Below are 144,179 nucleotides of genomic sequence, written 5' to 3' on the forward strand. Positions count from 1 at the left end.
AAAGCTTCTGAATCTTTTTGCTTTTTTTCCTGTTCTTGTTTAAGTATCTCTATCAGCACCTTGAGGTATGATTTCAGGTCTGTTTCTTTTTTTTCTGGAGTGTTTGGCATTCCTATGTTTGCTGTTGTGGGAGAGCTGGGTTCTGGATTTGCCAGGTTGTCTTGGTTTCCTTGGGATATACTCTTTTGCTTTCCTCTTGCCATTTTGTTGTCAGTGATATGTTCTCGCCTTTCCCTTGTATCTGGTCTGTGTCCCTGGGTCTTCACTGGTCTAGATGGCAGATGGGCTGAGCCCTGTTCTAAGCCTCAGGGGCGCTGGGTGGAAACAGAAGTTCCAAAGTTCTGTTCCTGGTTCCTGGATCCAGCAGGGCTGAGGGTGTGCTTACAGTGCGCACTCCGCAGAGATCTCTCTGCTCCCTGGATGCCCAGGTTTCCTATTCACCAGTCTTTAAAGCTTTAGGCGCTGCTCTTCCCTGTGGCAGATGGGCCGTGCCCTGTTCTGCGCACTGAAGTCGCCCAACATTAGTTTTTCAAGTAGAATCTCACTCAACTTGCCACACTGCACTAGACTTCATTATGTTACCCATACTTGCCTGGAACTTGCATTATCATCTCTTAGACTTCTGAGTAGCATCTGCCCACGGTACCCAATCTGGTCAGTTTTGTACTTTAAAGGATTAAAATTATATTAATTTTAATTATATTAGAACTTTAATTGTATTTGTGATTTTTTTTAATGCTGACTTATATAAGTAGGGCATTTAATAACACCTCAACAGTAATTAGGCTCTCTGTTACCATAATCGTGCATGATTTTTAAAAACCCCACATTTCTGTGTTTTTCTGCCTTCCAAGAGCTAAACTTATGCCATAACTTAAATAAATATTGGCACATGTGTTTATTTTGTATTTTAGAAAAGTCTTTTAAAATGTGTCCTGTAGTCCTGCAATCGATTATCATGGTCAATCAAAAAGACATGTATGGGTGATGCTAGAATCCCAATTCCAGTTGATGGATTCTCAACACCTTCTATGTTTGAAGACATTTAGGTATTAGTTTAGCTGAGTGTTACTACATACAGGAAATCCAGTATATCTCAGATAACTAAACACAGAACAGGCAATAAACAAGTTAAATGGAAAACAGAGTCAACCAGATTCTCACAATCAACAGAGAACCAACTCATTTTTTCATCTTTTTTTTCTTGTTTGTTTGGCCTTTGAAAATATAAGATATACTATTTATACCACGTTCACTTTAAACTTTTTCAGGCCTTGAAAAGTAACTCTTCAGGACATTAGAACACAGTGCAAGAGTCCTGTCTTTGCTCTTGGTGAGGATATGTCTCACCACCTCTGCTCCAGTTAGCTGTTACTATGCTCTTTGTCACAGACATGTCTGCACTCATCCCAAGACCTACAGCACATCCCACCCTGCCTTATTACTCACTGAGACCTACAGCAGCGTTCCTGCAAACTGCGGGCAGTGACCTACCATTTCATACCTGGATAGAGTCACTTCCTCTCTATCTGATCAGTTCTCCTGTGCATACAGATAATCTCTACAATTTTTATTTTAAAAACGACTTCCTGATTCCCACATCTACCACACACTGTCCTGTTCTTTTGCTTCCTCTTCCCAGCAGTCTTTTGTTTCTTTGTTTCTTTCATTTCTCCTTCCTCCCTCCTTACTTTTCTCTTCCTTTCTTCCTTCCTTTCTTCCTTCCTTCCTTCCTTCCTTTCTTCCTTCCTTTCCTTATTTGCTTTTCTCATCCTAACTCCATTTCTCCAATTATTCAGTCTAACTAGATATATTTGACTGTATTCTCCTTTCCACTGACCAAGGTCACCAAAGTCAGAGTCACCAGTTCCAACAGGATTGTCTCTCTGCTTACACAGTGTTCCTTATGTTAGCAACACTACCATGGAAACCTTACATTCTAGGCTTCTTGACCTACATCTTGTTTTTGTTTTTGTTTTTTTTTTTCCCTCCAATTACTCTGTCACCTCAAACTCATTCCCAGAGTGAGTTCAGTCCTCCTACTGTTTGTGATCCAACAACCCATTTCACTTATAACTAACTAGCCACACCTTCTTTCTCTCCCCTTTTGTTATACCACTGGGGCTAACAGTGTCCTAGGGCTCTCAAGCATGGATGCAATTGTTCTGTTCTAAATTTAGAACTCAGAACAGGTCTTATGCATTCATAACCCTCCCTGACATAATCACAAAATATTCAACTAGGCTGGAATGTTCAAGATACAGTGGTGATTCCCTCTGCTAATTCACTCTGTCATTGTCTGTCTGCCTTATCAAATATACCTGCCCAATATTCAGTCAAAAGAGAAAGAGAACTATGGAGAAGTCACACTTGGTTGTCTGTTCCACCTTACTCTCCCTGACATCCACTTGATCCCAGTTTCTCTGCCATGCCCTACTCTCCGTCTTCTCAAGTACCACAAGAAGCAAAACAAGTACCATGTTTTTTGCTTCTTCTTTGTCTTTTCGGCAGCCCTAACCCAGCATCCATTGACCTTTGAATATTGGTTGGTACTCTTCACTAGATGCTCTTCACAACCCCCACCTGCCTTCAATCTGCTTTCCAATACCTATGCCACTGGAAGTTCTTCCTCCATGCCGCCTTGACCTACCTCACTCCCGTCTTTACAAAACAGCTCAAATTCCCCCATTGTGGAAAATTTTCTCCTCCTTGATAGTATTCATAATGGCTTCTACCTACTAATTTTTATCTTTTTGTGACTCTAAAATATTGTATTTACTTTCATATTGACCTCATCTTGGTTTGACTGTCTACAGCAATGAACCTTATTCATGAACAGAGATTTCTCTGTCTGTATTCTTGTTGTGCTTTCTTATCCCTAAACAAGTATATGCAATTACAGCACTTGCTATATAACAGAATGATGTATATGTGCTAAATGAGCAGGCTATTTTTATAGACTCTCCAGTCTGTCTAAATATTCTATATATAATATGATGACACCAAATCCTGTGAAACTGAATGACATCACAATATAATCCAAGATAAATTTAGATTTACCAATCATAGTTGAATCAAAAATTCAAGAAAAAAAATAAATCAGAAAACTAAAAACAAACAAACAAACAAACAAACAAACAAAACAATTCTTAGAAACAGGAAATGGTACTAAAGAGCAACAGAGAGGTCTGTGTGGAGAGAAATCCCTTCATCTTTACTTAATAGTTATTTAACTAAAAAATGATCAATAAATACCTGAACTCCTTTTACCTGTTTGGATTCTAATTTAATAATTTGTAATATTCACGGGTTTTATTATAGAGATCTAAATATACTCATTGAATACATTAAATATGTCTAGTACAAAGTATTTTATAAAATATACTAACTAAATTAAGGTTTTATTTTATTGTAATTAGTTGTAAATGATGTGAAATTGAGACTAAAGAAATGAATAATATTTTCCCGGTATACAAACTTTGTTTAGAATGGCTACATGCCACCTTAATTATTAAAAAAAACAAAACAAAAAAAAAAAAAAAACAGTAATGTACCTTAAATGGATTTTTGCAGAAAATATAGAAAGGAGCATAAAAGGTCTTAATAATATTTTTGTGGGTCACATATTAAAAATGGCAATATTTTGGACATGATAGGTTAAATAAAATATTCTACAAAGATATATTTAAGGTATTTATTTTAGTTTTTCTAATGTGGAAGTGAAATTTTAAATTGTGTAAATGGCATACATTTGTTTCTACTGAATGGTTCTTCAATATACACTTATATTTTATATATTAACATTTAAAATAAAAATTGTTTTTAATGAACTATTTATTTGATTTAGCATTAATGGAAAAAATCATCTTTTGAAGGCAATACATAGACATACATTTAGCCATTTGGAGTACCTGCCTAATATCTTACTCTATGGAGCACTGCATTATTTATTAGTAAATGTCAAATAGGTTCTTTAATTTTTACTTTTTTATACAATGTTGGGAACCAGAATTTAAAGGACACACCATTGGAGGGTGGTTACAAAAACCAAATGACTTCTTTGCCAAATAGTCAGGAAGTTAAGAAACCCCAGAGACATTTTCAGAAAACATATTTTACAGAAATTACATTCATTTGAGGAGGATCTCAGAAAATGGAAAGATCTCCCATGCTCATGGATCAGAAAGATCAACATCTTAAAAATGGCCATCCTACCAAAAGCAATCTACAGATTCAATGCAATCCCCATCAAAATTCCAACCCAGTTCTTCATGGAATTGGAAAGATCAATGTGCAATTTCATATGGAATAACAAAAGAAGTAGAATAGCGAAATCCATCCTCAACAACAAAAAAACATCTGCGGGAATCACTATCCCTGACCTCAAGCTATATTACAAGGCAATTGTGCTGAAAACTGCATGGTACTGGTACAGAAATAGGCAAGTGGATCAATGGAATAGAATAGAAGATCCAGAAATGAGCCCTCATGTATATGGTCACCTGATTTTTGACAAAGGAGCAGTAAACATTCAATGGAAAAAGGACAGCCTATTCAACAAATGGTGCTGGTCCAACTGGCACTCAATATGCAAAAGAATGAAAATAAACCCGTTCTTATCTCCTTGTACAAAGCTCAAGTGTAAGTCGATTAAAGATCTCCACATTAAACCAGATACACTGAAACTATTAGATGAGAAAGTAGGGAAAACCTTAGAACACATAGGCACAGGAGAAAATTTCCTGAACAAAACACCAATGGCTCAAGCTCTAAGGTCAAAGATTAACAAATGGGACTTAATGAGATTGCAAAGTTTCTGTAAGGCTAAGGACATCGTCAAGAAAACAAAACGGCAACCAACAGAATGGGAAAAGATCTTTACCAACACCACATCAGATAGAGGCCTAATATCCAAGGTGTACAAGGAACTCAAAAAGCTAGACACCAGAGAATCAAATAACCCTATTAAAAAATGGGGTACAGAGCTAAACAAATCATTTTCAGTTGAGGAACACCGAATGGCCGAGAAACATCTGAGGAAGTGCTCGACATCCTTAGCCATCAGGGAAATGCAAATCAAAACCACCCTAAGATTCCACCTCACACCAGTCAGATTGGCCAAGATCCAAAACTCAGATGACAGCAGATGCTGGCGAGGCTGCAGAGAAAGAGGAACACTTCTCCACTGTTGGTGGGGTTGCAAGCTAATACAACCACTCTGGAAATCTGTCTGGCGATACCTCAGAAAATTGGATATAGTACTACCTGAAGACCCAGCTATTCCACTTCTGGGCATATACCCCAGAGACACTTTAATACACAACAAAGATATATGCACCACAATGTTCATAGCGGCTCTATTTATAATAGCCAGAAGCTAAAAGGAACCCAGATGCCCTTCAGAAGATGAATGGATACAAAAATTGTGGTACATATACACAATGGAATACTACTCAGCCACCAGAAACAATGACTTAACCAAATTCTTAAGAAAATGGCTGCATCTAGAGAAGATCATCCTGAGTGAGATAACCCAGTCACAAAAGAACAGACATAATATGCAGTCACTGATAGTGGGATGCTAACCCCAGAGACTTGCACTGCCCCAGAAACAACTCACAGACTGTATGAAGTCCAAGAAATAAAGAAAACAAAAAATATACATATATTTACAAAACAAGAAGACTTTGACTATTTCCATGTTGCGTTTTGTTTTGCATGTACTTTACACTTATTACAACTAGTAGGTTTTCAATGCATACTGTCAAGCCCTTGAAAAAAATCAAGTACTGACTAAAAAACATATTCACATGGTTTTATGTAAAATTTAAAAAGAAAGAAATTACATTCATATTTACATAGAGTGAATAAATAATTATATGAAAGAATAATAATGTCTAACATCAGCACAGTTATTTTTTCATTTTTAGTTGGATATATTTTACTTACATTGCCAATGTTATCCCCTTTCCCGGACTTCTCTTCATATCCCCTATCCCATCACTCTTCCCCCTGCCTTTATGAGGATGCTCTTCCACCAACTAATCCACCCCCTACCACCTCTCCACCCTGACATTTACCTACACTGCAGCATCAAGCCTTGGCAGGACGAAAGGCTTCTCCTTCCACTAATGCCCAACAAAGTCATCCTTATCTACATGTGCAGCTAGAGCCGTGTGTACTCATTGGACAGTGTTTAGTTTCTGGGAGCTCTGGTTGGTATTGTTGTTCTTTTGGGGTTACAAACCCCTTCAATTCCTTCAATTCTTTCTCTAATTCCTCCAATAAGGACCCCATTCTCAGTTCTGCAGTTGTCTGCCAGAATCAGCCTTCATATTTGTTATTCTCTGGCAAAGCCTATCAGGTGACAGCTATATCAGGCTCCTGTCAGCATGCACTTCTTGGCATCAGCAATATTGTTTGGGTTTGGTGTCTTAATATGGACTGAATCCCCAGGTAAAACAGTCTCTGGATGGCCTTTCCTTCAGTTTATTCTCCAACATTTATCTCTATATTTTCTTCTGAGAATATTTTTGTTCCCCTTTCTAAGAAGAACTGAAGCATCTGCACTTTGATCTTCCTTCTTGAGCTTCATGTGGTCTGTGTATTGTATTTTGGGTACTCTAAGCTTTGGGGCTAATATTCACTTATCAGTGAGGGCATACCATGGGTAAATTTTTGTGATTGGGTTATCTTACTCAGGATGATATTTTCTAGATCCATCCATTTGCCTAAGAATTTCATGAACTCATTATTTTTAGCAGCTGAGTAGTACACCATTGTGTAAAAGTACTGCATTTTCTGTATCCATTCCTCTGCTGAAGGGCATTTGTGTTCTTTCCAACTCCTGGCTATTATAAATAAAGAAGCTATGAATATAGTATAGCATGTGTCCTTTTTTGTATTTTGGAATATCTTTTGGGCATATATATGCCCAGGAGTGATATAGCTGGGTTCTCAGGTAGTACTACATCTAATTTTCTGAGGAACCGCCAGACTAATTTCCAGAGGAGAGTGGGGTGGAAAAGTCTCCCACTAATATAGTGTGAGGTACAATGTGTGCTTTGAGCTTTAGTAAGGTTTCTTTAAGGAAAGTAGGTGCCCTTGCATTTGGATCATGGATATTTAGAATTGAGATATCACCTTGATAGACTTTTCCTGTGATGAGTAAAAAGTGTCCTTCCTTATCTTTTTAGATGGCTTTTGGTTGAAAGTCAATTTTATTTGACATTATAATGGCTACTCTGCCTTGTTTTTTGGGACCATTTGTTTGAAAACTTGTTTTCTAGCCTTTTACTCTGAGGTTGTGTCTGTCTTTGTTACTGAGGTGTGTTTCCTGTATGTAGCAAAATGTTGGGTCCTCCTTGAGTATCCAATCTATTATTCCACGTCTTTTTATTTAGAGAATTGAGTCCATTGATGTTGAGAGATATTAGGGACCAGTGATTATTGTTTCCTGTTATTTTTGTTCTTAGGGATGGAATTATGTTTGTGTAGTTTTCTTCTTTTGGGTTAGATGAAAAAAAAAAAAAAAAGATTACTTTCTTGCTTTTTCCAGGGTTTAGTTTCCCTTCTTGTGTTGAAGATTTCCATTTATTATCTTTTGTAGGACTGGATTAGTGGAAAGATATTGTGTAAGTTTGGTTTTGTCATGGACTATCTTGGTTTCCCCATCTATGGTAATTGAGTGTTTTGATAGATATAATAGACTGAGCTTTCATTTGTGGTCACTTAGGATCTGTGAGACATTTACCCAGGATCTTCTACCTTTCGGAGTCTCTGTTGAGAAATCTGGTGTGATTCTGATAAGTATGCTTTTGTATGTTATTTGACATTTTTTACTTACTGCTTTTAAAATTCTTACTTTGTTTTGTGCATTTGCTGTTTTGAGTATTATATAATATAAGGAATTTTTTTCTGGTTCAATCTATTCAGAGTTCTATAGGCTTCTTGTATGTTTATGAGCATAACTTTCTTTAGGGTGGGTAAATATTTTTCTATAACTTTTTAAAGATATTTACTGAACCTTACATTGGGAATCTTCCCCCTCTTCTATACCTATTATTTTTAGGTTTGGTCTTCTCATTGTGTCCTGGATTTCCTGGCTATTTGGAGTTATGAGCTCTTTTGCACCTTGAATTTTCTTTTACTGTTGTGTGAATGTTTCCTATGATATCTCCTGCCCCTGAGATTCTCTCTTCCATCTCCTGTATCCCGTTGGTGATTCTTGCATCTATGATTCTTGATCCTAAGTTTTCTATCTCCAGGGTTGTCTCCCTTTGTGAATTCTTTATTGTTTCTATTTCTGTTTTTACATCCTGGATGGTTTTGTTCAATTTCTTCACCTGTTTGCTTGTGTTTTCCTATAATTCCCTAAGGGCTTCTACCTGTTTACCTGTGTTGTCTTGTGTTTCTTTAAATGACCTTCTTAAAGTCCTCTAACATTATCAAGAGTTGTGACTTTAAATCATAATCTCACTTTTCTAGTGTGTTGAGGTATCCAGGACTTGCTGTGGAGGGGAATTGGGTTCTGACTATGCCATGTGGCCTTAGTTTCTGTTGCTTAGTTTCTTGGACTTGCCTCTTGCCATCTGCTTTTCTCTGGTGTTAGCTGGTCTTGCTGATTCTGACAGTGGCTTGACCCTCCTGTAATCCTGTGTGTCAGCAGTACTGGGGTACCAGTTCTCTGCCAGCAGGGTCTGAGTAGAGATGTCTGTGTTATAGGGTCAACACAGGGCACAGACAGAAACCTGAATGATCCTGTCCCAGACTGCTCCTCTGTTCCTGTGTCCTAAGGGTTCTGGATGGGGCTCTCAGAGCAGAAGTGGTGGTCTCGTGTGTGTCAGCACTTCTGGGGGACCAACTGTCTCCCAGCAGAGTCTGGGAGCTGTAGCACAGGGTCAGCTCCAGGCACAGGCAGAAAAAAACTGAATCCTGTCTGTTTGGTTCCAGTGTCCAAAGTGGTCTGGTCAGGTTTCTCTTGGGACATGAATTTGAGCAAGGGTGGTGGTCTCTTTTGTGCTTTCAGATATGTCAGCACTTTGGTGAAACTGGCTCTTCCAGCAGGGTCTGGGCCCAGAATATTTGGACACCAAGTCAGCTTCAGGTGCAGGCAGAAACTAGAAGGATCCTGTCCCAGACTGCTCCTTGGTTCCTGTGTCCTAAGGGCTCAGGGGAGGACCCACAGAGCAGAAATGGTGGTCTGACCTGTACTCTCAGGTATTTCAGCACTTCTGGGGGACCAGCTCTCTCCTAGGGGGTCGGAGTATAGAGAGCTAGCTATAACACAGAGGTCAGCTCTGGCCAGCACAGGTTTTATAATGTTAAAACTTATTCTAAATGTTCTGAGAACATTACTATGATGATATAACTGTTTAAAGAACACTTAAAAATAAATTTAGGCAAATGCAATGTTAGACTTTAAAAAGGAAAGATGAATATAAGCTCATGGATGTATGTGGCTGTAATCCATGGCCTATTTATGTCCTGTGTGTGCCTCTGGGAAGACAGCATAAATAACTTCAGAAGACAAAGATATACGGACAGGTTCCCTTCCACTGACTTCTTGAGAAATGATGTGTCATCCAACTAGGGTCCTTCACTGCCTTGCAATGTTATGGAACAGAATCCTTTGTAAGATAGTTTAGGAAGCCTTAAGCAGGTGGTCAGAATTCAAAGCAGTGAACCTACAAAATTCATAACATCCTCACATCAGAGGAAACAAAGTGAACAGGATTGATTACCTTTGCCTGTGCTGCCATTGCACCATAATCAACAATTCAGTATTGTTTAGCCAAGATATTGTCCAAATACTGACTTTCAGGCTACTATTACATTTCTACACTGCAAAACTTCATGTTTCGTGTAAAGAAAATATAGGAACAGAAATACTTTTTGCAAGTTGTATCTTAAGGTCATATACAAAGTAATAGGTTTCATTATGGATTTTTCATACACATGTGCCATTGTAATTCTGTTTCATTTATCTCCCTATGTCCCTGTTTTGAGAGAAAAATACACATTTAAAGTTACCACAAAAAGTCTTTTGAACTTTGCATCGGTTATTATTTCGTAGAAATCTCATCATAGTGTATGAGGCAAGGCCCTGGAGACAAGGTTCCCTGAAACCCTTTAACAGCACCAATAGACCCAGGAATGTACAGAGTTTGGTTTTAGGGGCTGATAGGCTGATGCACAGTTTGAAAAGTCTGGATCTTAGCTCCTTGAGGATCAGGAAACGGATTTCTATGTTAAGCTAGACAACTCATCTAAGGACTTTGTTAATATGCAGAATGATTTAAGAAAGGGTCCAGTTGACACCAGTCAGCACACCACATAAGAAACTGTCCTGCTGAAATTTGGCTGACTTGTTACATCGTTGTGTTTCCTCAGAGGGTCTTGGTCAAATAGTGGGCAGAATGGTGGTTAACTGCACGCTGCTGCTGGTCTATCAAGCTGGATGTTGTTATGCTGTGTACTGAATAAATGTGTCTGTGCGTGTGTATTGTATGAATATATGTTATATGTATATACATATAAATGTATACATATACTGTATCAATAGGACTGTTTTTTGATTATATAACCAAGGTCATGCTAGTTAATTTTTCTATAAGTCAACTCCCTCATCTATAATATGAAGGCATTAAATCCCACCTTTTTGTCTTCTCAGCATTGTCATGGGATTCGAATGAGGCAGAATATATAAATATATCTTAGGAAAGGTGGGGAAGGAGAGTAGAGAGAGGGATGGAGGAGGGGAGATTGATTTTCCTCAAAGTTCAGAGCAATTTTAACAACAAAAACTCTAACAAAGTGTTCATTTTGTTACTGTTTCTCATATTAGGATTCTCATGATTGCAAGCAATAGAAATCAAGGCAAATTAGCTGAAGGGGAACAGAAGGTGGGCAGAGGACATTGTGCTAAGGACACGGAAGTGTTTCCTGGTATCTGAAACCCGGGACACATCAAGTTCTCAGCAAAGAACTGGAACCAATTGCTTCTCCTTTCATCTCCTTTATTTGTTCTCTGGCTGAAGGATTAAAAAAAATAATAACTAAAGTCAGATCTCTTGCCTGTTCAAAAGTGAAATGCTCTGGCTTCCCACAGATCCATGGAATGCATTTTGCAGAGCCAGCCATGTAACGGTGCTGGTCTGGTTTCAAACAGATGCTAAGGGGATCTTGGATGTTAAATTAGGAATGATTGAGGTTAACAGAAAGGAAATAACAGTGGGGTGAAGACTGTTGTTTTCCCTGAAGAAAGCTCCTCCCCCTGAAATTGCAGTGTTTAATACAACTTCTTTATGTACCCAGTGTTCTGTGGACCTTTCAAAGGCACTCACCCATGTGAATGAAAGAAAAAAAAATAGTGTGCTGACAGATAGAAATGAACTTTCTCTGAGGGGTAGAAATATCTTATTTGAGAGGGGAAAACAAATATACTTTGAGAAAGGATTTGAAAGAAAGGGGAGATCTTACGGGCATATCCACCAATGGTGTTATAAGAACGAGAGAGGCTTAGGGTTCTCTATTGCAGAAAATTACAGTCTTTGGACTTCTTACATGGACTAGAGAAAATAAGAGCATACAGAGCAGAGCTGAGAGGCAGAGACAGAGAATATGCTGGGGGAGAGAATGCAGCCATCCCCCCAGATTACAGGGTCTTGTTTGGCATCACTGGTTACACATCTTAGTTATTTAAGAAGCTTCCTCTGTGTGCATCCATGAGGATGCATGTGTGTACACACGCACACAACTTAAGGTTCCTAAACAGACAAGTGCTTTCTCTCTCCTGGGAGCTGGAGATCCAGTAGCTACTCCACGAGTGTGCTGGGAACTGAACCTGGGTCTTCCGTAAGAGCAGTGCCCACTATTAACTGCTAAGCCATCTCTTTCACTCCATGCTCTAGTTTTCAGGATGGAACACATTTGCTTTTCTCTGTAGATATTATCTAAAAGAGGAAATTGTGTGTGTGTATGTGTGTGTGTATGTATGTCTTTGTGTGTGTGTATGCATGTGTATGTGTGGTGTGATATGGTATGTGTGTGTTGTGTGGTGTGATATGGTGTGGTGTGTGTGTGTGTGTGTGTGTCTGTGTGTGTGAGTGATATGGTGTGGTGTGTGTGTGTGTGTGTGTATGTGTATGTGTGTATGTGTGTGTGTTGTGGTGTGGTGTGTGTGAGTGATATGGTGTGGTGTGTGTGTGTATGTGTCTGTCTGTGTGTGTTTGTGTGTGTTGTGGTGTGGTGTGTGTGAGTGATATGGTGTGGTGTGTGTGTGTATGTGTCTGTCTGTGTGTGTTTGTGTGTGTTGTGGTGTGGTGTGTGTGTGTGTGTGATGTGGTATGGTGTGTGTGTATGTGTCTGTGTGTGTGTATGGTGGTGTGCTGTGTGTTGTGGTGTGGTGTGGTGTGTGTGTGTGTGTGTGTGTGTGTGTGTGTGTGTGATTTGGTGTGGTGTGTGTGTATGTGTATGAGTGTGTTTGTTGTGGTGTGGTGTGGTGTGTGTGTGTGTGTGTGTGTGTGTGTGTGTGTGTGTGTGTGTGTGTATGTTCTGTAACTGCCACATGTGATGGTAACAGGTCAGAAGGACTGTGTTGAAGCAGAAGAAGGGACAGGGCCTATTCCACTCAGAATGGGCTAAGAAGGAAGGCAGCAGCTGATTTGAGGTTGTAAGCTTTTCATTTTTTATTCCATTCAGAGGCTTATGAAGAAATTAGGAAAGATCCAGTTACCTGTTGACAGATGAGGAAACTATAGACAACCGAAGTCTCAGGGAAAATGGGCCTCAGAGCAGACAGAAAGCAGGGTAGACAGCACCCCTGGGGCTCTGCTATTGCACTGAAGATGCTCCCTTTAAACATTTACCAGTGACAGAGACAAGTGGGGTAGCCTGCCTTAGCAGCAGGGTCTAAGAGCTCAGTCCTGTGATTAAAGGCTTTTACTGCTTTTTAAAGGAACCATTAAAGTTATATTTAACTTTTTCTCCAGTGTGTATTTGCTGGATAGCCACTGTCTATCCACTACTATGACAGGTGACAGCTCCTTGCTTCCAAATAAGAGTTTGTCCAAAAGGAATTTTAAAGTTAGGCAAAAAAAAAAAAAAAAAAAAAAGATATTCAACTCACAATGATGATGAAAACAAGTTAGAAATCTGTGGGCCAGTATTTTTGGACTTGGGTCAAATATAATACAGGGAGGGGTGGAACCCACACACCTACCCAGGTGCAGCATCAGAAAGCAGCCCCACTGATGGCTTGGTTGGGTCTATTCACCCTGTGAAGGACACAAGAGCTTTATGTTTCCCCCTTTATTACATATGTAGCCTAAAATATATCGCATATATATAGCCTAATAAGGTGTTGCTAGTCAACAAATGTTTTCTGCATTCCCTGGTACCTGTACGTGGAATCATGTTACCACCAACAGAAATCAGGACAGAAATGTTCTGGGTTTACAGACTCCTTTTGGACCAGCACCATTCTTTGTCCCCCACCAGACCTTTGGCCAGGTCCTGCTGAGCTGAACAAAAGACATACTTGCCAGCCTTCCAGCATCACCAGAGCCCCCGCAGTGAAAGAAAAACAGCTGAGGCAGCAGGAAGCAGGAACAGAGGGAGAGGTGTCAACAGAGCTATTTTAAAAGCCAATGTAGTAAATAAACAGACTGCAATAAAGCCATGGCAGGTAGGAAGCTCTGAGCATATAGATTTGTGGTGAGCCTGGTCAAAGCCTGACTTGATCCTTTATTAGAACAACATTTTTGAAATTATGTTAAAGTCAAACATTGGAGGAGAGGAACACAGGTTTGAAAATCAGAGATGACAGACAGACAGACAGAGGTATAGAAAAAAAGAAAAAGAAAATGACATGCACACATGCATAATCTTATTGTTATCCGACTACAAGCAGGTAATTGACCTGAATTTGGCTATAAAATAATTTCTCCCAGTTAGATCTTATCCACACATCTATCTTAATCTTGGTCCTCAAAGTCCTCAACTGTCCTTTCCATCTTAGTGACTTTATCTAATTTGGTCTTAGTCTGATCCCAGTAGCTGTACTGTAATTATGAGCATGTGATGGGAAAACTTTTATACATCTTATTTGATGGCATCCAGGGACATCTATGGACACCTGAAAGTGACTTTGTGGTAATCAGGCATCTTTACAGCCAGCATTCAAGGGACCCTTTGACAAGACATGTCATCTCTAGTTGCCCAAGATGCCCTGCATTTTTGCCCGTCATATATCCGCTCAAGCCTGCGCCGAGGTGGCAACAAAAGTTATGTTCTCCCTTCCCCAACTCTCTTTTGTCTTTTTCCCCCCAGAGGCACCTCAGTGTCCCCTCCACTTTAATATTAAACCCTCCTCTGTGAGACTTGTTGCATGGTCCCATCAATGACCCTTTGATGTCCTCTGTTTTAAAGAAGAAACAATCATAGACATCAAACTGTCATGAATAGAGAGCCAACTTTTAGGTAAAGTTTGACCTCTTAGATGATTGCCACAGGTCTCGAGGATCAGGTTGGGCTTCAGGTGACATAGATCTAACCTGTCTGATCAGAACAGCCTAAGTTCTGGCCACTGAGTTTGCATTCTGCCTAAGAGCGTGGCATCCTTCCACAAATCTTGTTTCTTCTTGTAATCTGATCTTTAGTCCATGTGTATCATAATTCCCTGAACACTGAGCTGAAAGTTCCAAATCCCCTCCTGGATTAAGTCCTTAAATGGCCCTTGAGGGTCATGACTCAGGTCAATCTCCCAGTGAGTGTTGGGGGCTTGACAGCTGCCATATCTGTAAATTCACGATGCCTCTCAGTTGAGACCTCTTCCTGAACAGCCAGCCTCAGCCTACCCCTGAGCATGGTGACCACACCAAATCCTAGCCTTTCTTTCATTTCTTCCCAAGGCAGGATATTTTAGTAAGCAATAGTTAGACAGAATCTGAGTAGAGGTGCCTTAGACCTTCCATTTCTCTGTGCTGCTGAGCTGCGCTCCACCCCTGAAGTCTCTCCAGACTGTTGCACCATGTTTTCTCCTTTGGCTTTCGCAGCATTTATGATCAATCAGAATCACATCGATCACAGTCCTGATGTCTTTCAGGAAGAAACGCAAATGGGGCTCCATCATATTCACAGCACTTACCCTATGTTCGTTTTATTTCATTTAATTGATCTACTTACATATGTCTTAAAGGCACTGAGTTGGACATAAAACAGAAAGTGAAAGAGACAAAGTCTCTGCCCTTTTGAATGCATACTCAAGAGAGGAAAGATAGCTGATAAGCAATATCAAAAACGTGTGCTATGTGAAACGAGTTATCATAAAAGTATAGTGCATAGTAAAAGAATAAAGAGCGGCAACTGGGTAGACAGACATAACTCCCCATCTGATATGGTGACATTTGAACAGAGAGTTGGATGAAATAAGAGAATGAGTCAAGCAGCTATCTGGGTAAACAATGTTCTGGTTAGATTGGATGTGTGTGCAAAGGCTCAGTGAAGGGATGCCTGCGGAAAGTTCAAGCAATAACCTAGAGGTCAGTGAGGCTGAACTATGGAGGGAATAGAGAAGACAGGTAGACAATATTATGGATGTAGGGAATGGACACTGCATAACAAGTATTATCCTAAGAAGTATGGAGAAGTCTTCTCCAGGACGGAAAGTGAATAGGCAACACTGACGTTTTAAAAGGCTGGATCTTGTCCCTGGGTGCAAAGCAGTAGTAGATAAGTGTGGACACAGACATCCCTGAGTTGAGAGGACCCCCGGCCAGTCCGAAGAGAACTGACCACCCAGGGGAGAAGCAGGAGCACTCTCCACACCGGGCCCACGGGTGAGTCCACACTGTCTCTCTACTGATTATCTGGGCAGAGACCTCTGGGAACTCTCAGAGCACAGGTACCACACTACTGCTTGGGTCTGTGCCCTTAAGGCCTCTGTCTGCACCCACAGCTAGAGCCAGCCCATCACCATAGGAAGTCACAGCCTGCCCATTGAGAGCTAAACACTCAGAACCACTCTCCATCTGGGGCCCACAGTCCACAGATGCACAGGAAAGACAAGCTCCATTCAGAGACAAGAAGAACAACTAACATCAAAGGGAAGAAGATGGCAAGAGGCAAGCGCAAGAATCTAAGGAACAGAAACCAAGACAACCTGACAACATCAAAACCCAGCTCTCTCACTACAGAAAACTGTGTATATTCCAACACACCAGAAAAAGCCCAGGACCAGATGTATTTAGTGGTGACTTCTTTCAGACCTTCATAGAAGACCTAATACTAATAATCTTCAAACTATTCCACAAAATAGAAACAGAGGAAACACTACCCAACTCATTCTTTGAAGTCATAATTACCTTCATTCCTAAACCACACAAAGACCCTACAAAGGACAAAACCTTCAAACCAATTTTCCTCATAAACATTGATGCAATAAAATTCTTGCAAACTGAATCCAAGAAAACATCAAACATCAAACATCCCTGGGATGCAAAGATGGTTCAATATATGGGAATACATGGGAATCTATCAACATAATCCACTATATAAAAAAATTCAAAGGAAAAAAAAAAAAACCACATGATCATCTCTTTAGAAACTGAGAAAGCATTAGACAAAATTCAATACCCCTTCATATTAAAAGTCTTGGAAAGATCAGGAATTCAAGGCCCATACTTAAACACAGTAAAAGCAATATACAGCAAACCAGTAGCCAACATCAACTAAATGGTGAGGAACTTGAAGCAATCCCACTAAAATCAGGGACTAGACAGGCTGCCCACTCTCTCCCTACCTATTTAACATAGTACTGGAAGTCCTGGCCAGAGCAATTAGACAACAAAAGGAGGTCAAAGGGATACAAATTTGAAATGAAGAAGTCAAAATATAGCTATTTGCAGATGATAGTATATTTAAGTAACCCTGATAATTATACCAGATAACTTCTATAGCTGATAAACAACTTCAGCAAAGTGGCTGGATGTGACATTACCTCGAACAAATCAGCAGCCTTCTTCTACTCAAAGGATAAATAGGTTGAGAAAGACATTGGAGAATCAACATCCTTCACAAAAGCCACAAAGAATATAAAATACCTTTGTGTGACCCTAACCCAGCAAATGAAGGATCTGTATGACAAGAACTTCAAGTCCCTGAAGGAGGAAATTGAAGAAGACCTCAGAAGTTAGAATGATGTACCATGCTCATGGATTGGAAGAATCAAAATAGTAAAAATGGCCATCTTACCTAAGGCAATCTACATTCAATTCAATCCCCATTAAAATACCAACTCAGTTCTTCATAGAGTTAGAAAGAGCAATTTGCAAATTCATTTGAAATAATAATAAAAATAAAACAGGACAGCATAAACTATTTTCAACAATAAAAAAACTTCCAAGGGATTTACCATTCCTGACCTCAAGCTGTATTAGAGATCAATTGTGATAAAAACTGTATGGTATTGGCATAGAGACAGGCAGGTAGAATAGAATAAAATTGACGACCCAGAAATGAATCTACACATCTATGGTCACTTGGTCTTTGACAAAGGAGCTAAAAACATTCAGTGGATAAAGGACAGTATCTTCAGCAAATGATGTTTGTTAAACTGGAAGTCACATTCAGAAGAATGCAAATTAATCCTTTCTTATCTCTTTGTACAAAGTTCAAGTCCAAGTGGACAAAAGACCTCCACATAAAATGAGGTACATTGAATCTAATAAAACAGAAAGTGGAGAAGAGCTTACAACACATAGGAAGAGGGGAAATTTTCCTGAAGAGAACACCAATGGCTTATGCTCTAAGAGCAAGAATCAACAAATGTAACCTCATGAAATTGCAAAGCTTCTGTAAGGCAAAGGGCACTGTCAAAAGAACAAAACAGCATCCAACCGATTGGGAAAAGATTGTTACCAATCCTCCATCTGATAGAGGGCCACAAAGAACTTAAGAAGTTAGACACTAGAGAATTGAATAATTTTATTGTAAAGAATGAGGTACAGAGCTAAATAACGAATTCTCAACTGAAGAATATCAAATGGCTGAGAAGCACCTAAAGAAGTTCTCAACATCCCTAGTCATCAGGGAAATGCAAATCAAAACAATCCTGGGATTCTACCTCATACTAGTCAGAATGGCTAAGATCAAAAATTCAGGTGACAGCAGATTCTGGCAATGTTGTGGAGAAAGAGGAACACTCCTCCACTGTTGATGGGATTGTAAGATGGTCAAGCCACTCTGAAAATCAGTCTAGCAGTTACTCAGAAAATTAGACATAGTACTACCTGAGGACCCAGCTATACCAATCCTGGTCATATACCCTAAAGATGCTCCAACATCTAACAAGAACACATGTTCCACCATGTTCATAGCAGCCTTATATATAATAGCCAGAAGCTAGAAAGAATCCAGATGTCCTTCAGTAAATGGATAGATACAGAAATTGTAGTACATTTAAACAATAGAGTACTACACAACTATTGAAAACAATAACTTCATGAAATTTCTAGGCACATGAATAGAACTTGAAGTTATCATCCTGAGTGAGGTAACCCAGTCACAAAAGAACACTCATGATATGTACTCACTGATAAGTGGATACTAGCCCAAAAACTCTTAATAACCAAGAAACAATTTATAGAAATTAGGAAGCTCAAAGAGAAGGAAGGCAGGAAGGTAGATGCCTTAGTCCTTTTTAGAAGGAAGAACAAATCACTCATGGGAGGAAATAATGGGACAAATAGAGGAGCTGGGATTGGAGTAAAGGTCATTCAAAGACTGCCTCACCTGGGGATGCATCTCATATACAGACATGAAACTCTAATGCCAATTAATGTTTAATGGCAGGAATCTGATATGGATGCCTCCTCAGAGGCTCTGCCAGAACCATACTGATACAGAGGAGGATGCTTGCAGCTAACCATTTGACTGAATATGGGGACTCCAATGAAGGAGGTAGCAAAGAGATCAAAGGAGCTGAAAGTGTTTGCAACCCCATGGAAAGATCAAAATTATTAACTAACGAAACCCTCCACAGATCCCAGGGACTAAAACACCATCCAATGGATTCTATGGAGAGACCCATGACTCCAGGTGCATATGCAGCAGAGGATAGCATTCGCTGGCATCAATGGGAGGAGAGGACTTTAATCCAGGAAAGGTTGTTTTTCCAGTGTAGGGAAATGCCAAGGAGCTGAGGTGGGAGAGGGTGGTTGGGAGCGGGAGCACCTTCATGGAGGCAATGGGAGGTTGAGGGGGAATGGGATTGGTGGAAAGGGGATAAGACCAGAAAGGTAAATACAGAAAATATCAAATAAAGAAAGAGTGGACACAGAGGAAGTAGAGAGAGGCTCCATAGATATCTTCAACTGGGGTGTGTTGGTTTAGATCTCTTCCTCTGGGAATATTTGAGAGTAGAGTTTATAGGAGTTATTTATTTAATGTCAGTTTGAACATTTACATTTGGAGGGAAAAAAGAAAAAAACATTTTACCTAAAAAGATGAAAAGTAGAATTGTCCCTTATTGTTTTCTTCCAGTGATACTTGTTTTTAACAAGAACATACAGGAACAGGCAAGGACTAGAATGTTCTGGAATTCGTTTGCCCTGTGGAAAACAATGCAGGAGGCTTTTGTCTGGGGGAAGATGGAGTGTTCATATACAATGGAACACTTGTCCTGAGACAAAGTTTAAATGTGTAAAAAGAGAACTTATCACACAGCAAGGCAGGAAGGACAATGGGAGAATGTTGCATGATTGAACAATGGGTAGACAATGTCTGCTGGATTGCAAAATGGATGGCAATAAATCCCAAGAGTGAGCTCAGAGGGACCATCAGCAGATAGGTAGCCATGTTTTTCCCTTCACAGAACAGTAGTCTTCTTTCCTCCTGCTTTGCATGAAAAGTCATGACTGAAAGTTAAGGCTGCATTTCCATCTCCCCTACATGCCTATCACATGCTGTGGGTATAACTCCTGTACCAGGAATTTCCTCCATCAGTGGCCCCAGTCTCTGTTTTTTACTCACTCCTGCAGCCTTCTATGCATCAAAGCACGGGTTTGTGTATTCTGCCAACCATCTGTCCTGTTGACATGGAAGACTCATGAAAGGCCACAATTCCAAGAACCTTATGGATGATCTAACTCATCACATTTGTTTTTACACACAAGGATGCTGCAATTAGAAGAGCTTCAAACTTGTAAAGCCATGTAGGAAGTTGAAGACAGAACTGTCCCACGAGTACCTGGTTACTGGCTGAGAGCCTATTCCTCCACGCACTTTTGTTCTTTCTCTATACATGCTCCAGGTAACAGTTTAAAAGTAACATATCATGTTCTATCTATCTATCTATCTATCTATCTATCTATCTATCTATCTATCTATCTATTTATTCTGCAAACTCTCCCTCCTTCTCCTATTCTTCCCAGGCTTCTTCACCAACATGGACCTCAAGAATGACCACCTTCAGCAGGAAATTAAACATTTCAATTAATTAAATAATAAATTAAACAATACATTTCAGTCTGGGGAAATGAAAATTGTTCCAATAATTCTGAGTCATTCAAGATGCCTTCACATTCATATGCACTCACAAATTACTCTGCAGCTTAATGATAGTGTTGCACACTCCCCATAACCTCTATTTATACATCCCATTCATTTTTGCCACTATTAATAAATTTTCTTGAGGGAGACCAAACATTGTAGTGGAGCAATGTCCATCATTAAAATGAAGCTGCCCAACACCCAAAGTGCTGCCTGCAGATGCTTTCAGTGCCTCTAAGCTGGGATGGATAGATGGTAGTATGCCTCAACCAGAGAAAGCAAGGGCCCGGTTGCTTTATCATGGTGTTGTAACTCTTTCATTTAAAGAAAGCTGTGAATGGTGTCTCTACAATGGGAAGCTGTTCCATCCTGCTTAGTTAAGGGAACCACGAACTTCCCCCCACACCCCCTCACAGAGAAATGCCTAAAGGCCTTTTTATCCTAGGTGATGCTAGGTTTTGTTGTGGTAGCCAGTAGCTCTAACCACCACATCCTTTCTATTACCTCAACAGTCTTGCACCCCATCCCAAAATTGTCACTTAAAAACCCACATGATCTCTAACAAGAATGGTTTCAGTTTGGGATATGTAAAGCAAAGTGAAAGCAGAGGCCAGGCTACCCCACCTATATTCCTAAATATTCCTAGCTAGTTCTCTTACCAAACTCTTGATTTCCTAAGCAGAAGGCTTAACCAATGCAGTTAATAAAGCGGGGTTCACAAGCCTAGTGTGTTCACACTGTAGCCAATGGTAAACACTATCCTTCTGATCTGTCACTCCCTCTCTAATTCCCAGAGGTATCTTGGTTCCAACACCTCTATGTTGCTCCTCATACACTAATTCATTCAAACCTCAAAGCAACATCTTGGGTAACTTTTGCTTGTCCTTGTAAGGGTATTATGAGTAGGGAAAGGGTTAGTTCCAGAAATTGTTTCTCCAGTATTACAGTCTCATTTAGGACTCAGGTGGGACCAAGCCATTTGATGACTGAAAAATACAGACTCTTAAAAGCTCATATAGGTCTAGAGCCTCAATTCTTAAGACTAAGCAGGAATTACTCACCTCTTTCCCTCACTCCAAGGTAACATTGTCAGCTGTAGCATTCTCTTTGTCTTTCTAGATCTACCACCCAAAGTCACATGGCCTCTGATTTATGACTTATCCTCATTCATTTGGAAATAATGGTCAGTTCACATGTTTCTTATCATGCCTATATTAAATAAACAGTTTTCTCCCAAGGTACTTTATGACATAGTTTAGTATAGGTTTAGATTTTTCAAAACCTACATTTAATAAGGGTTCTCAAGGGATTTGAACCCCAGTTCTAGCCCACCATCTAAAGGTAAGGGAAAAAAGACTGAAAATGGGACAAGGGGATGTAGACCTACTTAGAAGTAGTTTTTTTTGAGGCAGTTCCAATCTCTGTTTGTCAGGATACCAGCAGTCCAGTTCAGTAGTGTCCAGATACCAAACATGAGTCAGCAGAGGCGGCACCATCCAGCAGAAACCACCAGGCTTCCACCACAAATTAGTGGCAGTGACTAGGACCAGGATACCAGGAGACATTCTCACCTATTCCTCTCTCAGTGAAGCGAAGATCAGTGAAGACTTGAGACCAACAAAGTGTTCCAAAGCCAACTATGAAAGCACATTGCCACTGTCTGTTGAGTCCTATATATACTCTCGCCAAACATCACGTGTCCTGGGTCTTTCCTCAGTAAAACAGCATGTGAGTCTGCATCACCTAACATATCCAGAAAACTTCCCCTTCGGTCTAGAGTTATTTAAAACTGGATGTTTTTAGTTATCTTTGTTCTAACTTGTTTCTTGACATGTACACCCCTCTCTCTTAGCACCTGATCCTGGAAGGGGGGACTGTCCTGTAGACTACTCTCTCATTTACAGCAAGGTAGCTAAGGCCTGCAAAAAGAAATGCCATGCCCACGGGTACAGGAGTTACAATAAGGCCATAAACATGGGTACTCAGCTTGGCGAGGTACTTACATGTGCCCTAAAGGCGATCCATTACCAGAGACTTGCTTGTGTGTTTTATGGCCCTTGCCGTTTAAACATAATTCTTCGATTCTTTTGCCAAACGGTTTTGTCGAGTTAGAAAGAAAATCCTTCAAAATGTGTTCCCTTATGAAAAGGAAGGTGAGCATAGATCAAAGGAAAAGCCAGAGGAAAAGAAAAAGAAAAGGCAAGGGAGGAAGTGAGCAGTGGCAACCCCAAGATTAAGATTCCCGCTAGGTTGCTCCCCACTTGGGCTTTGGCTGGGCCCCATTTTTTGCTCATTTCTCTCTATTTCCCATGGCCCTTCACACAAGCCCACACACATTTTGCAAAACCCTTGCGTGGCTGCAGGCGCCGGGCATGCTCAAATGCCCAGGATTGCCTTTTTTTTCCACCTTGCTCGCAACTTTGGCAAGCGTCCCACCCGGGCCCTTAAGGGACAGGTACCCAGGGATCCCAGCAGCGGTCTCCGGAGCGTGGGAGGGGGTTAGTGAAAGCTCCGGGTTGGGGCTGGAGAAGTCAGCAGACCCACGGGGCACCTCCTGGGGGGCGGGTGTGGGGCGGACGTGCAGAAAGCCTTGGGCTCGGCGATCACGCGGGCGCGCGCCGGTCGGAGGGGGCGCTGTCCGACGGCACGTGCGCGGGCGGGCGTGAGCGCGCGCTGGGAGTGGTCGCGGGGCGGGCTGGGGCGGGGCCGCGGCGGCGCGCGGACGCCGAGCTCGCTCGGGCTGTGAGCGGCTGCGGCTCGGCCAGGGGCAGCTGCGGCGGCGGCAGCGGCAGAGCCTAGGGGTCGCCGGGACTCGCGGGCGCGGATCGCGGAGTGTCGCCGGCGGGGACGGCCGCCCGAGGCGGCGGGGTGCGGGCTAGCAGACCTCGCCTCCAGCAAGCCGGAGCTGAGGACGTAGCCGGGCCGCCTCCGGGCCAGCCTCTCCCCGCTCTGCCAGCCGGCCCCGGCGCCGAGGGCGCGGCGACGCTTGGCCACCATGGGCTGCACACTGAGCGCTGAGGACAAGGCGGCCGTGGAGCGCAGCAAGATGATCGACCGCAACCTCCGGGAGGACGGAGAGAAGGCGGCGCGCGAGGTCAAGCTGCTGCTGCTGGGTGAGCGCGTCCGTGGGGACGGGGCCCGGGTCCGGGGACAGCGGGGAGCGAGCGCGGCATCCCAGTCCCTGTGCAGAGCAGGCGGCTCCTTGGCCACCGCGGTGACTGTTGCGCGACCTCACGGGCAGCCCAGAGTGTGGCCGGGCGGCCGGACGTGTGGGAACCCTATCTTTGAAGTTGAGCTCTGCCCTCCCTAGATGAGGGACAATTCGGGATCACAAAGCCAAGCACCCCCTCTCCACGGACACCCCGTGGTGAGAGGTGTCTTGCTGCGTTGTGCTTTGCCCACGCCTGGAAAGTGCAACGTTGGGTGACCTCGGGGCTCTCTATGTGGGTCCTCAGTGGGGTCTCAGTGATCTTGCCTGTCAACTTCATATGGCGACTCAGTGAGTGGAAAAGAGCGCTGAGATTTTCCCTGCGTAAGGACTTGAGCCGCGCTGGAAGCTGGATTTTGCCTGGGTGGGGGATGGAAACCACCAAAGTTGGCTTACGTTTGCTCGCATAGTAGGAGAGGAAGATGCTTCGCGGGTGAAAACAGCCCTGACAGGTGTGAAAGGCTCCTTCTGGACCACAGGGTCCCCTCTCCACTGTGGTGTTCGCTCCAGGGTCCAGGGAGGTTTGACAGCTGCACACCAGGCTTTCTTTATTCATTCTTAACACTGTTTTGCTGAAAGCCTACATGGAGGTCATTCTTCCAGGTTTTTTTTTTTTTTTTTTTTTTTTTTTTTTTTTTTTTTTTTTTTTTTTAACGGAGTGAGGAAAAAGAGTAAATACGGATTTTGATTGAGCGCTATAAGGAAAATGTTCACAGGTTATATTTTTTTAGATCCGTGAGTCAGGGTTTCCTTTTGTTTGTTTTCCTCCCACACCATAGGTATTTAGGCAGATGATAGATTTCTTAAAATCTTTATTTGCACAACCAATGATTTGCTTGCGTTCTTCTCACAGTTGTGATAAAAGAGAAACATCTCTGCACAGATCTGCTTTTTAGTAAGCTCCTGTTTCATTGGTTTAAGGACTGCAGAAAGATGGTGGTTATTTCGTGGTGGTTATTTCCTTCTTTCTCCCTTACTAGTAGGCTTGGAAGAAACAAACTTCGCATGACTAGAACTAATAATGATCTGAGTCATTTTGGAAGCAAACTGTGAAATAACTTAGCATTTTTAAGACCAGGGCGATGTTTTTCACCCATCACAGCCTTCCCCACAAATCTCTGTAAATAGGATTGACTGAGTTTCTATATTAAAAAGATACTGTGTTTCTTTGAGGTCAGTGCGTTTTTAGAGTATTAGCTACAGAACAGACACAACTTGATACTGAACCAGGTGACTTGCAATAAACATAAAATAAACGGATGAGACCATTCTTTTCCTGTGGTTTCAGAGCACCTGCGAGGAAGGTCCTGTGCTTTGCAATACAGTTCTTAGTTGGAGCTACCATCCGTCACATTTAAGGCAGTTGTAAAATGATCCCTCCGGTGGTAGTGGCAGCTTATCTTTCAATTAGACACCTATGAAAGATTTGAAAAATGGAATTTTGCTTCTGCAAGCTTCAGAATGCATGCTGTCTCTGATCGGTCTCTCTCTCTCTCTCTCTCTCTCTCTCTCTCTCTCTCTCTCTCTCTCTCTCAGCACTGTTGAAGATTTGAAGTTGACAATTCTTTGTTGTTCCTGGGGGAGGGGGTTCGTATTCTGTGTTCTAGGATGTCTAGCAATGAAGTTAACCTCCACCCAGTAGAGGCTAATTGCTGCCCGGCATTTCTAATCTCCTAAAATGTTTCCACACGCCCCCTGGAGGCAGAAATGTAACCCCTGCGGAGAACCACTGTTTTAGATTAATAATTAAGTAGAGTTGAGTGTGTGACATACAGTTGAAGTTGATCTCTCCTACCATCTGCGTTGAGTTAATGAGAGATGTCCTGGAGTCCTGAATTTTCAGAAGAAAATTATACGATTCTTACTCCTCCGAATCAGTGTATTAGCAGGATTCTAAAATTATAAACAAGCAAACAAGCTGCAAATAAATTTCTTAAGTTTTGTTTCTTGCTTTGAGGTTTTGCTTTTCTCTACAACTGTATTTTCTGTCTAGAATTTCAGTCCATTCCAGTCTCATCTATCACTTCTCTGACACTCTAGTTCCCACTTAAAAAAAAACAAAACAAAACAAAAAAACAAAAACAAAAGAATACTAAAAATAAATATATAAATAAAAACCACAAAACTTGTGTACTTATGTTGCAAATCTTAATTCTTGTAATAGTTGAATGCATTTTCTCCCCAAGTCAGAGGTAGCAGTGAATATTGACCTTTGGTCCAAGTTTGGATGATTAAGGCCCTGTGCAAATAATTCTATGGCATTATCCACCTAACACTTGGCAGGTTGTCAACTGAGATGTAAAGTGGTATCTTAGGTAACCTAGCAATGCCACTTGGATTCTTAGGAGGGTGACTTCATCTTCATCTGTTTTGTTTTGCTTCTTAATAATTTATTTATTTAAAAATTTATTTAAAAATACCTAAAGCATAAAACATTTAAAACGGTCTATTTAAAACAATGTTCTTTTTTCATAAAAGAACGCATTATTTTAAACATCTGAAGTGGAGATTCCTGCATAAGATTTGCACATAATTAGTAAATATTTGGGTGCTGGGTGTGCAGTATTTACTATTTAAATTATAGGTGTTTCACTGTTCCCTACGTACATAGACTCAGGCCTAAACCAACAGAGGGGACAGAATCTTGTCTCCTGACCTGAAGGGGATCACACTGCGCTTTTGTTCACTGAAGTATTCCAGTTTAGTTCCCAGGTTTCAGTATCTGAATCAGTTAAGATGCTTCCATGAACCATGTGGCTATTTAGTGCTCTTTCTACTGTGCATGGATAACTGTTCCAGAGGAAAGTACCTTCTATTATTAAATCTTTGAGAATTCATAATTCTAGGGGCAGTAGAATTACAATTAGCATGTTGTTCAGTTAGACTGTGTTGGACCCCATTTATTTATTAAATTGCATTTGGTGATGATTTTTCTAAGATAAAAAGTACTAGCTTTAAAAAAAAGAGTACAATTTTAATGAATTCACTGTTCAGTTGCAATCTCCTTTCAAAGCTTTAAGTTGTGTGTTCTTTTATTATATCAAACAGTTCTCTGTACGGAACTTCCACACACAAGCAAATCACCTCCAGAAGTCGCCTTCTCTCTTCTCAGCATGGTGTACTATTACAGGCTCTGGTGGGCGTGGGGATGGGAGTAGAGGTGGGTGGGGCATCAGGGGAGGACTTTAAAATCTTTTGCTGATGGACATTGTCTTTAAACTTCCGTAGTTGAGAAATTCTTGCTTCATCAGGTATAAATTTTGCATTGCTTTAGCTAGTTCCCAGAGCCTCAATTATCAAACAGGCAGTTAGTTTCCTTGGACAAATAGACATGCCATTTCCGATTGACTTGTGTGCTTCTCTGCCCCTGGTTTATTTGTGTTAGTATAAAGGGAGCCACCAGTTGTGTCATTGAGTGCTTGGAATGTGTTGAGTTTCTCTTGAATCCTCCAGCTGCCATTCTCCCATTTCTAGCTCCAGGTTCCTTCTGCCTCACACAGCCTTACTGCTGAAGATTTCTCTGCTCCTTCCAGGCCTCTCCTATTTGCCTCTTTTCCCTCTCATGCTGTGTGCCAAAACACATCCCGCATCTCAGAAACCTTTCTTGCCTTCCCCACTGCATGCCGAATGAACTTTTGCTTTAGACCTGGCTCCTCTCTGCCAGCCTCTTCTCAAGGTTTCTACTCCCACAACAGGAGCAGGTAACAGGAATTAAGAATATTTGCGATTGATGTCTAGTGTTTGGTCTTCTTCCCTGCCTGAGTTCAGCTACTCTGAACATAGCAGGGGCCAAAGCCCTTATGTCTCTCTGTGTGTGTTCCGCACTAATTGTACAGCCCCTTTACTTTGTCATGTGTAAATGTGTGCTAAATTATGTAAAATTATGCCAGAATATATTCTTCATAATTTTTCACTATCTCCAGGAACAAATACCAGCGAAACAGCGTTAAAGAAAAGGGACTAGTAAAAATGTGCAATGACCAAAATAAATGAATGATATCTAAACGCAAGTAGAGTGCTGTAACGTTTAATTTTCCACACTCAGCATATTCTTAGATAACTCTAATAAATGTTAGGGAGTAACACGGCTGTTTGTTGTAGTAGGGTCTACTGTTCCAGTTGTCCTAGTGGTCTGAGAGCATTTTACTCTTGTTTTGGGTACAAGTAGGTTCTGTTATTCTCCTGCTCATTTCATTTTGACCATGAGATTTGTGAAATGTATCAAGGACAGGAGATATAATGCCCACCTTACAGGATTTAGTGAATGATTTAGGAAACAGAAGAATTATCTTCAAGAATTTGAAGAAAAGCCTGAAAATGTTTCTTGTAAGCTTTTGAACCCAGCCACAGCCGTGATTTTTTTTCCTCTATTGTTTGTTCTCGTTGCCTTGGAACATTTAACATTCATGTAAGGCAAATGGAGTGTGTTGGTCACATTCTTAGGTCACAAATTTCTTTGTCACATGGCTTGCCATGCATTTCCCCAGTGTGTGATTCCCAGGGGCAAGGCCTTGGTGAGCTTCTGATCTCAGATGGCATTTGAGCCTGTGAACTAAGGGTCACAGAGCCTTATCTTGTAATACCCGGTCTGTCCTTTATAATAATTTGTTAAATGATGGTTAGAAATCTTAATACAGATAAGAGGAAACAGTTTTTTAAAACCAACATTTATTGGCTTATATTAAGTGGCTTCAAACTGCAGAATATTTGTTATGGGACTCTCTGGAGGGCAGAATTCCAAAACAAACTTCCAGTGGGATAAAACAGTAGGTACGGTGAAAGTCCCCATTCTAGCCCCATTTTTAGAAACTGTGAAAAATGAAGTCTTTTCTGGAGGTTCTAGGGACCGCTTTGTTCCCTGGCTTTCCTCATATGCTCCAGAGCAGTGGTCCTCAACCTTCCGACTGTACGTCCCTGTACGGTTTCTCTTGTTTGGTGAACCCCCAAGCTTAAAATTGTTTTCATCGCCACTTGATAACTGTAATTTTGCTACTCTGATTAATCATAACGGTGATGTACATATTGTCAGAGATAGGATTTTGCCAAAGGGGTCGAAATCCTAAGGTAGGGAATGCTACTCTCAAGGCAGCTGCATGCCTTAATTGGTTTATAGTAGACTCTACTTACTCAGAGCCAATGGTATAGGTGAGCTTTTCCTCCCCTGCTTCTCTTTTGCACCTTACAACCTTTATGATGACGTCAAGCCCACCTACAAACTTCACAGTAACAGACCCACCATAAGATTTATAGTTATACCTGAAAAGTGGATGTAACTACTATAAGGCAACACTCACAGGTTCTAAGGATGGGGCTTGACTGGGGACTTTGACCTTACCTGCCACAGCCAAGGGTGTCACTGTCAAAGCTTCAAGTCTATTCTGTACGTAAAATGTCTTCACCCCATCTTCTCCACTGAACAGCACCACAGGGAACGGCAGGTTTTCTTATTGGGTATGGGTGAGATTCTAGGTATCTTCAGTAATTTGTGGACCTGCGAAATAAACAAACAAATGAAACAAGTTGCCTATCCCAGCATGTCATGATGGGACAAGAGGAGACCATGGGCTCTGAGCATCCCACCAGACACCCATTCAAGATGCAATGCATGTGGAGGGAATGAAAACACTCTGTTTTCTTCACTCCTGTATCCCATGGGGCTCCAGACCAGGGAGTATCACTGCTCAGGGTCTATGCCAGGAGATGTCACATGCCACCCCTTGGTCATTCCTGCTTCTACTGGCTGGTGTCACGTATGTGCAGCTTGCAGTTAAATCCTCCCCCTTTCTGTCCAAAGAATTTCGATGTTCTTATAGCATGATTTCTTTTCTTTTTTTTCCCCACAACTTTTCCCCCATTTTCCCATAGGAGGCAAAAGCTAACCCAAAGAGAATACACCTATAATACTGTAGTAATAATGATATATTTCTGTTATTTTGATTATTATACATAAAAAGGATGAAATCTTTTCATTTGAATGAATGTCCAAGTTGGTGACTCATAAGTTTGCTTCTCATTGGACCCAACTCAACTAAGCTCTCTATTCTAACAAGGACCCCTTTACTCTTATCCCTAATAAAATGTCCTCCCGTCCCATACTAGTGTTCCTCACTGCCTTTAAGGTATGTGTGTGTTCCAGCAGTGCACTCAAGAACTTCCAACCTGATGCTTTAAAATCTGTCATGGTTTTGTCTTTCTTCCCAGTCCTTCGTAGGAGAGAACTAAGTATAGTGTGTCTATTGAGTACATAAGGACAATGAGGTTTGTACTATATCAGGCATAGGTTAAAGCAGCTCCTACCAGCCAGGTATCTCCATTACTATCATATATATATAATCACCAGGAAATGGACAGTGATTGTAATTTTATATTCTCTAATTCTTTATAAATTGCATACCTATGGAACCCCGAAATCCCTGGTTTCTGCCATTCTCTATCGAACCCATGATACTATAGTCAATTTGTAATGTGAAAGCTTAGTCTTTCTCCCCCTGCCTTGTTAATGAAGTTGTTCTTGATTATCTAGTCTCAATTAATCATTCTTCCTGATTGCACCCTACTGAAATTGCTGACTTAAATAAAATGTGGGTTGACTTGCTCAGTGGAATTGGCTCTCAGTAAAAGAATCCTGTGGGACTTGTTTACCGACTGATCTGGCAGCCTGTAGTAGCCTTCTGTTCAGTATTGGTGAAGTGAATACATATGTGAGTCAGCATTAAGCTTGACTAATAGGCTGTATGTAGAAAGAATGGGGTCTTTTAGTTGTGTTTGGTAATTTCGGCCCAGCATATCCCCATTTCCCTTTGTTTTATGTGTTGCTACTTAGAGTAACTAAAACCTGGTAGATTATTCTTTACATGGTTGTGAAACTTAGCTGTGGGGTAGGTTCTTGTTGCTCGATGGGAAAAGCACTGTGCAACTGGATAAGTTAAGTGACTTATCTTAAGGGCTGGGATGTGTCCTGTTGATGCTGTCTCTTCCTTATTCTTTGTACAATGTATGCAGTCCCATAAGAAGGCATGTGCTGTCACAGCGGGGTGTCACCTGGGATGGCATGAAGACCAGCAGAGTCATCCAGACTTCAGCCACATGGTGCTCTCTTTGTGTGTTCTCCTTAAGTGGTAGGGATGATGCCCGCTAGTGTTTATAAAGTATGTCCTATGGCTTTGTTATCTGTGCTAGCCTCACCAGGTGTATTTAGAGAAACAATATATTTATAGTAAAAGACCCAAATCCCATTGCTAAAAGGAGGCGAAGGAGACCAGAATTGATAGTGGAGGGATGCACTTCAGTTTGGGGGAGTTTAGAGCTGCAGGATGCCCCAGAAGTTACTGCGTCTGTAAGTGTGTCAGACTCGCTTATGATTTTCTGAGCATATTTGGTCCTAATTGGCTGTGAGCTCTGTGTAGTGTAGAATCCCACTGAGTCCTTTGCTATCAGTGAATAGCTTTCTTCCCTTAGATGTCTTGAACTTAGTAGGGTTACTCTTCAGAGTGAGGGCAGGTGACTGAGAATTCTAATGGCACTTGTTTTTCTTGAGACCGTAAGTAGCCCACATACTTGAAACTTCCATTTTCTGCAAATGCCACCTAATAAATGTATTTAGCTCGTGGGGCTGGAGACGGAATAAGTTAATGTGCTGAAGCTCTCAGAAAATGGCCCATGAGTTCTTAATAGATTGACTGTCCTCAGCACTGAGGGTTCAGCCCTGCCTTATGTTTGAGCCATTTACTGCCTTAGACGTTAATGGTTTTGTTGACTTTCTTAGCAAAGATGTGTGCATAGCAAAGACTTCCAGAGGTAAAAATCAATTTTAATTACTTCTGCTTCTACCACAGATTCTTTGTAGAGCCTGAATTTCTGTTAATAGGCCCTTCACTGGCCCTACACCAGACAAATGTTTGTGCATTGTTTAGAAGTCTTTAAAGATGAATTTAAAGAACAAGTAAGACTTTATAATTGATTTAAAAGTATTTTCCTTACATATTTTTACTCATAAAATAAACACCATTTCCTTGAATTCTTTCATTTTATACTTTTTCTTCGTACGTTATGAAAGATCATTTGGACAGATTCCGACAAATGTTCCTTTTCCCTGGGGGAGCTGATTTTGTTTCAAAACATTTTAAATCATTCTAAAATTTATCAAATTTTTGATTCCGAAGATTTTTTTTTTAAAAAAAATAAAAGTCTAGACCTACCCTAGATTTATTTTTCGGGTGAGAAGAAGCATCTCTTGCAAAGTGGCAGTAGCTTTTATTTTAAATTATGAGTTATTAAACCTGTTAGTGTTTGTACTGTTGATAAACCACAAAGAGCCCCTTACGGTTCAACCTGCAGTTACAAGAAGTGTTTTCTGCTTGCGTTGCCTTCCTAAGATGGGGTCACACATGGGCTTTTTTATTTTTGGAATTTATTTACCTAATCTCTACTGTATGTTCTTGTTCTTGGAAGCCTGCCTTTTATTTGTCCATCTCAGTCCATGCTAATTCAGTGTATCCCAGTGTTTTATGCTCACAGGTCATGTAAGCAAAGCTGACTGAGGCCACTCCATACAGTGGCCCTTAGGAGGAAGCATCCGCGTTTCTGATGTGAATCCAGTTTTAAGGATTACAGTTCACTTTGACATCTTCTGCACATGCATTGCTGATCTGACTTCCACCAATCTTCGCAGTCACTTGGGCCACAGATTGTATGGCACATGTGTCATGGCTGCACTCTTAGTCTGGTTTGCAAATGTGCTCTGTTGATGAGACATTACTCTGCGTCTTAGCCGTCACTCATCTTCTGCTGCCTCAGCACCTGAGCCTCTCACCTTGCTCCTTTCCGCTTCCTCAGGCTCTGCAAGACTCCTGTGTCCTGGTCTCATACTGGCATTAAAGTAATAGGAGGCAGATAAAACCATTCATGTATTCCTTAATAATTTAAAATCTTTGTCATAATGCATTGTTTCTGGTTTTACTTTATTTTTCTCATAAATGAGAATTATGAATAGACAATTTTTTCCTTTTTGGTAGCATTGTATATTGGGCTGAAAGTTTCACAAATGTTAAATGAGGTTCTGTGAAACTGAGTTATATCTCTATCCCTTGGTTTTTCTCTCAAGGCAGAGGATGGCCTTGAACTCACTGCATATCCCACATGGGCTTTTAACCTGTCACCTTTCTATTTTAGCCTCCCTAAAATGATCTGGAATTACAGATATTTACCACCAGATCTCACTAGATTATGGCTATTTTTCATTGATGTAGAAGTGGTTTTCTATTACAGATTATTTTACAGATCTGGAAGCCTTGAGAAATATGAGATACTCATGTAACCACACCTGTCAATGATATTTGTTCAAGGAGGTAGTGTCTTGTCTCTCCTCTTCTTGTATGAAATACTTTATACATAGGTTGGGCTTTTCCATAACTCTTGTTGCTACTTCTGTTTCCACAGGGGTTCATTTGCTCTGCTAAGTAATGTTTTTTAGCCTACCTTTTAGTATGCTGACCTTTTAAGGGTGTTATTGTCATTTCTGGAAACCACCTCCAAGCCCTTAGTTTTGCTTATTTGTCTCTTTTATTTTCCAGATTCTAAATCACTGCCTACAGTGCTTACCTACATGGTTTAAAATTTGGGTGGTCTCCTGTTGAAAGTGCCTTGATGCCATTTCATACTACAGTGTGTCCCCTGTAGCTCCTTCACATGGGTTCCCATGGAACAATGTGTCACCCCCGTGAGCCTTGTGCATATTAGGATGGGTCCACTGTCCTATCAGTTTTGTGGAATGCAAGGGGAGTGCAGGGTTTTCTGAGGTCCTTAAAACCTTATTATGAAGGCCAAGGACCACTTTTCTCATCCCTCCTTTAGACACTTTCCCTCCTTTCTATTTTTCCTTCTTCTTCCATAGTTGAAGGCACCACTGATTCTTGATATGTTCTCTGTGGACGTTTCCTGGCACAGTGCTGGGGATCCTTATTGACTTCCATGGTGTGATGTCATCCATGGTAGCTAGGGTGATTCTCATGTATTGGCAAACCCCATTGATTGGTCATCGCACCTGCTGGTCTACTAACAGATGGCCCGACTATCTCGATATTTGTCTTGATGGACTGTCTGTTGTGGACAGTGGCCCTCCCTGCTTAATTCCCAGTCATCCTGCTGCTGCGGGGTCATTATGGGGAATCGCAGCTCTGAACTGTCTGTCCAGTGCTCTGTATCATCTGTCCATTGCTCACAGGTGCTGAGAGGTTGGGCGCTTCGGTTTCAGCCCTTCCTAGCACAGTTCTCCACCAGACTGCAGAGAGCCTCCTCCCTGACCTGCCAGTTTCCCCTAGAACTTTGGCCCAGGGAAGAAGGGAGGAGAGAGGTCTGACTCTGCCTTGCCTGTTGTCCCCATGTGCCTTCTGTCTTTGCCACCGATTACCTCCCAAGCTTGTAGGCTTTGCCAAGAGGGTTGCCTGGGAAAGTAGGCCACTTAGATATTCTTCTGTCTCCATCTGCTGATACTCATCTCTGACTCTTTTCCCATTATTCTTCTAAGTATGAAAGAGAATAAAAAGCTCACCAGGGGATTTTAGAACACTAAGAACATCATCTTCTTTTTAAGTGTGTGCATGCCTCTGTGTGTGTGTGTGTGTGTGTGTGTGTGTGTGTGTGTGTCTACATCTGTGTAGTGGTGTGTGCATATGACTGCCTGTGCAGTGGGAGCCACCTGATTACTCTAGAGCTGCAGTTACAGGTCGTTGTGGTGTGCCAAGAATGTAGGTGCCAAGAATGGAACTCAGTTCCTCTTTGAGAGTGCTCTTTCCCACAGAGCCCTCTCTCTAGCCCATGAATATTATTATATTCTCTACTGCCTGCTCTGTAGTTAGGTAATTTGTTTTTTAACCTTTGGTTTTTTTCCTCTCAACATTCTTTCTCTTAGACATCCTGCTATATTACAAGTGCCAGCCCATCTTTCCTAGAACCTCTTTCCTTAAACTTATAACATGCATAGACGAATTTGAACTCTTATGTTTGGATTGACACTCAGAAGGTACAGGATTGGGTCTGAGATTCTGCATCTTTTTTTTCTCTCTCAAACTTCCAGAGGATCCCTGCTTTGCAGAGCCAAGCTCAGCCCTGGAAGAGGTGATCCTGCTGACATTGTTACAGTTAGCCTTCACAGATGTATTTTTCAAGCCTTGCCTTCTTTTCTCAACACTCATGATACTGCTCATAACCTTAGGAATAGGGTGTAACAAATGTCTTATATAAAGTGAACCCTTATTTTGCTTTTTCTACTAGCATACACACACACACACATGTATTTGTCAATATCTCTTCTGCTTAAATATCATTTTTGTGCTTTGCATTTCTGATTTGAATCTGGAAACTAGTTTGAGTGGGACGTTTTGAGGAAAAATAACTCAGCGTTATCTTCCATATACTTCCTAAGCACTGACCCAGAATTATAATTAGTGACAATCAATCTTCCATTTCTACGTGTGGAAGAACTTTCATGTGAAGTCCCTTTGATGATAAGATCATTCTCGTCTGGTTGGAAGCATCCTCTTAATGTTTTTATGACTGTTCTGTTGATGTCCACAATGGAATGTCTTTGTTGGACATAAAGAAGCTGCTCTTTGGTTGAAAGCTGTTTCTTTCCATCTTTCTAGCTAAAATCTGGATCTTAATGTACTAACTAAGCATGGGACCCATGGGTGGTCCTAAGGTCTAGGTTTCCACAGGGGGTTATTTCTCCTCATGGGTTTCCAGCTTCCAGAACTGAGAGTAATAGATATGTTGTCTTTGAAGTTGCCTAGTCTGTTGGTGGTGTCAGAGAAACTCAAAGTAATCGAGACCTCTGCAAAGTGTGAGGATGCCAGAGAGATCAGCTGAAGAAGTTTATGAAAACGGGGCTTGAAGTGAATGGCAGTTGTAACATTTGGTTCTAAACACACGTAACTCACTTGACAAATATTTGTAGAATGACAGCTTTATGGCTTGCAAGCCCCACATATCTGAGAACAGAACAGTGTTTGGGAAGCTGATCAGGCTTAGAGAAAACAGCCTTTAAGCATTGGCCACCGAACAGCGCAGTCTCGTTACTTTGGCCTGTTTCATTATAATCCGTTTCACGGATTATGTCGCCAGCCGAATGTTGCAGCGGAGGCCGTCCTGATTTGCTGTAACAGTCTGCTGCCTAATCATACAGAGTGCCTATGCTTTTGCTTTTTGCTTTTCAAATTCCTAGGTTAATGGTGTTGAGCTATTATAAGGTTTATGCTCATAGGGACATCAGAAGAGCTTCCATTGTGCTGTAATGTTTCAGGTCTGACATCATAAGGTGCCAGGTTCTGAGATGTTTATCATCTTGTTATCGTGGTAACAATATTTCACAAGTAAACCCAGCTTTTGTTATTGTACGTCACTATCTGTCCAAGTGGGCATCTTCTCTTGCCTTGCTTTCATATCCAGCTGTCCCCTGAGCCTTGTCACCTCTCTTTGGAATGTGGTCTACATTACCCTCTTTTCCATTTTCACCTGAATCTGTCTGTTGCATTTGTCTCCCACCTGGTCTTCCTGCCTCTGTAACGTCTGCCGGTAAGCCTTCTGATTGACAGCATGAGTCTTATCAGTGGCTGCTTGGAAGTCCCTGGTGGTTCCCATTATTTACAGGGTACCACCCTAATTACTAGCATGAAAATTCCACTCTGCCTCTGCATCTTACCGGTGACTCTGCTTTACCATTCTCCAGCCCTTCCCGTGGTTATGACGTCATATGCCAGCCCTTGTCTCAGCTCTCTTACCCATGTTGCTGTCCCTTTTACCTGTGTCTGGTCCTGCCTGTGTAAATCCAGGCACAGAATTGAGACATTGATTTTTTAATTTTGATATTGAATATCAGGATCTTTAGTGAAATGGTTTTTTTTATTGATTTCTAATCATGATTTAAATATATTTCAACATAATTTGAAAAAAAAATATTGCTCAATCATGTAATTAGGGCTGAAGATTTAGATAACTCCAGAGCCAAATAACTGCATACAAAGTAAAAAGGCTTACTATACCTCCACATCTATCCTTCCTCCCTCCCTCCCTCCCTCCCTCTCTCCCTCCCTCCCTCTCTTCCTTTGGTCTGAAAAACCAACACCAGTACCACACACACAGTGGTGAGTCTTATCAGTTCTGGCAGACTACCGAATTGCACATCACCAGTCAATGCTGCTAAGCAACTGTCTGGTGTGGGCAGTGTTAGGGGTTATATGAATCCAAGCCTGTAGATGGCATGGCCCCTGTGCTCAGGAAGGCTAGTAGCAAAGAGAAAAAATGTAAAGTCACATCTGTAAGGGAAGGAAGGCCAAGTGCTGGGGAATGGCATTCACACTTGTGCAAAAAGCACCTAAACTTCAGGTTGGGAACGGTTAACTATTTAGTGTTTCGGGTTCTGAGTGTATGGACCAGAGAGATGACTCAACAAAAAAAGCATAGGCTGCTTTCCCACAGAGCTCCAGTTTGGATCCCAGAATCTAGATTGGACAACTCTCAACTTGTTAAATTCAAGACCTAGTGATCTTATGTCCCCTTCTGGCCACTATGAGCAAGTGTATGCATGAACATACACACATGCATGTACACACATGAGTAAACAAAAAATGAGAGGAATCATCTTTTTCTCTTTTCTTTCCCTCCCTTCCCCAGCATGTTCTCTCTATGTTTCCTTTTCTATTGATTCTTTTTAAAATTGTGAGCATATACTTTTCCTATTCTTTTTCAAGGTCTGTGTTTCCTTCCATTCTCTAGAACTAATGTACATAGTGTGCGTCATGTGACAAAGCAGGAAATTAAGACTGACAGCTAATTTGCTTACTCAAGGTATAAGGCCGATGGGATTCCAGGCTGAGTCTTACATTTCTAAAGGTTGGCTACCGTTTTCTAACATCCTGATGTAGTTTTTCTAAGTACTTTCTTTCATTAAGATCCGAGGAAAGCAAACATGTAAACAACTCGGAATGTAAAAGTGTCTCACTTATGAGGACAGGGCTTGGCAGAGTACATGCTAAGCACACATTTACTGAATAAGTTAATAACAAGAGTGTAAAACATGAATAAGTAAGTCGATATGAATAATAACATCCGCCTGATCAGGTGTTCTGCAAAGGTAAGAATGGATCTTATATAGACTTTAAGATAGTATGGCTTGCTTTAAATAAAAACTGGAATATGAAAGACTAACTCCAGAATAAAACCAGAGTTAATATGAATTCACTCTCATCTCTTATACCTTCAGTATCCAGGGCTGAAATATTTCAAATAGAAAGTGAAATTTATTTAAAAGAGAAACCCGAGGCAATTTTATGTCCTGAATTTTTGAAGGGAGACTTAATTATATTTAATGCACTGTATTTACTGAAGATAGAATGTAGAGTGTTCCATTTAATTTTTTAAAAATCATCAATGGCTTTTCCATTAATCAAGGCAACCAGAAGACTGGGCTTGTGAGGATTTGGCTCACCATGGGAGCCCTTTCTTCCCTAGCAAGCTGGTTTCTAACTGACTTATAACAGAGATAGGAAGAGGGAAAATCATATGCAGTCTGTGACTTCAGCCTCCAGAGAGATCAGGAGACACATTGGGACTTTGCACCCTCTTCTTTTTGTGGCCATAATAAAGTTTAACATTCCAGGTTTAAGGATTTCCTTGTGACCTTTGTATCTTAAAATCGGGAAACTGAAATTGGCGTACCATTCTTCTAATAATGTTTTGAATATGCTTGAAAACTGTCTTTGTTTCGACTACTAAATTAAATTAATTAATTAATTAATTAAAGGGGGTCCCAGCTCTCAGTTGAGCAGGAATGTGTTGCAGTAGCTTGTTGGTGCTGTAAGAGAAAACAGTGGGGGTCTTGTGAATCAAACCAGGGGTGCCTGGAGCAGGGTACCACTTCTGTCCTGAACTGGAACTGTTTCTGCTGACATCACTCTGATGACCCAGTATTTCATTCCCAGTCTTGGATACACGTCTCCAAAAATCACTGTGATGACATAGATCCTTTGTTTTGCTTTCAATGAGGTGAAATCAAAAAGATCAGAGGATACTATTTTCTTGCTTGTGTGCAGATTACTTGATTTTCTTCGTCTTAGCATTATCTTCCGTAACTTCTATTTTCTTTTTTTATTATACTCAGACATATTTCAAGCATCTGATTTATATAAATCCCCATGGAAACCAGCTTTTGGGTAGCTACTATGTTAATTTTCTCAGGGAGTAAATGGAGGGAATACTTTATGTCACTACTTTTATGGCTTTATTGTCTTGTGGCTGAGTGATGAACTGTAAGCATTTTTAAGGGTGTATATTTTAAGAATATGTGTGAATTTGGTGAATACTGTGAATTCAATTCTAAAGATTAGGATTGGCCTTGGTACCCAGGGACTGGTTACACTTCTGTACACAGCACGAATATGAATTTAGGGATTTCACTGTTATAGTTTTTAGTTTTTTTCACAAACACACACAGTCTCACCCCCCCCCCACAAACATTTTTTGAGGATACTTTTATTAGACTTTAAAAGAAAAATCCCAGGTCACACAAGCTACAAATTGTGGCAGCATCCTGTAGGATGAACATATGAAGAGAAAGTCCCACGGTTGCCACTAAGCTGTCATGGAGCTCCGCCACCTGGCAGTTCAGCAGCCTTCTGGTGGGGGGGGGACTACTAGAGAGACTTCGTGTAGGGGCATGGTACTAGACAATCTAATTATTGTACTATTCTTGATGTTCTGTTTTTCTCTACATCAAAGGAACTCATGAATAGATATTATGTTTGAGATAAAAGTATATGCTATTACTCAAAAATGGCATTTTCTGCAAGTTGCAAGAACTTAGTTTCAGAGACTCTCTCTGGAGTTCTGGTATCTTCAGTTCTGGGCTGCGTTCCAGCATTATGAAAGGAAGATAATTGTGAAAGACATGGACTTATAGTTTAGTAGGTTACAGATGGAGTATCTTTTTAAAAGTAGGTTATTTTTCTAGAGGATACATATATATATGTGTGTGTGTGTGTGTGTGTGTGTGTGTGTGTGTGTGTGTGTATAGATATAGATATTGATATATTTACCTTAGTTACATACAGCAGGACAAATAGTCATAACATATTACAGGGAAAAAGTGGATTGTTCAATTGGACCTCACTTTGTTTTAGTCTGCTTTTCAGCTCCTCTTAAAAAGGCCTGTTCATGTTGAACTTATAAACTGTAACAAAAGTGTAGCAGTTTTTCCACATTGCTGACTTGATATCCAGGATTGTGTACCTTTTGAACTATTTGGCTTTGCTTACTAAAAGGAAATGTGTGGCCCTCCTCATAGACCCCTACATGAAGAAGGACAAAATATCCATGTTAATATTTGCACCATTATCCCGTTATTTACAGTTTGGATGTGTGTAATCATGAAAATCTTATTCTCTTATAAATAATTAACTTAACTTTTCTTTATCATACCAGTTTTAAGAGATGCCTAATTCTGCATTTTGGTCAGACAGTACAGTTAATGAATAATATAATAATAATAATAATAATAATAATAATAATTATTATTATTATTATTATTATTATTTTGCTTTGTTTGAGACCTATGATAGATAATTATTTTTAGTGGTTTCAGAATTTGGCTAGTAAAGTTTTTTTTTTTTTTTTTTTGTTCTGGAATCAGCGAATTTCATCACAATTAAAGACAAACTCCTATGTACTTACTTCTTTAAATATATCTCATGCAGTCTGGTTTTTAAGACTGCATGTGTAGTTATTAAGGTGTCAGAGTTAGTGAGTAGGCTGGTGTCTTTATTATTAAAGATCAGTGATTATAATTGAGGTTTTGAAATTTTAAGTAGCAGTGGTATTCCAGGAGAGATGATAGCAGAGTTATGCAGTTAGATGTTTAAGGAAAAAAAAAAAGAAAAAAAAAAAAAACAGTGTCACCGAGCAGTCTATTAGGAAGCTAATGTACCCATCAGAAGGCAAGGTTGACATCAAGACGAGGTGGTGGTACAGACCTTGCTTGTCTCACGATGCTGTGATCATGGGCAGAACTATCCCAGTTTCCGTTTGAAGTGGTATCTTGTTCATGAGGGGTGTGTTGTGAGCTTGCTGGAAAGAAGTCGAAGCCAGCAGGGAGAGAATATTCTGACACTGTGGGCTTCACGGTGAGAGGGTAGGTGTTTCTGTGGAGGGAAACAGCTGAGACTGAGTGGTTCTCTCCTATGAATGGGTGGAAGTCTGACACCCACGTGGCATTTCGGGGTATTCTTATCTTAGAGGCTCCATGCTGCCTCCAAGTACTAGAAGATCCCGGCTTCTTTTGACCCAGGCATGGTCCACTCCTCCTGCCCTGGCTACTTCTGTCCCAGGTGGTCCACGAACACCCCAGTGTGTTATTTTCACTCACTTTCCCTTGGCTTGTTGCTGCCAAGTCTTGCACACAGACATCCCAACTCCGTGGCTGGCTTTGTGCATCCGGCTGCTAGACCCTCTTTGAAGTCAGTTAACTTACCATATAAAAGAACACACCAAAAATACCCTGATCTAATTGGTATAATATAGTTTACCACCGAGATAAGTCAAATGACCCTGTACAATTCCATCCCTTATAAAATATTCTTAACAACCTTGTTCTTATAGAGATGCGCCGAGAGAAACATCCACGTCTGCTTCCATGTTGTCTTCTCCTGAATCTCCTGCTTTCTCCTCCTCCTCCTTCCTAGACTTTTTCCACCTACCCTTCCTTCTCAACCAGTGATAGGCTTGACCCACCTTGTCCTATAATGACACCATCCTACAGTATTCCCCATTTCCACATCCTCATCAGCATCTGCTTTCACCTGTATTTTTGATCTTAGCCATTCTGACTGGGATAAGGTAGAATCCCAGGGTTGTTTTGATTTGCATTTCCCTGATGATTAAGGATGTTGAACATTTTTTTACATGCTTCTCAGTCATTTGAGATTCCTTAGTTGAGAATTCTCTGTTTGGCTCTGTACCCCATTTTTTTTTTGATAGGGTTATTTGGTTCTCTGGAATCTAACTTCTTGAATTCTGTGTATATTTTGGATATTAGCCCTCTATCAGATGTAGGGTTGGTAAGGATATTTTCCCAATCTGTTGGTTGCCATTTTGTCCTATTGACAGTGTCCCTCGCCTTACAGAAGCTTTGCAATTTTATAAAGTCCCATTTGTCCATTCTTGATCTTAGAGCATAAGCTATTTGTGTCCTGTTCAGGAAAATTTCCCCAGTGCCAATGTGTTTAAGACTCTTCCCCACTTTCTCTTCAAACAGTTTGAGTGTATCTGGTTTTATATGGAAGTCCTTGAACCACTTGGACTTTGAGCTTTGTATAAGGAGATGAGAATGGGTCAATTTGCATTCTTCTACATGCTGACTGCCAGTTGAACCAACACCCTTTGTTGAAAATTTCCCACTGGGCTGGGCCTTTGAACAAAGGCAGAGACAACATGGGAAAAAGAGTTTGAAAAGTTTAGAAAATGAAGCCTTTGAGAAAAAGCCGAAGATGCCATTATTTGTCTCTAAAGAGAGAAAGCCACATATTATTATTATTATTTTATGTGAAGCTGGATTGTGATAGCAAAATGCTGTGTACCTTCCCCAGGGAGCAAGTAAGAAAATGAACTTAAGCTGTGTTCTTCACGGATTTGCACTGAGTATAAATGGAATTTTGGGATTCTAAGGACTATTCATCTGTTGGAATGACTTTTGGAAAAGTTGTGACTTTTCTCCACGCGAAACTGTCTAAAAATAACTGGTTTTCATCAGCAGTACCCTAGGAGCTGGGTCGAGCTCCCACCAGCAGACGGGTACTGGCTGACCTTCGCAAGCCCTTTCCTGCTCAGCGAGGCTTCTTTTCACACGTTTCACTTCACATCCAGAGCTGCACAGCACTGGACTCATTCTTGTGCCTCCTCGGCCTGTCATTTAAAGTACAGCTGACATTCCATCATGAATCTGCTAATGGAACAGGGACCGGGCAGTCTGGTGTGCTATTCTCAGTGTAAAAATAAAACTCTACCTCTCATCTTGAGCTAAAACATAAATACTTCATGTGGTATGTCAGCATTTCACAAGAAATGAGATGCTGGATAGCTCTTTTTTAAAGATAGCCTTTATTTTTTCTTTTACCTCAAGGATTTTGGCAGAACTTCATTTTATTTTCTTTTTGCTGTGTTCTTGGTTTTATTTTGTCTTCCATCCATTTCTTACTAGGTAGGTCTTCCGGATAAATAATTCTGGAACTAGGGGGAATTTTTTTTTCACAATAATGTTACAGAAAAGATAGCCACCAAGCGGGGTATATTAGCTACCTAAAAGAACAGATGCTCTCTGAGAATTTGACCTCCTTGCATTGGAGATGCACTGAATCTTAAATCCAAACAGAATAATGAGTATTCCCACAGCTCTGCATCTCACTTCATTTCACTTTCTGCTTCAATGGGAATCTGAAATAGAGAAAGTATATTAATATAAACTTTGGCTTCTGAATCTGTATTTACTCCACCCCACTTCAGCGTGTGTCTTGGTGACGTCATGGTGCTCATCCGGATGGATGCATGGTGAGTGCAGACTGCTTCCTGTAGTGTTGGTTACTGCACAGTCAGACCATCAAGGTGATGGTAACTGTTGGTAGGTCTCAGTGAAGATATTCTACTACTTACCACTGTCCCATTGTGCACTAGGCATGTTGTTAAGCAGAGTATACACAAAGGAAAATGTTTCTCCAGGAGACACAAGCTCTTGTATAGGTTAGTAACAGGAAGTAATAAATTATGAGAAAAGAGGGGTCCTGGAAATAGTGTTTTCTCAGAGCCTAATGCAATAGTGTCCCTGGCTTCTGGTGGTGCACATTTGTGTTTTTCTCTAGGATCTACCTAGGCATCTGGAGTTAGGACATTTGAAATGGTTTCTGATGTAGGTCTGATCTTTTTTGGGTGGATGTTCTGTTCTTTGGTCACATAGTAAGAGCTAAACACCTGTGGCAGCTGTAGGGTTCCTGAGTCTCACCCATGTGGGGTAGCTATGGGATCCCCAGTAGAGTACTGTTCTTTAGGTTAGGTGAGGAGTTACAAAGGAATGAGTATGGAGTAGAACAGTTGAAAGGGATGGAAGGGAAGAGTTATGGAAATCCTGGCCCTGGGTACACACCAAAAGTTCAAGTCCTACAGGGATCAAACTGCAGGGTTTCACAAAAGACACGTGACAAGTTGGATAGTTAATCATTGGGCCAAACAAAACTTTCAAACTCTTAAAACATTCCTGTTGGTTATTTTTCTTTTAGGAGGTCAGTGCATACATCATTCATACAAAGGTTTTGGTCTTATGTGTTTGAATATAAAAATAGTGTAGTGCTATTGAAGGAGAAAGACAAACATTTCATTGGGAATATTTACAAACTAATACTAATATTTTGAATGCTTGGCTTTAGGATGAGTCACACTGAATATTGACTTTAACCTGTATGTTGACTTCAGTCCCATCAAATTATAAGTGTGTTTTGAGTGGTCATATTATTACAGTTATTTCAGAAAATTTGAGCATGGCAATTTATGTCTGTAATTCTAGCACTTGCGAGGTAAAGGCAGGAGGATTAGAAGTTCAAGGTCATCCTTGCATGGCAAGGTCAACCCAGGCTACATGAGACATTTTTCAAAAATTAAAAGAAATTATCTTTACTTTTATTATCTGCCAAGCCTTAAAGTCCTGGGATGGAAATGCAGGATTATAAGTTAATCTTCTCTGTGTAATATATTATCAGTAATACATCTATCTATCTGTCTATCTATCTTTCTGTCTCTTAGTGAGGGTTTCTGTTGCTATGAAGAGACAACAGAATGATGACAACTATTATAAAAGATGGTGTTTAGTTGACATTGTCTTAAAGTCATCATGGCAAGAAGCATGGCAGCATGCAAGGAGACAGTGCTGAAGAAGGAGCTGAGAGTTCTACATTTTGATCCACAGGCAGAAGAAGGAGACTGTGTGCCACACTGGGAAGAGCTGAAGCATAGGAGAACTCAAAGCCCACCCCCACAATGACACACTTCAAGAAGGCCATGCACCTACTCCAACTAAGCTATACTTCCTAATAGTGCCACTCCTTACGGACCTAGAATTCCAGCAAGAATCATTGGGGGCCATTTCTACTCAAGCCACTATATCATCCATCTGACCACCTATCCATCCATCCATCCATCCATCCATCCATCCACCCATCCATCCATCCATCCATCCATTCATCCAGCCATCCAGCCATCCATTCATCCATCCATCAACCTGCTTGCCTACCTTTATCTATACTCACACTCATATATTCCTGTCATTGCCCAAGTTATTTCTCCATTTCCTGAAGCAGATTCATAGTGCTTCACCATTCAACCTTAAGACTTTAAGTTCATAAGGTTTATAATTGCTTTTATTGTGACTTGTCTTTAGAGTATGTGACCCAGCGTGTCTCATTGCTCACATGGTAGATAAGAGGTGCGTGGTGGTGTCATAAACCTTGGCTAATGGATGGCTGACCCTGGTTATGTGTCATAACTGAAGCCATCTCAGAACAGTTGGTGCTGTGGTAGACTTAGAATAGGAAAGGAACTTGGAGGTGACTGTAGTGGGACCTCACAGCCAATATGCAAATGATCTTTGCTCTTCTGCAGCTCTGCAGGAAAGGGTGTCTGGTTTAAGTACTTGGACATGGATGAAAGAAAGAGGACCATATTCTTCTTTGAAATGGTTAGCATTCTGTGGATGATAACCCTTTGCCATGTCTGTAGCATTTCCAAGAGGCATACGGAGTCAGGTTCATTTGCCTGTGCTTAATAAGGACTGTGCCCATACAGGAAAAGCTGAGGTGGTTATGTGTAGAGGAAAAGAAGTCTAAATTTGGGACAGTTCATGGTTCTCATCCCTATTACATTCAATGCTCCCTTTCTTAATAAATAATCTTTGCCCTGTGTAATATTTTAAAACAAAAATATGTAGACTTTTCTTCATATGTTTCCTAAATATAGTACATCCTAAATGCAGTGTATTAGAAAAAGAAGAGAAATTATGTCTTTCGGGCAGCAGTTGCTTTTGGCACTTAGAAACCAAGCCAATAGTATTTAAGTGTGGCTTTCAGGGATACAGTTTGTGCGCCATCAAGAATATGATTTGTGGATATGATAACTTATCTAGAATTTTCTGATGATACTGTTACAGTCTTCATTTTTTTAGTAGTTGCATAGCTAAGAAACACACATGTGAAAACCACATAAAAAGATCCTTGTTCATATTGAAGATGGAGCTAATACCATGACTGTTTTGTCCCCAAGAAGAATACTCGGAGTCTTTGGAAAATGTGTATAAGACACAAACCAATACTTCATCGAGCATTTGTTCAGTATACAGTGAGAGGTTTAATATACCGGGTAGTGTCCCCTGCAATGTCGATAACTGAATATGCTCTTAGATGTTTCCATTATACTGCCTTGCTGGAACCTCCACAGACAGCCAAGCCTTGTTACCATCTGATGGTAGAGAACTTTCATGTACCTTCACATTTGAAAGGCTTGGTAGAAATCCCCATGTGGATCTAATTCTCTCAATAATTATTTGATTATTTTATAAGATTACTGTAAAACTTGTTCAAAACAAGGGAAATATATATATATATATATATATATATATATATATATATATATATATATATATATATATATATAGTAGTGATAAACGAACCACCAGGATCACTTAAATAAAAATATACACAATAAAATGTCACCATTTAAACTTTTCAGCATAAAATTTAGTGGAATTATGTATAATCTGGTTAAGTCTCATTAATGTCTACATTTTACACTTGATCTCATGATGAAACTCGTTTCCTGCTTCCTCCACCTCCTAACAACACTATTCTAATTTTTTTTTTGTTGAATTTTCCTGTCACATAAAACCAGATACACTCAAACTAATCAAAGAGAAAAGTGGGAAGAGCCTTGAACACATGGGCACTGGGGAAATTTTCCTGAACAGAACACCAATGGCTTATACTGTAGCATCAAAAACTGACAAATGGAACCGCATAAAATTGCAAAGCTGCTGTAAGGCAAAGGACACTGTCATTAGACAAAATGGCAACCAACAGGATGGGAAATGATCTTTGCCAATCCTACATATGGTAGAGAGCTAATATCTAGTATATGCAATGAATTCAAGAACTCTAGAGAACCAAACAACTGTATTAAAAATGGGGTACAGAGCTAAAGAAAGAATTCTCAACTGAGGAATACTGACAACGAAGCTTCTAAAGAAATGTTCAACATCCTTAGTCATCAGGGAAATGCAAATCAAATCAACCCTGAGATTCCACCTCACACCAGTTAGAATGGCTAAGCTCAAAACTTCAGGTGACAGATGATGCTAGTGAGGATGTGGAGAAAAAAGAACACTTCTCCGTTGTTGGTGGGATTGCAACCTGGGACAACCACTCTAGAAATCTGGTGGTTCCTCAGAAAGTTGGACATAGTACTACCTGAGGACCCAGCTATACCACTCCTCAGTATATATGCAAAAGATGTTCCAACATGCAATTAAGACACATGCTCCACCATGGTCATAACTGTGTTATTTATAATAGCCAGAAGCTGGAAACAACTCAGATGCTCTTCATCAGAGAAATAGATACAGAAATTGTAGTTCAATATACAATGGATTACTACTCAGCTATTCTTAGTCAAATGGATGGATCTAGAAAATGTCATTTTGAGGGAGTTAACCCACTCACAAAATAACACCCATGGCATGCACTCACTAATAAGTGGATATTAGCCCAAAAGCTTGGGATACTCAGATACAATGCACAGATCACATGAAGCTCAAGACATTGTGAAACCAAAGAGTGGATGCTTCAGTCCTTCTTAGAAGATGGAATAAAAATATTCTCAGGAGAACATGCGGAGACAAAGTTTGGACCAGAGACTGAAGCAAAGGCCATTCAGAGACTGCCCCACCTGGGGATCCAGCCCATATACAGCCACCAAATCCAGACACTATTGCTGATGCCCAGAAGTGCATTCTGACTGGAGCCTGATATAGCTGTCTTCTGAGAGGCTCTGCCAGAGCCTGACAAATATAGAGGCAGATGCTTGCAGCCAACCATTGAACTGAGAACAGGTCCTTAATGGATGAGTTACAGACAGAATTGATGAAGCTTAAGGGGTTCACCACCCTGTAAGAATAATGCCAACCAACCAGAGCTCCCAGCAACTAAACCACTATACAAAGAGTACACATAGAGGGACCCATGGCTCCAGCTGCACATGTAGCAGAGGATAGCCTTATTGGGTATCAATTGGATGAGAAGCCCTTGGTCCTGCCAAAGCTAACCTCAGTGTAGGGGAATGTCGGGGCAGGGAGATGGGAGGGGGTGGGTGGAAGCAGGGGGAGTGTGGGGTGGGATAGTGGGTATGGAACGGAAACAGGGAAAGAGGCTAACATTTCAAATGTAAAAAAAACTCTATTCAATAAAAATGGGACAATAAAATAAAAGACCAAAAATTCTAATGTAAAAATAGAGAAAAAGAACTGTTAAAAAGCAGGGGAAAAAAAGGAATGCTGCAGTGAACATTGGGGTAGGGAATATCTCTTTGAGATTCTGGTTTTGGTGTGTGTGTGTGTGTGTGTGTGTGTGTGTGTGTGTGTGTGTGTTTTGCTGAATTGGAGGGCAGTTCTCCCTTAAATACCTTTTTAATATAAAAGTTCTAAAGCTCATGCTGTTTGCTGTGGCGTCTACTCAGCTTCACATTCCCACCCTCAGTGTGCAATGTTTTGATTTTTCCATGCCTTTTCCTGCCTGTATATAGTATAGGCGATATTATTAAATTACCATATTGTTAATTAGGGTTTTCTATATATTACCTGTAATGTAAATGTATCATATATCATATAACAATAATTTTTTAGTTTATACTAAATACTATTTTATTATTTTATACTAAAGTATAAATATGTATATTTGTGTACACACACACACGCACACACACACACACACAACCATCCTAGTAGGAATGAGTTGGTAGTTCATGTTGGTTTTGATTTGCTGAGAGAATAAAACCATTACCACTCCCAGCCCATGCACAGCCTTTTACACAGTGTTGATTGTATATGCATAAACTCATGCAGTACATGTAATCTGTCTATATATGTTCATGCTTCTGGGCGTTTTTGTACAGTTTTTTTTTTTTTTTTTTTTTTGTTGACTATCAAACTATCACATTTAATGCATTTTAAAATGCATTGCACATATAACCCCTCTTCCTAAATACTTTGGATGGCTGAGGGCTTTTTTTTTTTTTTTTTAGTTGAAATATATAAATGTGTTAGGACCAATTGCTAAAAAGGATCCTAGAGTTTGCCTTCAGGATTAAAAGCCCATGGTGCCTGTGCTTTCCAGAAGCAAGCAGACTTCTGGTTCTCATTCCAGCAATCTGTCTCCCTGGCTCACTGTTCTCACTAAAGTATAATTTGCAAAAAAATTATTTTTACAATAGATGACTTTGTGTAGCTGTCACTTAGTGGGCATGGAGCCTGTGCATTTCCTTAGTTGTCAGCTCCAGTGCTTTCTGTCCCACTTCTTGTTTCCTCCTTATTCTATATTGATGTATTGGTTTCGCCTTCGCTAGTCTAAATATAAATGGTGTTCTCTCATTCCCTCTTCTCTGCTCTCTTGCCCTTTGTTTCATTTTCCAGTTTGTTGTTGCAATATTTTTTTAATGATGGGATTCTTTTCCATTCTAAACGACGTTTGGATCCAAGTCGGTGAGAGATGGAATTTTGGGAAGAGTGCATATCTTACACATGACTGGTGCTTGTCCACAGTGGCCTTTCTGCCTCCTGTAATAAAGCTTTATCAGAACTTTTTGATGTTCTTCCTTTTTGTGGTTTGGGGGTTTGATCCTAGGGTTTTTTTTACATGCTACAGATACATTCTACTATTGAACTGTATCGCTGTCCACTGCCACCTTTTGTTTCTGGACTCGAGTCCTACTGGTCTTGACCTCACTGTGAGTCAGGCAGGCCTCTAGCCTGCAACCTCCTTACCCCAGTCTTCCAAGGAGTGGGGATTACAGACTTGTTCTCCTAAGCATGGATCTGTCTTGTTCGCTCAGTTGTCTAACTCTGCGAGTTTGTCAAGGCTGGGGAGCCATAGACTGAAATTTTCTGCAAAGGAATATTTCACTAGTATCGTGTTATAGTAAAGGAATATAAATGTATCATGCTCTCATCAAACAGCACCCACCCACTTGGTATAAAGTCTTGGGAATGTCTAGCAAAGGCTGTGGTTAGAAATACTCCATGGTGAGAGGAGGAGTAGGGTGAAGGAAAGGTTGCATGTAGAAGAGGCTTTGTGTTATGTGAGCAAGGGACACGATGTTAGTGTTTCAAGATGATTTCATTAAAAGAACAACCCTGAAATAACTGTTCAGGGTTTTGAACTTATTTATTTATTTATCTTATTAGATACGTTTATTGTCATTTTGACAGATTACCTTACAGAGACAACTTAAGGTGGAAGAGAGCCATTTTAACTCACTTCCAGGGATTTCTGTCCATTGTGGCAGGAATAGGAGGGCATGGGAAGAGGGGGACATAAAGGTAAGAAGCCCTTCACATTGTGGCCCAGCAAGAAGCCAGGGGTCGGCTTCACCGGAAGCAGGGCCGTTCCTGCTATAACTCCAATTGGCCACCCCACTGAACCACCTCTGTCACCATGCCTCCCTTCTCAAAGGAACACCAGGAGCTGGAGCCCCAAGTGTTCAGACACATGATTGAATGGGGACATGTCACATTTAACCCACACTGGTTCTCTTATGTTAGGCATTAAGTGTCCTGCGCTGTAATGAGAGGTTTGAACATCCATTTGCCAGCCACGGGTTCTATTTATTTAAAGTGTGCAATTTTTTTTTCTGAGTCTATTTACAGTTTGGTAGAGCGATCATTATGTCATCTTTAGACTACTTCAACTACTCCTAATAGCAGCTCTATGGCCTTGGGTGGTGTCCCTCATTGCCATCCTCCACCCCTTTCCCTAAGGAAACCATTCTTCCACTTTCTGTCTTTATAAATTCCCTGTTTTCGCCATTCCCTGCAGCATGTGCTATCCTTGTGACCTTTGTCTCCTCCAGCTGGCATAACGTCGAAGCCCTTGCTCCACACTGCGGTGAGAGCCGTTGGGAACCTCATTCCCATGCACGCTCATTCACTTCTGCTGTACGGGCAAGTTTTATTCTGTTCACCAGGGATAGAGATCTGGGTTATTACCAGCTTTGTGCTGCTAATGGTGTTTCTGTGAACACCCATGTATAACAGTTTGTACAGAGATTTTTTTTCCCCCTCAATTCTTATGGATGGATATATGTAGGATTGTTTGTGTCAGACAGATGGTATCGATTTGACTTTTTTTTTTCTTTTACCTAGCAGTGTTTAACCAAACCACTGTATAGTTCACATTCTGACCAGAACTCTATGAGACTACGCAGGTCCCAAATTTTCACTTTCATTTTTAAGCCTTTATTCTCAAGGTCCTGGTAGTGCCTTTTTTGTTGTTCTAATATTGGTCTTTTCCATAAGTAATTGTGTTGAGTATCCTTTAAAACCTATCAGTTTTACTAACCGTTAAGAGTTAACTCTACTACATTTCCAATGGCAGCATTGGCCTGACATTTACATCTATAAAGAAGGGCTGCCAAGCACATTTCATTAACTCTAACACAGACATTTTTCACATGGAACAGCACCTTCATATTTCACGTATTTCACAATACATTATAGCCACTGAAAAGTCATTTTGCAAATAAAAATACCTTTTATAGTTAAGAAGTATATTGTTTGTGGTTTTGTAGTCCCTATTAACAATGAGTAAAACAAGATGCTAAAATAGTCTCAAATTAAGACTTCTCTTATTACTAGATCAAGATTTTAAATAACTCAATGCGTAGTCTTTTTTATCGAATGGCCAGTAGTTCTTACTCTATTCTACTAGGTTTTACTCCATCTTTATAATTTGATACAATATTTATCCTCCTTCTAAGAAAAAAAAAACTGAAGAAAAATTTAATAAAGAAAAGCAAAAGGGGAAAAAAAGCCAGATGAAGCCATACACTACATTATTTTCTCAAAAGGAGAAACATTAAATTTTGCTTACGTAGTCGTAACTTTGCTTGTGCTTTTGTATTGATGATCGTTCACTCTGTCTACGGCATGGAAGACTTAGGAAAAGCCACATTGTGATTTATCATCCTTAGGGCTCCCTCTAATCTGGGGGAGACAGGTGATGAGAAAGAGCAATAGCTCTAACCTTTTATCGATTTCCGTTGTACTTGCATGTTGTACAGACAGCGCTTGCTCTGGCTAGTATGTAAGAACTATGTGGTGGTTTCATCAATGTTTATACGCAACTTAACATTTTCAAATCAGTTCCTGAATCAGAGTAGACAAATAAAGTCCACGCTTTCCAGGAGTGCTAGCTAGTGAGTAGGATTTTTTTCCTGTTTCCTTCAAATTCACAGATTGATGACATATAGTAACACTTTTAAGAGTAAAGGACTCATGTGTGTGTGTGGTGGGGCTGACAAGCTTATAGGCAAGTGCTAGAGTTTTATATGTTCTGACTCAGATAATTAACAGATTACTCTTTCTCCTGCCCCAGTTTCAGCTCTGTCACTATCATTGTTCATTCTGGGCTCTGGAGTGTCACATGGTGACGTCTCCTATGTGAGGGATCTTCAGCTCTTTAAGGGATATCTTCTATACCCCCAGACTTTCTTTCTACCTTGACTTTTCCTCCCTCAACATCCTTCAAATGAAAATACTTTGTCTTTTTCTGAGCCATCTCCCAGATGTAACCTCCCCCCTCCCAGGATTCTTCCAAGAAGGATTTGAAATATAGTGCTCGGAATGTCTGTGGACTAATGGAACTCAAAATATGGCTGAAGACCATGTGCTTGTGTGTCTGCAAACTTAATTTTAGTTAACTTTTTAATATTCCTCTACTGTCACTGCTTGTTGACAGTAATTTAAATTCTCACCATGAGTTACTATGTATATTTTTGATTCCTATTAATAGCAAGTGTTAGTAACTTAAGTAAAGGCTTCCTGTCTGCTAATCACTTCCTTTTCTTACCACTCAGTGTGAGATATTTCCTGCCACCTGTTCTCCCCCTTATATGAAGAAAAACAAGTCTTATCCTGTGCACTGTTTTCTTTGTGCCTCCCAGTGTACCCATCAAATGGTAGCTATAGAACCCACAATTTTGAGTCAGTGCAGAGATTTACGTGGTGGTAACTGATAGAAGTAGCAATGGTGTCCTCTCTGTATGAACTAGGTACATTTAAAGATGAACGTGGCTTTGCGGTGGTTGGAAATATGTAAGATGTGTGTTTAGAAGGTTTTGAATCCAGTTTTGGAATGCTTATGCACTGTGCTTAGAAGGTTACAGTAGTAATTTGCACGATCTCTCCCTCATGTTAGAATAATTCTGATGGGAAATCGATGCAACTACGTTTTGAATTAATATGCCCGGAGAAATATCTCTGGGATCAGAATTAGATAGCCCAAACCAATTTCTGTTAATGAGCAATTCTAAAATAGAAACTGTAAACATATCTTTCTGGATCTATCTTATTTGAAAACTTGTGAAAATTCTCTTATCCAGCCATATTCTACAAGAGCAGGGCATTGTTTTATGAGTAGGAATCATTGCTTAGAGCTTAGATTTTCCTTTTTTCCCCTAAATCCAAGATGGATCCTTTTTTTTTTTTTTTTTTTTTTTTCTTTTTTTGACATGGGTAAAAACTAAATGACAGATATCAGTCTGAATGAAGAGCCCTACAGAACTCCATACTTAATTACAGGAACAAAAGGCTAACAAAGTAAAGGAGGAGAACAGCAACAGTAAAATCAGACATGCAGCCTTCACCCCTGCATTCTTTGCTACAGGAAGTTATTCTTCGTGTCATCAAAAGAGAAGTGGTAACACCAACCAGCTCCAAGCCCTTGGATGACAAATGGCACCCTGCCTGCAAGATAGGCTAGTACAGTGGGGACACAAAGCTTCTAGGAGTGATGAACAAATACCTGATTTGATGGAAGACCCACCCCACGAGAAGGAATCTATTCTGGAGAGTGCTTCAACTGTTGAATTCTGCATATATTGAATTTCATAATTCTTACTGTAACCATCAATGAGGCAGAGGAACATGACATCATGTATCCTACAAAGACTTTGGCTACCCCCTATATCTAGAGATCCTTAGCTGCTTTGTGATACATCTCCACATACCTAGTGGATATATTTTTGAGTCTTAGTTTAAATCAAGGGCAGTTGGAACAGCATATTTGTGGCCCTGGAGATGTCACAAGAAGCGATGGGAACTTTGGGTTTCTGCTTTTGTTAGGAAAGGACATTTGTTTCATTTCTTCTACTTCCTTCTTTCTACTCATTGCAAAGGCAGGAGAGGGTAGTTGGGAGAGGGTGGTTGGGAGAGGGGGCACTTTCATGGAGGCAATGGGAGGAAAGGGGGCTGGGATTGGGGGAAGTGATAACATCTGAAATGTAAATACAGAGAATATACAATAAAAAACAAAGAAGTAAACAGACACAAAAGATGGCATCAACTTACAATTGAGATGCGAGCCACATTATGAAGAAGGCAGAGCAAAAGTGAAACATCCAGGTCTCTTTCTAACTATCTTTCAAAAGTTTATGACTTATATATTAACAACTAGGATTACAAGACTTAATTTGGATTATAGCTTTTATTGTTGAGAGCCGTTTGTGCCGCACCCAAACATGGTGCTGGCTTCCCGCTGATGATTCAGCAAACAGAGCCCAATGACATAGTGCACATGTGCCACAGACATCACAGCCTGCTCTCAGGGCATGCTAATGAGTTACTGGAGGGCGCACCAATCAGGTAGCGACACGAGTCTACTGGGCATATTTAAGCAGTGCATTTTCCTTCCACGGGGGTCCTCTGCTCAGAGTATTGTACAATAAAGGTTGTTTGCAAAAGAATCCTGTTGTTGCACGCCTTTTCCTGCTGGTGGGAAGTGGGGCGAGCGACATTTAATGTAGAAGGAAATATTATCTGAATTTAGTTTACAATCAGACTGTCACTTACTGATTAGTAGGGAAAAACTAAAAAAAAAAAAATGTTTAAAAATTAAAATCAATTACCAGAGGCTTGGTAAAGCCCAGTCATTTGAATAGTCAATCAATTTGATGTTGTAGTTAAAAAAACAAAACAAAACAAAACAAAACAAAAAAAAAACTATTTCATGTGGCCTCCCACCCTTACTCTGTCACTAGGACAGAGGACAGAGGTGGAATTGAAGAAAGAAAAAGGTAGTGACTTGAAGGTTTCTTTTCTTTTTCAGCAAGGATAGCCTGCACCTAATGTGTGATATGCATGGCCTCCTTTGGTCTTGGCGGGTATCTAAGGTATTTGGTGCTATGGCCCAACCATGCTCAGAGCCTCCCTCTAAGTATGGTCTTCAAACCCTTGCCAACTCAATTACAACCCTCAAAAGGACCATGTAGTTGTCCCCTTTACTGCCATGTTGGACCATGTCCTAGATCAGTGGCTGTCAACTCGGTTACCATAGTTTCTGAGAATTGCCTTGAATGGGAAACCTGACCTCCTAGGCCCTGGTGCTAACCATGTGATTTACTTTTTATGGACCCGGTTTGTTAAAAGGCTCAGCTTGGGAACAAGGCTATGGGGATAAGGGAGGCAATGATGATGGTGAGATTTTTGACAATAAAAGTAATTTTCTACAACTATCGTGTGAGGTTTCTGTGCATGGGGGCTGAGCTGGGAAGGTGGGTAGATGCAAATGAGTGTGAAGAGGATGATTTTATTCAATTTTAATCATGGGAGAAATGGGACTGATTTTTTTCTAAATAAATTACATAATTTTGATTCAGTCTTATGTACAATGTGAAAAGTGTTAAACTGCAGACGCTTGGTGAATAAAATCACATTACTCAGATATAAACACCATTACACTGTATTCCTTTGTAAGTCTCTTATTCGATATAACTCTCTTATTATCTGATACATACATTCACAAATAGTTCTCATTTTTTTTGTTCATTGCTTTCCTTCAACGAGTCCTTCTCATTTTGCTGTTTATCCTTTGAATGTAATGCTTAACATGTATCCTTAATGTATCCTTAACATGTAAAGTCACACCTGCGACACATACATACTGAATAAACACATCATTTGAAGTCCTTAGCTATTTCTGGGCAGTAGGTGATATCTGTACCACCAAGAATGATGATGATAATGATTCTTTTCTACTGCTTCTGCTTCCTCTTTATGTGTATGAGTGTTTACCTATGTATAGATACCATACAATGTGCCTGGTGCCTATGGCCAAAAGGAGATATCTGGTCTCCTAAAACCGGAGTTACAGACAAATGTGAGCCTCCCTTTGGATGCTGGGAAAGAACAAGGTACTCCGAAAATGGAGCAAATGCTTTTAACCATTGATTCATTTCTCTACCCACCCCCATCCCTGTCCCCCACCCACCACAGGACCCTTTATCAGCTGCTGTGCTTTGCTAATATTGGCAGTTTTTATTAGCAGCTGATATTTCACCACTTAGCAAAACGTCTGTTTTGATCTTTACTCATTAGGAATATTTCCCTATTGTCTGGTTGTTTTATCTTTTCAGCATATAAAGATAGGTTTTGGCCAATTTTAAAACAAATATCTGCCTGAAAGTCAAATTCTTATATCAAATAGCTCACTTAAAAATATGCTTTGCCACCCAGAGGTGTTCTGACGTACAGTGGTCCAGAGACCCAGGTTCTTGCCATCTCACTGCTCCCCCCTCTCCAGGCACTGCCTAAATCCGTTCTGTAGAATCTATATGAGTAGGCATTCTCACATGTAAGGACACGAATTATAAGCCCCATTATCACATTTGCTTTTCCAGTATGTGACATAATCTTTGTTGACAAATGTTATCTGGCTTCCATTTAACAGCAGAGGAGCACATGGGGGGGGGGCACAGTGGCCAGCTCACAGCCATATACTCAAATTTATAGTTTGCTAGGATGGAGTTTAGAGCCTTGAGCTTGCAAAAGAGACATTCTTCCTCTGGACTACCCTTCGACACTACCCAGTGACTGTCCCAGTAGGCTGGATAGAGAAGCTCTTTTAGTGGGGAGTTCAACACAGGATGCCACCAGATTCTTCATTTTCCTCCCACAGAATTCTCCTCCTCCCACAAACCACAAATCTAGTATATTTTCTTATATTTCCTGGCATGTTTCTTCTTCCCCTTTGACCAGTGAATTATTATCTGTTGAGTTGCTGCCACTCTGCTAAATACAGCAGGATGGTTGGGATACCATAGTGGTGAAAAGCATGTGTTCTCTTTCTTTTAAGAGCATAATCAGTTAGGCAAAGACGACATTAAATCACTGGAGTGACCCGGAGGGTGGGGTACTCTGGGATATTCTTTTCATACAGTCTTCATGTAATATTTGTTGACGTTCTGCTATGATGCTACTGGTAAAATGGTAACGCAGCCATATGGATCAGAATACTGGCAACACAGAGAAAATTAAGTCTGTGGTACCATACTGTACTAGGAGTTACAATAAATTTCATAACCTGATATTTCACATTCTGGTTAAAATTGAGAAAGTCAAAGAGGCAAGAGTCACTTTTTATTAACTGCTTAATTTTAATTGCATATATCATCATAGTTCTGTGGTTGAACTATATTGTTTAATTCAGGATCTTGCTCTGTCACCTAGGTTGTCTTTGAACTTACTGTCCTGCCTCTGCTCCTAGAACACTGAGTTTACAAGTATGTTCCACCATGCATGCTTCCTTAGTACTTTGTATGACTAAGTAAGCACACGCAACTGTCTTTGCTGTGTCCCAAAGCACAATGGTTTTCCTAAGAAAAGCAGAGTTACAGTTGATTTGTGAATTGGACTCACTGTGCTTTTGTTGGAAACCATTTTACTTGCAAGGGTGACTGGTTGTAGTTAGTCTGTTTGGGAAGCCGGCACCTAGCCTTTCACTACGGGGAACAACAAGTGGTTCAGTAAGCAAGAACATTTCAGTTCTCAAGGTCAAAAAATACTTGGCACTGACTTTGGAATCTTATGTCTTCCCACAACATCAGATGAAATTATACACAATGATAGAGGATTTACAATTTGAATAATAAAATATGTCAGCATCTAATTCTGGGTAAACCAGTGATCCACATTTTATTAAAAACATCTACTTTAAGATTATAAGATAAATGAAAGAATTTTACTGTACAAAAATATGGCTTCAGACTCTGTTCTAACAAACTTTAAGACATTATCAAGGTAGATAAGACCTGAATACATTGCATTTGTGTAAAAAAATTAGAAATAAACAAATAAAAGAATAAACTATCCATTGCAAAATTTTGATACAGAATCAAAGCAACTGAGTTATTTAAAAATGCTGTTAAAATAGCATCCCCATTTCTAACTACTAAATTGTATGGAAATGAGCTTTCTTTATATTCTTCAACCAAAGTAATGTATTAAATGCAGAAATAAGTTATAAGCATTCAGATATCTTTAATTAAGCAATTTGACAAATAGTAAAACAATGGCTCAGTACATGAGTGTTATATAGACTGTATTAGCATTTAATAGCAAATTTAAAAAATCAAGTTAGACTTACCCTTGGTGACGCAGTAGAGCGACAGGTTTCCTCCTTTGCTGACGTCACTCTTGGTTTAAACTCTCAAGAGTCCCTCAAGCTAGGTGATGAATCAGTTGAATATATTTAAAAAGTATCAGCAGAGCCAGATGTGGAGGCATACAACTGTTTTTCCAGTCTATGGAAAGCAAACCCAGGAAGGTCAGGAGTTCATGGCTAGCTGTGATTGTGTAGGGATTGAGAGTCTGGGCTGTAGGTGAACTGTTTTAGCATCCACCCCCAGAGCTTATATGGAGCAGTGAATCTTTTCCTTCTCACAGTCTCTGGGGACTGCTTTTGGGCCCAATCGTTTTTGATGGTTTTTCTCACAATCATTTGATTTGTGATCATGGGCAGTGGATTCAGTGGATCAGTTTTAATGTCATTCTTTTAGTACCTTGATATCTCAAGGAATGTTTAATGTCAAGGAAATGTGAGGAACCTGATTTGCACCTGTATCCTGGGGAGGAAGGTATTCCTATATCCAAAGACATTATTTTTCTAAGCTGCACAAATTAATTTATATGTATCTAATATTTGGTATGAGGCCTACAAACATAAGGAATTTCACTCCTAGTAATATACATGGGTAGCATAGCTGAAAATACATGAGCCTATGTTTGTTGGTCAGTGGTTAGGGGATTCACCACTGAACCAAATACAGTGCACAGCATGTGATGCTTGCTTAAAAAAAAAAAAAAACCCATAAACAAACTTAGATAGAGTCTGACATTGTCTGATTCTTATGGTGTCATGAAAGTGACTCAGAATGGAATAGAGGAAGCTATTTTTATTGCTGTGCAAAAAGAAAGACTAGATTAAAAACCACTGCAGACATGTACAGGAACACGCCTGTAGCTCTGGTCCCCTGTTCGTCTCCACTATCATTTTGAGGGTCACAAGATCTGTGATATTATCTGGCCCGCCTGCTCAGCTGCTGCATTATGTGGTTTGACAGCGATGTCAGGAAGGAGCAGCAAGAACTATCCGCACTTTCTCTTTCAGTCTGTCTGTGGTTCTCTGGCAAGCATATTAAGTTTTAAAAATCCACACACTATTCGTTTATGTTTCTGGAGGCTGAAGCTCCGAGGTGAAGGTCCTCTTCCTTCTTCCCCTTTTAAATACAATATACATGTCATGTATGTATGAGAGAAATGTGAAGATGTATGCTTACAATGTCTAATACCATGTTTACTATCTCTCTTTTTAAATTAGTCTAATTATAATATCTATTATTGTATACTTACCATTATTTTTTTTTGTGATGAGAATATTTTAGATCCACCCCCAACATATTTCAGATGCATACATAAGCACATTAACACGCATGCACACTTGCACACACACACACACACACACACACACACACACACACATGCATATCTCTATCATGTTTTCCTGATCCATTTACCTATCTACAGTGAGATTCATGGAAGATCTTGACTGTGTGTCTGACACTGTAGCAAACAGGCAGATACCTTCCTTTATATTCATTCTTCATGGTTCTGATAATGTACTACTTTCCTTTGACATGAATGCCTTGGTGAATAATTTTAAATTAATTGAAGAACTTGGCTTCTTTTGAGGTTTTTAGTTTTTGTGTTTACAATCATTATCAAATTATTCTTCCATCCTAGACTATCAGACACATTGTAAATCTAATTCAAATGCATCTGGAGCTCTTAGAGAAGAATAGAAAAGATTATAGATTATTGTACTGTTGAGGAATTAAAATTAATAACCGAGTCACCCAGTGCAAAAACACTCCTTATGCAGTAGAAAAAGTATTTTCATAGTTGAATAAGCATCAAGGCAATAGCAGATGTGCATGCCGTAGGTGGTCTGCTGAGAGACTGAAGACAGAATGAACTTACCACGTAGCCTAGCTGAGGGTGTGCCTTTGAGTTGAGAAGTACTGGGTTCTCAGGGAGGACCGGACACCTCTTTCCTCACATGTATGAGGAGCAGCTCTCTATGTTAACTCACCAGGCTACATCCGAGGAGAAACAGCATCTGTCCGTAGGACAGGGTCAATGGGACCGTGGTCTCTTCTGATATTCAAGTTTCATATACAAACAAGAGAGAGAGAGAGAAAGAGTGATTTTCAAAGAGAGAAAAGTTCTTCTAGTTTTAGTTTTTCAAAGGTCTTCCCCCCCATCCCCTCATCTTCTCAGCTCTGTAGCAGAGCATCTGCACGGCCGTCTAGTTGAGTTGTATTCCATTTTAACTTAAGGTTTAGTTTAGTTTATTCAAGTTAATTATGTAAACTTGTTAAGTGTTATAAACAGGAATTCAGTAGCAGTGCCTGTGGTCACTGATGACAAGAACCCCATGTTAACAGCTAGGCAGCATCTGATGGCTTGTGGCCTACAACCTGCCTGCAGAGAAATGCATGTTGGAAATGTGATCGTAAACAGAGAATTTGGACAAAGGCTTTCTGTTTAGGTGTTGAGTGGATCTGACCCTAAGTATGAAGCTCCAGGTTCCACTGTGGGAACTACCCCTGGGTTCTATTCCAGAACCACATAATGTTAGGATTGGTGCTGTACACAAGTATTCTCTATACTCCAGAGGAGGAAGCCACAGGATAGGAACTTTAAGATCATCCTCAGCTACAATTAAGTTGGAGACCAGCCTGGGCTATAGCGGTGTCTCTCCACACACACACCCGACCCTCCAAGACAAACAACACAAATAGACTTGTTTGAAGTCAGGACTGCTTCCCATTCAGTTTTAGATTTTGCCAGGATTAAAATTTTTACATTCTCATTTTGCTCTTTCACAAGGTCAAGGGGGGAGACATATAAGGTCATCATTTCACTGGTGATAAAACCCATAATTTTGTTCAAGGAGTTGGGATCAGGCAGTTATTTGACCTGGGACTCCCTATTTTTAGGTTTTTCTATTCACTGTCCTCAATGCATTTCCTGGGTCCTGGGTCCCCTCCCCAGATGAGCACCCAGTCTTGTGGGACCTGCTACCTCAGGGTGGTCCCCCTGTGTCCTTGGTTCCTCATTGTCAGTGATACTTCTTCAGAATCTGTCCCTGCAGTCATTTTCTGCTAAGCCCCATTTCACACACCTGCTGGGCTCAGCAAGCAGTATTTTGCCAGTCATTTCCTCCTCAAAGGAGGCCCAGGGGCAGGGTTCCCCTCAGTGCACCCACATTTACCTTCACAGGCCCATGGTGGCCCAGACATGTCTTCCCATATCCTCAGCCCTCTGGGAGTCACTTTTCCTCCTCTTTCTCAAGTCTCACGTCACTGTGACTAGAGTCACCTCGAGCTTCTGGGTCTTATGACCAAAATGCTTCCACTCTTGAATCTTCTGACTGCGACGTTCTTTGTGAGCATTTCATGTTCTACTCGAAGCAACATTACATTAAGTCAAGCAATTTTTTCTTACCTCAGTCTAGATTTAAGTGAAAAGGCCAAGTTGTGAGGTGATGGAGGAGTACTTCCAAGAGAAGTAGCCCTCTCTTCCTGCCTCTTTATAGGTTTTGCTGTGGTTGGTCTAAGATTTTTATTAATGATGCTTCCTGTTGACCTCTCATACCTGAATGAAGTTTACACAGAACAACCTTTAACCTATTTCATTGGTGCTGTAAGGAGACAATATCAATATTCACAATGCTGAAACTGACAACAGGGGAGGGGGTCTGTAATTTTCATGCTAGGACCCCCAGCATTAAAGTGAGAATTGAAAGCGAGAATTGAAAGCTAAAAGAGCAGGGCCATGGTGGTGCTTGCCTTTGATCCCAGCACTTGGGAGGCAGAAGCAGAGGCCAAGGCAGGGAGGTCTCTGAGTTCAAGGTCAGCCTGGTATATAGAGCAAGTTCTAGGACAACCAGGGCTACACAGAGACCTTGTATCAAAACAAACAAACAAACAAACAAACAATAATTAATTGCTGAAAGTTTCTTTTAAGTGTTTCTGCCTCTTGATATCTATTGTGCAGAGATATAATCACTAGTAAAACAGGGAGGTACCAGTTGGTACAATGGCACCTCAGCTCTACTATTTAAATGGTTCAGGTGTTTTTGGAACCAGGAGCCATAGCATGTTCCGTGCAAATGAAGCCAGACACCCCGTGTTACCAACCGTTTTAAAAGATTAAGAAATGAATCAGAATTTAAAGATAGATATCCTTAACATCAATTTATTTTCCCTACTGCAGGGTTTGAAAGTTCTAATTGTTGTCTTCCTAGTCCTCCGGAATAGTTTCATTCTCAGCCCTCACAGTTTTCTGTTTCTCTGCCCTGTGAGTTGTCTCACTGACAACACAGATCAGAAGAGCTACTTATCAGAGCTCTTTGTGACTGTGGAGCAAACCGAGTGTCTGGATCCTAGAGTCTAGCGTGTTCCCCCACAGCATTGCAGCTGCTCTCTGTACTTGCAGTATCCCAGAAATGCAGGGGCCTTTAACAGACTGCCCTTGGATGAGGGAGGACACAGGGCTCTTGGGAGGACCCACCCCTGGGTTAGGGAAATGTGTGGGCTATAATGCCTGCCATTGTGCGTTCTTTAGAGCCACGCCACACCACTGTCATTGATAATAAATGATGGGTTGTTTATCTTGGGATTGTTTTTTATGGGCAGATGCCATGAAAGATTCAAAGGCTGTCTGTAAAGAAAGAATACCCCTATTGTTTATCCAGCACTACTTTCCTATTTAATGTGAGGGTAACTTGTGAAATTTGCCTGAATATCAAACACCTTAGTAAACCTTAGATAGTTATCCTCTGAGATGTTTCAAATATGTCATTTAACTACAACTTGTATTCAAATGCCGTGTGTGTGTGTGTGTGTGTGTGTGTGTGTGTGTGTGTGTGTGTCCTATTTCCCTGTCTTCTTTTCTTCTGTGATGTCATGAGGGAAAGACAGCATTGCTGAAGTTTATCATCTGAGTTCTAAAATCGTGAATAAGTTCAGTAGTTTTCCTGCCTTGTAGTTGGCAGCCTGTGATGATCCCTGCTCAGAGTTCCAGGAGAATCAGACACAGAAAAGACAGCAAAGATCACGTGTGGAACACTGGGTGGCCTGGCAGAGGAGATGAGTTTGGAGTTGGGTGGTTGATAGATGATCTTGGGCAACAAAAGGGAGCAGAACAATATTGGGGAGGGGGAAGGGGGAGGGATGTAGTGTTTGAAGGAATGTGATGGGATCAGCCCTATAGATTCTTGTGACTCTGTTCTTCAGAGATGCTGAGTACAAAGCATTCTGGGAACACCCCTAGGAACACAGGAGACTGAGACTCACAAAATCCATAAGCCAGGCTCTTTCTCGAACAGGAATAAAGTTCTTCCCAGTCCATCGTCATGTGGAAGAGAGCACAAAGGGGTGTTGTTGTCAGATATTCCTGTGATCAGCTGTTCTCAACAGTCAGAAATTTAGAAAAGCTCAGTTGGTGTAATGTGCCATGGGGGCAGCTACTGCTAAATGGATTGAGAATTACAGGGGCTGCCATTTCCTTAGGAATATTAATCTACTAGTATGACTGAAAGCTAGGCTCTGGCTCATGAGGAGTCTGTCTGCAGATAGCAGACACTGGGCAGTTTGGAGAATGGTCCCTGGGTTTGGGACTTCTGTGAAAAGAAGATGGAAAAGCTCCATTGGACTCACGGTAGTAGCCAGGATCAGCAAGTCATATTGTATGGGATGCAGAGGCCTTGTTACTACCATTTGCTTTTTAAATATTCTTCATGTAGCTCCTTTAAATCTTTTTCTGGATTTAAAATTTTTGTTGTGTACATGAATGTTTTGTCTGCATGTCTGTCAATGTTCCGTGTGTGTGCCTGCTATCCACAGAAGTCTAAAGACCATCTCCAGTCCCCTGGAGGTTGAGCTGTGGGTACTTGTAAGCCACCATGTGCAGACAAAGAAACGGGTCTCCTGCCAGAGCAATGCCTCCTCTTAACTGCTGAGCCATCTCTACATACCTTGGAGGCTATACCATGGGCATGGAAGCTCCTTCCTTCTCTTCTCTCATCTCCTCCTGCTTCATACCTCTTTTCTCTTTTCTATCCTCTTTCCCTCCTCCTCATCCCTCATCTTTCTCCCCTCTTCCTCTTCCCCCTCCCCTCTTTCTCTTCCTCTTCATTCTATATTTATTTATTTTGGGGGTTATGAGTGTTTTGCCTGTATGTTTGTATACTATGTATATGCTTGGTACCATGGGTCTCAGAAGAAGGCATCAAATCTTTTGGTCCTGGAGCTAGGGTGGTTTTGATCTACTATGGATGTGGTGAGAATCAAATATGGGGTCACTCCTAGTCGATGAACCATCTCTCCAGCTCCCTGAACTGTTCTTTTTTAATATTTAGTTTATATACATCAGTCTATTGCATGCATGTATAAATATGTGACACATGCATGTCTGGTGCCCACAGAGATCAGAAGAGGGCATTGAACCCCCTAGAACTGGACTTATAGGTGATTGTCCAGTATGGGTGCTGGAAATAAAGCCTGGGTCTTCTGCAAACTTAGCAAGGGCTTGTAACTATTACTCTTCAGTCCCTCAAGTGGCTTCTTGATATTACTGCCCCGTTTCAAAGAAGCCACACATTAAAATGAAGATATCTACTTAGCAGTCAAAATGTCTACCAGTTTGGAACAAAATCATGACTAAAACAATTTCCAGTACTGCAATTTGCAATTATTTTCATCTTCATGTTTTTGGTTTTGTGAGCCTATCTCACTACCTTGAAACTCACTAGCTCAGGGTCTTTTTTAGTTTGTGTCAATATTCTTCCTCAGCCTCAGGATGCTGGGGTTATTGCCGTGAGCTACAATGCCCAGCCAAAGAATGGATCTTTTAAATGCTTTAGAGACTATGCAAGAACAGAAACCTTATTTTTTCCATTTAAGTTTAATAACATTCAAATAAAGTATCATGAAATAATAGAAACCAAGAGTTAAATATGCTAATTCTTATGGTTCGTAGGTGACAAAGTTTATCTTAAGTTTTATTGTTTTATTATGGTTTAAGTTATACAAAATACCTTTAAGGAATCCATATAGAGTAAAGTGGTTATTACTGTCACAGAAAGGTTAACTGCCATCATTTCATTCCTTTACATGTTTTATTTCCTCTAGTAGGAATGGTTAAAATCAATGCACTTAGCAAAATCCTGAAGACAGGGCTGGGTAGGTGCTGTTAGTGCTGGAGTACTTGACTTGAGTGTGTGAGGCCCAGAGTTTGATCCCTAGCACCAAAAGAAAGAATGAGAAGGAAGATGTAGGGAGGGAAGGAAGGGAAGGAGAAGTGAAGAAGGTTGGTTCTGGGACCACTTCCTACTGATGACAGTGATATGCATGCCGTACCTTAAGTCTGTGGACTTGGGGATCCTTCAGAGCTGCAGCTTTGTGCCTTGTTGTAATACAAGAGTCACCTTTAAGTGGCATAGAGTGTGGTGGATGCACACAGGCATGTGTGAGCATGGTAGACATGAACACGGGAACACGTGTGTGCTTTGGGAGCTGGAGCTACTTCAGTACTGATAGACTGACTTAGAAACATTCTTCTTTTATTATCTAGGTGCTGGTGAATCTGGAAAGAGTACGATTGTGAAGCAGATGAAGTAAGTAAAAGGAAGACATGGGAAGCATTTTGCATGGCTCTGAGTGACCTCTATAAGGAAGGGTTCTTCTTTTCCTCTGATCGCTGCAGAATCATCCATGAAGCTGGCTACTCGGAGGAGGAGTGTAAGCAGTACAAAGCGGTGGTCTACAGCAACACCATCCAGTCCATCATTGCCATCATCAGAGCCATGGGGAGGTTGAAAATCGACTTCGGAGACTCTGCTCGGGCGGTAAGGCGTTGAGCTTGCTGGCATGGGTCTGACGACCAGCCCGTGGGATGATGCTGCAGCTGCAGCTGCATAAAGGAGGCCGGACGTGACAGCTGTCCAGAATGCTTTACCCAAGAAGTTTAAAGGTCAGAAGTGAGTCTAGAGCCTCGGAAGTAAGAGGAGTAAGAAATACATAGGCGTGCACTCTCCGCCTTCTTCTGGTTCCGCTGACTTCTCCAGGTTGTTCAGAAATCACTGAAGTCATTTCTATATAACTCAGATATTAGAGTCCCAGTAACATTTTTGCCAGCCCTACCAAACACCTGGGCAAACCCACTCTAGGAGAGGAAACTTGCTTGTGCGTCAGAGCATGAAATCAGTCCATGGTTGGCAGACTCCATTGCTGTGATCTTGAGGCAAGGCTTAAACATCATGGTGGACAGGATGATGGAACAATACAGTAGGCAAGAGAGAGGGCAAGGGACAAGATATTCCCTTCAAAGAGGAACAGTGACCTCATTCCCCCAGCCAGGCCCCATTCTAATTGCATGTTCACCTCTGAATTTGCCTGTAGATTAATTCACCAAGGGATATTATATTTTCCCCCATCTAGAAATGTCAATAGCCCCTTAGTTAGAGAACACTTAACACATGAACATTTGCAGTCATTTCATACTCAAACCACAACTTCTGTGCCCACAAGCTCATCTGCTGTTACCATAATAAAATGCCAACAGTAATTTGCCTCAAGAAGGCAAAAAGTTCATTTTGTCTCACAAGTTTAGATATTTCAGTCTAGCACTTGGACTGCTGAGGCAGGAGGATTGCTACAATGAGGCTGGCCTGGGCTATACGGTGAGTATTAAGACAGCCAGGCAGGGCTACACAGCAAGAACATAAAACCACATTTCAGGACTAACATAATCTCATTATTTGTTCTTGGGCCTGGACCCTGAGGAAGGAAAAGAGTATGAGTTTGCTCATCTTTGGGACAGGAAAATACCGGCTATTTAAAGACATGGATCAGAGTGTCAGAGCTAAGTGGGACTTCAGAAGAGAAGGTGGGGCCTGGTGGAGACAGTAGAAGGCAGGTAGGAAGCTGCAGGGCAGGAGAGCAGCAAGTCTGGAGTGCAGGCAGTCTTGGTACAGGGTGAGGCTCTCTCTATGCTGGGCTCCCTCCACACCCACAACATACTTTACTCTGCTGGCCCTGTCTTCCCCTTTCTTTCTCTTTGATGCTTAATCTGTTTATTTAAGGATTGTTATTTGTTACATTTCTGCACCAGCCATAGTTTGGGATATGAAGAAGTACAGCCCGGTTTCACTTGTATGTGAAATCAAAAACAAATGTAAAGCTCAAGTCTCAAAGAGGAAATAAAACAGTTGTTAGTGGGGCACAAAATAAAGTGGAGGGAAGGTGTGGCACATATTTTAAGAGACCCACATATAGAAAGGTAGTTACTAGTATAAAAAATTAATATTCGTCATTTCTGTAATTACTCAGCAGGTTCCTGAATACAGGGTTGGGGATGTATTGCTTAGTGCTGGAGCATTCTCTGACTTTGACTAGGTGAGGCCCAGAGTTTGACCCCCAAAGTACAAAGTCTACAAAGCAGCATATATTTAACGTAAATCTAGGGAGGGAAAGTCCAATGTTGGGACTGTGGTCAAGATCATTTTAAGTAATTTATTGTTTATTCACTCACTACTTTGAGAGCACGTGTCAGATGAATAAGTGATAACTGCATAGATTACACTGAATCAATAGTGGATGAGACAAAATATTCTAGATATAATCCAATCTTGTTTCAGGAGGAAAGTTAGAAGAATGTTATGAATTATTAAAACTTATTTTGGAACACTCCTGGAAACACTGACTTCTTAATCTCTATTTAAAAAAAAGGCACGGACTGAGAATAAGGAGAGAAAGGGAACAGAAATTGTATTTTACAGCAAATCCCAGTTATGGCCACTGAGAATTTGCAAATTCGTTGATGTCAGTGGGCTGTGGCAGCTCAAGCCTGTGATCCAGAGCCTGGGAGAACGGAGGCAAGAGGATCCTTGTGAATGAGGTCAGGAACCCCCAAAGCTACGCAGTGAGTCCAAGGTCAACCTGGGCTACAAACTGAAGCTTCATCTCAGAAAGCTGAACCAAACTATATAGCACCCCGCATTCCCACTACTGGGAATCAGAGCCTACAGAGGCTGTAAGAACTGTTTCAGAGGCCTTGAGAGCCTGGGTTTTGATAACTCACGAGTGGCGCAGGCAGTTTTATGGAAGCCATTTGATTTTCAAGCCTGTCTTGGAAAGAATTATTTTTAAACCTTTTCTATAAGATCCATCGGCTTTGCCTTAAGAGTAAGTACTCTGTAAGTTTGTTGCTTTATGGTTGATCGTTTCTCTGAGGCTCTGGAATTGCTGTGTGTCCACAGATGCACCCAGCAACTTCCCATTCCTGCTATAAGCTATTATTTCAGATGCCCTCTGCTTTCCCCGTTATTGCTTCATGGTGGGTGTGGTCTTCCATGATCTGTTCCCCTTCTGTCTTTATTTTGGGCTGCCTTGCATCTCCATAAAATTTGAACCACTATAAGTCCCTTGCAATTACTCTGGAGGTTATAAAGGTGAAGTAAGGAGAGCTCACACATGAGGAAGACACATTTGAGCTGGGTATTGTAACCGTGTAAGGGACTTAGGACCAGCATTCCAATTTTCAATAGCTTATAAATGAGAAAGATTATTAGGTTTGTCTTTTAGTTTTTCTCTGACACTTGTTGAAGAGGAGAATAGTTTATAATAGTTTGTTTGTATTTTCCCTGTGGATTCCTGTGGGTTCTCTCATTTTTGTTAAATTGTCTTTTGGACAGTTTTCTTTGAGTGTGAAAGTTCGTACATCTCTCTGTGTTGCTTCACACCAAAACTTATTTTTCTGCATCAATTCTGACATCTTGATCTTTGTCTTGATATAAAGACAGTACTCCCAATGACTATAGTTAGCATTCTCCTTGTTGAGTCAATGTCCTAAGTATCCCAGAATAGCATCCAACTCACTGTACAGCCGAGACGATTGGGAATTTGGTGCATTTGTGCGTGCATCTGTGCCAGCTTCCTGTGCATTTGTGTGTGTGGTTAGAAGGCCAAGGTTAGTGTCATCTTTTGTCTTCTTCAGTTACTCTCCACCTTGTTTGGGGGGGAACAGGGTCTCACACTGAACCTGGCGCTCAGTAATTCAGCCTGCTTGACTAGCCGAGCAGTTCCAGGAATCCTGTCTATCTTCCCCAAACTGGGAAGTGCACACAGAAAGGTACTTGCCATGCTCAGCTCCTTATATACATAAAAGGGACATGAACCAGGTCTCCCTGCATGTGTATAGACACATAACAACTGACCCAACTTCTCAAATTTTGACTCGTATTATTTTCTATAATACTATGGATTTTTTCTAGTCTATCGACCCATTTGTGGGTGTTTGCTATTAAACAGGATCTAAATATGTCATAATTTGTCTTGCCTTATTGCCACATATTAAGTAACCTGTCCATTTCTATGACTTGAACATATGACCTTTAACATTAAATTGGGTGTTCTTGGAGACACTGAGGTACTTTTGTTTTTCCCAGACCAGTCCCCAAATATGTGATTCAGTGTCTCTAATAATGTTTTATTATATGGAATAGAAGAAAATAAAGAACATCTACTTCATAGGATTTCTAAAAGATAAAATCAATAGTGATTGTTTATAACATCCCTTTGCCATCACAGTTACTCAATAAACCTTGTTGAATTTATTATCAATAATTTTACTGTTATTGTTGACAGAATCGCAGTGTGTTAGTTTATATTGCTTCCCAGATGAATTGATACCTAGTAGGCTTTGATTAACCTGTCTTGTTCTTTTGACCAAATACCAAGACTAGTAAGCATTTCTGGTACAAATGGACTTCAGAATTATTAAACGAACACTAAAAGGCCTGTGTGTTTTTGTTGCAACTATGTCCTTAGTAGTAAAAGATAATTAGAATATAATTACATCATTTTCCCCTTCCCTGTCCGCATCCTCTCCCTGGATTTTTGGCCTTCCTGTTTTTAACCATTGTAGCTTATACATACTAATGAATGAGTGTATAAATGCAGCCTACTGAGTCATTCGGCGTTGCCCGCTTGTGTATGTTCTGGAGCTGGCCAACTAGTCAGAAATGTTGAGGATGCATGGTTATAACCTACCTTTTCTATTTTAATTGAGGAGAGAAAAATTATTTTCAAGATAGGCATAATAGAATCAAATTTATGGCTACTGTCTCTTTAGAGCTCTCATAATGAGGTTGGTCCATCTGTGAATAGTAAAAAATTGGTAATTCAGATTTTTTTTATGGTAGGAAGCATCATGTAGGACTTTTAGCACATGGTAGGCCCTGGTGTCGCCTTCTGACAGTGGGCTGACCTGCAATCACATGCCCCGAGGACAGCCAGAAAGCAGGATTTTATGGGTTTGCAGCAATTGGCAGAGAATATATAGATACCTTGCAAATGATGATTCCCATGTTGTGGAGCTTTATTTTTCTAGTAGCATTGGATCTGAAACCAGTTGGCAGAAGATCCAAACTCAAGACTGATCTTTCATGCCATGGAAGCTACTTGAGATACCTTCTACTGAGGAGCCCCAGAGCCCCTGGTCCACTCAAGCATCTTCCTGCCCAGTCTCAAGTTGCTCCAAGGAGATGGTCATTTGTCTCTTTGAACACCTTGTGGCTGTTTACATCCACTTGTTAGTTGGTTTATCTCTGTGTGCCTGATGTGCAAGATTGCTGTTGTGGAATATTTAGCAATTCACTTTGGCAGGAATCTTGAGTATGTGTTTTCTTCTTCTTTGAGGTAGCCAGAGTTGAGGGAACTTTGTGATCTGTGATTAGTGAGTCTTAGCTCAATAGAATGTGAATTCTTTCTCTAGTATGGCTTTCTGTACCATTTCTGTCTGTGTTTTTAATATCTGATTGTGGCTCGTGTTTGCTTACCTAGTGGGGTCTTTTTGTTTGTTGGTTTGTAAGTACCCATGCAACCTGCTTTTGTCCCAACAGTAGTTTTCTAATATTTGTTTCTTATCCTTCACCTTATTCTTGGGTATTTTTCATTATTAAAATTCCCCATGCTATTGTCTTTGTTATGTTTAAATTTTAAACACCTTCAGTCACTACAAGATCTAACAAATATTTATGCTACTTTAAAGTTCTGCAAGGCAGTAAATTTCACCACTTGAATCTTCATTAATTCTCTTGCCTCTGAAATATTCCGCCGGATGAACTTAATAAGGCATATTTGTACCTCCCTGTTTGTAATTTATTACCCATCGGTATTTTTAGAATAACCACATCCTTCCATACTGATGTATCTTACGGCTCTGCTCATATAAGTTTGTGTTGGTATTTTTATCTTCTTGGCTGGTATCAAACCCAGACTGTTCTACATACTGTAGGTTTTTAATAGCAGGTAATTTCTGCTCTTTCCAAATCTCATTTCTTTAAAGTGTCCCCAGGCATTTTCACCTGCTGTGCCCGCTAGAAGAGCCTCTGAGGCATTAAGGTAGTATTCCACTTTCCGTTAGAGGAGAGAGTTGAGGAGGCCTTTTTATGTTGTTTCCATCCTGAGTAATAGCTATGCAGATAGCTCAATGACACTGAACTTGGCAGTGAAATGTGTGCCTCAAGCACACACTACTTTACTGCCTCAGTTCACCTCTGATCATCATGTGTTTCTGTGTCTCTTGGACTTTTGTCTGCCCCCACAAAAAAACTTAAATGTCAGTATTTTTTTTTTGTTTTTATGAATTTTAATATATATGTATTGTTCTAAACATATATAAAGTTACGTTTTTAGTAATGCATTTGCCAGTAATTTCTTAATACTATAAAGCTTATGATTCCTGATGAATTCACTGAAATCTAATAAATGTTTTTTATAACCTCAAATGGAGTTAAAATTAACTTATGGCATTTTTATTTTTAGGCTTTTCGATCCCTCTTTTAAATAATATTATGGGGAAAGAAACAGGACTATTTCCTTGCCTCAAATCGTGTTTACTTTTGTTTATAGAGAAAATGTGTGGCAGTTTCCTGCTTGCTCGCTTATGTATTTATTTATGTATTTATTGATTCTTACTCACCCACTTTACATTCCGCTCACTTTCCCCCTCCTGGTCACCCCCTCCCACAATCCTTCCCTTATTCTCCCTCCCTTTCTTTTCTCAGTAGGAGGGGGCCCCCTGGGTCTCCCCTTCCCCCACCACACACCCTGGTACTTAAAGTCTCTGTGAGGCTAAGAGCTTCCTCTCTCACTGAGGCCAGACAAGCAATGCAGCCCAGCCAGAACATATTCCACATACAGGCAACAGATTTTGGAATAGCCCCTGTTCCAGTTATTCCACATGAAGGGCAAGCTGCATATCTGCTACATAAGTGTGGGGAGGCCTAGTTCGAGTCTCTGCATGCTCTTTGGTTGGTGGTTCAGACTCTGAGAGCCCCAAGGATCCAGGTTAGTTGACTCTGTTGGGCTTCCTGCGAAATTCTTTTTCTCTTAGGGTCTACAAACATATCTCCTATTCTTCCATAAGTGTCCCCATGTGCCATCCAGTGTTTGGCTGTGAGTTGCTGCATCCATCTGAGTCAGCTGCTGAGTGGAGGTTCTCAGGACAGCCATGCTAGACTCCTCCTGTGTGCTAGCATCACAGTTTCATTAATCATGTTAGGGATCTGTGCTTACCCCTGGGATGGGTCTCAAACTGTGTTAGTTATTTATTGGCTGTTTTCTCAGTCTCTGCTTCATCCCCAATCACTACTTTTTTTTTTTTTTTTTTTTTTTTTTTTTTGTAGACAGGATAAGGTTTGTGTCAAAGGTTTTGTGGGTAGGTTTCTGTCCCTATTACTCCACCAAGGTTGTTCCCCAGCCTCCAGATAGATCCCCAATGCTGTGTGAGTCATAGCTAAGGACACCCATTGATTCTTGGGTGCCTCCCCCACCCCTGATCTTCACCTCTTTCTGGAGATATCCCCTACCTTCCCCAAATTTTATTTTTCTTAAAGCAGGTCTTCATCATCTAAGGTTGCCATTGAGTCACAGAGTGGCAAACCCACAAAAGTTCTTTCTTTCCCAATTCATGTTCTTGAGAACTTGGTTGCTGTGAAGCTGTCATTATATGTGGTTTCCAGTATCATTGGCAAATATAAATGATGCAGTTATTGGGACAGAGTTCATTAATGTATCAGTCCTGGCAGTGGACAATTATCCATAGAGCTTCAGGTCGGAGGTGTCACTATTTTTAATCTAGTTTCTCATGCCATTTGCCTTGTGTTTTAGGAGAGCCTTTTGATACTTTCTATGCAAAGATTACTTTCAACTGGAACATTTGTCTTCTGTGTTCTGATTAGTCATCTAGCTATTGCTTTAAAAGCCTCCCCTGGGGTTGCCACATTTTTGATTGCTTTGACTGTTAAAAAGTGTTTGTGCTTTTGCATTGAATCCTGATGCATTGGGCCCTGAATATGCACTGTTTCTGCTCCATGCCCAACAGGAAGTATACTCTTTTCTTGTCTTTGTGTTTCTTAACATTTCAAACGTTCACCATCCTGTTCCTTCAATGTCTTCCCCATTCTGGATAGAGGCCTCTGAGTCATGTATGTATGTATGTATGTATCTATGTATGTATGTATGTATGTGTGTGTGTGTGTGTATGTATGTATATCTGTATATCACATGGTGCTTACAGAGTGGTCTTGGTAGTAGGTAGCTTGGAAATTGAAGTAAGTCTAACTTCGAGCCAAATTCAAATTCTTTAACACCATGGCATGTATCCTGTAAACCACTTCACTAACTACAGCCAAGTCCTGTCCTGCATGACCTCTGTCCATTTTACCATTACGCTATGTGTTTCTGTTGAGGTCTCTAGATGCTTTTGAGGAGCTTTGTGTTTTAAAGATTTTGCAGAGTCCTACAGTTTTAACTTGTAGACAACAAGGACTCATTGATTGTTATTTAATGATTTACATGATGACCGAGCTGGCTCAGGCCTGAGACACGCTGCCTTGGGTGTTGGAAACACAGAGTGATGTGGAAAACTTTCTATAATGCTTTCTGCTCAAATGCATGACTTCAGTGCTCATCTGTGGTGGTGGCTAAGGGCTAGCAGTAACTGGGAGGTGAGTATTCCTATCCAGTTTTTCAGGGTTTCACTAGTAATTTACACTGACTTTACATTTACTCTGTAGCCCAGGCTTGCCTAGAACTTGAGCTTAGCATATGTCAGGCTTTCAAGTATCCCAAGTACCAGGATTATAGCTGTACACCAACACCCTGTATCAAGTTTCCAGTGAATTTACATTTTGTGAGGAAGAAACTTTTTTAAAGTTAATTGTACTGTAGACTGTTAAGGTTTACACTTTGGTGTTACACGTGATCTACAGGATAGCAATATGCTTAGTATAGTAATGCAAGTCAACATATCCATCTTCTCATACATTACACTTTTTGAGTTATGAGTGTGGCTAAAATAAACTCAATTAAAATAATCAGTAAAACATTCAGCTGTATGATTAGTGGCGGTGTGAAGCATTAACTCCTTGCAAACATTTCTGCCCGTCCTTTGCTTCTTTTTCTTTGAACTATACTTCCCACTTCTCTGTCCACTTCCATTGCTCCAGGTGGGCATTGTTTACTTTTCTATTTCTGCAAGTTTGACCAACATTTCATTGTAATCAGGAGGATATTGTGCTAAGTCAAATAAGGCAGACACAAAGAGAAAAGGATCACATGGTCTCACTTACGTGTGCAATCTAAAAAAAGGAACAGACATTTGAATGCCTTAGGAAGTGCAGTTTATAAACACAGCAACCAAAATTCCTTCTGTGTTTTATTTTTTTTTTTTGTGGGGGTGCCTTCCTGGAAAGAGGGAAAGAATATGTTCAGGTGACCCAGACTGGAGGGTCTTCATCTCTTCTGCCAAAGAACTTTACTAAAATTAACTAAAGATTACATGATAAAGTACATTAAAAAAAACTACTTAAGTATTCTTCTAAACAAAATTATGTTTTCTGTGGTTTAGGAAATAAAAATGGTAGGCTTATTGTGTGTGTGTGTGTGTGTGTGTGTGTGTGTGTGTGTGTGTGTGTGTATGTGTGTGTGTGTATGTGTGTGTGTGTGTGTGTTTGTGTGTGTGTGTAGGTTATTATCTAGTAGGTGGCCTTATTGCTTACTAGAACTAGGCTCAGAGTGGCCACAGCCCGTGGTAGCTGGCTTGCTAAGGATCCGCACGTGTTGCTGACTCGCATGCATCTCTCTTGTGGTTTACTAAAGAGGGAAACATATGCTTGAATAATGTGTTCCCATGCTGAGAGACTTAATTAGTTTCCACGATGAGTTCCAGCTGAAAAGAAAATGTTTCATGAATTAGCAGCAGTATGAATTCCCATTGTCAGCTGGTCGGCTCTGCCACCATGCCCTGGGATACTTCTCTGTGCATACTTCATCATGCCTCCATCACTCTGGAGGACCACAGCATACTGTTCCCTCAGGAGCGGCAGGCAGTCGGTCCAAGAACACTCAGCAAACATTAAAATCCAAAGATGGTCACGTTTATTTATCACATGCCTTCCAAGTATGATGGTGCCCTCCTGTAATCTCAGTACTGGGCACCAAGGCAGGAGGATCAGAGGTTCAAGGCTAGCCTGGGCTGTGTAGTAAAAACCTATTTTAAAAATTCAAAGGGTATATTTACATGTGATGTCCAGGAAATTCCACCAGTGTACTTTAGATACTTTTTCTAGATTTTTGTTAAAAATAACCTGCTCAGAGTGTAGTAGTTTCTTTAGTACTGTACACAGGAGAGTGATAAGAACAACAACATGATAAACAGTCCTATCCCTCTCTCGTGCACTCCATTCAGATATCTTCAACTCGAAGTTAGGCGAACCAGCTGTAGTTTGGGAGGATGCCCCTTGGGAATAATAATGGTTTATTCCCCCAACATACACCTCAAGCTAAAATAACCTGAGCCAAGTAGTAACTTATGACGCCTAGGTCTGGTTGTGTTTCTTTCGCTTTACATTGTTTCTACCTGGCGTCTCCACTATGCTACCCGAATGGAGATTTCTACCCACATTCAGATCTGAGAACTTAAACTGTGTCTGGTCCTAGGGTAATGCTAAACCACACCCCAGATATTGAATACTCACTGTGAATAAAGTGCACATGAAGTGAAAGCTCGTTCCACCAGACCTCCTGTTTCCTATTTATAAAAGTAGAGTTATGTGAGACAGCATGGATCCCGTCATAGCTCTTCTGTTCCTCTTTGGCAACAATGACTGAATGTGGTTGATTACTTGTGGTTCACTAACTGATAGCCCTTCATCACTGAAGTAGAGCTGCACTACCTTCATATACAGTCATCTTTTGTTTAGAAATTACATTCACTATGGGTTTTCTACTCCAAAGCTGTGCTGATTTCCTCCCCTATGTCTGGATTAGCAAACACTTCCTCACTAATTATTAGCATACACACACACACACACACGATATAATTACAATATTTATTGACTATCTATGTATATACTCATATATGTATACACTTACACATTTTATGGAACAGTTTTTTAAGTGGTGCTCTAGATAAAGAAAAGTTGTGGCACTTCTATAAAAACCACAGTGCGCCAATGCGGTCCCTTTTATTTCCTGCTCATCTCTTCATCAGTACCATCTCCTGTCTTGTAAAATGTGCAGGATGATGCTCGCCAACTCTTCGTGCTTGCTGGGGCTGCAGAAGAAGGCTTTATGACCGCAGAACTCGCTGGTGTCATAAAGAGACTGTGGAAAGACAGTGGTGTGCAGGCCTGCTTCAACAGATCCCGGGAGTACCAGCTGAATGATTCTGCAGCATAGTAAGTAACCACAGGTTTCGAATTCAGCTATCACGAAGATCACACTCCAGTCAAATCTGTCTCTGGGCCACTTGTGCTGGAGAATTTTCTGGCACATTCTTACACTCCTCATGTATTCTGAGTGACATCATTTGAATGTTTCCCCCGTCTTAGTCATACGTTTGTGATAGCGATGCTGTTATTACCTATGTTTTCAAAAACGCCTCATGCATATGTCATTACTAATTGGAAGAGTACGGAATAGGAACTGTCTCTGTCTCTAGTATACCACAAAGAATGGCACTAAAATCCCATATTCCCCCTGCATTCTCCCGAGTGTGTTCATAGGTCTGAGACACTTGCTGTGCTCTCTGTGCCTGAGAAAGGGTGGTGTCAATGTCTTCCTTAGACTTGAGTCCTCAACTGTCACTTTGTCTCATCACCTTAGCCATCCATGAGGCTCACTGCTGTTCACTGCAAAGAGAAGCTTCTCAGATTTAGGCTCAGAGTAGTGACTGTCTCTGACTATGAACATGGATTTAGAAAGGACCTTGATGGTAAGGATGATCTCAAGTGCCTTGTGGAACCATTATCTGTCAATAAAAAGCAGATGGCCTGTTGTTGGCAAAAGGCAGGAAGTAGAAGGCAGGTGTTCTGGTTGAGAGATTGGAACTCTGGGAGATAGTCAGGAGGAAGAATAGCCTCCTTGACTCTGAGAAGGAAGTTGAGACATATCAAACTGGTGAGAGGTAAACAGCCATGTGGTAGACATACAACAGAATAAAGGGTTATTAAGTTATAAGCTGGTCAGGGAACATGCCTAAATTATGGCTTAGGCATCATTTAATAAACAGTACGCCTCTGAATTGTTATCTGGGAACTGGGATGCACGTGGAACAGGTACACTTGTGTTATAGCACTTTAGTAACTATTCTTGGGCACCTACAGCTTCCCAAGACAAAGGCTTTTGACTGGATTTCTAACTGTGGACCAGGTCTCAAATCCAATCCAATGGCAGTTGGTTGCCTGCATAACGGTGGTGCCTCTACTGAAAAATGGGAGCACCTTGCCAGGCAGCTTAGGTTTTTGATTCATAGGGCTCACAACACCAGTGATGCCTTTTTTCTCCCAGGAGGCTGTGTTTCTGGGACTTGGATGTTAGCCAGCAGGGAAAAATCCGGTGTAGCTTGCTTTTTCTGTCTTAAGCTGCAGTGTGTGGTACCTAAACTGTAGGGTCTTGTTCTCTCATTGTGATGGACAGGTAAAGCCACAGACAGAAGCCTGCATTGTACTGGGAGACTCTGGGGCCTCCCTGATCAGTGTTTGTAGAGCTATTGAATTAAAGAGCAGGAAGGTGTGGGTTTCCCTGTGTGAAACATAAGGCTAGCAGGAAACAGCATCCTTCCAGCCCTTGGTGACGGTTCTTGCTGCTGCATTCACAATTAAGACCTGGGAAATCTTCAACAGAAGGGAAAGGTAAACTCAGAGTGTAAGGAAGAATTTTAAGGAATGAGCTCACAGTATTTCTCAATTTAGACATTTTAAGGCCCTCCCAAAAAAAAAAAAAAAAAAAAAAAAAAAAAAAGCACAAGTCATTTAAATAGGCACAAAAGAGTGTTGAGTAATTCTGTGACATGAAAGCTTAAAGCAGTTTTCTTTTATATGCTTATAAAGACCCTTGGAGACTTTAGCACATTGCATAATTAAGATGTGTGGTAGTTTTTGTTTTAAGTAAGTGTTCTCTGGCTCTTGTTCCAATTAACACTAAGTCTTGCTGGTTGTGTGCAGCTATCTGAACGACTTGGACAGAATAGCACAACCCAATTACATCCCAACCCAGCAGGATGTCCTCAGGACCAGAGTGAAAACGACAGGGATCGTGGAAACCCACTTCACGTTCAAAGATCTTCATTTTAAGTGAGTGACTTCTAAAGGCATGGCTCATACCTTTCTTTGGTTATTAGCTGTACTGCCCGGAAACAAAACGCAGACTCATCAAACTTGACGTTATTTTCACAGTTACGGAACTTCTGTAATATATAGGTGTGTGTGTGATGGAGGCATTGCTGTCCATCTTTAGGTTAAATGGGGAGCCTTACTTTTAGAATATATGCTTACTTATAAAAATGTGTTTAGAGAAGGTGCCTTTGAATTTTTGTATGAGATGTCATCTATCAAAGTGACACTGGCAGTCTGGGGCTGGGCAGTGTTGACTTCAGGTGTGCCAATTGTGAGCATGCTGGGTGAGGAACCCTTAGGAATAGAAGGATTTGGGTGATGCTCCTGCCAAGTCCTCACTTGGAAAGAGCCCATATCAGGGGAGGGCAGGAACTCATCATGTAGACATTCAGAGAACTGCATTTCTTTTCGAATGAATAATACTTTTCAAAAAAGATGAATGAGAAAGACAAGGATTAACTTGGCAGGCAAGTCCGAGTTTATTTTGCTAAATCATCCAGCCCTAAAGCCTCCTTGAAGGTTCCTTCCATCCAGTTTACAGATCATGATTGGCTGCAGGACCGTTTCTTTGCTCCCATTCTTGCACTGGCTGAGGAGTGTCCTCAGTCAGATCTGCTGCGCGTGTGTTCACCGTCCTGCCCACCTTGCTCACATTCCGGTAATGGCGGTAGAATCCCAAAACAGGAGGCTGTGTATGTCGTGGAGAGACGTATTCCTAAGGAAAACAACTTGACCAGAGAATGTTTCAGGTTTTTTTTTGTTTGTTTCTTTTCCTGAGACAAAAGTGCATGTGTTTTTATAGAAATCCAAGACCATGGTGGGGATTTCATGGTATTAAAGACTATATATACTTATTTAAAATCATCACTGTTATCTCGTTCAGACTGTGTTTTCATGTTTTGAAGCTCTGTACAGGAAGTGCAGGAAATTGTTTTTCAAAAACAAAAAAAAAAAAAACAACAACAAAAAAAAACTATATCATATGATTCAGTTTCACTTGAAATGACACATCCCCTGAGTGTTCATTCTGTGTCCAGAAGAAAGGATCCTGATTTTTAAAGCCTTTAGACAGTTTGCCGGGTCCCTTTATCACACAAACCTGGCGGTAGATTACTCAGACTGTTAAATACCATGTTCCCTAGACCATGTAAATATCAGCTAATTAATAACCCCAAAGATAGAGTAAACAGGTTTGTATCATTTTTCTTGGTTCAGCGGTTGAGGGCTTTCTTCTGTTGTTTCTAGCCAGTGTGTGGGAGAGCACTGCCAGTGTAGTTTAGGGAGCACCGTGGCTGTACTGGTGCTTACAGTCCAGACAGGAGCAGTCTACCACTTCAAGACATCACAGATCCAGTGACTCTGGGTGTGCAGACTCCACTTGCAGTATAGAAGTTAGATTAAAAAAAAGAAATCGATGATATGTGTCTTCCCTTAAGAGAGTTGCATTGGGATCCACATCCCATGTTTTACTAAGATCTCGAGGTTTTGCTTTGTTTTGTTGTTTCGTCTGTTTGTTTGATTGTTTTTATCTTCTGTAAGAGATTAATCTACTCATGACACATATTCTTTTGCAGGCTACCTTTAGTGCCTTATTCATGGTTTGTAGAAATTTAAGCTCCATGTGCCATAAAATACATTCCCTTATCTTTTCTTCTTTGCCATCACCTCGGTATCTGAAACACTGAAGGACAAAAAGGGAAGAAAGTCAAAGCTCTCAGCAGCTGCTGACTTACCTTTAGAGTCACTTGTCTCCACTGGCAGGAAATGGACTGGCTCATGCCGTCACCAGAGTTACTTTATCTTTCTTGTAAAAATGCGTGGTTCCAAATATTCCAAAGGAAGCTTCACTATGAATCATGGGTCAGAGTACTGCAGCTCACTGTGAGCCTCTGGAGGGATGCGTGAAACAGAATTTCTAAAAGCCATTTAATTAAAGAGACTCATTGAGATTTGTTTACTTCCTAAAGAAGGCTCAGTTCTCCAAGCTAAGGGCATAGTTACATGTCTACAGCCCCATCTCAGCCTGCTTCCGTGTGTGTGTGTGTGTGTGTGTGTGTGTGTGTGTGTGTGTGTGTGTGTGTGTGTTTGTGTGTGTGTGTGTGTTTGTGTGTGTGTGTGTGTGTGTGTGTGTGTGTGCTTGAATGTATGCCCATGTGAGTATGTGTGTGTCTTAAGTGCAGCACACCATCTGATGTCATTGTCACTGACTTAGCGATGCCCATACTTCAGCTTTCCAAAGAACGTCAGTTCAATTCGAATTCCCCACCATCTCTTTCCCCTCCAAAAAGCAACTGTTTCACTGTAAATCTGACTTTCATTTGTCAGATGTCATTGCCCTCTTACCTGCTTACTGCAGAAAAACCTTCTCAAGTTCTCTCTGAACTCTGCCTGGTTCAACTCAGCTGTTCTGGCTCAAACTGCACTCCAAGCTGACTGGTTCAATCTGGCTTCTCTCAGCTTCTCACTGAATTACTGTGCCTGGCCTCATACTACCTCTGGCGCTTTGTTCTAATCTCCCTGCTCCTTCTCATTCTCTGGCTTCCAACGCCTCTGCTGACCTGCACTGAACTGGGTGACCTCACGAATGAACCCAACTCCACTGCACTGCACTCAATGAAACTGCTCCAAATTCAGCTCCACTCAGCTGACTCAACTTCCCACTGTACCTCCCCGCACTGCATGTAAATAGCTGGACAACCCCTATTTCCGACTCATTCTGTCAAATCTTCCTCTGATTTGTCACATTGCGCCACAATTAGACACTGTTTGGGATTAGACTGTGTTCTGAAGCCCTGTCTGTGTTTCAGCCAGACCATGCTGAAATCCAGGACATGTCTGCATTACAACCAGATCACAGAACCAGAAGGTCTTTGAACCCCTGCTGGAGCAGCCGTCTTACTGGATAAAAATGCCTCTGTATTCCCCTGATGTTTTTAATGAAAATATAGAATGCTTGTCTGCAGTACTAATTTTGTATAGTAGGTGTAGTTGTGAGTTCATTAGGATTCTCACTTGTATTCCTTTTTCTTGTTTCTCATAGTAGGTATAATTTTTCTTCTATGTCGCTTTGCCACGTAGCCCGCTTTTCCTATACTTGTAGGTTATCAGGTAGTTATGTGCCATGTCTGGTTAGAAACATTCATTTGTTGCTCCATTTGTCTTAAGACTGTGCAACGATATTTAATTATAAATTCTATTACTTGAAGACTTCAAATCTATTTGCCTAACTGCAAGACATCTTAGAGCATGTTTTCTTAAAACCTGTTTCACTGAGTTGTTTGCTTGTTGGTTTGATTGTTTTGCTTTTATTTTTTATTTATTTATTTTTTTGAGGCAGGGTCTCATGTAACCCTGGGCGCCACAGCTCACTGTGTAGACCAGGCTAGCCTCCTATAGATACACCTGCCTGAGCCTGAGTTCTGGGCTTAAAGGTGCATGCTAGCATATCCAGGGTTTTACTTAGTTTAAGTTTTGGTAAGGAAGTGGCTTACTACTAGCCAGGATAGTCTATGGAAAGATTGGAGCACACAGCAGTTAGAACTGAAGGGATTTGGACATAGATGTCCCCATTAGGTAGCTGTATAAACTCTGTTCAGTCCAGTTGATTAACTATTTGAATGTCGCCCTTGATCAGAAGTTGTGTGAAGATAGAACTCCATTGGTGTGACAGGTGAAAAGTGCAAGAATTAGTGTATTATTTGGTCTTAAGACAGTCTGACCATATGAACGTGTGTTAGATTTGGTTCAGTGGACTTTCTAACATTTACTATCAGAATACTCCTGCTAGAGTTTTTTTTTTTTTTTTTTTAAAGTTGTCCTTTAAACATCAAATATCTGCTTAAGTCAGCTGTTACCATGTTCTTCCCAGGAAGCATATTTTACTTCTCGTTTGAGATCCTTGAGTGAGATACCCTATCACAGAATGCGCCTAGTTTCAGTTTTAATTTGATGACTTAGAGATAGTCTAAAACTTAAGGTAAAGGCTCTTCTGGATTTGAGTTTGCTAAGTCACCATTGCTCATCTGTGTTTCTAGCTTTTGATTTTTCTCACCCCGAATGGGTGAGAGAAGGAATGTACTTAGTATGAATCTCCCGAGAATCCTTTACCTGTGTTGCTCAATAACTAGGCTTCAGGTTGTGATTTTTTTCACGTAATTTTTAATTGCTAAGTGAAATATATTTCACATTTCTGTATGAATGAATTAACAAATAGAAAATGAACTATGAAGGAATTCATTACAATTTAGGAATGTGTTTGTATGAATAGGCCTTTATGGTCGGGGTCTTTGTCTAGTGACAAAAGATTGAGCAGCTCTGGTTAGCAAATTCCAGTTCAAGATTTAATGCATCCTTTCTGTTATAAAATTAGCATAGGTTAAGAAAAGCTTCCACTTTTTTTCTGTAATATAAATGTTTAATAGGTTTTGGAACACAGTGTTATACGAATGAGCTTGGTATCCATATACAGTTAGCTAATTTTGCACTAGTCAGGCCAGGACACATTGGTACTAGAAGACTTCAAAGGTTAAGTTACTGTATTTCACAAAAACCAACATTCCCTTCAACTTCCAAAAATACCTAAGAAATTCAGGTTGTCTCTAGTTGATACAAATTTGCAACCTTTTCATATGAAGGAGAACCTATTATGTGGTGAATTTTTGTTGTTTAAATAGATACTCAGAATTTGAGAAACAATATTTTAAAGAATTTCAAGTCTTCTGAGTAAATAATTATGACATTTCTGAATACTCTCTGATTTATACGCCTTAATGGAACATGAAAATAGTAGTTACTTTTTAACTAGGAAAACTAGTTACTTTGGTTACTATCTTCACTTAGCTCTTTAAACAGTCTGGTCTCTACTGTTGCTGCTCATTAGCTTATAGGTAGCTTCTCAACAGACAGTTCCAGACCAGTGACTTCAGCATCTCTTGGTTGTTTTTGATTTAAACAACTTGAGAACCACTGGTCTCCATGTTCCAGTTTATGAACAATCCATGAAGGACCATCATTCATCTATAGTTCATAAGTTAAATATGGAGGACATTTCTTCTAAACTCAAAGTGCCCAACTATCACATTAGAATGAAATTTCTTTGGCTTCAACATTCTCCTAATCTAGAAGGAAACCCCAAATCTTAAACATAATAAAGTTAGTCTATTTCTATTTTTGTCTTTAATTTTATTTTTTGTATTTATTTTCTTTACATCCCAGTCACTGCCCCCCTCTTGACCACTCCCTCACACAATCCTCCTGTTTCCCCCCTCTCCTTCTCCTCCGAGTGTATGGGATATCTCCCTGAATATCCCCCTGCACTTTCATATTTCAAGTCTCTGAAAGCTTATGCACTTCCTCTCCCATTGAGGCCAGAAAAAGCAGCCAAGCAAGTAGAACCTATCCCGGGAACAGGCAGCAGCATTTGGGAAAGCCTATATTTCAGTTGTTTGGGACCCATATGAAGGCCAAGCTACACATCTGTTACATATGACTGGGGAGGTCAAAATTCAGCTTGTGTATGTTCTTTGGTTCGTGGTTTAGTCTCTTAGCCCCAAGGGTCTAGGTTAGTTGACCCTGTTGGCCTTCATGTGGAGTTCTTATCCATTTCAGGTCCCACAATAATTCCTCCTATTCTTCCATAGGAGTCTCCAAGCTCCACCCACTTTTGGCTGTGGGAGCATCTGTCTGAGTCAGCTGCTAGGTAGAGTCTCTCAGAGGACAACACACTCCTGTTTGCAAGCATAGCAGAGAGTCATTAATAGTACTAGGGATTGGTGTTTGCCCATTGGATGGATCTTAAGTTGCACTGGTTATTGGTTGGCTATTCCCTCAGTCTCTGCTCCATTCCCTGTCCCTGTATTTCTTGTAGACAGGATAAATTTAGGGTTGAAAGTTTTGTGGATGGCTTAGTGTCTCGATGGCTCCACTGGGACTCCTCTCTGGCTGTAGGAGGTGGCCTCTTCAGATTCCATATCACCAATTCGGTGAGTCCCAGCTAAAGTCACCCCATTGATTCTTGGGTATCTCTCTTATCCCAGGTATTATTTATGAAAGTGCTGAAAAGTATTTAGTAGGCATAGTTTACTCTTTTAGTAGGATATGTTTAGGAGGTTCTTTATGTATCACATGTTGGAGACATAAAAAAGAGGAGACAATAGTCTTTGCATTTTAATTCTTCAACTAGAAAGACAGATTTAGAGAGCAGATATTTAATTTTCAGATGGTAATTTGCTGTGACAAAAGATAGAACTTACGGCTAAAATGTATTCATTGCCCAAGAATGTTTTCCCTTCCTAGGGCTGCGGTAACAAATTGAAAATAGCTAGGTTCATGAACAAGTAGAAATCAACCATGTTCCTGTTCTAGAAGAAAGAGCTGAAATCAGTTGCAAGGCCACACTCCCTCTCAGAGCTCTGGGGAAGAAAACTCCTGACCTTTTCTCTAGTGTCTGATAACTGCTGGCAACTTACAGCATACCTTGGCTCACACCTGAGCCACCTCTTCTGCCATATGTTCTTCTTTCTTGTATGGGGCGAGAGACTCGGGACTCCATTTTGGCTTAGAATCCATTCCTCGGTTTACTTTTCTGCTGATGCGTTTCTATAAACAGATGAGTTTGTTACTTACAGACTATGATGGGAGACGATGAGCTCAGCCACCTCAGCCAGTTACAGCATCACCTTCTCTGCAGAGTTCATTTTCCATTTGCTCTGAGAACTCATTAAAAGTGTATCTCACCAACTTCCTGTTCATGTTCTGTTCTTCACACAGCAAGAGCATACTCTAAGACTGAAGAGACTGCAGGGTTTTTATTTTTGCTTAAATTTGAAATAGAATGAGCCTAGTTGTCTGCATCTCAAGGTAATCTGGTTGCTTTTTTTATGGGAAGTGCTTCAGTCTTACTCAGGATGTTACTCATTGTTCAGTTACTGAAGCTCCCTTCTTTGACTCTGCCTTCCGGGCTACTCCATCATTTCCAGAGAATAGAGAATGTGTGTTTGAAGACATGGCTGCCTAGGCTGGCAGACCTGAATCTACAGAGAAGGTTGTGAGGCTTAACTAAAAGCTATGCTAAGCGTATTTTCCCCTTTTGTCTAAGAAAATCTAGTTTTGGTCCAGCTCCTGGTAGATTCGAGGAGGCCTGTGGACACCATTCAGACACAAGTCTTCCTTACTTCAAATGAGCCTGCTGTAGGCATCGACTCCATCCCGAACAGAGGAGCACTGAGAAGTAGTTAAATAACTTAGCTGGCAAACCAGCACAGAGAAGGTAGCAAATGGGAAGGACTGGGCCGTTGGGACGAGTGGATGAGAGGTACCGGCTGGGTGATGGAGCTTTCTTAAAGCTCCTCTAAAACTGGTGATAAATTGTATTCCTAGGCAATGTAAGAAATGTTGATCTAATTAAATTGATTTTCCCTTTGCTCTTGTTTGACCTCTCAACCGCTGTGCTTTCTCTTCTCTTTCCAGCCTCTCCACTCTGATTTATGCTGTGGTCGGATCATTTCGTTATAGCATCCTTAAGTGAACAGCATCCAGCTCAACCATGCTGACAAAAGGAGCAGTCTTAGTGGACAAATTCAGATTTGCTTTGTAGGCCACTACTGCTCCTTGGGGAATTAAATAGGAATGGTTTTAATTAGTGCACCATCAAGATAAATGGGGCCTTTAAAAATGTGCCCGTTTACAGAGTGCTGCCATTACATAAGTGGTTATTTCTAGGCTGTATAATGTAGTCTATGCAAATTTCAACTTTTGCTAACTTTATAAACTCTTGCCAGGAACAAGAAGAAAAGGTCATTGGCATTATGTTGTTTGATTGTGTCAGAACCTTGTACACTAGCCTCCAATTCTCCATAATAGAACTTATATAAAAATTGAGAAATTTTATTCTAAATTTCAAGCCCATCCTTACCCCCTCATCCATTTCATTCTGTAATCGGCACAGACCTTTTGGCCCCTTTCTAAATTACTTTCTGCCAGAACCATTTTCTTACCTGGAATTGCTTTTCCTTTCCACGAGCAGTTTGCTTTCTGCTTTAACAGAACTCACTTCTTAGTTGGAATAGGGGAGCCCTGTTGTCTGGTTGTAATGCCTTGGACGGGGCGAGTTGAGTGTGCCCCTTTGATCTCTGGCTTCCTCCACTGCTTCGTGGGACTGTCAGTATTGTCAATAGTGTGGTCCTTTCATTCTTAGTTGCTTTGATGTTTCAAATGTTTTCATATGTTTGTTAATGGATGTCTGCGCTTTTAAAAACTTAACTTTTCATTTATTATCATCATTTGTGCGTGTGTGTGTGTATGTGTGTGTGTGTGTGTGTGAGTGTACAGGGAATCACAAATATACACATTCCACACAGTGTTTGTGGAGAGGATCCAGGCATTGAACTGAGGCTGCTAGGCATTATCTGGGCCTCCTCAGGAACCCATATGTGTTGTATGTTGAGAGTAGTTTTGATTTTGCTTCATAGTTTCTCTTATAATCAAATGTGTAATAAAATGGTTTATAAACATTTTCCCCTTTGAGAAAATGAATTGGTACATTATTTTCCTCCCACTATGTCCCTTTTCTCCTTTCTTCCCATCCCACAGTCCCCAAGTTATGTGGAACATTATTTTTTTCTGGCATTACAGAACTCTGAGCTTTTGAACATTTAGTGTGGTTTCAAGTCACAAATTTTCCTCTTACAGAATGTTTGACGTGGGAGGTCAGAGGTCAGAGCGGAAGAAGTGGATTCACTGCTTTGAAGGAGTGACTGCCATCATCTTCTGTGTGGCCCTGAGTGACTATGACCTGGTTCTTGCTGAAGATGAAGAAATGGCAAGTAGATGGAAGGGTGCAGTGTGAAAGGACAAGAGCACTGAAAAGTCCCTGCTCAGGACTCAATGTCTGAAAGTTCAGCTTCTCTGCTTCAGCCTCTCTGCTGCGCACGAAAGATACAGATGCTTACAAGGCACTGGGGCTGCTTCTCCACCCAGATACCTGGGGATTTCCAGCCTCTGCTCCAAGGCTCCTATTTCCCCACAAGTTACTCTGACAGACAGTATAAAGACAATCTTCTTTATATGCTATACTTCTCTATTTATAGAAAAAAAAACATTTTCCAATAACGTCCAATAAATGTACCATTGCTCTGGGGAAATATTTTTTAATTACTTTGAAAACTCTGGCACTTAGACTCGTATGAAAATGTCGGGCAGGTTCCGGGTTTTTCTAAATCAAGTCCGTAGAGTTGTCAGTCAGGTGGGAAAATGGAGCACAGGGTGCACATGTCTTTCTTTGCCTCACTGGAAAACATGTCAGTGTCCTCATTGAGCGCAAAGCCTAAAAGGGTAACAATGAGCTGAAGTCTCCTTCTCTGATAGCCACAGTGTTGACCTGCTTGGATTGCAGCTCTCTCTGTTTAATACATTACCCGTAAAGCCTTTACCTACCTCTAAGCAAAGCTTAGGTGACCTGTGCAACAGTGACATTTCCTCGAGGTGTTCCTATGTGCATGTCCCTTGACTTGACATCCTATAGTGGGAAGCTCTTGGGCATTAGGCGTAACACAGCAGGCACTGGGCCAGTGGTGGCTGAATGGTGTTGAAACAAGGAGCCCATTTAACATCTATATTGTGCTTGTCCAGAACTGATAAAAATGTATGCTTCTGGAATTATTATCTCCAGAACAGAGATCTCACTAGATAGAAGCCTCAACCACCGGATATGGCCTCCTATCATCTGAGAGATCTAATTAGAAGGCCAGGAGGAAGTAGGGAGGAATTCATTCGTTACAGCCTTACTAGAACAGGGTATCAGTACTCTCGACTATTATTGATACTGAGAAGTGGGGAGGTGGGGAAGGAAACATTAAGCATGCATCTTCCCAGTGTCTGAGTCAAACTGTGGTCTGGTTGATCATTGTCACAGGCCTGGTGGTGCAGTGTCTCCCACTGGCACCTAGAAAATTGTTGTTGCTAGGGGAGAGGGAAGGGATTCGTTTTTCATCAGGAGGTAATTGCTTTCACCCAGGGCCAGCCTCACTTCCACGACAGGGAATAAACCTTTGAGGCTTTTTCTGCATCAGTTTGAAATAAGCCAAAGTGACTCAGACAGAACAGGTTAAGGGAGAAAATTGGACTTGAGACACCAACCGGGACACCCTTCAGAGTGTTATGCGCTTCTCAGATGAAAGGACCTGGCAGTTGACACATTTGTTCTTTTTAAAACCGATCCTCAGAAACTTTACTCTTCATGAAGACGGCTGTATTTTCTGTTTCAGAATCGGATGCATGAGAGCATGAAGCTGTTCGATAGCATATGTAACAACAAGTGGTTTACAGATACGTCCATCATCCTTTTCCTAAACAAGAAGGACCTCTTTGAAGAAAAAATCAAAAAGAGTCCCCTCACGATATGCTATCCGGAATATGCAGGTAACCTAGCAAAGTGTGTGTTTCTCAGTGCAATTCCCCCAAAGGCAAGATTTTGGGGTGTTGCCTTGAATATATTGGCAAACGCATTCTTTCCCTGGAGGGTGGAATATATTTCAACCTGCATTTGAGCACAGGTAGTTCCTTAAGGTGTGGATGAGTTTTCTGAAAACTCCCTTGTTCACTTGGTGGAAAGGCTAATAGCTAATTTCTAGAGATGTCTCCATGTCTCTGTGAATTGAAGAACTGACCTGTACATGCGGTAACCAGATCACAGACTGGATAAACAAGGTAGATAACATCCGTCTCTGCTCCCTCTCGTCTCTCAAACACATGCATTGCTCATAAGCACATGACACACAATGGCCGTCCCCCTGCTTCTAAGATGGAACATGAGTCCTGCCGTAAGGAGACAAGGGAAGAAGAGCCAGGGAGGCGGCCACTGCCTCCACGGTGTCAGGGGAACCTGTAGGAAATCCAGGCCTTGACGAGACTCTCAGACAATGTGCCTCTGTGAGTAAAGGCTTAGCATTTACTTAGGTCTGTGAACTCCAATGAAAAAGCAGATACTTTATCTGTGTTCCAGTGCCTCATCTGTAAAATTAGGAGCTGGGCGAAAACCTTGGTTTTAATTTGTTTTAGTTCCTTGGAGCACATCCCAATTGAAAGCGAGTCTGGGGTTCACATCTGTCAGCCCCAGATTTGGAGGGATGAGTAGAAAAATTAATACCTCAAGGCCATCGTGGGCTATATAGCAAGTCCAAGACAGATGGGGTGTATGAGAACCTGTTTCCAGGACAGAAAGTGAATACCATGACCCGAGCTATCTGCCCACTCACACCCTTTCAGTTCTGATATACAAGCAAAGTAAGTTGGTTTACACACACACACACACACACACACACACACACACACACACACACACACATCCTGTCCCTTTAAAATATAAGCCTTCCACTGGTTTGTATGAACTCTAAATATGAAATCTAAATAGTTTTAACCTTATCTCAGTCTCTTTGAAAAGCAAAATATTCTCCAGAATTTCTCAAAATGTAAATAAAATGTGAGTCAATGCTGCACTAAGACCTGGTTTTTGGTGGGCATTGAGTGAGTGCTGTTCCTGAGCTGGTGCTGAGCAGCCCATTGGTATTGGTTCTTAGATAGCCCTGCTCAGATAGTTGAGAACAAGAGTTTAGTGTAGACGTAGGGTCCATCTGGACCCAGACATGCACCGGGGAAACTGCAAGCAGAAAGGACTTGTTCCTTGATAAACACAAGACTATTACATAATCATTTGATATCCTAAGTGCTAAGATTATAATTTCAAATCTGCACCACTTGCTCTAAGAAAATTAGTTTCTTGCTTCTTGCATTACCATGAGCTCTTTAAAAAAATTTATTGGTTCTTTTGTTTTTTTACATTTCAAATGTTATCTTCCCTCTTCCCGGTTTCATCTCTGAAAACCCTCTGTCTCACCTCTATTCCCAATGCCTCCACGAGGGTGCTCCCTCCCACCTACCCACTACCCCCTGCCCCCAACCACCCTAGCATTCTCCTATGCTGGGGGCATCAAGCCTCCAACTGAAGGAAAGACCATCTAGAGACTTTCCCACATTGGGATCTATCCTGTCTACAGACACTTGCTGGTGCCAAGAAATGCTTGCTGATAGGAGCCTGATATGGATGCCTTCTGAGAGGCTCAGCCAGAGCCCTACCAGTACAGATGGTGGATGCTTGCAGCTAACCATCAGATTGATCAGGGGGACCCCAATGGAGCAGTTAGGGGAAGGACTGAAGGAGCTGAAGGGGCTTGCAATCCTGTAGGAAAAATAACAACATTGGCATAAGCTCTTGGTTCTTTCGAGTATAACATTTTATGGATGAACCTGTGTAATCCTCACCTGCTTGGGTGTGCCCTGCCTCTGTCTGCCTTCGGATGTGCAAAGCACCTCTTCCGTCTTTATTGTAAGTTGCCGTTTCACCTGGGTCCTTATCCAGTCTTTCATGGTCATATTGGCTGTGTTCAATAGGTTTGTCAGTCCCAGGACATCTTTCTGTAGCCCCTTGCTCCTTGAACATGGGCTTTCTCACTGCAGCATCCTTCTCCTTTGACTGCCTCATAAAGTTCCCAGTTTTTAAGTTTCCTTACCTATCATATATTCATTCAGGAAAGTTCACATGGGAGATAATACCGACTCCCCCAGTGCCTACACACTGAAACACAGACACACACACACACAGACACACACACACACACACAAACACACACACACACACACACACACAGTCCTTGTTCAGACTGAAAAATCAGATCAAAGAATCTGTCCAGGAGTTTATTCATGTATTTGGTAGCCCCTAGGGTGCAGTAATTTAGCTACCCATAATGTGTTTTGCATTCGAGCTGTGTACTTCACCCAAACACCTTTATAATTAAATTAGGCATTACATTTTAATTGTTTTCTTAACCCAACAAGACACTGTTCATTGCATACAAATTTTAGAGCACCGCATGATTTGATATTTAAAAGTTATTATTACATAAAATGATGAAAGTAGAAACTTGCTCAGGGACTGTGGTTCTATTATGCTGTCCTGTACACTAAGCACAGCTTCTCTCTGGGCCTTGTCATGTGGCATTTGCCATGCATTGCATGGCATTTTTAAGCAGGGTGTGAAACCAGTGGATGGGGTTGGCAGGATAGAGTCATTACATTCTGTTTCAGGATGTGACGCGTAACACTGAAAAAGAATTGAGATCCAGCAAAATGTGAAACAAAACTGAAGTCATGTTTGTATTGTCTGCAGGAGTTTAGGTGGTACAGAACCTGTCTGGATGTGGTTAGTCAGTTAGGGCACATTCTGTAGAGTGCCATTTTGATTGGATGTGGAAAGATTGGACATCCTGGGTGGTGGTAGACAGCAGAGAAGCATGCTGCAGAACACAGTGGCACTTTGCATACTGAGTTGTCATGGGAAAAAACCGTTGTGGAAGAGAGCACTATAACACTTGTGCATCAGAGCAAAAGCAGAGAGCACAGAGAATCCTGGAAGGCACACTAGTAATTTGTGCTATTACAGAAGAGGTGTTTAACAGATTTTGTTCTGTTACATGCCTTATCATATTTTCTAACAACATCAAGTGCATACACACACACACACATACATATATATAGTTAGTTAGTTAGCTCTAGTGTGAGACACGTTTAACAAACCACAAACAATTCAATATAGAGCTGTGGGGTCCTGATGCAAATGATGCATCTATGAATTAGCTCCTATGACTAAGGGTCAGAGGATGATGTGGAAGAGGGGGCAGAACTGTAAGAGCCAGAAGATTAGAATTCAGTGTGAGACTGTGTCTCCTAATCATGTGGGAAGCTAAATACACAGAGTCTCACCAACATGACTGCCCAGGCATGAGCCAAAGAAGGACAACAGCAATAGACATGCCACAGTGGGTGAGGGAAAACCCAAGAGGCCTCAACCCTACACAAAGAACTACAGGCAAGTCAGGGATGTGAGAGCAGAAACTTCTCACAGAAGAGCATAGCAATTGGCTATCCAGTACCCTGGCCAGCCCAGAGAATACACACATCAACAACTGTAAACAGACTGAACAGGTTCGTATCTATGTACCTATACGTACATGTAACAGCAGTTAATGAAAAAGGCCAGGAATTTGAAAGAGAGAAAGAAGGGATCTATTGATAGGTGTTCAGAGGCAGGGAAGGGAATGAAAAACAAATGAAGTGATTCTGTTATAATCTCAAAAAATAGTTTATAAAAAGAAATGGGAGGGGAAATGAACACTCAAACAGTACAAAGTTGTTATGTACCTCCTGATTCCAGAAACTGAACTTTTCCAGCACCCCAGAATTTCTTACACCCCCTTGCATGCTCAACTAATTCTTCTCTTTCCCTTCTCCCCACAAAAGTCATTCGAGCGGCCTATTTTCCTTTGATTGTTGCTAAGCAACAGCTGGGTCACATATGATATGTACATGTTTATGTTTAGCTCCTTGGGTCCAGCAGAGGATTCAAAGTTCTTATTTCTGAACAGCAACTAGTGCTTCTCCCAGATTTCACATGTTAGTGATGGCGCATAAACTTTTATGACATTTCCCAACGTAGAAGGCCATACTCTCTCTGCTAGGATTCTTTGTGACCCTTTGACTGAAGCACAGTTCTCAAGCCTGCACCTAAGCACTGGGTATCTGGGTCAGAGTGCGCATGTACTTATCCTTAGGTTCTGCCAACCCATTTCTGAATTGCTCTTACTCAGAGCCAGTCTCTAGGTTCTCAAATAAACAGGAGGAACCCCCCCCCCCATTTTTCTTTTTGATAACTTTATGGCCCTTAGTCATATTCCAGATATGAACAAAAGATGATCATTAAAGGATAATTAATGAGTACATATGAAGGGGGAGAGGACAGCATTTGCAGGCATTATTGATTTGCCCTGTAGGTTAGCACAATAATAGTGAGCCAACCTTAGGTTTAGGTGGCTTGAATTCTCCAGCTCAGGGATGTAGAAGAGAGAGGGTGGTAAATAGGAAAAGAGTCTGACTCTTGGAGATTTAAACAGAAACAGAGCAAACAGACTGCCGTGCAATAGAGTCTTTAAGTTTAAAGTTGGCTCCTTAAGATTAGTTTATGGATTGTGTTTTTCATTTGGAAAGGAAAAGAACATTTTGCTCTAGAAGGGAGAAGTTGGTCATGGAGTTCCTCTCTTTTCTATGCAGAAAACTGACCTGAATTTTGAAGGGTCTTTTGCTTAACCCTAGACAAGTTTAAATTCGTGAAAACATCTTTCCTTTGTTCCACCTCAGGCTCAAACACCTATGAAGAGGCAGCTGCATATATTCAGTGTCAGTTTGAAGACCTCAATAAAAGGAAGGACACAAAGGAAATTTACACCCACTTCACATGCGCCACAGATACAAAGAATGTGCAGTTCGTGTTCGATGCTGTAACAGACGTCATTATAAAGAATAACCTAAAAGACTGTGGTCTCTTCTAAGGTCTGCAGTGGGTAGTAAAAAATGCATTTCCAAACCAGATGAGTACTTATATATGGATCTCTCTAGACTAGAGTCTCCCAGCAACACAGAATGTAGTGTACAGCAAATGCATCCTGGACCTGACCAGAGTTCTGACCAAAGTTGTTCTGTATTGTGTCTTTCTCTGAACGTAACAGAAGGACCTTTCTTGAAGGTGAAAGATGGTCCCGGATTGTGGGAGGGAGGTGTGATGTTGAAGCTGGGCTCTAGTGTGCTGATGATTTCTGTGTAAGTGTAAATATGCAAATGTAAGATGTATTTATAACTTTTGATTTCCCACATTATGTTTAGGTTATAAGAGTGGCGACTTATGATTCTAATGTGATGGCTTTGGAACAACATAAATATTAAGTACCTTGTTTGGAATGACAGATTGGTTCTCTGTTTGGCAGTTTTAATCAGCTTTATTTATGTTCATGTCCCTAAATCTTAGGTACCATAAATAATATTAGAAAATGTCACTGCCCTTACCCTGATTCTATGTTTACTTGTATTCATAAAATGTTATTTGTACAAACATTGCACAGACTATTTTAATAACATGGTTTGTCCTCTCAACTTTTTGTGTTTCATGAGGATGTACTTAGAGAGGTTGGGTGCACCTGCCTTTGAATCAATTATTAAAGCATTGAGTAAATTAGAATTTATTTACAGAGTGCATGGTGTTCTGATTCTACATTAGATTTGTTTTAAGAAACTATAAAGTTCCAGATTTTTGAGGACATAGGATCTTAGACTTAAAAACCCTTCTCCTTTAGATCCAGTACTTCATTTGAATTTGGTCTTAGTAACTGGATGGCATTTCTGCATTGCCTTGGAATGATGCCAAATTAATTTTATACAAAATAATCACTGTTTTATTTATAATGAAGTTTAGGTGAGTGATGAAAGCATTTTTGTGGGTAAAAACTTTTTAGTATTTATGTAAGTTTTGAGACATTGATTTATGTATTTTTTGACAAAGCCCTTCTATTTAAGCAAACATGATACTTCCTTGTCTGGGAGAATACCAGAAAATATAATATTGCTAATATTATACAAGCTTTTAATTCATATGAACTAGTTTCAAGTTCATCAATTTATGTCAAAAATGACTTATTTTGCATTGGGTATTTAAATTCCTTTCACTTGCTAGAATTTATATTCTTTTAAAGCTATAGTATGATTTCTGACACTAAGTGAACAGTTATACTTAGAAATTGAATAATAGTATTTAACAAGATCAGTGAGTGTATGTGGGCTTAAATAGGTGTGACCTAACAGCTACATACTGAACTTTGTTAGTGCCATTTTTAAACAATCATTTACAATGTGTACGTGCCCTTGTTTCAGCAAGCTAAATAGCTTTCCCCAGCTCCTTCCCCCTTTTAACTCATCCTACCACACTAAGTCTTTCCATTAGCTTTGCTGGTGCGTAGTTCCTCACTTGAGTTAGGTGTAGCCGGTTCCTTAGCATCTCCCCATTGAAGTTTGTGCATATGTTAGTGTATGGAGAACTGTAAACTACATTTACATCTGTTTACTTTGGTCCGATTTGTTTTCTTCTCTGTGGTGTAAAGAAATTCAAAAGTTATCAATATTCCTTCAGTGTCAGTGTATATTATTTTATGTGCCTTTCATGAAAGATTCATTTCCATTCATTTACTAATGGAAGACCTGTCAGATCCACATTGTGAAGCTGTGTATGACATTCAAGTGTATTCTGGATGAATTTGAATGCTGAAAAATAAGAGTTTAAAAGCCACAACGAAGCACACATTGGTGACCATCATTGGTGAATCCCTGAAATCTACTCTGTGTAACTGTGCTACTGATACACCCCCAATAAATTCAAATTTTTAAAATTTTACCAACCTGTTGACTGAACTCATTTTGCATTAGAATATCGGTGTAGTATGTAAAAGCTCTCTTGTTTATTTCCCATCCTCTCTCATTTTAGCTTTGCCTGTCTGAGAAGCTTGAGTTTGCTCTAAGTGTTCTTGTAGAGTTTGATGCCAGAATTTAAATTGCCTCCCTGTCAACCTCCTATGGAAATTCAGCCCCCAGCTCACTCTGCCCATAGAGAATTGAGGTCCTAGGGCGAAAAGATACGTATTAGAAGAGGCTTATGGTGGTCTACCTCTTCTTGCTTTCTTTCATGCTTGGTTGAGGCAGTTGAGTAGATTCGTTTGTACCCTTTTGCTTCCAGCATGATTGATGCCTTGCCACAGAGCTAAAACAGTGGAGCCATTGATCAGACTAGAAACTCCAAATCCATAAATTAAGATAAGCCTTTTTGTTTGTTTGTTTGTTTGTTTGATGTTTTTGGGTCTTTATTGAGCTCCCCCTTCCAAAATGGCTTGTTAATAAAATTCAGTCTACCCAGTGTAAACTAGATTGGCTTGCTTAAAATAGAATCTGGACTACATCACCCTCTGTTTTAACTGACACTGGCTCTGAGTTGCCAATAAAATTGAGTATTATTTAAAGCCTCCCAGTCAAACTGTTTCTCTCTGTGTGAGCTCATTATAGTAATTTCTGACTTTTATTCTACATGCAAATAGTACCCTGTGCTTGGACCAGACTTCCGGTGATTGTCACATGGATAGGCTGTAAAGTTCTGCTCAGATGTAAATCCACCTATCTTAAGATTCAACTATAACCCTCTTGGGCATATACAAAAAGGGTGCTTCATTCTACCACAGGGGCACTTGCTTGTCCATGTTCATTGCTACTCTATTCGTAATGGCTAGAAATTGGAAACAACCTTGATGTCCCTCAACAGAAGAATGGATAAAGAAAATGCCCATTTACACAATAGAGTATTATTCAGCTTAAAAAACAAAACAAACAAACAAAAAACAACATTATGAAAATGTCAGGCAAATGGATAGAACTAGAAAAATATCACTGAGTAAAGTAACAGACACAGATCAATGATAATTATCTGCTTATATCTGGATATTAGTCATTACATAAATCTTAACCAAGCTACAATCTATAGACCCAAGGAAGTTAGGCATAGGACTGGGGAGGGGGTGCAATCTGGACCTTCTGGGGAGGGGAAAGTAAAATAAATCTTATAGGTAGACTGGGATGAGTATGAAAGGAACAGGCAGGAATGGGATTGAGGGAGGGAATGAGGAGAGAGTATGCTGGAACTGAAGGGTATTTGAGGGGTGGAATGAAAATCTAGTGCAGTGAAAACTTCCTGTAATATATGAAGGAGGTCCTAATGAAGTCTCCAAATAATGAGGGAGACAAACTCTAATTGATATCTCTTGTCATCAAAGTGTCCATTACCAGAATTGGGTTGGCCAAAAGAATCTTGTGGCAATCCCCAGACAACACACACTGTTGCCAAGAAAATAGGTTGCTCTACAAATTGACAACAAAGCCCTATTACTGAGGACAACACACAACTCAATTGAACATGGTGAAGACAAGCTGGCACTCACATAAAACCTTCCCCCATATATTCTAGTGTCTTTGGTGTGGGAAGTTACTCTATAGGCTGCCAAATAGGAAAAATAAAAATTAACCCAGCCACTAAACTTCTGACCTAAAAATATGCTAGGTGTATACCCTGCCTACAAAATATGCTAGGTGGGATAGAACTTGTGGGAGTAAACAACTAACTTTTATTTGACTTAAGGCCCACTCCATAAGAAGGAATCCATATGCAACACTTGAAGGTCCAAGAACCAGAGACGTAAGATAAAACTAAGCAATACGGGTATAATGAAAAAAAAAATCAATAAAATTACTCCTGATGATATTACTCATAGATCACTTTATACAATCATCAAAGAAGCTTCCTCCTGCAGCAGGTGAGTACACATACAGATACCCACAGCCAGACGTCAAGTGTCCTTGAAATGGTTTGTTTTGTCTCCATCAAATTCCTCCTATCAAAGCTCATGGAGGCATATAGAAGAGACGGAAAGAGAGCAATAGTCAGAGGGCCTAGGAGACACAAGGAGAACAAGACACTGCGAATTAGCTGAGCAAGGCTCATATGAACTCACAGATACTACAGCAGAAAGTATAGGGCCTTCATGGGTCAGCATTCGGTCCTATATGTATAAATAATTTAGTATTTTTATGAGATTCTTGAGTGTGTGAGTGGATCACGCTGATTTCTGTGCCTGCTCTTGGGGTTCTTTTATGTTGCCTTGCTGAGCCTGAATGGGATAATTTTTGTTTTATCTCACTATATCTTATTTTGTCATGTTTGGTTGTTATCATATAGAAGCCTGTTCTCTTATAATGAGAGTCCCAAAGGATCTGGAGGGGAGGGAGGGAAGAACTTGGAGACGTAGAGGAAGGTGAAACTGTAATCAGGATATATTGAAAAAAGTACTATTTTCAATAAAAGGCAAATTCTATACAAAATTATTTTAAAATCCTGCCTAGGACATGGGATGTATTCATTCATGCTATTATTTTATTTTGTTCAGGATACTTTATATCCTGTTATCTGCCTTTTGGTCTGTTCTCTGGAAAACTGTGGTTTTGGAAGGCTGCCATTCCAATTACACTCTTCCTGGTTCAAGCTGGACCAACTCACTCACACATCCTTGAGCAGAGGATCCAGACTAACCCACATACAGGCTCAGTTTCCTTTTGCAGAGCCAATAAGCCTTTTGTGATTCATGAATACCATTCATTTCAGTCCATCTCTGAAAAACTATTCTCACACTTAATCTGATTCAAGCATATTTAACCTTTTTGGACACAACAGAAGCGTGTGCCTTCCTACTGAAGGCAGCCAACCAGTCAAGGGAAATTCTCAGGTAAATTGTACATAGCCCAATCAAATGCAGGTCTACATATTTGTCAGATGGATTTAAAGAATCATCTTTTTTCTCAGAAAGTCACCATCAAGGTCTTCTACTTCGTCCATCCATGGCCTTTGAGTATTTTTTGAATCCTAGTACCTTTTTAGGTTACAAAAACACATGGTGAAGTGGAAACTTCTGGTTTGTTTAGAAAGTCAGTTATGTGCAATGATGTGTTCCAGGGGCACACAGGTGAAAGGATGTTTTCCTGAAGCAAACACGGGTGAAAGAATTCTTTGACATAGCAAACATGTGAAAGGACCTGCGATGAAGGAGTATAAATATGAGCCCATCGACCGTGGGAGACAAGCACTGAGCCTTGGTTTGATATGCTTGGCCCCAGACACACATGTATTGGTTCCCCTTACATAGCACTGTTGACCTCAACTTGTGGTAATGCTTCCATGGAGAGAAACATGCCCAAGAACTACCCCTGGGGTTCCTGTGGCAGCCTGCTGCTTCTTCAGCCTTGCCTTGGGCAGGTTGGTGAGCCTGGTGGTTTCTTCAATAATGAAGTACAGTAGCTCCTTCATGCCTGGTGTGTGCCTGCCTAGAGGACGGCTATGCAGCTGCTGAGTTGAATTTGCCATTTGCTATGGGACTGAACTGCTGCCAAAGAAGATCTAGCTTACCCTCAAAGAGCCAATTCTGAACACTTCCCCTATAACCTCATAGCTTTTACCTCCCACTACCTGTGCTGGGTGATGGACTAGAGGAGAGGCTGAACCCTTATTAAAAGTATATTGCCAGAAATTGTATACCTACAACATGGTGCTGTTTGCCTGTATCTATGTTGTCAACACCAATGAGAGTAGTTCAGGACCAATAAATACACACTATCATAATACCCACTACTCTTGGCATCTTTAGTGCACTTACTTAATAATGTGATCAGTGCCGTAACCATTAACACAGTGATTGCTTAGTACATTATTTTACAGAAGTCTGGGTTCACAGCCAGGTTCCCTCACTAATTGGTTGCTCTGAGTCATTCTTATCACTTTAAGAAAGTGGTACTATGTAGACGATTCATCTTAATGACGTTTGTCAGTCTAAAGCTTATGGGAATTTTATCAGTTTAGAAGAGGGTATAGCATGTATGAAGTCCTTGAGAAACTTTGCTGCTCTATGATTCTGAAAAATATGTTATTTTAGAGTTTATTTGTTATTGTGTGTGTGTGTGTGTGTGTGTGTGTGTGTGTGTGTGTGTGTGTGCCTGTGCGCGAGTGCATGCTGTGCTTGTGCATGTGTGTGTGTCCATAGTAGCAACAAATACATGAGACCCCTGGAGCTGGTTTTAAGCTGTTTAGGGCTTCCCAATCTGTGTACTGAGTAACCCCATTCCACTCTTAAATACTTGCCACGTTTCCAAACCTCACTTTGCACTAAATTTATGTCATAATCAGTGCTTATCAATAACCAAGTGCTTATTGATGAACATTTTATATGAAATGTCTCAAAAGCTAACCACGTGATCCATCTTTACAGTTAGAACCCCCTGGTGTCCTATGTTACTACTGATACTAGAAGAATTAAATGAGAGGGGACAGCCTCAAGTTAGGACACCTGATATTTTTAATAATTCAGTGAAAATATGGTGGATTTGCCATCTTAATTTTAAAGCTTGGAAATTTTCTCTGGGTTGCTTTTCAAAACCCTGCCTTAAGAGTATAAATACATTTATACCAAGTTTTTTATTTCACAACCCCACTGGCCTGTTTCCCAGGCATTTTTTTCCCTTATTGGTTTGGTGTTTGTTAGTGAATTTTTTTATTTACTTCCATTTTATTGGTTATATTAAATGTGTTGAAACATATATCATCAAGTCTGGAGACACCCAAGTTGCAGACAGGAATTGGCCGAACTACCCAGACCAGAACTGGGGAAGCTTGACTGTCTTCAACCTCTCTATGTGTGTAATCTCGAGCACCGTGTAAACAGTCAAGCATTTGCAGTTTTGGTGATTTTTGTTGCCAGTGCTGTATATCTGCCCTCAGAAGAAAGACATGCTATCATTGTAAAAAGACAGTTTTTATAATAAAATTATTAAGGATTGAAAATCCCATATGTTGAAGAAAACATGCAAAGAAGACCAATCTGAGCAGGTACCGTTTAGCCAGTACTGGTTAATCAAGGTGCCCTTCTTACTTGACTGCTACAATGCACTGTCTCTTTAAGGAAATACATAGACTGAGACCCTGAGGACATAGAGGCTAAAGAAATGGCTTCTCCCTCTGCGGTTATCAAATGCTATGGTTTGAATGTGTCCATATGCTCATATTTTGACTACTGAAACCCAAACTTCCTATGTTGTGGTACTGGAAGATTGGGAGCCTAGGAGGTGAACATGACTGGATGAACTGATGCACCATGGGGCCTGTAATAGAGTTTGGAGTTTTGTAAGATGAAAGAGAGCTCCAAACTCAAAATCTGCACTTTTGTTGTATGCCTATGCAGTGTCTTGATATACTAGACCCTCAGTCTCTCCAACTATAAGAATATCTTTGTGTGTGTGCATATGTGTGTGTGTGTGTTTATAAATTTCCTAGCCTTTGGCATTATATTATAGCCGCAGAAAACACTAAGAACAAAAGAAATTCTTAATATTTCATTTCTTCTCAGACATAATAACCATATTTACCATTTCAGCATGGCTTTCTGTTTTGCCTAATGAGAACCATAGTTTTAGATTATTTTCTTTCATAGCTTTTGTCTAAGTGACCAAACTGACAAATAACTGTTTAGTTTCACTCTAAACTAGAAAAATGAACCCATAAAGAAGTATAATTTAATTACCTAAAATTCCAAGTTGCATGCTTGGATCAAATTCTTTGCCATGGAAACTTTACAGAAAACCGTCTGTTTACTGCTTTCGAAATCAAATGAATGAAGTGAAAGCTGTTTCACAACTGTCCCTTTAGCTGTCATTGAATTAGATGGGTTTGTTGTTTTCTCAGATTTGAGCCTGTTCAAAGTTGACTGTCCCCCTAACAAAGGATTAACTATGACTTCTGTGGAACATGCTTCTCAGAGCCCCACTAAGTATAACATATTTTCTTCATTTATAATACACAGAGTTTTCCATCCTGCAAGTTGTCAGGTCTAGAGCCCGACTCTACAAGCCGACCCACTTGTCCTAAGAACAGTTTCAATTTCCTTATTTGAGCCCACATGTAGTTCAGTTAACAAATTCCTTATCTTAGCTGACTTTTCACAAGGACCGGTCTAATGTCTTCCAGGCAGCCCTCACTGAGTTCACAGTAGAAAGCTTAAAGTCAGTACACAAGGTCCTGTCTCCTCTCTGAGCACTCCATACCTGCTGTGTAGACAGCATGTCTCTAAAGTCCCAGGAAATGCTACAGTAACAGGATTCATTCCAAAACAGAGCCTTAAATTGCTTGATTGTTGTTGTTGTATTTTTTTTGTTTTGTTTTAGTTCTAAAGAAATTCTGATTGAACTCCATGAGAAGGTTCGAGAGCAGAAGTGTTTCAAAACTTAAGTATGAAAGACCTGAGTATTGGATTCTACAACAAAATACTACTTCAGTGACAACCCTCTGTACCAGACTAGACTATTTCAGTTCTAAAGTGCTGTGGGTTGCCCTGCTGAGATGTTCTCTTTGCTGCCGAAGGAGTGGGGAGAAAGTCCAATTTTCACTTCAAATCTGTAACAGAAGAGACAAGTGCACATTTGAAAGTCCATGCTCTGAAAGTGAGCTTTAGAATTATTTTTAGTTCTGATGTGCTTGGAGTAGGCTCATGAGATACTGGAAAATTACTAAGCACAGGTTTACAACCCATCTCCAGCTGTCCTTTGGCTATGCCACAAGAGCATGGTTTTGTTCTTAATGGTATTGTATTGTGTTTTTGAAAAACTCTGCTTCTGCTCCCTCAGACAAGCTCTTTTCTGTTTCCAAAATAGCACAAGGTTGGACCAGGCATGCATGGCAGGCAAAGCAGTCTTACTTATTTCAGGAGTGGCTCCAGAAGACGAGGAGGATGGTGGGAGCTACAGTTTCCAAGGATCAAAATCAGCAGGACTCCACATCCTTTCAGGAGCTAGATGAACAGCTTTGAGCTTCAGATGCCAGAAGAACACTAGTGACTTTTAATAACCAGTAAAGTCTAATCTGTATAGTGGATGCTTACCAGGTTTACAAATTTCCCTTGTGATCAGGTTCCTTAGGCTAATCAGAAGGCTATATTTATGTGCATGTTTTAAGCAAATCTGTTTTCAGAGTGTATGTACATATAAATATTCCATGAGCATTATGAGATGACTTTTCACTTAAATACTATGCATAACTCACACACTAGAAGATGACAATAATTCATTTCACAATTTATTAAAACTATCAAGACATTTCAGTTGTGGTTTTCAGTGATATTTTTCCTTTGCTGGAAAGAGGGGCATCTTTGATGTGGGGTGATACTTACACTTGTCTGCCAATAGAAGGATGGGATTTAAAATGTAGTAAGAAGGGGCAAATCACTGGTCTAGTAAAGTAAAGGTAGTTGGCTGTTTTCTAAGCTACATGACTTCTCTTACCCCAGTAATCTGGCTAGATTTTCAGCATTATGCATGATTTTCCTACTGCTGAATGGGCCTTCAGTCCAGTTAAGCCATGGTAGGTTCCTGCCAGCATACATGTGCTACTTATTGTACCTTTATGCATCTTTGCCAAGATGAACAATGCTGTGGTTCATAGATGATACAGCTGAGTAGGACTAGTAAATGCTTCCCTCTTTTGATATCATGCATATTATTGGCTTCCAAGTGAAATTCAGTTATAACCATCTGAGTTGTATGACCTAAGTATTTGATGTATTCAGGAATAGGGGCTTATTTTGAACTTCTGAGAGGCAACCAAGGGTACATTCAGAGTCTGTGTAGTTTGCAAAGCCACTTAGATTTTCTGTCCAAGCACTCTATTGTGCCTGGTACTAACACTGTTGATTTGTTAATCTATGGTTCTTCTGGGGATCAAGGTCAACCCAAGTGTGTGTGTGTGTGTGTGTGTGTGTGTGTGTGTGTGTGTGTGTGTGTGTGTGTGTGTGTGTGTTTGTGTGTGTGTGTGTGTGTGTGAGTGTATGTATGTTACTTGGTGAATAAAAGTAATATCATACATTAAGGCTTTATCTGTATTACTTTTCTTCCCCTTGGTTGAAGCCTATCTCCACATTTTTATGTTTCCCAACTTTTTATTTCCCATATCTTGCTAGTTCCATCTCAAGAAACCATACACCTATAGTCCTTTTATATTTTCCTGGTTTCTATTGTCACTTCATGTTGTGTACTCTTACCTGAGGATTTGGGACCTTAGGTAAGAGAGCATTTGTCTTTCTGGGTCTGGGTTACCTTCCTAAATATAACCTTTTTAAGAGCATCCTTTTATCTACAAATTTCATTTTACTTTACAGATGAATATTTCATTGTTCACATGTACCACATTTTATTATATATTTATTTGTTGAAGGAAATGTAGGTTCTTTCTATTTATTAGCTAGTATGAATTGGGTAATAAGGAACATTACTGAACAAGTATCTATGGAGAACAATAGAGGATCCCTGGTATCCCAGCCCCAGTAGATACATACACATCAATTTTCTAGTATCTGTGACTCAATGAGTATTGGAGGAGAAAGAAAGGTAAGATAGCAAGATACTGCAAAGAAACTGTATCTTCTAGAAATCTCTGCATAAAAAAGACAGGAACAATGGCAAAGTTAATGTGTATGTTAACACAGGAGAAAATGTTATGTGGTCCACACCTACATTAAAAACTACATGTAATTAATGCCTATGAGAAGGGGAGAATTAGCCTGTCTGTAGGATAAGTCTTCTTGTTAGCTATTCAATACCAAGTGTTCAGTTCTGATTTCATATATAAACAAACCAGAAAAACAGATACTACGTTATATTTATATGTTTGTGCCCTATGTATCTATGTAACAAACATATGTATCTATGTAACAATAAAGAAAAAGAGAGAGTTGATAGAGATATATCTTTCAGGGCTAGGTATCCCAAAAGTCTCTCATTTCTGCATCATGTCTATCTGTAGGTCTCTGCATTTGCTGCTCTCTGCTACAGTAGGAGGCTTCTCTGATGATGGCTGAGCAAGACACTGATCTATGAGGATAGCAGGAGGAGTCATCTTATTGACACTTTTAAAAAATAAAGCAATAGTATTTGGTTTTACTCCTCAGGTATCTTGTCTTAGGTTCTTGGTGACCCAGTATTGGGTATGGATTCCATCTCATGGAGTGGACCTTGAATCAAATCAGATATTGGTTGTCGACTGCCACAAGATCTGTGCCACCCTTGGTGTTTCTAGCATATTTTCTTATTAGGACACCAATTGTCTCTCCATGGATGAGTGGCTGGATTGATGTTTATGTTTCTCCTTTGTGCAGAAGACCTTCCTATACCAAATCAAAATATGAATATAAGAGGGAAGTCGCTACGTACTCATTGCTTGACTTCTCTATGTTCAGTGAGTTGTATGGGTATTGTCTTCAGCAAGCAAGTCCTGCTATCAGTTTGTGGAGACCAGCATTTAATCTTGGCAGAAGCCTGAGTTGTTTGGAAATTCTCCTGAGACCCCTTGAGCTACCAATTCAATTTGATGGAACTCAGCGCCGGTACTGTGAGGCTTCAGTTTGTGACAAGAGATCATTGTTTTACCACGGGGCAGAAAAAAAAAATGTAACCAAGAACCATGAACTGAAGGCATAAGCTAACATACATCTTTCCTCCTTATATGTTGATTTTCTAGGCCACTTTGTCACTGTGATGGAAATCTAACTTACCCAATTATAAACAGGCACCTTACATAAAAAGTACTTAAGTAAGAAGAAAGTACTTACAAGAAGAAAATGTACACATTCCCAAAAGTCTATGGAAATGCTCACTTTGTGAATGTATATCAAAGCTACAGCAAACTATATCACCTGACTCCTCTAAGGGGTGTTATTAAAAGAATAGAGAGGACAGTGTCAGGGAGGATATGGAGCTGTGCGAACATTTGCATACTCTTACTATGCATGAATATAGCTATTATGTAAACACTGTGATTGTACCTCCAGACTTTGAAAACAGAACTCTTACAGTCCAGGACTTCCACTACTAGGTATTTATCCATATTTAATAGTTTTTTCAAAGAAACATTTGACTTTTACAACATATAGCACAATTAATTCTCTGTAACAAAACATTTCCTCAGTGAATAGTTCAGTTTGGGAAGGTAAAGCAGAGACATCTGAGGAGGAAGGCAGACTTTCTGAAGGCCAACCCTAGCCCTGCTGCAGCCTATTCTATAACCTTGACTGTGTTAATCTCTCCAGAAAGAAACCTAAGTGTTGATCAGTTGGTTAACAGAAAAAGGAATTATGGGATAGATATGCAATGGAGTACTAGTCATCCATAATAAGGAACGAAGTCTTGTTCCACATAACAACATGTATTGAACTGGGTACCATTACACCAAGTAGAATAAAGCAGTCAGAGGTAACAAACAACAATCAATTGGCCAACTAAACAAACAAACAAACAAAACACAGAGAGGGGGAAGGGGAGGGAGAGGACGAAGGGAGGAAGAGAAAAGGAGACCTCTGTTGCCATTGAGTATGCCCACATGTGAGTGTTCACACACACAAGCACACTCACACAACATGTACCTTCACAATAATATTTTCAAAGCCTGGTAGATGCTCTTTTTTAAGTGAAATGTTAGCCTTTCTGTTTAGTTCCCACTGGGGACAAGTTGACCTGGTGAGTAATGTACAACTGGCAGCTCCACTTATGTGGCTCAGCTCTGATCACAAAGGCAATTTTAAAAAGTACATGTTTCTTTCCAATAACACGTCCCCTAATCAATTCTAGTATTTTAATTGTGGTTTGATAAAAGCAAGGTCAACAAGCTTTGCTTTCTTAGTTTGCCACAGAGATCCGGATGGGATGTAAGCTACTCTGTGGTTCTTATTGCCTGGGCTCTAAGTTTGTTTTCCTCCAGGATTTAGGATCAGTTATAGAAGTGCTTATTCTTTGCTTTGCACATGACTTCTTAGCATGAATGACATAACTTAAGTGACATCCCCTTGTAGTTATCATCAGAGTTAGATGGGTCAATTGGTAACATGATGTACCAGACAATAAGAAGTAAGGCAGTCCTAGCTACTGCAATGCCATGATGGTGATTCTGATGGATATATGAAGACTAGAGGCTGGGAAGGAAGAGATGGGGGACAGATGATGTTGACAATTAATTGGGATTCAGGGAAAACAATGGTACTATAGAGGAAATTCCAACTTTGTCAGTCCAGTCTGCTTCATAGCTGCTATCCCAGCATGACTGCTAACATCAAGGCACTCTCAGTAGCAGCTTGTAGTTACAGTAAATAAAAGCAGTAAGGTTAGGTTTGGGCCTTCAGTTTACATAGAGAAAAGACTTTTCAGTGACCCATAAAAGGAACAGAGGCAGAGGAAAAGCGGGACTCTGTTCTTTTCCAGGCTGGCCCTGAAAAAAACAGACAGGTGGGTGGAAAGCTACAGTTTTATTGAGTTTTCAGTCAATCAAAAAAAAAAAAAAAAAGCTTTTACTTTCTTCCTATTTATGAAGTAGAACATACACATAAAACCTAGGGGCTTAAAGTCATAATTTATTCTTTTAAATTGTGTAGGTAAGCAATATAAAATAGTTTCTAACATAGGACCCTGGGTTTCTGCCTCAGCAGTATAATACACATAAAAAGACAAAAAGGCTGTGTGTGTGTGTGTGTGTGTGTGTGTGTGTGTGTGTGTGTGTGTGTATTTCTGTGTGTTGAGTGCTTATATACCCGTTGTGTGCATATTTGTATCAAAACAAGAGGCCAACATTGGGTCTCTTTCATTTACCACTCTACTTTCTTACTCTTCCTATTCTTGTTTTCTTCCATCACCTTCTTCATCTCTTCTTCCCTCTCTTCTTCTTTCTCCTCTTTCTCCTCCTCGTTCTCCTCCTTCCCTCCTACTCTTCCTGCTTTTGAGACAGATTGTCTCACTGAACCTAGAGCAGACTTAAAGGATTTCTTCCAGGACAAAATTCCTCTAACACACTTGATGTTCTACGATCCTAACAACAGACGATGATGTGCTCCCAAACAAACCGTCACAGGCTTAACACAGGCTACCCATGCTACACATACACACTCCTCCTGGGGCTCCGCTCCTCTGTTGTCATCACCCTATAGGTTTATCTACAATGCTACTCCCACAGACCCAGCCAAGACTGAACGCCATCTTTTCAGACCTGCATAGGACAACAAAGCTGCCTTCCTCCAGACACCCCATCTGACTGAAGACTCCCAAGACACACGCTGAGATCCACAGAGGACAAGCTTGGGACCTTCCAGCTACAGATGAACTTTCTTGCCAAAGCCAGACAGCTACTGAACTTGATGAATGATAGCAAGGAAAGATGATATATAGCCAGATTAATCAAATGTTGCCTAATACTGATGTTAATACCCTCAAACCGTATAACCCATGAAAGAATTATTTAGTTCAATGATCCTTTGTTCTCTCAATCCCCAACCTCACCCCTCCTTACTCCTTTGGCTTAGTCCTGCTACTCCTCCAACCTGTTTAGTGGTTTCCTTTGGGACTTCAATCCCACCCAGAATTTTCACTACAAATGACACCTTCTTTTTAAAAAAGTAAAAGGGGGAGCTGTGGGGCAATTGGCAGGAAAGGGTACCCTTATTCTCACTCAAGATAAACAAAGTCATGGGGTTATCAACCCTAAGGGCTGATAGGAAGCTTCCTAGTTTTCCAGAAGATCAGGCCCCCCTTACGTGGCTACAGCCCCCCACAGCTCCCTGTAGAGTGACATAGGTCAGGTCCTCAGTTCCTTCTCTGCAGAAGAGGATGTGACATATATTCAAGCCAGATTTATCACTCCCCAAGTCCCTCCTCCAGGTAGGCTCAAGATAGATCAGCCATGCCCCAACTCCCTCCTCTATAAGTGAGGACATGACCACACATCATGTTACATAGATTCAAGATAGAAACAGGACCACAACCTCAAATATGTAGATGAGGTATTCCCAAGCCCTCAGGCCAAGCCAATAGGAAGCACCGGTTGTCAGATTCTGACCATCCCAAAACTGTGTATATTAAGCCTTTCCAAAATTAAAGATGTGCAGAAATTACTCCATCATCGGAGAACTTCTATCATAAGAGCTGTACCACCGTTTCTTGGGAAGAGGTCTCTCTTGAATCTCCCCTGTATCCCATGCCGGAGTCTCCCTCAGCCCAGCCCGGTGTCTTGTATCTTGTGGCAGCCGCGAAAATGGAGACAAGCAGCACCAGCAGCGGAGGTGGCAGAAGCCGTTCTCCCCTCCGCCTACTACAGTCCCTTTCCCTCTTCCCTGAACCCACACACCTAGCTGCACCAGAGATCTCTGTGTGGGGCCTCCGGCATACAGCCCAGCACACAGCCCCACATTCTGCTAAGCCACTGAGGACCAGAACTCCTACTCTCTTCTCTTCCCACTTCCACCCCTTTACTTCAGTTACAGGTAGGCTTTGCCACTCTTGGCTTTTTTTGATGTGCATCCTGTGGAACTGAACTTCTGTCCTGAATCTTTATATAGCAGCCACTTTATTGGCTGAAAGGTCTTTTCAGGCCCCTGGCAAAACATTTTTGAATAAGAAAAATGGGTGCGCAGACCTTCACAAGATCTAGAGATTCTAAACAAGAACATTGTTATTTTTGTCTTTTTTTTTTTTTAGCTTCTATAAACTGTTCACCATCCTCATGACTACTGTCTTCAATACCTACAGCCCCATCTTTTCTATAGCCTTTGTTCTGATCTAACATGTGTCTTAAGTACTATGACATTTCTGCTTCCTTCTTTGTAAAGTCCCTGTAATAGCATTGCACTTGTCTGGAAAATTCAGGACCGTGGATGCATTTTGAGGACCCTGGATTTCACTTAAATCATCTGCAAATTTTGATCCACCATGGAAAGTTATTCGTAAGAGCAGAGTGCTGGTAATTTTGGGAGTTATTATCTGGCCTGCCTCAGAGGCTCATTTCCTTACCCGAGGATCAAGAATGTTGTACTCAAAACCAAAGAAAAACCTGTTCAGATAAAACAGTTCATCATTCTACCGAGCCTGTGCACTTGCTAACTCAGTTAATTACATCTTCTAAAACCAGAACCAGGAGTTCATTGAAAAATACAGCCCAGAATGTCAGTGTACGTCTTTGGATAGATGATTAACCTAGGGGATCCACTGCTGGACATTCTCATTATGTGGAAAGAATTGGGAGGAAAAGGACCTTAAAATAGAAAAAAGAATCCATAATGTGTAATGAAAAATGAAGTTGGGTGAGGGTTTTTTCTTTCTGGGAAAATTAATCTTAAAATTCTGTGGGCTGCCATATGTTTACTGAAATTTAGGTGACAATTTTAAGGGTACTGTAATTGAAGTAAAACTAAAACAAAGTTGACTTCCTAGGCACATTAAAAAAAAATAGTAACTAATAGAACATGACTGACCTCTAAATTGTCACTCATGGAATGGCCATCAAGAGTTATTATTTTAAGAATATCTCAGAAAGCTTGAGGCTTCTGAGCCACATTTTAATAATTAACCTCTCAAGGCCTGTGAGATGACTCAGCAGGTGTAGAAATTTGCCCCCAAGCTTGATGACCTAAGCTTAATCTTTGGAACCCACATAGTAGAGGCAGCAAACTGACAACAAGTTGTCCTCTGACTTCACAGGTATGCACACACATGAACAAGCGTAACAGCAGCAACAGCAGCAACAACAGCAACAGACTTGGCAAACAGAGAAGACAGTGGAGGGGAGAAAGTTGGTAATAATAATAATAATAATAATAATAATAATAATAATAATAATAATAATAATAATTTTGTTCCCAAACTGGAAGAGGAGAGATGTTGAACAAATGTTGGGCAGATGGGTAATTAAAAGGTTGGGTTCCGGTGCAACAGTGACCCACCCACAGGGAGATGGTTTAGAGTGGAAGATACCAGTCTTATCACCAGCCTGATGGTCAAAAGAGATACTGTGAAGTTTTCAGTGCTGTGGTGACAACTGTCTACAGTTGTTTCCATAGCGAAGCTAGGGAAGAGCTGATTTCTTTTTCTTTTCTTAGTTCTTTCTTTTTGAAGAAACCTCAGGGCTATTACCTGACTGAATCTTCATATCCCCAGTTCTTTGACTGGGCTCCTGCTCAAGTTAGTCTTAAGAGCCCATTGATATAATTTTAAAGTATTATGAATGAATTTTAAAGCATGCACAATGCAATAATGAAGGCAGCCTATATGCATATGTATATGAAATCCATAATAAAAATAAGACAAGTACACCTCCATGAGACATGGACTTGCTTTTGTTTGGGGCCCAGTTTGTTTTCCTGTCCAGGATCACAACTTTCTCAGTCTCCTGTATGACTGAACAGTGCTTCCATGTTTGGTGTTTGTGTTCAAAATGCTTCGCACTTTTTTACTCATTGGGCATGTGTGTACATGTGTGTATGTGTATGTTGTATATGTATACATATATGTATATACAGACACAGACACACAGACACACGTACTTTAACTAAGTATTTTGTTTTAGTTTTAGGCAAATAGACAGTTTTTGGTCTCCTTCTGTGACTTGCTTATGTAGGTATTCAACACTGTGAAATTTATCCATGCTGGCACATGTTGTTCCAAACTCATTTTCACTAGTAAATCTAAATGCCTACTCTGCTTATGAATTAACTAGTAATTTTTCACTGCTGAACATTTTGTTCATTTCCTCATGTTTGGTAAATGTTGCTGTGGACACCCTCCTCTTCGGCAGATAGTCTGGGAGTGTAATAAGTAGACACAAAATACTCATATTTGGACTTCACTTGATGGAAGACTGTTGTTCAAATTGTTTGAAGTTTATTTATAGCTTCAAGAACATTTGGTCTATTTGAGACTGCAGCCAGTTTACAACAGGGCTACAAAGGTTTGTTCCATGAACAGCTGCTAGGAGGCAGAGCTTGTGGAATTTAGAGTTGACCCTCTAGAAACATCTGTGTTGCTTGTGGACACTCAAATGGAGTTCAGACCCAGCCAGTCTGGTGTTCATCCTGTTATAGGAAGCTATTTGTCTGAGAAAATAAATATTTATATACGATCTGTCTCCTTGCATCTAAAACACAGTCCATCCTGTTGCAGGTGCCTGCACTGGCAAAGGCACCATTGCAATACAGGAAGAAAAGCTATTTGACTGTGAGCCGAGTAGGGCTGAATTTACTTCTTTCTCCGGAACATGAAAACAGAGTATTTTTCTATTGACTTCGTTTTCTCCTTCTTAGACCACTCGGTGGAAACTGTTATGGGAGAAGAAGTGTGCATTATACAGGATCCTTAAGTTAAATAAGAGAAGTTAAGCACTTGATGGAAATAAGTTTGATTCTATTCTTACAGCACACAAATTGAACAAGAGATGCCAAATCCATCTCAGTAATGTAAAAATCCATCTTTGCCTCCTGTTTCATACTAAGTCCAATTCAAGCATTTCTAGTAAGCTGTGCCCTAATCCTACTTTATATTTATAACTATCCAGGCTTATTTCTTGCAACCTTTCCCAAGATTTCACACTTTGTCACCAAACTGGTTTTCTCAAAGCTATGTAAATGGCTGTATTTGTTGTCAACATTTTTCTTTTCTTAGAATGACCTTGTCCTATTCCTTTAAATAGCCTGAAAGGTTATACATAATTATTGTATTTTAAATCATTGCTGGGGAACACCTCACTAATGTTATATAAATTGCATTAGGTATAAGAATTTTCTTTGCTTGAACTTTCCTACTTTCAGTTGGACAAAATCAAGAAATGTTTCCCCTTATTCTGATCTTTTGTAACTCCAAGGCAGCAGTCCCACAAGTAAATCTACTAGAAGCCACATTTGACACCCAGTACCTTTTCTTCCTAAGATTGAGCATGGGCTCTAAGATATGGTTTATTGTTTTATTCCCAATGGTAAAAAATAAATCAGTAATAAAATATGCCCATTAATTTGACTGGGAGCCTTAATCCTCCAGTTTATAGCTCAACTGAAAACCATTCACCTTTCCTAAATGGTATCTCACTTATTCTCTAAGACCCCAAATAAATTCATATACATGGCTTCAGCCAAGGGCCAGCCTCAGCTTGGTTGGAGAGGGGCTGGGGGGGCAGGATCCTGAGGAAGGAGTTTTGAGTACGAAAGAAGAAATGACTTGAAAACAATGGTAGGTTGTAAGCTGACAACTTTGTATTCTGCTCAAGATGGTTCTAGATAGCTCCCTGCTTGAGACAGCTCTGTGCTTTAGATAGCCTTCAGGTTTTCTGGGTTTTCAAACCGAAGTCAAAAAACCCACCAGGCAAATTCCATAGAACAGCAATTGCTTTACAGACAGCTCATCTCTTACAGAACAAAACTCAGTCTTTAATTTACATATTAATTCAGTCATATACTATAGGATCACTTACAATTATTCCGTGAATCAACATTTTTATGACCTTAGCTCCTTGATTCTTAGTAAAAGACAGCAAGTATATCTCTCTCTTTTTTTCTAAACATAGTCAATTAATTCAAAGATCTGCCTGGCTTTATAAGCACAACCAATAAGCTAACTGGGTGGGATCCAGTCTTCAGATCAATATTCTCATCAAGCCTATACCTAAACTTGATCTGTCCCAGATCTTGACTTTGAATTTAAAAATCTTTCTATCACTGTAAGCACAAACAATAAACTTAGCTGCATGGAATCTTGCCATGAGATTATCATTGCCTAAGTCTCTTTATTTCCTTTCTTAATATGTTTTAAAAAACTATTCTATTCATTCACATCACAAATGATATCTTACTTCCAAGTTACTTCTTCCACCAACATCCCCCCCATTCCATATCTGCCCTCCCTCCTCCCCTTTACTTGTATGAGAGTGCTTCCCTACCCACCCACCCTCTACAGTTCAACTACTCCAGTATCAACCTACGTTGGGGTATCAAGCCTTCCCAGAATCAAGGACCTCCCCTGCCATTGCTGACAGGTAAGGCCTTCCTCTGCTAATATATCTTGAGCCATGGATCCCTCCAAGTACAATCCTTGGTTGTGGTCGAGACTCTGGGAGAACTCGTTGGTCAAGCCAACCTATCTTATTCTTCCAATGGAGTTATTATCTGCCTTCCCTCCAGGACTTCTGCCAGCTCCCCTACTAGGTTCCTTGAACTCACTCAGTCTGATGGTTGGCTCCAAGCATACACATCTGCATTGGTCAGTTGCTGGCCAGACCTCCTCCAGAACTGCCACAGTAGGTTTCTGTCAGCAAGTGCCCCTTGACCAAGGAAACAGTGTTGGGTTTGGTGTCTGCAAACATGATGGATTCCTGGGTGTGGCAGTCTCTGGTTTTCCCTTCCTTCAATCTCTGTACCATTTTTTTGCTCCTGTTCTTCCTTTGGATAGGGGCATTTCTGGGATAAAAACTTTGAAATAGGTAGGTAGCCCCATCCATCTACCAGGGACTGTGCTTATATACTGGAGGTGGTTTCAACAGTATCTCTCTCCCCCTTCTCTTTGCATCTTGGCTAAAGCCATGCCTATTGGGTCCTGGAAGCCTCTTCTTTCCCCAGTGTCTAGGATAATCCAGTGGTTATCCCCAGTTCCTCATCCCCCCACTACATATTTTCATTGGATTTCCTGACCCTATGTTTATCTCTCATATCTCCTCCGGTCCTGATACTACTCATTTTATTTTCTCCACCTCCTCTCTCCCTCCTAGTTTCCCCTCTCTCTCCACTTCCCACAATCATCCTGTTCCCCACTCAATTCAGGACTGAAACATCCACACTCTGGTCTTTCTTCCTTCTACATACCATATGTTCTGTGGGTTGTATCATGGGCATTGCGAACTTTTGTACTAATATCAGCTTATCAGTGATTGTATGCCATGTGTGTTGTGCCTGAGTTATCTTACTTAGGATAATATTTTCTAGTTCTATCCATTTGCCTTCAAATATCATAAAGTCATTGTTTTTAATAGCTGAGTAGTACATCATTGTGTATATGTACTACATTTTCTGTATCCATTTTTTTGTTGAGGGACATCTGGGTTGTTTTCAGTTTCTGTCTATTATATAAGGCTGCTATGAACAGAGTGGAGCAAATGTTGCTATTATAGGTTGAAGCATCTTTTGTGTATATGTCCAGGAGTGTGAGAATTATTTCAAAACTTGTTTTAAGAGCTTTCAATTCCACCAAGAGCAGAGGAGTGTTTCTCTTTTTCTACATCCTCACCTGTATCTGCTATCACTTTTGTTTTTTGATCTTAGCCATTCTGAATGATTTGAGGTGGCATCTCAGGATTGTTTTGATTTGCATTTCCTTGATCACTAAGGGTGTTGAACATTTCTTTAAGTGCTTCTCAGCCACTCAAAATTCCTCAATTGATAATCATCTATTTAGATCTTTTTGACAATCTGGCTCATTAATGCAGTTACCTCTGTTCCTTATGTCTGTAAACACTCTCATACAATTTATTTTGCATCACTGTATTTTGAATATCTTCAAAGGACAGCTCTTACACGAATTCAGATATCCTTGAACTCATGTTTTCAAAGTTCTTTCCCACAGCTATAGGGGCTTCTCTGAAGGCCATAGTATTACCCTTTAGGTGAAGAACACATTCTCACCCCTGGGATTTCAATTATCATAGAGTCATTAACTTTGCCAGAAAGGACATCCCCTTAAAGGAGGAACATAAAATAAAATATTTTAATAATTATGCAAACAAACCTTATGCCTACTAACCATCAACACTCTTGAAGGCCCATAGTCTGCTATTTTTGATTGAGGGGGAAAAATGTGTCACACAGTCACTTCTGAGAACATGCAGGACTTGACAGGCTCCATTGATGGTTTCTTCTGAACAAGATGGCCCATCCATTAGACAGACAAAAGATAACAAATGCAAATCCACACAAGGTTAAGGAAGTCAGTAATGCTCTAATTTTCTTTGGAATGTAGCTATTGTTTACTTTTGAAAATAAGACAACTTTAGACAAGGTGTAAATTCTGAATACTTTGAGATCAGAGTTAGCAAAGATACTCCACATTGTTTTCTCTGCATGATGACTTCATTATTTTGTCTGTTTCCTTCTCTATTGCAGAGTCCTGACTCTTCTCAGAATTTCATTAAAATGTATGTGCTTATATGCACATCTGGATTTGCTTGTGCCATGTGTACCTGTAGAGAATATTGGATCTCATTGTGTTGCAGTTACAAGGGTGTGAGTTGTCCTGCATAAGACTTGGGAGGTTAACTCAAATATTCTGGAAGAGTGGTAAGGGCTCTTAAGTGCTGACCCTTCTCTCTAGCTCATGACATAATTTCTTTTTCCCTCCTCTCCTTTTTATTAGGGCTTTGAAAATTTAATCCAATATATTTTAATCATATTTATTCCTCCCCATAATTTCTCAAATCTACTTCCATTTCTCTATCCACCAATCTTTGTGCCCTCTTAAAAAGAAACAAACATTTCATTTCACCTCCCACTCAGAGTCCCGTTTTTTGGGTTTTTTTTTTTTTGTTTTGTTTTGTTTAGTTTTTTGTTTGCTCTCTCTCTCTCTCTCTCTCTCTCTCTCTCTCTCTCTCTCTCTCTCTCTCTATCCCTATCTATCTCTCTCTCTTCTCTCTTCCTTTCTGGCTACCTCCACCCCAACCTTTTCTCATGGCCTTGTTCTGCCATGAGAAAACAATGATGTTTTCATTGGACTTTGGCTGTACTCTTTCTCATATCTACAATGAAATTCTTCTTTTCAACTATACCTTGGAGTAGTCAAGGGCTATTTTTCATTCACCATTGCCAATCACTACTTAGATAGAAAAAGGACATGATACCAACTTCCCCTATTCATGCTGGAATTGTGTTTAACCCAAGTTGTTTATGCAAGCTCCATTATATGAAGGAATGACACATCATTCTTATACAGTTTCTGGTCAGTGTGATTATGAATCAAATAAAAGACATCATTTTCAGCTAGTATAAATATAATCTCATAAAGGACTACAGTCCTGCTTGGGTCACATGTCTAAACTTCAGACTACTATACTTATTCTTGAGGGAAACTATTTACTGAAATGAGCCTTGCTGGGCTAGATCCTAGGAGGTGGTAATATCAACTTATATACTTGTAATTAACATGAAAGACGATGAGCTTTGCCATATAAAATAATATTTGTGAGATCTCAAGCACTCTTGCTGTCTCCACTAGCATCTAAAGGCTTTCATAGAGGTGTGTGTGTATGTGTATATGCTGTGTATATGTTTGTATTATGGTATGTGTGTATGTATGTAGTGTGTATGTGTGTGGTATATGTGTGTAATATCAATGTATGTTTGTGTGTGGTATGTGAGTGTGATATGAGTGTATGTGCATGTGGTGTGTGTATATGAGTATGTGTGTGGTATGTGAATAATATGAGTATACACATGTGGTGTGTGTGTTTTGTGTGTGGTATGTATGCATGTTTGCTTATGTTTGTGTACTGTGTGTATGTGTTTGTGTACTATATATGTGTATGATTTAAGATTTCTCTTTTCAGAGTGACTGATTACAGAATTTTATAATAAATGTCCAAGATGCCTGAAAAGTCACTTTCCTCTGACCTTAGAAACTGTGTGGTTTGATTTGTGGATTTTCGGCATCCTGATTTCTAGGCAAATTTCCATTTGCTTGAGAACATGCAAGCTTTATTTGGGTCCACGGGTACCTCAGATGACTTTACATAGTTAAAGAGTCTCACAAACATAAATGCATACAAGGAAAGGGATGAACAGGAGAGGCTCACAAAACCCACCCACTGGTACCCAAATCCAAACTTTAATCAGTGTATTCTGAACTCAAAGTTTCAACTTTTAATGTTATGCAGAAATAGGAGTTCCACAAACTTAAAGCAAAATTAACTGCTTTAGAAACCTCTGTTCAAAGACAAATATCAGCAAAGTGTTTCAGTAGTAGTTGACTTATCCACTTAAAAAAATGGACACACAGAAAGAGGGGGCGGGATTGATTTCTGCCAGACACTTCTTGGAGGGGAGGGCAGAATGAATGCCAAAATTGCTTATGGTGCCAGGTATATTTGGGTTTGGATTTCATCCCTTCTCTCAGTACCTGTCCAGAGCTCAGAGATCTAAAGCTGTGTGTTGCCTGCCAGTCTTTTCTGCCTAAGGCTCAGTGGTGCAAAGCAACATCTGAGTTCCAAGGAACATGGTTACTCCCTAAAATTAAGTATAAAAATCCTATAGAGATTACATTTAGTACTTTTATAGACAGTGAAAAACAAGCCTGCTTCAATCTTAGGCTTAAAACCCATCTTCAAGCTTCATTGCTGTTTAGTAAGAAACCTCGGTTTTTTCAGGGATTGAGTTAGGCTTCATCTGTTACTTTAACAAAAAATTGCTTTTGTATTTCTTGTCCAGAAACTGCAATAATGTCTTTGTTTCAAAAAGCCAAAAACCATCTTGAAACCCTACCTTTATTCCAAAAGGATTGTTTCTGCTATCCTGTTATGATCATCTATTGTTATGAGCACCTTGTAATAATGTCTTTGTTCAGAATGTCATTATGACTAACTTGATTTGCTGATGTTCTGCTCCTGTAACCCTGCCCATTTTTCTTATCAAATCCTCTATTTGGAAGCCCCCATCACTGTCTTGTGAAAACCTTATCTTCTTCATATACAACGCTAAACTCTTGAATATGATATATATAAGAAAACCTTAGGGGGAGAAAGCCTTTGTAAAAGTGTTTTAAAAGTTTTCTCTAGTTAATTTGGCCATTGTGATTTGGGTCATTAGCCTTTCTCCTCTTTGGAATTAACAATGTCTCTAAAAATGACAAGAAGCATACATTTTATATACAAATTCCACATGCTTCACAGAAAAGTTGTACTTACACTTAATTTTTACAGGCCAACAACTTGTAATCAATAAACTTTTATTTTATATTTCTCAAACATTGACTATTTTAACTACCCTACTGTTTATTTAAATTCAGTGATAGTTTATTGGGTGAACTAAGGAAGAATTAATGTCTTCCAGTCATGGTAGATAACTTTAGAAACCCAGCTTAGACATCTACACTTAAAATGGGTATCATAAAGTAAGCCTGAGAAGCTCAACAATATCTGACCTCAGATATAACTCATTAGCACAGGAAAGAGAGAGATGAACTGAGAATGGAGTCGGACCTAACTTGAGAGGGAAAAGGAATGTTTCAGAAATGTGAGAAGTGTCAAAGGGGTTTAATGAAAGGCCCTGAGTCACCAAGTATTCTGGTGGATAGCATGGAGACAGTGAAAGTCATTATAAAGATAACAAAACTTCACTGGAAGAGCAAGCAGATCACTTAAGCCTGCCCCCTGCAACCCAGGGCCAAATTAAAGCCCTATACAACAAAAAAGTTCTAAGTCACCTGAGAGTCTTTTTCCAGTGATGTTAGCTTTTTTGACCTGTGCATCTGTGGTAAATGCCTCTGAACACATCCACCCAACTCCTGTTATCTTTACCAATGACTCTGTGTTTATGTCTTGTTACCTTCAGATTGCAATAGACTCATTCAACCATCTAAGTAGGGACAGCATTTCATTTTCCTTGGAATTTGGATGACTTTCTATTTGTATAGAATATCATAATATTTGTAGTCCTAGGAGAAGATACCAAAATAAGAAGGGAAAAATTGTTCAACATGGTGATCATATTTTAATCAATTGGGGTTCTCGAGAAGATTTATTTATAACTGTTCCTTGGATAATAGTCAATTGTTTAATTATAATCACTCAGTTCTACGGCATGATCATAATTACACATGGAAATAAGGTAAATACTGCTCATAAGATTTGGAAGAGAATTTGTGTTTTGGTGTTAAGCAGTTAGAAAAAAGAGTTTTTGATACATATTTCAGACATAACTTCCAAGGCATTCCTTACAAGAGTATGGCTTATAGAATAGCTAAAGTTAAATGGAAAGGGCCCTCATATCTGGTTACACAGTATGACACAGCATGCTTTCACTGATCTAATATTCTTCATCGTTTCTATAATTTGCTTACTTATAGGATACTCATGCATTAATTGACAATTAGACTTGTCAACAACATCTTGAATCAAAACCACTCGAGGTACACTGCGCTTAAAAACATTAAAGGGAGAAAAGCAGATATAAGAATGCATTCTGTGAATGAAGCTGTGTGAAAAGATTTCTCAGTCCTTGTCAGAAAATTCCAAGTAAACAAGACAAAAAAGCCTCTGTAATCTCTGTTCCTTCATAACAAACTCGTTCTTGGAATGTGCTTTTGTTCCCTTCCCAGGTGTAATAATAGGTGTGGGTTTTATGTCGATTACCTATCATTTCACTTTTTATTACTCAGAATAATGCTTTTCCCCACTGTGTAAGCTTACGCTCATATGACCTTGCTTTTATAACTGTATATACAACTTGAACTCAAGTAGACTATGCTCCCATGACGTTGCTCATATGACTCTCAGAATATCCTCAAAATATGAACTGTCTGATGCCCTGAATAAAGTTGGCTATTGCATGAGACTCTAGTCTGCCTCATTTTTATGCTCCACACTCCCAAGTTTATGCAGACAAACAGCAGAAGCATAGCAGTTTCCTGGCCTGGAAACACCTAGGGAACAAGGTTCTGTGTACAGGTATTGTTTAGTCCAGTGTTCTTGACCTGCGGAAAACACAGACATTTACATTATGATTCATAACAACTAGCAAAATTACAGTTATGATGTAGCAACAAAAGTGATTTTACGGTTGGTGGTTACCACAGCATGAGAAACTATGTTGAAGGTTTGCATCTCAGGAAGGGTAAGAACCACTGGTCTAGACTGTGCTAACTGGAATGTGAAAATCTCCAAATTAAGATTGTGACTGAATAAAAATGAAAAACCCAAAATGGGTCTTTTTGTGTCTAGACTGTCATTGAACTATGCCTAACTAATATAAGCTCCTGTCATATTGCCTCCCTTGTTCTGAAACTGGGAGCCCAGACAAATACTTGTTTTTCCTTAAGTTGCTTTTATAAAGTGTTTTGTTTCAGCAAACATGTGTGAACTGTTTAAGCACTATAATGGGAACAAAAATGGAGAGATTATGATATGATATCATTGTACTATAGATCTGAGAAATAAATGTTTCTTCAAATTTGTTTTAGTGATGAAATAGCTTCTTTTAATTATATTTTGTTTTGGTTCAAATACAGAATGAAACCAATGGTTTGAAGTAAAGGAACGTATGAAATAATGCATGTTCACCACTGTTTATAATCTTATGAAAGACTTGTTCTCTATTCTCAGTATAGTATGTCTGACTTACATTTCTCTTAGAGTCGATATAGAATCCCATAATTGCCACTGCTAAGTCTCATAACTCAGAAACATAATTAAATTAAATATTCTGTGGTTTGTCTAACTAATTCATTACCGTTCTTCCTATTTTCCAATAACTTTGGTTAATTTATAAATCTCCCCTTTCCTGGAGCAAACTATTATCAAGGGAAACTTGATTTCGTAGTCCAGTCTGAAGTGTTTCTCAGTATGCACAAATCACTAAAATGTTCTCATTAAAATTAAATCTACTTTAACAAACTGATCGTGGTTTGATCAGATCAAATCTAATTTAGATCAAAAGTATACTTATTTCTAATAACTTTATAAAATGACTTTCATTTTAAAAATGTGCTTAGTTCTTAGTGTTAGTCAAATTGCTTAGTTCTTAGTGTTAAGGTTACTGAATAGCACAGCAGTGTTTCATGCTGTTAGTGAATAAAGGCATTACTGTGTTATGCTAAAAGAGTAATACTTAGCCATCAAACTCAGATGAAACAATGAAACTTGGACCCAACCACCCAGTTGCTTTCTCCTCAGTTAGGAACAATCTGGCTTAGCAGATGCATTCTGCACCCAGCCTCAGGCCAACAGATTGGGTTTTGTTGGACCATGACCAAAAGCAATGACTTTGTCTTTAATGTATAACACTTCACTTTATAATTCTGAAAAATATAAAAAGTGACCAAAAGGTGAGTGTTGATTTAGTTCAGCAGGGCATGTTAAAATCTGACAGGAAGTGTAGACAAATCAACCCTCTGTACTGAGCACTCCAGGTTATTACCATGAGATACAGAAACTATAAACAAAATTATCTGCTTTTGATCAATTTTAATTTTACCCCAATTTCTTTTGATATATGCTTCTTTCATAATGGTTACTATTATTACAATTACCAAAATTCTATTATGACGGAAATAATTTAAAGTACCTAGAAATCTTTACCATTTAAGTCATGTTAAATGGGTTTAGTGCATTATTATTGGTGACATGATTCAAATAGTTCTTAATCAGGCATATTTAGATAGTACCAAAGGAAAACAGTAGACTAGGTGCTTAGTAATATAGATATACTTTTATTCTAAATGTGTGGAGTGTTTATAATTAATGTAATCACCTGTTATAATCAGAAAAGACATATTTTAGGACTTGTTATGGTGATGAATAGTAATTTCAGTATGTAGAAATCGAAAATGGGAGGATGCTAAAGCCAAGGCCAGCTTGGATTACATTATGTTAAACAAAAGACATTTGTTTGAAACAATAAAAGGAAATGTAAATAATTATATGTAATCAAATGCTATTTTTAACGTAAAATTTTGAGAGATTGTACTTTTCAATTTCCTCTCTGTCTCTGTCTGTCTGTCTGTCTCTCTCTCTCTGACTAACAGTGTTTAAGTGTTTGGTTTTACCCCAGGTATCTGGTCTCTGGTTTTTTTTTTTTTTGACACTCAAGCAGCATCAGTCATTGATTCTTTCTCATGGAGTGGACCTTAAGTCAAATTATCCATTGGTTGGCTAATCCCACAGTTCAGTGCCACCATTACCCTAGCAGATTTTTCAGCAGGACAGATTGTAGGTAAAAGGCTCTGTGGCAGGATTGCTAGTCATGTTTCTCTTTTGTAGACCTTGGAGTACCTTTCCACACTAAAGAGGCTTAAACATAGGGTGAAGGCCCTATGTACACACCAGCTTGACTTCTCCATGTTCAGCGAGTTGTGTGGGAGTTGTCCTCATAATGGGGTCCTCCAGTCAGTTTGCAGAGAACAACCCTTAGCAATAGCCAGGTTGTTTGGGTACTTCAATGGGACCTAGTGATTTAATTCAACCCAGTCCTGCCAGTGGAAACTTCACAGGAGGACAACGGACTCCTTGTTGAGACTCTATGCCTCACATTACCAAGTCCTAATCAGTGCCACCATTGCCCTAGCATATTTTGCAGGCAGGATACCTTTATAGATCCCATGAAGTGTCCACTGCACTGGATTTGCACACCACTCTGCAAATGCCCCCCACCCCGAATCCGACCTTCTCCACTCACCTTCTCTACTTCTACATCATCTTGCCAACTATCAGATTCCTCCACTCCTGTTTCCACCTGTCCCGCGCTACCGGCTTGCCAGCAAGAATGCACACAGAACACCAGGATCCTTAGGATCCTTCTGCAGCAAAGCATTTATTGCATCTTGAAGGGGAAGACCACGAGTCCCTGTGAGCTGTCCCCTATATAGTCCCCAAGGCTGCGTGTCCATGTCTAATTGGTCGCTTACTCATGACCTCACTGGCACGCCCCGGGGTGGGCAAAGACATGGCGTGAACACACTCTTGCACATGCGCACACAGTTTATTTACATGGAGGGGCCAGGTTGCCACAACGGAAGTCAGCGCCATCTTGTGATGGTGAATGCTATCGCGGCTTTCCACATCCACCTGCCCATAGACCACTTAGAAAATCCATTCTAGTTCCCCTCACATGGAGACCCATGAGTCCTTCCAGACTTCTCCTGTTTAACTAACCTCCCTGGACCTATATTTTGTAGCTCCATTATCATTTACTTAATGGCTAATATCAACTTATAAGGAATAGATACGATATTTGTCTTCCTGGGTTTTTGTTACCTCACTCATAGTGATCTTTTTTTTCTAATTCTATTCATTTGCCTGCACATTTTGTGATGTCATTATTTTAACAGCTAATACTCCATTGTGTAAATGTACCACATCATTATAGCCATTCTCCTGTTGAGAGACAAATCAGTTGTTTCTATTTCTGTATAAAGCTGCATGGACATTGTGGAATAAGTGCCTTTGTGGTATAATGAAGCATCTTTTTGGTATATGCTCAAGAGTGGTATAGCTCGATCTTGAAGTCAATTAATTCCCAGTTGTCTAACGAACTGTCATATTGGTTTCCATAGTGATTTACAAGTATGTACTCCCACCAGCAATGGATGAATATTCCCCTCATACTTAGGATGAGCTGTCACATATGTTATTGATCTTAGCTATTATGACAGGTATAAGATAGAGTCTCAAAGTAGTTTTGTGTTTTCTGATGGCTAAGGATGTTGAACATTTAAGTGTTTCTCAGCTATTTGAGCTTCTCTCTTTAGATCTGTACACCATTTAATTGGATTGCTTGAGGTTTTTATATCTAGTGTTTTGGGTTCCTTTTACATTTTGCATATAAGTCATCTATTAAGGTGAATTTGGTAAAAATATTTTATTATTTAATAGACTGTCATTTTGCACTATGGATGGTATCATTTGCTTTATGGAAGCTTTTCTGTTTCATGAGGTACTATTTATTGATTGTTATTTAATGGTTGCACTATTAGTCTTCTGTCTAAGGAGTTGTCTTCTGAGCCATTGCTTTCAAAGCTATTCAATCAGGCTCAGTGTATCTAGGATTATGTTGAGGTCTTTGATCCACATGGACTGAAGTCTGTTTGTGCAGACTGGTAAGTATGGATCTATTTTATTTGCATTCTTCTGAAAACATTTTGTTTGCCTAATACCAATTATTGAAGATACTGTTCTTTTCCCACTGTTTACTTCTGAATTCTTTATCAAAAATTAGGTGTCTATATGTGTGTGGTTATGGGTCTTCAGTTAATTCAGTCAGTTCTATTGCCCAACATGTCTGTTAGTTTTTATAGCTATACCATATGGTTTTTAATATTACAGTTCTGTAATACAGCTTGATTGATGTATCCATGTCTTCTATTTTATCTTCAGTGCTTGAGATTCTCACCACCATCTCTTGTATTCTGTTGGTGCAGCTTGCCTCTGTAGTTTCTGCTAGAACTTGTAAATTTTTTTTTTAATTCTTGAATTCCCTCAGTTTGTATTTTCATGGATTTGGATGATTAGAGGTCTAGGTGCTAAAGTTTGAATTTGTTTTTGATGAGTAGCTGCTTTGCTTTCTGTTTTCTGTTTCCTCTCTGGATTTTCAGAGTGTCTGGTAGTTGTGTGTCTCTTGTTTTCCTGGCCAGCTCAGCTGGTATGCTCACAGGGAGTGTTTGCTCGTGTTGAATAACAAGATATTGGGGTGACTTGAAGAAGAGTAGGTTGGAGAAGTTCTTTGTGATCTCTTATGAATGGTATTAGACAGGAAAGGAAGATCACATCAAGTAGTCTGATATAGAACTGGGGATAAAACTGGGGCAGCAGATGGAGGCAAGGGTAGAGGGTGGATCTCAAGAAACATAGAAGAGATATGAGTCTGCCTTCAGTCTACCTTTGCCCTGGGAAAAGTGAACCCTGGCTCTCACTGCTGTTGGGTTTGATATGAAATGAATCAGGTGGAGTAGGCTAAAGAGAGAATATTTTTGGGATACACAGGACACAGGATGGAAAATGGGGTAGGAAGACTGTTGAAAGTGTTCTTTTCCTATAACTGATTCTCAACTACAACTAGCTGCCTTTCCACAGGCAACTGGGGTGAGTAACCATGATATAATCCTTGAGATTATCAGCCAAGACATACTTTTCCTAATTAAAAGTTGATAAAGCAATGGAAACACAAGATTTTAAAAAAATATTAGCCTTGGATATTTTAAGTATTTAATCTTTCTCTATGGGAGTAAAATCTAATTTGGTCTTCTAGAATTGCACATGAACTTCATAGTTATTTTAAATATTTTTAGCAAATGTAAATAACAGATTTGCAGTAACTGGCTCAAAGTATGAACAAAATATTTAGAGCATTCTTGTTTGTCTCCTTTGTGCTTGCTTTGTACTGACAGGGCTAATAAATTTCAAGCATTTTCCTGTTGCCAATGCAATAAATGCTATAAAACAAGAGTTCAAAGGAATTCATTTAATCATCATTTATGATTCCTCGAAGTGACTATGTATAAAAGTTGATAAGGAAGTAATTTAATTACAGTTCTTTCAAAGTAACTTAATTATCATACTTTGAAATAGAAGAAACATCATAGATCAAATATTTAAACACTTCTATTTTGTTCACTAAGAACTTGATTCCCAGAGCTTATATATGAATATACATAGATATATTCTGTTTTATATTTATATATAATATATGTATGTATTATCTATATGTATTATATATAGATAACACAGATGGTGACACATTCTGGTATAGAAAATATAAACTAGATGCCCTAATGATTGTTGAGAAATTTAATGTACTCATTAATGAGTACAGATCTTGTCTGATGGATCTAAATATCTGTAATTTCAACAAGCAACTAGTGTGTGTGCTACAAGTCACTTGCTTTAATGTTAGGAAATGGACAACTACAGAATGCATCTTTATTCAAAATGAATATTGTACTTACTGGGCAAATTGGTCTTTCTTTTTTCTTTTTTCATAGAATATCATATAGTTCTCAAACTTGCTATGTTGCTAAGACTGACCTTGACTTCTTGGTACTCCTACCCCCACATTCCTACCCAGTACAAAATTCCTATTGGGATTACTAGTATATGGCATAATGGCTTGGTGACATACTCATGCTCTTTCATAACCCAGTTTTAAGATGTAAATGTCTTCTTTTCTTTTGAAGTCCCAAAGAGAAGATAATGGTGCTTTAAAAAAGACACTGGAAAAACAGAACAATGCTTATACCATTGTGCACACTTAACTGAAAAGGAGAATCATTCTGGAAATACTAGAAAGTTACACTTTCCTGCAAAGTCCTCTTTATGGGTATTATGTACAAGGATCCAGGAATTAATCTAGTTTTTTCAGAAACATTTCTGGTGATTTTGTTAATCCAGTTTGAACGCTTGGTCAAGACCTGCTCTATGAGCAAATTTTTCAGTGGTTCTCAATTTTGATATATGAAATCAATTAGGGCCTCTGACCCTACCTCCAGGACCTCTGAGTTTATCCATGAACACAGCTGGGGTATGCAATTCTAAAATACTTCTAGGTAATGCAAATGGTGATATTAAAAGAATGTTGCTTTGAAAACTTGGGGGTAGAATATTCTGTGCTAATAATCTTAGCTGAGGTGTCTCTGAAACACCACAGTCAATTGGTCTAAGTAGTACATCCTCAAATTTCCTTTTTCCCACATGTCAAGGTTGCTTATGTTCAGCTGAACCTAATGTGGGCCCTGCTGGTACTGATTTAGACACATAGACTTTCCAAGGTCTATCTACTGCAGTGGATAATTATGACTCTAGCTGGAGCCAGGTACAATATCGGAACTATTGCCAGGGCAGAAAGCAGAAAGATGCATAAGAAGGTTTGGATAGAGGTATAAAGAATGAACACTTCAAACTGGGAAAAAAATTTCAGGGTGGGAGTAATCAATGTAAGACTATATTTATACATTTATACAGATGGAAACTGTATGTTCAACACAAGCTAAAAAGAATGTGATCTCTGACTGAAATCAAAGGACAGTGAAGATTTGGAGGGTGGAGATAGACTTATTATTTTGAATCTTTCAAATTCATTTACAGGACAATGGGGAAGGAGCTGCTGACTGCAGCACAAGGGACTCATAGTCAGTTATTATCCTCATTTATGAAACCTGCCTTTAATAAGAATTATGAATACTAGATTCTCAAATGAGACTTCACATCTGTAGACATATTGATAGTATAAAGAACATGCAATTTAGGTGGCTCAGTTTGCCAAATACACTTCAATTATAATGTGTCTGAATTTGATCATTTGAATTCAGTATACAGAATGCTGTCAGTTTTGTTAGATAATTAGAGGGGTGTATTCCCTTTGAAATGGATAATTTTTTGCCATAAGACTGTTGCACAACACTATATTCTTCTGGATTTGCTACTTGTCTTCATCTTGGAATATCTGAGGGAGAATAAGGAAAAGTTTAATGAAAACTTTCCTACATTTAGACTTATTTTTAATTCACTCAATTATATAGAGCACAAAATACATGAACACTTGAGTATGGATGTCCAAAGACTTCTATTACACCTAGAGAGTGGACATCACAAGAAGAAAGAGATCACTGTAAATCTGGGCTTGAGTTGGATAGGGCAAGGTTCAACAGAGGATACAAAGAAGAAAAGGAACCTGCTGTCCAGTGCACATGCAGCAGAGAAAAGAATATCTAAAGGTACAGAAGTATAAGAAAGTACAGGCAAAGGCTACTGCAGCAGGCAAGATTCGGGCCAGGTACTAGCACTACCAAGGACAAAATCAAAAGACAAAGAAATTTGAAATAAAACAGAATGCTGATAATATTAAATACTTATTTTATATCAGTGATTGAACAGGGACATTGATGTTTTCTTTGATTTTTGTAATTCAAGCTTTCTCTCTCTCTCTCTCTCTCTCTCTCTCTCTCTCTCTCTCTCTCTCACACACACACACATAGACAGACAGACAGACAGACAGACACACACACACACACACACACACACACACACACACACACAGACCAGACAGACATTAGCATAGTACCAGACTTTAGACTTCCAAACACATTTTGTTTTGTTTTTTCCATTTTTCTCTTGAGATTTTTTTACAAGGCTTTACAGACATTAAATAAAGAAAATGCACTTAGAAACAAATTCTCTTGGATATTTAGCCTCATTGCATTTACTAATACAGTGATCTATCACCTAGTGAATCAATATGTTATATTATACAAGTTTATATATATTTTAATATAGTCTACAATTTTTGGAGAATATATGGACAGACAGATACATAGAGTTAATTTTACCACGAAAGTGTTGAAAATAGCCATGGAGTAGGCTACATCTACCCCCAAGTAATTTACATCATTCTGCATATGATAATTGCCCCAATAAATGATTTAGGATATATTTTAAATAAAGCATTATTTTGGTAATTATGTATGAGGTACTAGAAATGCTTTTGTGATCACAATACACTTTTCAAACCATGTGCACCAAGTTGAAATGACCTTTCAACTATAGCTTTAGCACATTTATAAAAAATACAAAAAAAATCACAAGTTCATTTTCCACTAACTATAAATATGTGGAGTTAAATATTCATCTATTTGCTGAAGGACCCAGGTAAGGATGCCTCAACCCACTTGGGAGGGAGAAGAATGCAATCATGGGATGCAGAGAGAGGGAGGAAATGGGTGGGAGAGGAGAAACAGAGGGGAAAAAGAGAACATGATCAGGTATTGGGTGGGGGCAGGAGTGAAGGAACAGGGCCAGCAGAAAGAATGGAAACAGACAACCTTAGGAGGTAGGAGGTGGAGGAACACTTTTGATTGTACCAGAGACCTGGGAGGTAAGAGACTCTAAGGACTCAAAGGGAGATGAAATGTCCTACAATGGGGAGAGGAAACTTGTAGAGTCTACTTTCAGTCGACAGACAAGGCATTAAGTGGAAGAATGGGGTAGCCGTCTCACAGTCAAAACTTTGACCCAGAATTGTTCATTTCTAAAGAAACTACTGGGACAAAAGTGGAGAAGAGACTGAGGATAAGTAGGTTCAGTGACTGGACCACATTGGGCTCCATCTCATGCCTCAAGACCTGACACTATTGCTGATGCTATGGTGTGCTTATAGACAGGAGCCTAGCCTGGCTGCACCCTAAGAGGTCCAACAAGCAGCTGACTGACACAGAAGCAGATACTTACATCCAACCAATGTTGGCTGAGGACCCCTGTAGGTGAGTTAGGGAGAGGCTGGAAGAATTTGTGGAGGAGAGTAACTCTCTAGGAACACCAGCAGTCTCAACTCAGCTGGCTCCCAGGATCCCTCACTGAGTCACTAACCAAGCATCATACTTCAGCTGATATGATGCCCCTAACAGAAATACAGTGGAGGACTGCCTGCTCTGGCCCCAGTGAGAGAAGAGGCACCTAATTCTTGAGAGACTTGAGGCCCCACGGAGAGGGGTGGTCTGGCAGGGTGGGAGGGTGGAGTGGGAACATTCTCTTGGAAAAGGGGGAAGTGAAATGGGATGAGGAATTGTTGGAGGGTGGACCAGGATGGGGATAACAACTGGACTGTAAAACAGGATTAAAGGTAATTTAAAAATAGCAAATAGATGAGTATTTTCTCTTGAATTCTAGTTTTTAAGATTTATTTGTTTATGTATGTGAGTACATTGTCTCTGTAATCAGACACACCAGAAGAAGGCATCGAATCTCCATTACAGATGATTGTGAGTTATCATGTGGTTGGTGGGAGTTGAACTCATGACTCCTGGGAGAGCAGTCAATGCTCTTAACCACTGAGCCATGTCTCTAGCCCTTCTCTTGAATTCTTAATTGTGAAACAGGGAGGTGAAAAAGCAGTGCTCTTTACTCTCAACAAAGGTAAATTGATGCTGAAGGAATTGAATTTTACCATTCATTGAAACATAGAGAAGATTACAAATCGATAAGTGGAGAGCACGATACACATGCTTGTGACCTCAGCACAGGGACAGCAGCACATGCATGTGACCTCAGCACAGGGAAGGCGAGGCTGTCAGTAGTTCATGACATTCTTCAGAAACAAGTTAGAAGCAAGCCTGACTTCCATCTCAAAAATGAAGAAAACAATAACAAAAGAACTGTAATTTATGTTAAAGAAAATAATTAAAAAATATGTCATTAACCCAAGGAAACAGAAAAGTGTGCCTTTTAGTGTTTTAGTGAGAACGTGTTCAAATGTATATATGTGTACACATATATACATTTACTTATATATGAGATTTATAATTTCTAATTTAATTACATTTCCCTTCCTTCTCTCCTACCAAATCAACTCACACATCCCTCCTTGTTCTCCTTCAAATTCATCACTTCTCTTGTCACTGCTATTAGATGCACATATGTATTATATTTATATTAATAAATATAACCTGTTAAATAATATAATGTTATTTGTATGTGTCTTTTCAGGGCTGACATTTGGTACTGGACAATTAATTAATGTGTTCTTCCTTTGAGAAGACTATCTCTCCTGCTTCCTGCCTTCCTTAATAGCCTTTATTTTTGTGTGTGTGTAGCATTGAGGCTTCATGGATTTACCCCATCACATTTGGCATGTTTATATATATACATGATTTATTAAATAAAAGTCATTATGTATAATATCATTTATAAACTTGTAGTCTATTGAAATGTAAAATTAACATTAAAATATAGACTACCATTGTAAAAAAAAAGAATGCAGAAATTTAAATACTTGAAACAAAACATACATATATAAATTAATATCTTTATAAAAGAGTTGAGTATGCTTTTGTCTCACAATACCCCTATTCAAATGGAGAAAAATAGTTACAGGATATTTTTATTTGTGTGATATAACATTTGCTTAGATGTACACTCCACAGAAACCCTTGGTACTGACATGGATGTCCTCAGCTGCATTCAGTGAGCATTGCTGGGCATAGTTCAAGTTCAACTCCCTCAGGCCTTAGCAATTTTCTAGAATTTGTCTCATTTGAAATTATTCATCTGGTCCTAAGGTCACCTCTTCCAGGTTCTGAATATAATCACTTGTCATATGGGCTCCATCTCAAAATTTGAAAATATTAATTTATTAAGCTTCCAAGTTCTGAATGAATCTTTCTAAGACTTAAGAACACTTCCATCTATTTGTGCATTCCTGGCTCCAACTCCCCTCCCACAGATGTGCAGTCAAAGATGCTCCACTCAAACCTTTCCCAGTTAGTTTTCCTTCTCAGAGAATGTTAGAGTAAATTCCACCCAATAGAATGAGACAGGAGAGGATCAGCTATAAGCAAGAAAAGAGACATGAACCTCAGGAGGGGAAAATGTAATATGTCATCTGAATTCCACAATGGAACCATGTGAACACCAGTACTACAAAATAGAGTCTTCCCACATCAGTCACCAAAGATAAAAATAAGCTGAAATAATCAGAAACAAAAAGATCAACACATGAATAAACTAGAGAGAACATGTGGTATAGATGAAATAGAGTCAAAACTTTATCTGAGGAGGGCAGTGAGGTAGATAACTTCACCCAAATGTTGGTCAAAATGTCCAGGATTTTTTTTATCAACTTAATATTGTGCGAGAAAAAAGAAACTATTAAGCAGACACACCTAAATGCAGACTCATGGATGTGTGATGGTTTAATTTGTAGTAAAAGCAGAAGAAGAGAGAAGAAGCACTAAGAAGGAATAATGCCTACCCAAGTCTGACCACTGAGAGAGCAGTTCCACAAGCCACACTATAGACTAAATATGTAATTAGTTAACTTTCCACATGAACCTTAATTGCTACAGTTTGCCATGACTTCATTCGCCATTCTTCTTATTCTCTATCTTTTTTTAACCTATCAAAGTTTGAGCATGCTAGAGTCTTTCTAGATTACATAACATAAAAAAAATGAGGACAGAGAATTCTTCAAACCCAACCAGCTTCTTGGAACAGCTACCACAAAGCTCAGATTTTGACTGAAGAACTGTCTGCTGTGTCTTCCCCCCGCAGTCATGCTTCCATCAATGGCAATTTCCATGGCATCTCTGTGTAGTCTGTGTCCGTTCAAACAGATAGAGCCACAGAGACTGTATGCCCAGAGTATTTGGAATTAGATGCCCTAGTAAACGTGGCCGGATTAAGCAGTACGGATATCTATGGTCTCAAACTTTAGTGCATCTTGTGGTGAGGCACCAAATTCTTTCAGGTAAGGCCAGTGTGCCAACTGTGACTATCCTCACATGAGACATTCAGTGGCCTGTGATGCTTTGAGTGGCATGTTGATTTTTATTTGTCTGTTTTTTGTCATGGACAAAGTCTGTCTTTGGTGATACCAATAACCAGAGAAGAAAATGAATGGCCTCAGAATACCAAAAAGTTCATGTTTCGGTCACCCCAAATGCAATGAACAAACAGGAGTTCAATCTTTAAATTGGCTTTATTCAGAGAAATGATGATCTGCGAAGAGTAGATGATTTAAAAATCTGCCTTCCATCTCATCTCCAGACAACAAACTTCATAAGGAACAGAAACAAAGTCAGAGGCCCTTTGAAAGTTTAAACTTGTCCCTTTGTCCAGTGGGCAGCCTTGGACCTGGACCTCAGAAGGTTGATGCTTTTTTGTTCTGTCTCCTGCACTTAAATGTGTATCATATTGTCTCTGTGAACCCAGCTTTGCCCAAGGTACCATGTGAGCTAGAAACTAACTCAGCACAGTTTAGAAATATGTGCAGGCTGACCTGTTTATGATGTGTACGGGCAGATTCCTTTTAACTGTGTAAGCTCCAAATGTGTCCTTATCAAACAGAATATAAGGCAACAGTTCCAGCCCTACCTACCCTATGATAGGAAGAACACACTGGCTACACAGAGGCAAACTGGGAAGAGCAACAAACTCTGATGCTTCCCACACTTGGGGAGTTTCACAACTACTTGCTTTCTAAATAATCTCTTTCCACCAGGGAAAACCTTTGCAAGAATCTGGTTAGTGTTGTTCTCTAGAAAATTCTCATAGAAGAGTTAATAGGATGGACTGTTCAGTCCAGAGGCTGCAGCTCATGTCATGCTATCATACCTTTGCCTGACTCTGCCAACTGTTTTAGGTTTCCTTTCTTTCACTGGTCCAGGTAGTTCGAACCCACTGTTGCTGTGTTGTTCTTGGGGTGTGCCTGCTCTGCCTTAGTCTCAAACCAGTATAGCAGCACCAAGAAGCTTCCCAGTGGATTGCCTGAGGGACACATATATTGCAATCATTTAGTATTGTGTAGTGACTGTCCTGCCTCCTCCTGAGGGTTGGGGCTGGTTATCTCTATTTGGATGATAGTTGATTATTTCATAGCAGTTTCCTTGGTTTTAGGATTTGGGAGACAGGATGGCAGTAGAGGTATTTTATGATTCAATGCTGTTATTATTATGAAATGGAAGCTCTTTCTCTTCTGGTTCCAGGTGCTACGGGAGCCCCAAGTTACATTGCAGAAATGGCCATGTCTGAGAACCACACCACATACAACCAATCCTGCAAATGGCGCAGGAATGGCATCAAGAAACCCCGGTCACAAAGATACAAATCTTTTAAGAGAGATGACCCCAAGTTCACGAGGAACATGCGCTTTGCCAAGAAGCCCAACAAGAAAGTCCTGAGCAGATGCAGGCCAGCAATGCAAAGGCAGTGAGTGCACACACAGAGGCCATCAAGGCCCTTGTGAAGCCTGACGCCATCAAGCCCAAGATGTCAAAGGGCCCCAATCGCAAACTCAGCCACCTGGCTTTCATTGCTCACCCCAAGCTTGGGAAGAAGATTTGAAGCTACATAGCCAAGGGTTGTAGGATGTGCTAACCAAAGCCCAGGCAGAGCCAAAGTTCCAGCTAAGGCCCAGATTTTGGCTCCAGTTCAGGCTCCCAAAGGTTCCCAGGCTCCTCTGAGGGCTCCACAGAAAAGCCCCCACCAATGTGAAGACAGACAGACTGCTGTGACACACCCACCTACACACTACTGCAGATGACTAGTGTCCTGTGCTATTCTTACAAATGAACTTGAGACAAGAAAAAAAAGTAAAGAAGTGGAAGTGCTGGTAGCCATGTACAATTTGTAAGCAATAAGTTGAAAGTGGCTCAAAAGAGCTCTGTAAAAATCACAAACTTTCTTCAAAGATAATGTTTGTGCATGTTCTTGGTAACTCTATTGCACAACTCTTAAGGTCACTTTTGTGGCCCACAATATCTTGTCACAGTGTCAAAAATTTCATTCAATTGCTAGACCTTGAGGATCTAAAAATATTGGAAGAAAACACAAATGTCTCCAACTGAGTCACTGAGAAAGAGGCTGACCCCTCCGCTTATTCTGACTGTGGTTCCAAAGTTGCCGTTCTGTTATATGTGATGTCCTGGATGCTGTCACCCATTCGCAACAAAAAAAAAAAAAAAAAATCCTTTGTAACTTGATATCTCATTTTGGAATCTAAAAGCACAATCTTCTTTATCAGTGTGGTTGTTTTTGAGCTGTTTAGAAGGTAATGAGGTTGGTGGATCCCTAATATTTTCATTAATTTAAAACCAGAATGAGCCTAGTTTTCCAGTAACCCCATGCAAACTTAATGTTTTGCTGAGAACCTGGAGGGCCCTTATAAAAGCATATTTAATGTATTATTAAAACTAGCTTTATGTGTGTGGGTGTGGAATAATGGGGTCATGGGTTGTGATTTTAGAAAATAAGTATTACCTATGTTGTCTTGAGATTTAGATGAAATCTGAGCTTGGGGTAGTGATAAAAACAGTGTCTAATACTTTGTCCAGAAGAGAGTCTGTCAATCATGAAAGCAATATGAAGGCTGACTAAGATGTAACATAGGCACAAAGGCATGCTATTCTGTTAAAGACGGGTAGAGAGTAAGATTCCCAGGGTTTAAGCATTCCATAAGCCTTATGTATTTGTTTGAGGCAGTAAAACATAAGAACCAGTTTAGTAAGCTGGGTCTCTGCTTGATTTCTGTTACACACAACTCTGCCTTCCCTGAACACACTGCCCTCACACACAGATCCCTTTATAAATAATATACCTTGAAGACATGCATCCCTCCTGCATCATGGTATATGAACATTTTCATTAAAATGGTATACGTTTTCCCACAACTAACAACAATTAAATTTAGAGAACTCTTGTTCAAATATATTTCCAATGTATCTATGCATGAAGGTTAGGAATAGTATTCAGTAAGTCAAACTGTGTCTCAAAAAAATTAAGAATTGTCCACTTACCCTCTCATGCACAGAAATTAAGTGAACTATGAGAACTATGGGAAGGCCTGAACCGAGTAAAGTAAGATTATATACCCTAATCTATCAATCAAGACAGAGAACCAGCCTTATTATATACCTTAGTGACCTAATTACTTGCCTTGAATTCTACAAAAACAATCTTTAAACAATAATCAGAACTTGTGTATACTCACACTTGGATAGTCCACAGTCAGCCCTCACACTGTATGCCCCTCAATTCTGTATTTAAATTCTCTCTAAATAAAATTTTGTTGCTAATTTTCAAATATATGTGAGCTCTTATTTTTCAACAATGTGGATACAAAGCCCAAAACTTGGAAACACCCAAGCCTGATCAACTACAATGACCTGTTTCCATTGCTTTAAAAAAGTAGTCAAGCTTTGTGGTACAGAAAATTACCATAGCCTGGACCTCAGGGAGGATGATTCTGAGGGTAAGGCCAGTTAGAGCTTCATAGAGAGACTCTATCTATAATATTCTTTTTTCTAAGAATGATGAGAGGATGGGCCAATTTTGACATCATTTGAACATTGTACCAAAAGGGAGACACATACTGATGATGGATTTATTTCTGATAAGCAGAAAACTATCAAACCTAAGGATTTAGAGGAAGAAATATTTTCAAAGTGGAGACGAAAAGTGTTTTATTCCAATAAAAGCAGAGGAGGAAAGGCAGATCTGATTAAACCTATGAAGATGTTTTAGTACTCAGGCAAATGGGGTGAGCAGTGGTGGAATGACTAATCGATAAAGACCATTTGTAGTATGGTCTACATGTTTGTTCTTGCCACTCATATTGAAATCATATCTTCCTGAGGGATACCATTAGGGAGTACAACTACTTTTTGTCTGATTTGCTTTATTCAGGGTAGGAAACCAGCTCATGAGATTACATTGCTATTCTAAGGGTAGGTCTTCCCTCTTTTGTGAGACACTGCTGAAAAATCCTCCAAAAATGTGCCCAGAGCTGCATTTCCATGGTAATTTCATATTGAATTGACAATGACAATTATGCATCACACATGTATTACAGAAAAAGTATCAACTTTGTCTTCAATTAGAAATAAACTGTATCTCTTGTTCATCATGAACCTTCATTCACACTTTGCACAGCATGCATCTACTTGCAATCCAGCTCACTTGTTTTTAAACTGATTTTAGATCTCTTATGTGCATTCTCTATGTGACTTCTGGTATGGTAAGATTTATTTCAAGGTCATAGCTTGTGTCTATTTGCAATCCAGTGCACTTGTTTTTACTCTCGTTTCTAAGCCACTTACATTCATTGTCTATGTGACTTCTGCAATGCATTTTTTAATGTTTCCTTTCTGATTTTCAACTTTCTTTTTTTCTAATACAAAATCCATATTATCTAACTGTAGTAATTATTCCTGGTGAATGTTACCTGCTGATATTACCCCTTTGGGCTATGTTTTTATACATATTAAAGGGGGATTTCAGGAAAAAAATTAGTGATTATGTTAAATTAAAATGAAAAAAAGCGTCCTGAATTATGTAAGGTCAATCTAACATAGTGAATTTAAAAGTTCAAACTAAAGGCTGAAGGGACGGTTCGGCAGTTAAAAGCATGGGTGTCTCTAGCACAGAACTGGGTTTCAGTTCCCAGAACCTGAAGGTGGTTCACAGCTGCCTGTAACAGTTGAAGAGAACTTGACATGCTCTTCTGGTCTCTGCAGAAACCTACACTCATGTGCACATACAGCACTCCATAAGCTCACATGAAAACTTGTTATTATTATTATTACTTGATTATTATTATTATTATTATTATTATTATTATTATTATTATTAGTGATTGCAAAATTAACACCCAAGGTTGCCTTTTTTATTTGTATTTATTTATTTTTTAATTGAGAAACTTTATTTTAAAAAACAAAGATAAATGTACAGATTTTAAGCATTTTCGCATAAAAGAATACAAATACATTTGTGTCAGTACTTCGTTTTTTTTTTAAAGGTTTGATACTGTGCATTAAGATCTTACTAGTTACAATGAGCATAAAGTACATGTAAAACAAGATGTAACCTGGATTTGGTCAAAGTTTTCTTGGGGTGTAAAGATTAAGCATAATAGTTTTTCATTTTCTTTTTTTTTCTTTTTTTTTTTTTTTGAACTTCATATAGTCTGTGAGTAGTTTCTGCGGTCTTCAGAGCTTTCTGGGGTTAGTATCCAATTATGAGTGACTGCATATTATGTCTGTTCTTTTGTGACTGGGTTATCTCACTCAGGATGATATTCTCAAGATGCATCAATTTTCTTAAGATTTCATAATGTCATTGTTTCTGATAGCCAAGTAGTACTCCATTGTGTAAATATATCATAATTTTTGTATCCATTCATCTACTGAAGGACATCTGGGTTCTTTCCAGCTTCGGGTTCTACAATGTCTTTAGGCATGTGTGTGCATATATGCATATACATGTCTCCATATATATGAGTGTACATGTATATCCAGTTGCACATGTCTTTATATGTTTGTGTGTGTGTGTGTGTGTGTGTGTGTGTGTAGGCCAGAGGTTGATGTGAGCTGTTAATCTCCATCACTTTGCACCAGGACTTGCAGTACTATGTTGAATAGGTAGGGGGAGAGTTGGCAGCCTTCTCGAGTCCCTGATTTTAGTGGGATTGCTTCAGGTTTCCCACCTTTAAGTTTGATGTTGGCTGTTGGTTTGCTGTATATTGCTTTTATTATGTTTACGTGTAGGTCTTGTATTCCTGTTCATTCCAAGACTTTTAACATGAAGGGGTGTTGAATTTTGTCAAATGCTTTCTCAGCATCTAGTGAAATGAACATGTGGATTTTTTTTTTGAGTTTGTTTATATGGTGGATTACATTGATGGATTTCCATATATTAAACTATCCCTGCATCCCAGGGATGAAGCCTAAATGATAATGGTGAATGATCGTTTTGATGTGTTCTCAGATTTGGTTTGCAAAGATTTTGTTGAGTATTTTTACATCAATGTTCATAAGTGAGATTGGTCTGATGATCTCTTTCCATGTAGGGTTTAGAAACAAGGGTTATTGTGGCCTCAAAAAATCAGTTAGGTAGTGTTCCATCAGATTCTATTTTGTGGAATAGTTTGGAGAGTATTGGTATTAGGTCATCAATAAATGTCTGATAAAATTATGCACTGAACCCATCTGGACCTGGGATCTTGTTAATTTTCTCAAAGAACCAGATCTTGGTTTTGTTGATTCTTTGAATAATTCTTTTTGTTTCTATTTGGTCTATTTCTTCTCTAAGATTGATTATTTCTTGTCATCTACTCCTCATGGGTGTATCTGCTTCCTTTTGCTCTAGAGTTTTCAGCTGTTCTGTCAAGTTGCTAGTGTATGCTCTCTCCAGTTTCTTTTTGGAAGCACTCAGAGCTATGAGTTTCCTTCTCTGTACTGCTTTCATTGCACCCCATAGGATTGGGTATGTTGCTTTTTGTTTTTCATTAAATTCTAGAAAATTCTTAATTTCTTTATTTCTTCTTTGACCCTGCTAGTATTTAATAGAAAATTGTTTAGTTTCCATGTGTATATGTGGTTTTTGTTGTATTTGTTATTATTAAGGCCAGCCTTAGACCATTGTTATCTTATAGGATGCATGGTTTGTATTTCAATCTTTTTTTATCTATTTATGCTTGTTTTGTGACCGATTTTGGAGAATATGCTGTAAGGTGCTGAGGAGAAGGTGTGTTCTTTTGTTTTAGGATGATATGGTCTGTAGATATCTATTAATTTCAATTGGTTCATAATCTCTGCAAGTTATACAGTGTCCTTGTTCAGTTTCTGTTTCCATGATCTGTCCATTGGTGGGAGTGGGGTGTTGAGGTCTGCCACTATCATTGTGTGGGGTGCAATGTATTTTTGAGCTTTAGTAGGGTTTCTTTTATGAATATGGGTGCTCATGTATTTGGAGCATATATGGTAAGGATTGAGAGTTCCTCTTGACAAATTTCCCCTGTAATGAGTAAAGAGTGTCCTTACTTATCTTTTTTGATAACTTTTGGTTGAAAATCTACTTTATTTGATATTAGAATGGCTACTCCAGGTTTCTTCTTGGGGTCGTTTGCTTGGAAGTATTTTCCCAACCTTTTACTCTGAGATAGTGTCTGTCTTTGTCTCTGAGATGAGTTTCCTATATACAGCAAAATGCTGCGTTTTGTTTATGTATCCAGTCTGATAGCCTATATCTTTTTATTGGGAAATTGAGTCCATTTATGTTAACAGATATTAAGGAATAGTGGTTGCTGTTTTCTGTTATTTTTGCTTTTGGAGGTAGAATTTTGCTTATGTGTCTTTCTTCTTTTGGTTTTCTTGCTTAGGTATTTTTTGTTGTTGTTGTTTTAACTAGGATGTAGTTTCCCTCCTTGCATTGGGTATTCTACCTATAATTCTTTGTAGTGCTGGGCTTTTGGTCAGATATTGTGTAAATTTAGTTTTCTCTTGGAATATCTTGGTCTCTACATCAATGGTGATTGATAGTTTTGCTGGGTATAGCAGCTTGGGCTGACACTTGTGCTCTCTTAGTGTCTGCATGATGTCTGTTCAGAACCTTCTAGCTTTCATAGTCTCTGTTGAGAAATCGGGTGTGATTCTGATTAGTCTGCCTTTATATCTTACATGACCTTTTTCCCTTACTGCTTTTAGTATTCTTTCTTTGCTTTGGGCACATGGTGTTTTGACTATTATGTGTCGGGAGGAATTTCTTTTCTGGTCCAACCTATTTGGAGTTCAAAGGCTTCTTTTGTGCTCGTGGTCATCTCATTCTTGAGGGTAGGGGAGTTTTCTTCTACGATTTTGTTGAAGATATTTACTGTACCTCTTATTTGATACTCTTCTCCCTCTTCTATTCCTATTATCCTTAGGTTCGGTCTTCTCATTGTGTCCTGGATTTCCTGGACATTTTGGGTTAGGAGCTTTTTGTTTTTTGCATCTTCTCTGGCTGTTTTGTCTATGTTTACAATGTTGTCTTCTGCCCCCGAGATTCTCTCTTCCATCTCTTGTAATCTATTGGAAATGCTTGCTTCTGTGACTCCTGATTTCTTTTTTAGGTGTTCTACCTCTAGGGTTATCTCTTTTAGTGTTTTCTTTATTGTGTCAATTTCCGTTTTAAATTCCCTCTTCCATTCCTTCATCTGTTTGGTTCTGTTTTACTCTAGTTCTTTGAGTTCTTTGGATGCTTTTCTTATTTCCTCTTTAAAGGCTTCTATTTCTTTATGCTTTTCCTCCAATTCTTATTTAAGGATCTCTATCATCATCTTGAGATATGATTTCGGGTCTGAGTTTTGTTTTTCTAGAGTGTTTGGCATTCTTCTCTTTGCTATGATGGTAGAGCTGGGTTCTGGTGTTGCTAGGTTGTCTTGGTTTCCCTGGAATACATTTTTTTGCTTTCCTCCTGCCATCTTGTTTTCTGTAATTATAAGTGGTTTTGTTTTCAGTGTTTGGTTCTTGTCTCTCTCTTGTACCTTGCCTTTGTCCTTGGATCACCGCTATTCCTGGTGGTAGATTGCCTGAGTGCCTGTTCTGCAAGCACGGACTGCTGGGTGGAAACAGACCCCCTAATGCAGGGTTCCTCCTCCCCTGAACCAAACAGGGGTGGGGGGTGCACTTTTTGAGTGCTGGGCATGGACCTCTCTGTTCTGTGGCTACTCAGAGCACAATCTCACCAGGCCTGTGTCCCTGGACCTCTGCTGTTCTTGGTGGCAGATGGCCTGAGTGCCTCAAAAAAACACATTATTAAAAATCAAAAATTAACATTAAACAATTCTAGCTCGCCAGAGCTGATGAATGCCTAATCCTCCTGAAGACTGAGGCAGGACAAGTCACAACCTGGTCCTTTAAGCAAGAAAAGACTACACTGTGAAAAGGGTTTCTGAAGAAGAAAAAAGAAGAGGGAGTTGAAGAGAAACCTGGGGACAAGAAACTTCAAGGCAGACTGTGGCTATAACTCAGTAGTGGGAGAGGGTGGGCGAGGGTGGGAGAGAGTGGAAGAGGGTTGGAGAGTGTGGGAGTGGTTGGAAGAGGGTGGGAGAGGGTGGGAGAGGTGTGTGTGTGGAGGGATCCACAGTGGGAAAGACTTCTTTGAGCTGCTGCTGACTTGGAAATGGAAGAAGTATTTTTTAGAAACATGAATAAATACATTTTAGCAAATATCACATCAGTTGTGGCAAGGACTTTGAACTTTGGTACCTATAGTTTTAGCCAACACTTTGATGCCAGCCCATTGTGATTCTAAGCAAAGATTCTAATCTTGCTGAGCTGAGATTTTGGCCTACTGAAAGGAAAACACAATAAATCTAGTGTGGTTAAATGTGCTGAGGTCTTGGCTATTTATCATATCAGTAATAGAAAACTTGCACACAAATAGTATAGCAAGAATATATTTGGGGTTCCAAGCATAAACAGATTACATCTGTTTCATTTCTCAAATAAAGCATTGACCAAATTTCCCAAAATATAGATGTAAAATTCTATAAGGTTATTCATGATAGGACAGAATTGGATGAGGCGACTTGATGTGTAGCTGATTCAGACTATGTAATATTTTAATCCACAGATAAAATCATGCGATCTGTCATCAACAGGTTCCAGGCTTTTCTGTAGCAGAGGAAAAGATGGGTCATTTTGCCAAGGACTGGAGAGATGAGGATGACTATTTCAAGTAAAAATGTAGAAAGGGCTTACCTTTCAAGGCAACCAACCTGACAGAGATTAAATTCCTTTTACAGAGTTTGTTGGGAGTGAAAATTTGATACGTTTCAGCCCCATAGAATACTGGGACATGTGCGTTAAAGCTTCCTGACTATAGCCCTCCTCTTCCCACTGACATTTACGTGCCCAGAGGTTTTCATTCAATTCCCCATTGGGGTGGTACCTCTCCCTAACTCTGGATGCTCATCTGGCTGCCAGCTGCCTTCACATTCTGTTCTCCTGTCCCTTGGGATTTTGCTGTTGTCTTGGAAACCTGGTGCCATATTCTCTATGCTTCTGCAGAGGAACACTTTTAAAGCACATAGAACAGTCATAATAGGTAAATTCTTAGGAAATAGAAACATAGCAAGATTCTATTCTTCCTCCTTTGCCAAAGACCTCCATGAAATTCAAATTTTTCTCCATTGGGTTTGAGAATTCCCGAATTCCTCAAATTCAGCCATTTGGGACAACCTTGAATTGTAAGGGACAAATATAACACAAATCAAATTTTACACCTTCAGTTGTTTTTCTCGGAAGTTTGTTTGTGTGTTCCCTGTAATTTAATCACAACTGGTCTACAACCTACCCCCCCCCCCGCCAGTGATAGGTGACATAATTTTATGGTTGACAGGATAACACCAGAAAAATCGGCAGTGCTTCCGGATGAGCATGACCCTCCTGTTCTATGGCAGAAGAGATCTGACCAAGTATGATGTGGTATTGGGTGGCGGCAGTAGTGGAGACTTTAGGCCGATTAAGGAGATGCGTAGGTAGCCGCTCTGAGCAGAGGGTGCCAAAGACAAAGCACACACTGCAGAGACAGCTCATAAATCACAGACGTAAATAGTCACTGACTTTAAATCTAATCTTGGCTCTAGCTGTACTAC

General features: G+C 40.0%; 1 protein-coding gene across 1 annotated transcript; it reads left to right on the top strand.

Annotated features, from left to right (window-relative positions):
- Positions 1-23,351: 23,351 nt before the first annotated feature.
- On the top strand, positions 23,352-96,477 carry GNAI1 (G protein subunit alpha i1). The gene is made up of 8 exons (XM_080936222.1): positions 23,352-23,663; positions 66,075-66,117; positions 66,207-66,348; positions 77,090-77,247; positions 79,015-79,143; positions 87,874-88,003; positions 89,448-89,601; positions 94,429-96,477. The coding sequence occupies exons 1-8, from the start codon at positions 23,546-23,548 to the stop codon at positions 94,617-94,619; spliced, it is 1,065 nt and encodes a 354-aa protein (XP_080792348.1). The 5' UTR covers positions 23,352-23,545; the 3' UTR covers positions 94,620-96,477.
- The last annotated feature ends 47,702 nt before the right edge of the window (positions 96,478-144,179 follow it).

Source organism: Micromys minutus, assembly GCF_963924665.1.
Source record: "Micromys minutus genome assembly, chromosome: 23".
Taxonomy (NCBI): Eukaryota; Metazoa; Chordata; class Mammalia; order Rodentia; family Muridae; genus Micromys; species Micromys minutus.

What these genes read in the sequence shown, in the direction of transcription:
- GNAI1 (XM_080936222.1), top strand. Translation starts at nt 23,546, where the DNA reads ATGGGCTGCACACTGAGCGCTGAGGACAAGGCGGCCGTGGAGCGCAGC. An exon ending in TCGGAGACTCTGCTCGGGCG is followed by an intron (nt 66,349 to 77,089) that starts GTAAGGCGTTGA and finishes TAAAATGTGCAG; the next exon opens with GATGATGCTCGCCAACTCTT. An exon ending in TTCAAAGATCTTCATTTTAA is followed by an intron (nt 79,144 to 87,873) that starts GTGAGTGACTTC and finishes TTCCTCTTACAG; the next exon opens with AATGTTTGACGTGGGAGGTC.